Here is a 144,179-nt window from a genome sequence, read left to right as displayed (position 1 = left end):
CACAGAGATTCACTTGCTCAAAACCACACAGAGCCAAAGGCTCTAGGTACTCTGGGTACCGCATCCTTGGGAGTAACACCACACTAGATGATAGCTCTGAGAAACCATGAAAATTGGGGAACTTATATACTTCTGGGGAACTGGGAACCAGGAAGTATAGTTGATTGGCTTTACAATGGCTACAAAGAAATGAGAGTCCAAGACAGGATTATCAGGGAGAAGCTGATGCTTACAATGGACACAAAAGGGAAAGATCCAGCCAAGGGCTGGGCTACCTGAGAAAGGACTTTGACACAATGGAAGAAACTATCAGGACAAAGGGGTGTTTAACATCTAATTGAGTCTGCTAACTGTATTAGGTGGTATTTCTTTAAATATTTTGTGACACTGTAAGATTTCTGGGCAACCCTACAGACCAATGGGATATCGAGGACACAGACTCTGCCTCCTTACAGCCTCTTCCTCCCACTTTTAGTTAGGTTTCAGATGGAGTCCAACTGAGATTCAGTAATGAGTAAGTTTCCTGATTTTGTTTAATATATAACTCACTCACTCTTTACTTATTGGAATAAGGGTTTATTTAAGGAAGGGAAGGAACGGTATTTGTATGGGAGAGAGGGTTTAGGGTTTCCCTGATCTTAAGTTGTCTTAATGAGAATGGAATTATAAAGTCCTAGATGAAGACAGGACTAACAGGATGGAGGATCTTTGAATTCTTCTAGAAAGGAGAATCATTAACATTCAAGGGTCAAAGGAAAAGTCAGTAACTTCCAGGTGTCAGGAGAGGAAAGATTCAGCAATCTCTAGGTGCCAAGAGCCAAGAGATAAAGAACAAAAACTTCCAGGCAGTTTGGATCTCAATTCACTGCTTCTTCCTGGTGACATTCTCTTCCGGGATGCTCCTTGATTGACAGCTCTGCAAACTTGCACCTCTTTGCCTCTGTTTGCAGGCTTTTCTCCATTTTACTTTTCCACAATCCGCTGTTTTATCTTTTGGTCAAAATGCAACCTGCATTTTGTATTAACTTTACTTACCTCATAAGTTTACCTTGATGAATTCCTATCTAATCCTTAATCTATGCTATATTAAATTATTCAACTACCCCCCCCAACAAAATAAATCTTATTTTGTCTCAACTATTCTAACTAGCTAACTCTATTCTAAATTTTGGGTTTAGGAAAATGGTTTAGACAACAATGCTTCATTACATAAATGCGGTTTTTAACATAATTGTAAACAATGTAACAATGTAAACAATATTTTGACAATGTAACTGTCTTTTCTCCTAATGTCTATAACTTATACTAAGTAAAAGTTTCTATGAATAACAATTATTACTAAAGTCATTATGTAACTTAACTTATATAATTAATGTTATATATCTGTCCCTACATTACCTAATAATTTGAACAAGTGTTCTAAGCTTTCCCTATCATTAGTAAATAGAATATTAATAAATTATTATTTGTTAGTTAAACATTGTTAGTTTGTTAGTACATTAGTATTTACATAGGCTATAACTATACAGATTTTATATATGTACAAATATAATGCAAAGTTGTGATTTCTGTGCAAAATCATGCAGATAAGAAAATTTCTTTGTCTGTTTGAATTTTCCACAGAAATTTATAAGTATATCAGTATGAATTTTGTATGTTGCAATCACGTAATGTGTTATATACTTACCCAGTCCATGAGATTATCTTCCACATTGTGCTTATGTGTATTTGCATATGTATATATGTACCTATTGTAAAATGGAGATTTTGAACCCTGGACTTCAATCCCCAGAAGTCCTTGGTACTTCCCAGAATTCCTTATAATCTTACCTGAGTCCTCACCTGAGTGTGAGAACACAATTTAGTATTTAAAGGGCTCTCTGCCTCCCAAGACGCTTTCTTCTTCCACTTCTAAGCACACGCTTCTCTCTACCTGGCATGCAAGATGTAGTAAGTGTCTGTGAATGGGCTAATCAGCCCTAGGCACGTGCTTTTCTTATTTTGTATTTTCTTTATTCCTTGATTTCTAATAATCTTTAATAAACCTCATAAAATATAATACTTTTATTACAAGAGACTAATTTAACTGTTACACTATATGTGAAATTAATTTTCGCATTCTTACCTGACCTCATGACCATCAGTTTAAAGTTTCAAAGTCCTTCCATGTCTTTCATGTTGACATATGTGTCTTGTTTTTTTCATCTGTGCTGGATACACATGTTGACTGTCACCCACTCTTGATTGAAGTCCCTCATTCTTTAACATCCAGGAACATACAGGAACATGCATGCATGTAAGATTTACATGTGCATGTATGTAAGATTGAATTCTGTTTCATTGTGCATGGAAGTAAGGTTTGAATTCTTCATGTGTGCTTGCCAGTGTTTGTAAGTTGATTCTTCATGTGTGGAAGCATGGTATTTCATATGATCATCTTCATGTGTGGGTATATGTAGAATGTTGTATTGTATAAGTTTTCAAATGTATGCTATGATTATAAATTTGATATTATCTTATCTTTGTTGATATTAGACTTTCACAAGGGGTTTTTTATTTGTATAGTTTGCTTCTCTGAGATGTTCAGTTAAGAGATTTTCTTGACTTTTTCCAAGTTTTTTTGGAGATAGAATTCTGCTATTAGCTTATGAGTGATGATATAATGTATTTCATAGAGTAATGTCTTCCTAGTCAAATAATTTTGCTACTTTTTCTTGTGGTTACAATTGTTGGCAGAGATTTTTTTTTTCATTGGAGCTAATTCTAGTGTGTATGTACTTCTGTCTGTCTGGAGCTATTCCATTTTTTCTTTTGCAGTGATTGTTGCTGTTTTAATTATTACTCTCTTGTGTTTCCTGTATATTTACATATGCAATGATTTTATGTCTGTTCTTTATGTTTTCTCATTCATAGTTTTCCATTTATAGGGACTATTGTTAGCTAGTGTAACAGAGTTGAGTTTGTCCCCATTAGAAAGCAAAAATATTCTGGGAGTCAGGGTGCAATGGTATAGTAAAATATGCATTGCTCAAGTCCAACTGTGTGCCATTGGGCATCAGGAGGTATCTGTGTGATTATGTCATTTGGTGAAGGTGTTACAGTGTAGGTCTTCCTTATAAAATTGTTCATGGCCCTAAGATCCAGTACAAATCTCCAAGATTGTTTTCCATCTTCATTAAATTTCTTCTTTTTAATAGCCAAAATTGGACACTGTAGGTCTTAAAATGCCTTGTTCCAACAAGCTGTTTATGATTGGTGTTATGCTTTATTTGGCTTTTTTTGCTTAATTTGTATTGAGGTATCTTAGGAGGAACTCCTTTCCTGATTTCAGTTTGGACTGGAGTAACTGATCTTATTCTACCCACATCATTCTGATGTTAAGCAAACACCCCTTATGCAATATCTTTAGGTATTTCATACATAGATGTTAAAATTTGGATTTTCTCAGGTTCTTCTTCTAATTGCCCTAGGTATAATAATGGGTAGTGTTTTAAAGAATGTTTGGGCAAATGTAGATATATCTTCCCAGATCTTTCACATTGCAAAGTTGCTCCAATCTTGCACAAAAAAAATCTCATCCTAAAAGGTTATCTGGACATGAAGGGATCAATAGGAATGTATGATCAATGGTGAGAGGACCCAATTTAACTATTGTGCTTTTGAGTTCAGGGACCTGTTGTATTTGTCCCATAATTCCAGCTACAGAAACCATACCTCATATGTTGTTATCCCCTGGACATGTCTTTGGGACTGATTTTGAAGCACCAGTATCCATGAGAGCTTTGCATTTTTTTCCTCACTTTAATCCATACATATGATTTTGGCTTTTGTGTAGTTATTGAATTAAGTGTTATTGATTCACTTTGCACTGCTCTGTTCTCTTCTGCCATTTGTATGGTTGAACTAGTTAAATCTTCTTGGCTTAAATAATTTCCTAATTGATCTTCATCTAAGTTTGATTGTATTATGTCTTCTACTTCATTGGAATATGAATTTAAACCATTGCTATCAGTAATTTCATATAGTTTTTCTTGGCTAGACCTCCCCTATCCACTTAGAATGTTGGCTTCATGAATGTCAGTTGAACCTTCAGTTATCCCAACAGTTGTTAAATCCTTCATTCTGTTCATATTTTCAAATTTAACTGCTATTCACTCATTACATTGAATATGATTATTATTTTCAATTGCAATTTCAGCTCTATTTTAATTTAAATTTGTAATTTCCAAATTATTTACTGAAGGATGAAAATTTTCAGCTTCTGGGTTCAAGCTAGATGTTTTTTCTAAGGAAGTCTGTACCATATAGATATTTGAAGTTTTAACTGCTTCAAGTGGGATTTTCTGTTCTGTGAGTTGCTATAAGTCTTTTATAGCTTCAGTAAAATTGTTTTTAACAGTAATCTTTTCCTGAGATCTGAGTTTTTTGCAGGGAATTGAAATTTTGTTTCACTGTGTCTTTCAACAGCTTCTTATTAAATTTATGTGAGTTATTATGACTCCTTCTTGTTCAAAATTCAATCCCTGTGCCCAATCTGCACTGAAAAAAAGTTTTCTAAATAAGTTTTTACTTGTTTTCTGCTTTTTTCATGAGAGGTTACTATGTTCCCTCTGTCTGAGTCTCTTATTTCAGTTTGTATCTGCACAATGATATTTTTAATCTCTTCATCTAGCTCCTGTACTTGTCTCTGCTTTTCACTTAATATTTTGTTTGATTTATCATTTCTCACAGACTCAATATATTTAGTTTTCTGCATTACCCTTGAATTTTCTCTTTTCTGCTTTTGCTCTTGTTTTGCTGCTGTCTGTCTCTTACTGCTTGCTTCATCACACAGTATATTTTCTCTATTTCCATGAATCAAACTAAATAAATTATACTTCTGGCTTCATAAATCCCTTCTCCCATGAGTCAGCACATCTGATTATCTGGGTTAAGACCCTGCATTAATATCTGAACACATTTCCTCAATATTTGAAGCTTCTTGAGTTGTTCTTAGGCTATAATGCTTGAAACACACATTTTTCTTATCTTTGTAATATGACTTTGCCTGTGTATTTTTGTTTGTCTCATATTTCTTTTTGAAATAGCAATCTTTTATGAGGTGTCCCACTTTATGGCATAAGAATCACTTTCTAGTTTCTCTTTATACCTTCCTCGGCTGGTATGAGGGCTTTGAGTATGTCTTGATTGTGTTTAAATTTTTAATTTCCTGAATCTCTTTTTGCTTTAAATTTTCCTCTGTATCTTATAAGTTCTGTTTTAACTCTGACATCTGTTTATTTTGTTCATTATGGCTGTCAAAAAGATAGGGTGCAGAGTCTCTAAGTTCAGACAGAGTAACCATGTCATATTTTGGGAAATAGTTCTTGAAAAAGTTTCTTAGGTATGATGTGCAACCCCTAAGAAATTATCTCCATACATGAGCTGCAGATTCCTCAGAGTCTTTCTCTATTCCCATAATAGAATCCACAGTTTCCAATAGGGAAAAATATAGCCAAGGGCTGGGCTACCTGAGAAAGAACTTTGACACAATGGGAGAAACTATCAGGACAAAAGGGTACTTAACATCTGATTGAGTCTGCTAACTCCATCTAAAGTACTTTAAGGTTAATTAGTCTGAAACTCTGAGTCTGGGATCTTCCTCCAGGAGAAATTCTCATGTGACAAAGTCAAACTTGAGGGTCTCTTAGATTCCATGTTAACATACCTCCTTTTCCTTAAGTCAGGAAAAAAGGCTAATGACTCTGCAGATAGTTTATGATACCTTCATATCTCAGCTGTCTGTAGTACTCATGAATGAAGAAAATATTCTTCACTTCAATTGCTAATCAACAACACAAAAGAATCCTGATTTAAAGGACTGCACCATTTAAACACTATATCTTAGCAAACTCTTATTCAACTCGTGTCAGACATTAATTTTAGTCCATAGTACCAACCTGTAAACTGAGATAGCCACTTAGGATTGAACAACATGCACCAAGCATGTATTCATATTCAAATGATGAAATCATTCTTATAAGCCATTTTTCAAAATGCATTTAGTAGTACATGTTCTTTTTGAAATTTACAGATTGGAAACTTTTTCTTTCAATTTTCAATTTTAATATATTGATGACAACCATTTATGATAAGTTTAAACACTTAAACCCACAAATAATTTAAATAGTTTTCATCCACTTTAGATGTCTAAGTTGAAGACATACTTTACACTAATAGATAAGAACAGAATGAAATGCAACTCCTTGAGGTTGTGCTGCTAAAAAACCCCTCTGTAATACTGAATCATGACCTTTTCATACTGACTAAAATTTCACTGAGTCCAATGATCATAATTTAAAAATTAGGATGTTGTCTTTCAAACCCACATGTACACATATTCTAACTTTGAAATAAACACCAATAAAGAAATCTAATAGAGAGATTTAAGCATTACTTCCTTCTTCTGGCCAGCAGAGAGAGAAGGGAGCCTTATCTGCCTCTGTTTTCCCCAAAAGAAAGGGTAAATGATTAATTCCCTTTCTCTATATTAAGTTATCTTATAGTTTGGGAATAGGTCATTGGTAGATTGTAAAAAGTCTTAGTGCTTGGTGTTTAAAAGTGTAAGTCATTTAAAACTCCAATGGATCTAAGGGGATTCTCACCAACTCCAAATGTCTGCTGCCTGGATGGGAGATAAGGCTGGGACAGGCCTTTCTAGAATTTCTATTATTCTGAATTGGGTTTTGGAGCATGGGGTCTGGGGCCTGCCTTTTCTTTGAATGACATTCCCAAGACCAGTGCTTGTTCTACTTGCAGGTGTAACAGGTTCTCCTGCTATGTGAGCCATTTGGCTTCCACCTTTGGGGTTGAGAAGTGAGCATGGCTGAAAGTAGCTTGTCAACTGCAGGAACCTTCCTTCCTTGTTCACTTTCCACCACATTCTTAGCATAAGAGACTGTAGACACAGGTTTGGTTAATTAAAAAGTAGGAGTTTGGAGATTAAGATCTAGCTTCTGCAATTTTCATCTTATGTATGGGGCAGACTAAAATGGAAATTTGGAGCCATGATTCCTTGTTCACTGCCTGGGTCTAAATTGGTAAATTTCCTCAGGGTCTTAACTATATTGTTCATAAAGAGGACTGGATGCTCCTCTTTGTCTTGAATAATCTTTTTCAGTCTCTTGATAATCAATCTGTTTCCTAACTCCTTCCCATCTTGCTTGATTCCCAAGTTCTCTATGTGTATCCCTAGCTTAGGTTTTGGGCAGACCCTACTGTGACCCTGGCAAAGGACTCAGAGAGCTGGGCATGGAAACAGGTGAGAGTGGTGTCTTCATGAGGCACCTACAGCTAGGGTACTGTATCACCAAGTTGTGGCTTCACATTAAAATGTAAGGACCTTCCAATCATATGCCCCCTTCCCTGCAAAATGCATCTGATTGCCACAAGGTGTTAGAATTAAAAAGCCAAATTTCTTGTTTTCACAGAATTTTACTCAGCTATACAACATGGGGGGGGGGGGGGGAATTGAAATTTTGTTCAGGCTGTCTAGGCTTGATCCCATCCCAAAGGGAAAGTCTGCAAAACACTTTTCCCTCTGACTTTCCACCAAGAACTCTTGGTGGGCAAACTTGTGATCAAGGTGGCTGGTCCCTATCGAGACCAATGTTTCTCTAAGTCAGACCAACTTCTGACTGTTCAGGGAAATGACACTGCTCAACATAGAGTCTTACCCCAGGCTTGGTAGTCACTCCAACCCCTGAGGCTTCCCCAGACAGGAGAGAGATAGACCAACACAGACACTCACCAAGGGGGCCTGGGGGGGGGAGTTTCAGGACCCTAAAAAGAAGGGTCCAGTCCTATCTGAGATGCTGTCTTCTTGTGAATCTCAGGTGGAGAAGCAGGTTTCTCAGGACTGCTGGGATTTGGCATTAAAATGATGTGAGAGAGCTTTGAGATGAAACCCCAGGTTTGGGACAGTGTGGGATGAGAACTCCTCCTCCCATTATTTTGCTTTGTTTTGATGTAATCAATCAAGGACCTGGAGACCCTTTATCAATGAGATGTGCAAGTACAAACAAACCCTCAGAGAAAGGAAGTTGAAACTAATGAGATGGTAAACTGATCCCACAGGCACTGCTCCCCCCAGGAGGTACCAGGCAAATCAAGGAACTATGATTGGTTCCTGAGATGTGGTGTGAGAGAACTAGTGAATGAAGAAAATTGCTTATAAGCTTGGACCAAGGCTGTTCTCTCTGTCTGTCTGTCTGTATGTCTGTCTGTCTGTCTGTCTGTCTGTCTGTCTGTCTGTCTGTCTGTCTCTCTCTCTCTCTCCCTCTCTCTCTCTTTTCTGGCTGGAGATTGGAACCTGAAGGAACCTCTATCAGTGGGGAGCTTCATTCCATCAGAATGGCACATAGTGTGGTAGGCTAGGAAAGTCTTTACCTCTTTCCTAAATTTCTCTCTCTTTATTATTATTACTTTGATGTAATAAAGCTACTAAATCTACTAGCAGCCTCAGAATTTAATTTTAAATATTATAACAGGTACTCTTTGCAAGAATGCAAGACTCCAAAAATTAGCTTAAAAATAAAAGAGAAATTCATTAATTTGGAAGCATTTTTGAATGGCCAGGAGATAGTGTGCAGATGGAACACTGCATCCCTGAGGAAATGGGGCCTGGATTTTTTAAACCCCTTTGACAAGGGTTATAGGATATAAAGAATGAGGTAATTCATTGGGTTGGTGGGTATAAGGGGTTATCTGTGGAATTCAAGGGATGATTGGATTAGGTATCACCCAATGCTTATCAGAGTGGAAATAAGAGGTGCATGTCTATGTTATTTGAACATCGAGGGGAAAGTCCACGGTGTAATGGTAGAATTTTAGGGGAGATGGGAGAGGTTATAATATTGTAATGGTTAAGAATGTGGCTACAGGATTTATGTAATATTAAACAATGGCCGCCAAGGAATTTACTTATGAAATTCCTAAAAATGAAACACTCAAGTCAGAATGAAGTTTATGGAGGTTTAATCACACTGGGAGTAGGGAAAAGGATAGGGAGAGAAGGAGAGAAGAGAAAAAGGGAAAGGGGCTACTCAACCTCTGACCAAGGCAGAGGGAGTTTTAGGCCCAAAGGCCCAGGTGGAAAGAGTCAGTCCTTAACTCACGTGACCAATCTGAAGGAAAGCTGTCTGCGGGCGTCCTCCCTCTCCAAGCTCCTAACACCAACTCTTCCTAACACCAACTGGCGTCTCCCTCTCCCCACAGGAAGTGCGCGAATTCCAGAGGCTGTTCCCTACCTCACTTCCTGTGTCTCACAAAATCCAATGGTTGGCTCTAGCTTGGCTTAGGACAGCCCAGGTGGGCAGTTAGTTATTTCTGATTTGTCATTGACTAGCACATGCCCGTGTAGTGTGGGTGTGCACAATTTTTGGGTGCTAGACCAAGATGGAGACTTTTAAAATTCACAATCCCCCCTGATGATGATTGGGAGACTAGTCTCCCCAATTGATCACTAAACATAAGCATACTGCACCCCAAAAATTTCTAACTGTAAGTATATACAAAATTTTTTTTTTTACCCACTAAGAGGAAAATTATAATAGTTGTAAATATGGGAAATAGAGGAGAGAGAAAGACAGCAAACCAATGTTTTGCTGGGCGCATTGACAAAAGCCAATTAGGGGGCAGTCCCCTTTGGCATAAGAGTGTACATTCAAAAAATGTTCAATCAACCACACCCCAAGGTTCATTCTGGATCTTCCTGTAGTGAAAAGGTTTAGATATCTTTCTGCAAACAGTTCATTCTCTGGATTCAGTTAGTTAGCAAGCTTCTTCTCTGAAGATTTATCTCGAACAAAATTTAAATCTTGGATTTGATGAAATACAATCCCCCCTGAAGAAAGTGTTGAAAAAAACACTGAGTCCAGCTGAGGATTCAAGTTTTAGTTGTGGGGGTGTGTGAGTTAATTCAAAAGAAAAACAAAACAATATGAAAATAAAATCAAAAATCAAAATCAAAAGAAGAAAAAGGGAAAAAATTAAGGGAAAAAAATATAAACCCTTTATATATGCATATTTATATTAAAGAATTCAAAATCAGTATCAAAAAGCAAAAAAATCTATGTATACAAAATTTTAGAAAGCAAGAATAAAATAAAAAAAAAATTTTCTTATTTTTACAGGCCCCTGTATTAGGGTCCAGTTAAGTAATTTCTAATCCCACAAGTCTGTAGGACAGAATGTAGCATAATTTTACTTCCCCATTTGCAGCCAAGGCTACAGGAAGTTGCCATACTATAGGAGAGAAAAAAGAGGACCAGATTTCTATTTTATATCTAGGGAAGTGTTATTCCCTCGTCTGATTTTACCTTTGTTCTCAGGAATGGATGGATGGAGCCAGGATGGTAGCCAACCTTAGGTACTTGTCTGTAGGTATTTTCATGAAGAGTGTGGATACAGGGAAGGCCTACATCTTAACGTCTGTCAAGTGTCGCAACCCCGAGTCTCACACTAGGTTCAAGTCCTTAGTATTGGCTTAGAAATGCATTAATCCTTCCTGGATTGGTCTTTGATTTTTAGACCTGTGAGCTCTTTTGGCATTATCCAGGTTATCTCTGTGCTCCTTATTTGATCTCGTTCCTAGAATCAGACACAAACACTAATCATAGTCCCACAACAATTATCAATAAATGGCAGGTTCCCATAGTCTAAAGCTGTTTGGGTGCGTATTAGTAATAACAGCAAGTATATATATTTAAACTAATATTGTAGAATAAAATTAATATTGATCATATGTACCTAAAGTACATAGAAATGAGAAAAAGGGAAAAAAATAAAATAATGTAAAAATAATAATAATAATAAAATAAGGAAAAGAGAAAAAAAGGAAAAAAGGGAAAAAAATTAAATTTAGAAATTCAATGTGTTAAAAACAGAATAAAACAGTTCCACTTGTCAATGTACAGTTATCTCCAATGCATGTATAGGATACAGTCAATCAGTCTCAACAGAAGATGCTCTCTTTACATGAGAACAGTGAATCCAAGAGTCCTTTTCTCCAACCTTTATAGATGTTGGAGTAGTTAACAATATTTGGAATGGTCCTTCCCAGGAAGTCTGGGTTGCTCCTGTACGCTGGAAGTTCTTTATATACACGTTGTCTCCTGGGTTCAGGTCGTGAAGCGAGAAATCTAGTGGTCCAGCTTGTACTGCAGCTCCGGATTCATGTAGCTCACGCAGTTTGTGCTGTAATTCCTGTATATAGGAAGCAATAGTAGTATCTCCCCCTAATAGCGATGTATAAGCCGGGGAGAAAGGCTTAGCCTGTATAGGCAGATGTCCAAAAAGCATCTCAAATGGTGAGATATGTAAGTCTCCTCTAGGCCTGCTTCTAAGATAAAATAGGGCCAGAGGGAGAATTTCAGGCCATTTTAAATGGGTCTCAGTGCATAATTTTCCAATCATAGTTTTAAGTTCTTTGTTCATCCTCTCAACTTGGCCTGAACTCTGGGGATGATATGGAACATGGAATTTGGGAGTTATCCCCAAGCAAGAATATATCTGGTTTAGAACAGAATCAGTAAAATGACTCCCCCTATCGGAGTCAATACGTGCTGGTAGGCCAAAGCGAGGAATAATTTCTTTTAAAAGCACCTTAGCAACAAAAGCTGCTGTGGCTCGGGCTGTAGGAAATGCTTCCGGCCATCTGGTCAGTTGGTCTACTATGACCAAACAAAATTTATATTGTCCAGCCTTTGGCATCATTATAAAATCTATCTGCAGGTGCTCAAAAGGTGTGTAAGCCAGAGGACGTCCACCAAAGGCTTTACCACGAAAGGCATGTTGGTTATATGCCTGGCAGGTAGAGCAGGATGAACACACTTTAGAGGCTATGGTAGTTTATACCAGGGGCTATCCATACTCTCTTAACAGAGTCCACGATGCCCTGGGTACCAAAGTGGCCATTATTATGAACAGATTGGCAAATTTGGTGATAGAAACTTCTAGGGAGCAGGGGTTTTCCTTCAGATGACACCCAGACTCCATTGACCTGTTTTGCTTTGAATTTCTGTTTCCATTTTTCCACTTCCTTCTCATCATAGGAAAGTGATAAATTTGAGTCATCAGTAGTTGTTAATGTTAAAAGTAATTCAGGCCCTTCTATGGCTGCTAGCTTTGCAGCAGCATCTGCTCGGTCATTTCCCCTAGAGACAGGGTCGGTGCCACCTGTATGGGCTGAGCAATGAACTACAGCTAGGGCTTCAGGCAGCTGAAGAGCAGAAAGGACTTCATTAATAATTTCAGCATTAGCTATGGATTTTCCAGCTGAGGTTAAAAATCCTCTCTGGAGCCATAGCATCCCGACTGAGTGACAAATGCCAAAAGCATATCTAGAATCCGTATAAATTGTTGCCTTTTTATCCTTTGCAATTATACAGGCATGTTTCAGAGCTATGAGTTCAGCTCCTTGAGCGCTAATGTTAGAAGGTAATGAGGCTGACCACTCAGTGGCAAATTCTGAGACTACGGCAGCTCCACTATAGCGTATGCCATCCCTCATGAAAGAAGAACCATCAGTAAATAAGATCAGGTCTGAGTTCTTTAAGGGAGTGTCCAAGAGATCATCTCGAGGCTTTTCGGCCATGGACACTAGTGTTTCACAACTGTGTAATGGTTCTCCTGAAGTTGGTAAGTCTGGAAGCAAGGTGGCAGGATTAAGGGTTGAACAGCGTTTCAAAGTAATATTTTCATTATTTAGCAAGGTTATTTCATACCTTGTAATTCGCTGATCAGAAAATGCCTGTGTTCTCTGTCTTAGCAATAATGCTTCTACCTCATGTGGACACATAATTGTCAATGGGCATCCTAATACTAGATCAACGGTTTTTGTCACTAGTAAAGCAGTAGCAGCCACTCCTCTAAGGCATGGTGGTGCTCCTGAAGCTATTGGGTCCAACTGGGCTGAATAATAAGCAACTGGACGCTGAGAAGGCCCCAGAGTCTGAGTTAAAACGCCTGAGGCTACTCCTCTTCGCTCATGTACATACAAAGTAAATGGCTTGTTGTAATTTGGGATGCCTAGAGCAGGGGCAGATAAGATAGCCTTTTTTAGCTCTGATAGAGCTGACATGTGTTCAGGCTCTAATTTGAGGGGTTCAGGGACCGCATCCCTTGTTAGTGCTATAAGAGGTTTAGTAATTTCCCCATAGCAAGGAATCCATTGTCTGCAAAACCCTGTTGCTCCCAGAATTGCTCTTAACTGTTTTTTAGTGGTAGGAGCACTCAATTTTTGAATATTCTCAATTCGCTTGGGAGAAATAGAGCGGGAACCAGCTGTCAGAATGAACCCCAAATATTCTACTTTGGGGAGACACCACTGAACTTTTTCCTTCGAGATCTTATGACCTCTTTTGTGCAATTCCAAAAGAAGGTGTTTACTATCTTCCTGACATGTTTTTGCATCCACGGAAGCCAAGAGTAGGTCATCTACATATTTTATTAATTTGCTGTTTTTAAATTTTATATTATCTGTATCTTGTCCCAAAATTTGTGCAAATAAGGTTGGACTTTCTACATAACCCTGGGGCAGCCGACTCCAGGAATATTGTATGCCATTCCAGGTGAAAGCAAAAATATGCCTCGAGTTCTCATGTATGGGTATAGAGAAGAAGGCTGAGCACAAGTCTACTACTGTAAAGTATGTAGCTGTGCTAGGAATAGAAGAAATAATAGTATTGATATTGGGAACTATGGAGTGTCTCTTTATAACGTGATTGTTCACAGCCCTCAAATCCTGTACGAATCTATAGAGGTGTTTTCCATCGGGTCCCCTTTTTGGTTTTTTAACGGGGAGGATGGGCGTGTTGTATTCAGATTTACAAGGGAAAATTATTCCTTGGTCAATTAAAGAATTTATTATTGGGGTAATGCCCTCCATTGCCTCCTTGGAAAGAGGATACTGAGGAATGCAAGGAGGTGGGCTGGATTTAGTTTTTATTTGCACGGGAGTAGCTGATTTAAGTAAGCCTACATCAGTAGAAGATGTGGCCCAAAGAGACTCTGGTATATCTGTAGGTATTTCAAAGGTGGGAGGCTCCTTTGCCTCCTGGCTCTCTGAGAGAAATACAGGGAGTAAATTTAAGGTTTCCTCGGGCACTTCTAAAGAAAGGGAGCCATCTGGGGCACACATTATTGTGGCTTGTAATTTGCATAGTAAATCTCTCCCCAGCAAATTTGTGGGAGATCCAGGCATTAAAAGAAAAGAGTGCTCAACAGTTAGGGGTCCCACGCGTACCATGCGAGGAGAAAGTTTTGGGACCTTTAACGGTTTTCCTGAAACACCTACTACATTTAAAGAGCCAATAGAATCACATTTCTCATCTGGTTTGCTTACTAGAACTGACCTAGATGCTCCAGTGTCTAAAAGACAGTCATAGTATGAATTCCCTACCCTTAAAGTGACATGAGGTTCCTTACTGTTCGGGGGGGGGAATATATAGGGATTATTGGCATTAAAATATCAGGGTCTGGAAAATCAAAGGTCTCATTCTTTGATTCCAGGGCCCTCACCCCCCCTTCACACCTTCATAAAGATGCTTGGGCAGTTTTTTGGGACCCTCCACGCTGTTGGGGCTGTTCACCCTGAGTGTAGCGTGGTCGAGCTCCATTTCTTATATATTGTTGTTGGGCATTTCTTTTGGTAGTATCATTTTCTGTATTTTGAGCATCGTCATTTTGATTGGCATTGTGGTTCCTATATTTATTATTCCTAAAGGTGTTATTATTTCTTGTTTCCCGTAGTCTGCTCCTACAGACTATCATTGCATGGCCTCTCTTCCCACAGAAGAGGCATATTAAGGGGTTTGTTAATGATCTATCTGTGGATTCCTGCAAAGGGGCCATGGTCTCTCCCTTACTTTTCAATTGTTCCTTTAAAATTTCAATTTCTTTTTCTAAGTCTGACACTGATTTATTGTGTGTCTCAGGTTTTTTTGTACGATTCTTATAGGCATATGTTGCTACTTTCCTCAGTTCTTCGAGGTCCATAGACTCCCAGTTGGGACAGTTGGTTTCAAAGTAGTCTTTTACTGCTGAACAACAATTCCTAACGAATTGTCTGCGTATATGTTTAATGTCTTTTTCTCTGGACAAATCAAGGTCCATATATGTACTTCCTACGTCAATAAGTCTGTCCATAAAGTGGGAGGGGGTCTCATTAATTTCCTGCCGGGATTGTTCAAATTTTTCCCATGCATCAGGGCTATCAGAGCAGTCTCTCATGGCTTTTAATAATGCTTCTCTGGCCAGGGCTAGTTTTGTGTGATCCTGTACAATATTAGGGTTCCAGTGTGGATCTACAGTTGGCCAGTGATGAGCTCCTCTACCACTTTTCTTATTAGCTAGAGAGATGACATTATTTTTCTCTCTCTTTGTCAGAAATGTATCTAACAAATTCTCCACATCCAACCAAGAAGGGTCAAAGTTTCTGAATATATTTTCTAATTTTTCTATAACCAACATTGGTTCTGCCTCAAATGATTGAACATTGTGCTTGAATTTTTCTAAATCATCAGGTTTAAAAGGTGTATAGTGTCTCACAGGCACCAATTTCCCTTCTTTATTAAAGGTGGGTACTTCCCTCAATGGAAATAAACTTCTGTCTAAACTATCTGGTGTTACTGTTTCTAGGCTACTTGCTCCATTTTCAATGTTAGGATTATTAGCTGTTGGAGCATGGGGGTTGGAGATTAGAGCAAGAGTGGAGGGGAGGGTAGGGGGAAGGGCTGGGGCAGGAACAGGGGGTGGGGCTGGAGCATGAGCATGGGTGGGGGGAAGGGCAGGGGGAGGATCCGGGGCAGGAACAGGGGGTGGGGCTAGAGCATGAGCATGGGTGGGGGGAAGGGCAGGGGGAGGATCCGGGGCTGAGGAGGCAGGGTAAGAGGCATGAATGGAAGGAGGAACCAGGGTGGGAGGGGCAAGAATGGCAGGGGGAGGGGCTGGGTGGTCAGGATGGGGAGGAGCTGGTTGGTGTGAAGGGGCTTCTATTTGAGCCAAATCATTTTGGGCAGGGTTGGTCAGGGAGTCTGATAATGATGGGGGATGGAGAGTTAAATCACTCCTATTGTGGGATGTTTTTAACTCCCTATCAATGTTTTGCAGGAAGGTTCTTATCTCTCCCCATTTGTCCTGTTTAATTTCATCCAGGGAAGTTTTTATCTCTCCCCATCTTCCCTGATTAAGTTCAGCCAGGGAAGTTTTTATCTCTCGCCATGTTTCCTCCCTAACTTCATCCCGTTCCATCAATTGTTGATAAATAAGAGTAATTTCTTTTTTAATTTGTTCAATACAAGCATTTTGGTTCCGAATTCTTTGATCAGTGATAGTAATCAATTCTTTATGTTGCTGATCAATAAATGTGTGCAATTCTGTAATTCTCTGATCAGTTATAATATTCTGTTCCCTAACTTTTTGAGTAAAAATATTATTCTGTTCCTGAAGTTGCTCCCCAATAAAAGTGTGGAGTTCCCTAATACGTTGATCAGTGATATTATATTGCTCCGTGATTTGGTTTTCCATAAAAGTGTGTAATTCCTTAATTTGCTTAGTAATAGAAGGAACAAGGGAGTGTTCTCTCTTAGAGGTTAGGTATATCATTGTAAGTACAACAATTACAATCCCAAGGAAGATGAATATAATGGTCACGATGAGGTTTATAGTTTCTGAAAAATACCATCCTAGAGGAACACCTACTAAAAATCCAATGCACTTGGTCATTGAACTTATAAGCCAATTTCGAAGTAAAGCAGACATTGGTTGTAGCCACATTTTTTCTTTCTTTGAGTCAATTGCTAGGTTGCCTGTACCTTTTTTTTTTCTTGTCTACAACCCAATACAGGTTAAGGGCCTATTGTGTTGTAAATTCTCCTTATCAAGCTTCTGGGAGGGGTTACAAAAACCCTCATACAGGAAGGTAGAGGCTATGAAAGGGCTGATTAGGAGTGAATAGACCGTAAACAAAAGGCCAAACTAAACCTCCTTTTACAAAGTGGGTATGGGTGGGTCCCAGCAATCTTCTTTAGTCCTCAGGCTAAAACCGCTAGGACCATGTGCTATCTTCCTTGAGCAAAGCCCACTTAAATTTTTAAGACTAGAAAGGCCAGGAAACAGAAAAAAATGGGTTTTAAATTAGCTCCCTAGCTGTATTCAGCTGGTTTTTTGTTTGTTTTTTTTTTGCGGACTAGGAGCTCCTAAGAGCTCCTTTTGAGATTCCTTGTTGCTACCTGCCTCTCAATCTACTAAGCCACCTCCTTAAAGTAAAAGGAAGCGGAAATGAGAGACAAAAAAGGGAGAAGAAAAAAAAATCCTGTTGACCCCAATTTAACTTAAGGGGTAAAGGGAAAAGAGAAAAGGTGTTTTATACTCACCTGTTCTGGCAGCTGTGTCTTTAAGCCAAGGTATTTGGTAAAAGGACTGACGGAGTGAGTAGGAAGTATGGTGAAAGGGCAAGAAAATTCAGGAAATTTATTGAGGTTCTAGAAACCTTTCAAGCACTAAGGCAGGGCCAAGAGCCAGAGGGGGTAGCCGGGGTGGGATTTCTCCCAGGTGATAGTAAGGAGATCAGAAGACTGATAAGGTTCTTTTTCCCGTAGTGGTTACGCCAATACTGTAATGGTGGAAATTTAGGGGAGATGGGAGAGGTTATAATATTGTAATGGTTAAGAATGTGGCTACAGGATTTATGTAATATTAAACAATGGCCGCCAAGGAATTTACTTATGAAATTCCTAAAAATGAAACACTCAAGTCAGAATGAAGTTTATGGAGGTTTAATCACACTGGGAGTAGGGAAAAGGATAGGGAGAGAAGGAGAGAAGAGAAAAAGGGAAAGGGGCTACTCAACCTCTGACCAAGGCAGAGGGAGTTTTAGGCCCAAAGGCCCAGGTGGAAAGAGTCAGTCCTTAACTCACGTGACCAATCTGAAGGAAAGCTGTCTGCGGGCGTCCTCCCTCTCCAAGCTCCTAACACCAACTCTTCCTAACACCAACTGGCGTCTCCCTCTCCCCACAGGAAGTGCGCGAATTCCAGAGGCTGTTCCCTACCTCACTTCCTGTGTCTCACAAAATCCAATGGTTGGCTCTAGCTTGGCTTAGGACAGCCCAGGTGGGCAGTTAGTTATTTCTGATTTGTCATTGACTAGCACATGCCCGTGTAGTGTGGGTGTGCACAATTTTTGGGTGCTAGACCAAGATGGAGACTTTTAAAATTCACAACGGGGGGATGTTTTTCTCAGGGATCAGAAAGGAATTTCTTATGGCTTTTTTGACCTGGGACACTTATAGAGCTTGGGGTGTCCAGAGAGAATCCCTATGCCCCATGCCAACAGCAACATCTGTTGAAATCTCCATCTTCAAACTCATGCCTTTCTAGGAGATCATAAGAAGTGACCATTAAACAGACAAGTTGTTCATTTGTCTAGTTGTGTCCAACTCTTTTGTGACTCCATGGACTACAAGCTCATCAGGCTCTTCTATCCTCCAGTATTTCTTGAAAGCCTGTCTAATCTCATCATTGCTTCCATGACACTAATCTCTCTTTTGCAGGTCTAGGTCTAGGTCTAGGTGACTATAGCTTTTTTCCTTTCCTTTCCTTTCTTTCTTTTTTTTTTGTTAAAGGGATTTTCTTAATCTCCCCCTCTGTCTCCTTAAGAGGCAAGAGAGCAGGATTTCTTTTTTTTTGTTGTTAAACTCTTACCTTCTACCTTGGAATCAATAGTGGGTATTGGTTCCAAGGCCAAAGTGTAGTAAGGGCTAGGCAATGGGTGTTAAGTGACTTGCCCAGGGTCACACAGCTGGGAAGTGTCTGAGGCCAGATTTGAACCTAAGACCTCCTGTCTCTGGGCCTGGCTCTCAATTCACTGAGCCACCTAGCTGCCCCCAGGGTTTTAAAGTGGATCAGAGCTGATAGGAGTCAGTGAGCCAGCAATGAAAATTCCATTACCAGGGAGACCAGGACTGAGTAAAGGAAGCAGGCAACAATAGTTGAAGGCTTTTGCCTCTGGATCTTGAGCAAGCAGGAGGTCTGTCTCTGAGGCAAGGGCTACTGGCAGTTGGCTACTGACAGTTGGGTGATAGAAACTGACTGAAGGAGTGAATGGGTGGTGGCTGTCAATTATGTAGGAAGTTAGGTAATTAGAGAATTGTTTAAAGATAGAATAGGTTAGAGTAGGCCTAATGTTTTCCAGAAAAGAAGAAACGGTCCTCAGAAGACAGTTAGATGTAGGTTATTGGAAATTTTAGATAGTATTAGTGTGAAAAATAGACTCGAATACAGGACTACAATCCCCATGAGCCTTTGCTCCACTTCCCCAGAATGCCTTGTAATCTCACCTGGGCCGAGATCGAGAAGGGATTTAAGCTCATTCAAGGCTTTTGAGAAGGCGCTTGGTTTTTTTTGGACTGCCGTTTTGGAGCAGACACGGCTCTTTCCATAATGTAGGTGAGGTCTAGGCGGCCTAGACACGTGTTTTTTCTTATCCTGTATTTTCTTTTAATCCTTAACTTTAATAAACCTCTAAAAAATATAATACTCCTTGCAGAGAGAAACTAATTTCTACCTGCCTCAGTCTCCCCATCTCCCCTAAATTTTAATCTTTACATTAGGAAATTTAGGTATAGTCATAGGGTATTAGAAAAATACTCTCACAACTCTATTTTCTATCCATACTTCTTTCTCAAATTAAACTAAGTGTTTTTATTCAACTGCTCTCCTCACTTTTAACCCTTACAGTCATGAGAAAGTTTATTTCATCTACACCAACATGCAAAACACAGACATTCCATACATATTTAGGGAATTTGTTCCATGTGACTTTTCTGAATCATGAATTTTATAAATCCCTGGCATTTAAAAGACAAACATGAATCCAGTGGAGGTGGGTTAAATAAGGGTTAAAAAAATACATATATATATATATATAATATAAAATAGCAGATTTATTTAACTAAAGGGAGAAAGGAAAGAGGATCAGGGAATAACTAACTTTATACCCAAATCAGAGATTAAAACCCTAACAACCTTTTATAACTATTCTAAACTAACTCCTTAATTACTAATTAAGATTGGGGAGGGTATGGTAGGAGCAAGAATAAGGGTCAAAGTTAATATCACAGAACTGGAGTCTACTTTGGGTCAAGCAGAAGTCCCAGTAGGAAGTCACCAGCAGCAGCTCTGTTGAAAATTCACTCTGCTACAGCAGTAGCAGTAGCAGCAGGGATAGGAAGAATCTCAGGAAAGGCACAGGAGAGAGAATCACTGACTCTCTGGGTCCACCCCAGAATAACCAGACAGAAAACCCTCTTGGCTCTCCTGACTATTAGGGAAAGCAACAGCTTCTCACTCCTCCAGAGAAGACAACCAACTGCTCCCAGAAACTGTCTGGGTGTTCAGTTTCTCAGCTCCTGAGAGCTCTGGAATGTTGGCCTGCAATATCTCCTGCTTTCAGCTTGTTACTGTTAAAAATCCTTACAACAGTTCCCCCCTTTGCGCAAAGCTGAAATCATGTTGAAAACACTATTTTGGCATTTGTGCACTAACAAAGTTATATTTTCTTTAAACTAAAATTTCTACCCAAAATAATAAACTCTACACCCATCTATCTTATCCTATCTAATCCTATACTATACTATTTAATCAAGGAAAGGAAAAAGGGAAAATATACAATGAACACTTACAAAGTTCAAAATGCAGATCAAACATATGTAAAAGCAAACTAAGCAAATAACATCAAAATTAAAAAAAAACACAAATTAATGCAAAACATTAAAATCATAAAATACTAGTCTTATCAACCAATACAGAAAATTCTACTACTATTGAAATACATAAACAGCAAACTTAGACAAAACTTCTTGAAAAATACAATAAACACATTTTAAATTAATTTATTATTATTATTTATTTAATAATAATTTATTATTATAATAATTAAACCAAACTATTAAACTTACTTATGCAAAATACATTTAACAATAGATGAAAATTAAACACAACCATGTTTTATGTTACGAACTTAAAAAATATGATCTATGTACATAAATTTACACATGTACATATAATACACACATAAACTATATACATGTATACTACACACACATGTATATACTTCATGTTTATACATATGTTACATTTATACATACACATACACTATAATACAATTAATTTTACAATCCTAACTATAACACACTACATATATTTATACATGTATTTACATTTTTGCATGATATGCAATGTTATATGTAATATGCTCCTACCATACCCTCCCCAATATTGGCAAAGAGAACAACTATTACAGAACTTATAGCATGTAATGCATGTTATGTGTGTTGCAATGTATTTTGTAGTTTAGTTCAGTATCTTACCTTATCTTATCAACCTTAAACTCTAATCTATCTAACTACAGCCCTATCTTAATAAAATCTCCTAAAATTAATCTTATCTATCTAAACTATTACGATTCTAAACTAAACAGCTAACTTTTGTTAGTAATTAACTACTTCATAACTAATTATAACATTGTTAGTATCTAGCTATATATTATTTCACTAATTCACCTAGTGATTCAATGTATCCTAACCATGTTTATGTTTTTATGTATATGTGTTTATGTTGTTATTCATGCTATGTTATGTTGTTTTGTTAGTGTTATGCCAGTGTTACTGTTGTGTTACTGTTATTTCTGTTGCATGCAATATACTTACCAAAACTTCAGATTATTCCTTCTCTTCTCAACTTGTTTGAAGAATTCTTCCTCTCCAAAATCCATGGAAGTAAAATGTATTGATGAATGCTTATGAATATATGTTATGTTATGTTATGTTATGTTATGTTATGTTATGTTATGTTATGTTATGTTATGTTATGTTATGTTATGCTACATTGCCCAATTCCTTAAAACCATTAGTTCTTCATTAATCATTTGATCCTCTTCACTGAAAATTCCCTGCAAGGTGTTTATCTGCTTAACATTTATAAGTCTTTCAGGTTTTTACAATGTCCATCAATTTTTTGAATCTTCCTCTATCATCTGCAATGTCCTCTTCCAACCAAATGTCCTCTTCCACTGGAATGCTCTTTTCCTTACTGATCTTATTGACTGCAGACTCTATTTGACTGATGAATCTCAGTTTTCCACAATTTATTTTTCTTCATTTCCTCCTTCTACAATGTGTACACTTTCATTATTAATTCCACAAGCTAATTTAATATGTGAGCAATGATACCATGAATCTCTTCCTAATACTTTCACTGAAGATGGCGAAACTAACACAATTGTATAAGGACCTACCCAACTGTCTTGAGTTTTTGATGTTTTTGCAAAATTTTTCACATATACCATATCACCTGGTTGAAAATTATGAAGAGAATAATCCAATAGACCAGATTGGATCAATACTCCCATATCATGCAGTTCTCTAAGCTACTGTTGTAATGCACTTAAATATGAAGGAAGTTGACAATCTCCTCCTAGAAGAGATGTATAAACAGTCTTAAAAATTTTTGCCTGCAGTGGAGCATGTCCAAAGAGCATTTCATAAGATGATATATGTAAGTCTGCTCTTGGTCTTGTATGTAGATAAAACAAAGCTATGGGAAGAATATCTGGCCATTTTAGATGAGTTTCAGCACAATTTTTCCCCACCATAGTCTTGAGTTCCTTATTCACATGCTCCACTTGACCTGAACTTTGTGGATGATAAGGAACATGATATTTAGGCGTTATTCCTCGATTCTCATAGACTCTTTTATCTTGTGTAAAATTAGATCCTTTATCAGAATCTATGGTAATTGGTACACCAAACCTAGGAACAATTTCTTTAAGCAACACTTTCACCACAAAGCTAGCTGTATTAGTATTAAATGGAAAAGCTTCAGACCATTTTATTAATCTATCAACAATTACATGACAAAACCTGTATCTTCCAGCTTTTGGCATGCTTATGTAATCATTTGCAAACTCTCAAATGGACAATTTGCCAAAGGTCTACCACCCAAATCTTTCTTGTTGAGTGCACCTTGATTGAATTTTTGGCAAAAAGAACAACTATTACAGAACTTATTTGCAACAGTACTTATTCCTGGTGTTACCCATTGCCTTTTTAACAGAGTCTACTACAGCTTGAGTAACAAAATGACCTTTTGTGTGAATGATTTGACACAAATTGGTATATAAATATTTTGGTAACAATGGTTTTCCAGTATCTACAACCCATGTTCTTTCCTTGCTCCAAATTTCTCCTTCCACTTCTGAATTTCTGTGTCTACATAAATCATCAGACTCAATAGTTGACAAACTCATTACCTATACTGGAACATTCCAGGCTGCAAACTTAGCAGGTATATAAGCTCTATGATTTCCTTTAGAGACTGAATCCCTGCCACAAGTATGACTTCTACAATGGGTCACCACTAGCTGTTTAGGTTTTTGGATAGCATCCAACAACTTAGTTATTATTTCTGCATGTGCAATTGGTTTTCCTGATGCAGTAATAAAACCTTGTTGTTTCCAGATCTTCCCTGTTGCATGACATACTGAAAATGCATAACAAGAATCTATAAAAATATTAGTACTTTTACCATTAACTAGAAGACATGCATGCTTCAATGCCACCAACTCTGCTTCTTGAGCACTATGGTTACTACATAATGAGCCATACCACAGTGTCTCAAATTCTGTGACCACTGCAGCACCAGTACACCAAATTCCATCACACAAATATGAAGAACCATCTGTGAATAATACCAAGTCTGGATTTTCAATAGGAATGTCTTTGAAATCTATCCTAGGTATATCCACTATATCTACTACTGCTACACACTCATGTAATGGTTCACTATTCTTTGGCAAATCAGAAAGAAGTGTAGCTGGAATTAATACACTATGCCTCCTCAACTGGATGTTCTCACTACTCAGGAGAATAATTTCATACTTAGAAAGTCATTGATCTGAATAAGCTTGAGTATGAAATTTCCTCATTAGTGCTTCTATTTTATGTGAACAATATACAGTCAATGCACATCCCCAAACTAAATCTGCTGATTTCTGGACTAACATAGCTACAGCTGCTATCAAGCTAAGAACTATAATATCCAATTGGACAATAACTTTGTCCTAAAGCCTGTGTCAGTACCCCAGAAGCAATACCTTTAGTCTCATTAACAAATAGTTGAAATGGTTTTGTATAGTTAGGGATACCCAAAGCTGGAGCAGATAAAATAGCTTCTTTAAGCTTATTTAAGGCTTGCAGATGTTCAGGCTTTAGTTTCAGAGGTTCTGGTTCTATATTCCTGGTTAAATCTGTTAACCATTTTGTAAGTTCACTATATCCAGGTATCCATTGTCTACAGAATCCAGTTGTTCCAAGAACAGCTCTGAGTTACTTTTTGGTCTTAGGAGCACTCAGTTTCTGGATATCTGCTATTCTTTTCTGTGTGATACTTCTTGAACCCTCTGATAACACAAAACCAAGATATTGCCCTTGAGGCAAAACCCATTATAATTTTGCCTTAGCGATTTTATGCCCACACTTATATAATTCTAACAAAAGAATCTTGCTATCTCTCAGACACACCTTTGCATTTGAAGGAAGAATACCATCCACAAAATGCACCAATTACTTTCTTTGAATGTTATAGTTTTCAGATCTCTATTCAGAATTTGTGAAAATTGGCTTGGCAAATTGGTAAATTCCTGGGGCAAATGAGTCCAGGTCCACTGAGTTTTTTCTCAGGTAAAAGCAAAGATATTTTGAGAATCCTCATAAATTGAAATTGAGAAGAAAGCTGAGCATAAATCTTCCATAGTGAAATATCTCGCCTGACTTGGAATGGAAGAAATTATAGCAGCTGGACTTGGTACAACAGAATGAGTCTTGATTACATAATCACTGACTGCTCTTAAATCCTATATGAAACAATATACAACTTTACCATCATGATCTAACTTTGGCTTTTTGATTGGAAGAATAGGAGTATTAAATTCTGAGAAGCAAGGTATTATGATTCCTTGTTGGATTAGGGATTCAATGATTGGTCTGATACCGTCAATTACTTCTTTAGTCAAGGGATATTGAGGTACACAAGGAACTGTTCCTTCTTTAGTCCTCACCCTGACAGGAGTAGCTGATTTCAATAGACCTACATCTGTAGAAGACTTTGACCAAAGATCTTTAGGGATATCCTCAGGTATTGGATAGATTGAATCTAAGTCACCCTCTGTACTGATTGAACCTAAGAACAGCAATGGAAAAGATTCTGGTAGATGAATGATATATCACCAGTATCAGTACATTGGATCGTTGCCCTCAATTTACATAATAAATCTCTACCTAAAAGATTCAAAAGATTGGACAGTCTGGCATACATAGAAATGCATGCTCCATAGATAATGGACCTAAGGTAATCATTTTTGGTTGTAATTTTGCTACTCTCTGTGTTCTACCAGTAGCACCTATTACTTCCATTGTACCAACAGCTCTACAATTCTTAGGAAGACTTTTCAAAACTTATTTACTGACTCCAGTATCAACCAGAAGGTCATAAATCTGGTTTCCAATAGTTATAGACACATATGGTTCTGTACTATTTGGTGATTGAAATGTTTCCAACACTGGTGCTAGCATAGTAACATCAGTACAAAGCTCAATCATTTCCTGTTCATCCAAATTTACATATGCTTGAATTGCCTGATATTCCCAGGATTTCACATCTTTAACAACTTCATCAGCATTTCCACTACTCTCATTGGTCTTAATAATCTCATTGCTCTCATTTACAATCAAATTATCTTTATCCAATTTATATTCTTCACTATTTTCCATTATTTCACAATCATTATAATTTCCAACGAATTTTACATTAAAATTTTCTTTTTCCTCACAATTATTCACACTAATTACATTATCCTTTGTTTCAATCACATTATTTATAAATTCATTAACCTTATCTCCATTACATTCAATTCCATTTAATTCCAATCCATTTTCCCTTGATTTTTCAAATATTTGAGAATTCTGGGTACACTTTCATAATGAACATGCCCCTTTGTTCTGATCACCCTTATGTCCACTAACTACTTGGCTGTACTTGGGTCTCACTCCTGATTTTACCTACATTTGCATTGTGTTTAAATCACGTGCTTGAGTTCCCTGACAGCAAGCATTTTGGCAATTATTACTATTTCTTCTCTGATAATTATTGTTATTCCATCCATTATTATACCTCTGATTATATCCGTTATTCTGATTAAGTTGCCTAGAAAATTGTCCTCTGAATCTACATTCCTTCACAAAAATGTCCTACTCGATTACATAAGAAACATCTTGGAGGTCCAGATCTCCTTTCCCTTGGCCTGTACTGATTGTTTGGTTGCACAGATCTAAGTGCTGCCACTGCTTTTATTTCCTTTATTTCACTATCATTTGCTTTACTTTCAGCATCCCTTAATTTTTTTCTCAAATCCTCAATGACTGTTTCCCTGTCTTCATATCTATCATCATTATCCAAGCATAAATAAGTTGCTTTTCTCTTTAACTCTTCCAAACCCATATCTTCCCAGTCTGGGCAATTGTTCTTAAAAAAGAACTTTATATTGGGACAGGTGTTTTAACAAATAGTCTCTTGATATGGGCAACTGAATCATCAGCCAACACATTGAGTCCTAATATTAATTCAGCAGCATCTGTTAATCTTTCTATAAAATTTGTTGGTGATTCATTCTGCTTTATATTTTCATATTTAGACCAAGCATTTGGGCATTTGGAATGCCTTTTCATTACTTCTATGATTGACCTCCTGACCTGTTTCATTCTTCTCTAATCAGGGCCTGAATTCATATCTATTCCTTCAAAATCCTGTGACTATGGGATTAAAGATGAGGCATTTCTGGTCTCTTCTATGAATTGGTTCCTCTCTCTCTCAGTAAGTAATTCCCAATAAGAAAAAATCAGTGTAGTCAGGTCAAAGATTTCAATCACCCTCTGAAATTCCTTTACCACTTTATTAGGTTCATCAGAAAAGGAAGCAGTTCTATGTCTGATAATTTTGAAATCCTCAGGAGTAAATAACTTATGTCTTAACTTTATATACTTTATTATGGGCCACAACCAGTATATCTCTTAGAGGGAACAAGGAAACCTGATTATTATTACATTCAGCATTCTCCCTTTCCAATCTGGTCATTTTCTTAACATTTCCTTCATTAATTTCCTTATCTATATAATATTATCCTTCAAATCATGTAAAACACCATTATTTAAAATCATTCTCTCCTTCATACATTGTTCCTAAAGCTTCCTCAGAGGAGAGAGAAGCTTTAAGGTAGGAAGATAGAGACAGGATAGAAGTTTTAAATACCACGAGGGGGATGACAGAGTCAAATTAGAGATATGAGGTGGCAGGACTGAGTCTTTATTAGTTTTCCATAAGCCACAGCCAAGCTTTGATGAAAGGACCACTTCGAAGGCTTTTACCAGTCCAGAGATCCACATTTAATACCACACAGGTCAGAGAGATGAAAGAGAGATAGAGAAGATTTAAAGATGGAGCCTGGCCAGAGGCCAAGCTCCTGCCAGGACAGCCATCAGCTCCTGGTGTTCATCAGTTCCATTGCTTCTATTTTATCCTTTGTTAAGGATAATTTTAGCATTGTGACCTAAACTATATTAATTAGTGGTTGCAATGGATATCCCAAATAAAAAATACCCGAGTCAGCTGGAAATTTATGGTGATTTAATTAATATAGTCAAAAGGAATTAATAAGAAGGGAGAAGAAAAGGTTGTAGGATTTCTCCCGCCTGGCTTATGCCAGGGAGAAGATTAGAGGCTCTAGAAGGTAAGGTTTTGGAGAGTAAAGGAAGAAGGAATCAGCCTGAACTCCAAGAGGGCTCAGTCAAGATGCCTGAACTTGAATTAGCTCAAGGGCAAACTCAACATGAAAACCCAGACAAATAGCTGCCACCATGCCAAGATGTTGGAGCGCTTGGAGTGCTGCCAGCTAGAGCCACCTCTCTGGGGAAAGAGACAGATGAGAGGAAGTCCCGTGGAAAAAACCTAGATGATTCTACCTCCCTTTCCTGAGTCTCCTCCACATGAATCATAGCCTAAGCTTGACTTAGGACAGCCCAGGGATCTGTCAGCTGTTTCTGATTTGTCAATTTCTCTATCAAAAGCCATCCACCTAAACACTCAATCTTCAAGCATGTTTACAGACATTCCCAATTTGTTAGACAAAGTAAGGTGGAATAATGCAAAGTTCTTAAGACATTCCTGAATTTGTTAGGCTAAGCATCTTCATTGTTACAAATCAGGAGATAGTTAAATCCAATCTTCACGCCTTCATTACCATTATCATTTGCTTCCTTTCTGAATCTCTCATCATCCATTGAACAATTGCCTTTAATTTATAACCAATGCCAAAAAACAAGAATCTGCATTTATACAACACAACCAGATATAAGCATATTAAGGGTAAATAAGCCAAAAAACAGTTCTCACAGTCAATGACATTACCTGTTCCATCCATTCATAACCCAAGGTAATGTAACAGCAATGACAGAATAGGGTGAAAATCCTATAAGGGATATGCAGGAAACAATCCCAGAAAAAAAATAACATTTGTCATGTCCCCTGACATGATGCTCAATGTATACTGGAAGTTGTTATAAAGAACAGCATATGTGTTGTTAGAATCCACTTTGATTAGCAATAACAATCATCAAATAACAGAACCAGAAAAAAAATTCCTCCTAACACATGCTTTTGATCCTTTAAGTTAGCCGTTTAAATTGTTTACTTAATAATTAAATGCCCCTTATGCCCATCAAGAGTCAGAGTTCCGTGCTCCAGGACCTTGGAGAGCAACCAGGTGCTGGGAAGGACAATGGAATGTTGCAAGAGGCCCTAACTGTCAGCTGTTATAAATTACTTTTAATCTGCTCTGGCCTAGGGCAATTTGTGTGTACTTGCCCTACTGACTCAAATGTAATAGGTGGGTTAAATAAGGGTTCAAAAAAAAAAATATATATATATATATAATATAAATCTAAAATAGCAGATTGATTTAACTAAAGGGAAGAAGGAAAGGGGATCAGGGAATAACTAACTTTACACCCAAATCAGAGATTAAAGCCCTAACAACCTTTTATAACTATTCTAAACTAACTCCTTAATTACTAAGATTGGGGAGGATTTGTAGAAGCAAAAATAAGGGTCAAAGTTAATATCACACAACTGGAGTCCACTTTGGGTCAAGCAGAAATCCTAGTAGGAAGTCACCAGCAACAGCTCTGTTGAAAATTCACTTTGCTGCAGCAGCAGCAGCAGCAACAGCAGCAGCAATAGGCAGAATCTCAGGAAAGGCACAGGAGAGAGAATCACTGGCTCTCTAGGTCCACTCCAGAATAACCAGACAGAAAACCCTCTTGGCTCTCCTGACTATTAGGGAAAGCACCAGCCTCTCATTTCTCCAGGGAAGACAACCAATTGCTTCCAGAAACTGTCTGTATGTTCAGTTTCTCAGCTCCTGAGAGCTCTGGAATGTTGGCCTTCAGGATCTCCTGCTTTCAGCTTGCTTCTGTTGAAATCCCTTATGACACCCTCCACCCTCAGTCTTAAAGCTCAAGACACATTATGAACCAAGATGACTTGAAAACCTGAGGAGATAGTAGAGGACTACTGATGAGATAGTAAAGAACTGAGTATATAAGGAGAATGCTTTCTTTTTCCTCCTGATTTTGTTGTGGGGATATTATGGAATCAAGAAATTATTCCAGTAAATATGAAAGAGTGATATCTCATCTCCTTCTATCCTCAGGAAATGTTACTATAAGGAAATAAGGAAAAAAATAGTTTTTTTCTAAGTGACTGAAACCTATCTTCTTTAGATATCATTTTTTTTGCCTGTGTTCATTTATTCTGTTTTGAATAGAATTTGGAAATATTGGAGAATAAGCTTATATTCTGGAGTTACAGGATCTAGACACAAATCTTGACTCTGCCAATTATCAGCTGTTTTACCTTGGTCAAGTCATTTCATCTCCTTAACCTCAGATTCCTCATTTGTAAAATGGAAGGTGTTAGATTATTGATGAGTACTATTAAGATAAGATTTTAGGGTTTTGGTTCAAAAAGTTAAGTCCTGCAAAGCTGTTTCTTATTTTGGAATTTGCAGGCAGTGGGGATTGTTAGGCAGAATTCTGTGGAATGCTGAGAAGGGGTTTTTGAGCCAACTGTCTTTCCCTGAGTGCTCTGACCCACTGAAGCTTGGTGAAAGAGTAGTTATTTTCCCCTCTCTCTGGAGCTTTTGGCATTTTCCTGTGCCAGTTCAGGAATACCAACATTTAGTGAATATGTGACTGTGATCTGAAAGATATTACCAACTGAGAAAGAAGCAAAGATCTTTCTTTCCTGGTCTTTGTGATCCTGACCATGTGAAGACAGATTCTTGGCCCAAGTTGGCCAGAAGCCATTTTTGTCCCCTCCCCCCCAAAGATTGGATTTGGCTATCTCCTGATTGTAACAATGAAGGTATTTAGCTCTTCCTTTATTGGGAAGATTAAATTGTAATCCCCTGTCTATTTTTAGATTTTAATCCCCAAAGTATTAACTCAGTATTTAAAGTAGATCTACCCATTTTAACTACAAAAAGGTGTTAACTAACCAAAAAAGGTATTAAATAACTACAAAAGGTGTAAACACCCTTTTCATACATTGAGTGGGCAATCCTGGAGAGTAGTGTCTGCTGTGATTTGTAGACGTAAAATTTAGGGGAGGTGACACAAGAGAAAAATGTCTTTAAATAGAGGAAACAGAGGCACACAGAGATAGATCAAAGGATCAGTCACTTGGAGCTCGACTGGAGATCAGGGACTTGGGCTTGGAATCAAGATTCAGTCACTTGGAGTTGGACTGGAAACAGACACTTGAGGAGAGACTGGAAGACAGACACTCAGACTTGGAGTGAATATACTTAGCTGTGGAACTGGACCCCTGGAGGAGCTTGTGCAGGAGACCTCAGACTGTTTTCCTTTTAGATGGTCACCATGGTGAGTGAAAGGCTGACTTAGTTTCCTTGCCTTTCTGGAGGTGTGAACATCTGAAAAAGGTCCATCGGTTTGATATTCCTTTCCCCTGGCTGGGGCTTAGAATTTCTACCTGGCTCTGAGGAAGTCAGAGCTTTCTCTCCCCTTTTCTCTCTTCCTTAATATCTTCCCTCTATTGTAAAAATAAACTACCATAAATTCCATTCTATTTTAGTAATTTATTTTGGGATTTAGAAATTAAATACCTGGCAACCACCAATTAAATATATTCAGTCCAACCATAAAACTAATACCCCCCAGGGCTTACCTTGGAGGTAATAGACAATTAAATTGATAAAGATATTAGAAATAGGTTAGATCAGATAGTTGGGATTTTAAGATAGAAAAAGAGAAATAGGAAGGTTTTGAGTTTATTCAATGCAAGAAGAAAGACTGTGACATCTAGAGGGAAGTGGAAAAGTTTAGTAACCCTGGTAGAAGTAGGGAACCCCTGTTTGAAACCCTTATCACTATCCTTTCTTTCTCTTAAAACCTTAACACAATAAATAAGGTGTGTTTTTTTGGTTGTTTTGTTTTGTTTTTTATTTTTTTATTTTTTTTGTAATCTGCCTCTAAGGAGTTTTTGTTTGTTTGTTTTTTTCTTTACCATGGTTAACCTGTTACCTAACCCTCTTTACTTCAAAGGCAGTCAGATTGCTTGGGCATCAGTTACAAAGTATGGGAAGCTGGATACAGTTTATCATCCAACCTTTTCAGTTTCCCTTATAGTTTATCATATTACTATTACAGGACAAATAGCTTGGGACAAACAATAATTTTGATATGGTCTCATTTTGTGACTAGGTTCATGCATGTCTGCTTCTTTCTATTTTTTATTTTTAGAAACCCTTACCTTCCGTCTTGGAGTCAATACTGTTTATTGGCTCCAAGGCAGAAGAGTGGTAAGGGCTAGGCAATGGGGGTTAAGTGACTTGCCCAGGATCACACAGCTGGGAAGTGTCTGAGGCCAGATTTGAACCTAGGACCTCCTGTCTCTAGGACTGGTTCTCAATCCACTGAGCTACCCAGTTGCCCCATGCATGTCTGCTTCTACTGACATAGAAATAAGAAGATTCCACAATCTGACCTTGACCAGATGAAATCAGATTGAACTGTTTTTCCTATCTTTAGCTAATTCTGTCAGTTGAGTGCTTGAGTCATGACAAAAGCATTTCATTGTTTTCTTTTAAAATGTTTCTAATTGTGACTTTTGAGAATAGATTACTATAATGAAAAGGGAAAAAGTTGTAACTTAATGAGCACACATCATTGACTGTTAGAGATATTGCAATAATTTTTGGCATAGTGAAATCAAGCACAGTAAAAAGCATTTAAGCCCCTAATGAAAATAAAATGACTTTTTTGTTGTTTGTTCAGTCATTTCAATCCTGTCTGATTCTTAATGACCCCATTTGGGATTTTCTTGGCAACGATCCTAGAGTGGTTTGACATTTCTTTCTCCAGCTCATTTTATAGATGAGGAAACTGAAGTGTAAACCTTAAAATTTCTTAGACTTATAAATGTTGGAAATTTCACCATTGGGAAATTTCATACTTGAAAAATTTCCTACTGATAGTCTATTAGAATGTGAACCCCCCTTGGCATGGGAGGGTCCTTCTCCTCCCTACTTAAGATTACTTTAGGACAGAAACCTTTTGCTGAACAATGGAAAGGGCTTTGACCTATACTTAAGCATAGAACAGGAAGTTCTTTGAGTCATAATTGATTTTAGAATTGATACAATAGAGATACTTGGAATGACAGAACCAGGTCTTGGAACTTACAATCTCCACCCTACTCAGTCCTAACAGGATTTAGGAAGGGCTGCAGCATAGATCAAAATTTAATTATTTGAGAATATGACCTTCAACAGACATGTGCAAAGGGGCAGACCTCTGGGCGGTCCTGGGTTAAACTAGAACCACCATTGGCACAGGGGAGACATTGACAGTGATTGGTAGATGTGAGAACTGAGGGGAGGGAACTTAGATGGTTTCCTTAAAGATATCGGGGTCTGAGGAGAGAAGGGAGGAGGTTTTGCTCTGAGGGAGGTGGCTCTGAAGGAGTTCGAGAGGTTTTGCTCTGAGAGGTTGTGCTCTGAGAAGCTTGATCTGAAGGAGGCTGGAGGTGGAGGCCCCTGAGACTGTTTCTCCATTTTGGTCACGTGAGTGATAGGGTCTGATCTCTTTTCTTTGCCTCAGCTATCTAAGGGATTGGGCCTTTTGGCCCAGCCTAAACAGAGGGGGTATTTAAGCCCTATTCCCTTCTCTCTCTCTCTCTCTCTCTCTCTCTCTCTCTCTCTCTCTCTCTCTCTCTCTCTCTCTCTCTCTCTCTCTCTCCTTTCTTCCTCCTGTTTGTAATTAAAAACTCCATAAAAGGTTGACTGCTGACTTGAGTTTTCATTTAGGAATTACATAGCTGAATTCCTTGGCGACCTTAAAATTAATATATATCAGTCTTTTAAAGTGATTTCCTTGTCACAGAAGCAAATAGTGATTTGGCTGAGCCCAGATTTGAATTCTAAAGTCTTTCTAACTCTATCTGTTCTACCTAGCTGCCTCCTCAATTTACAAAATACAAAGTAGTAATTATTCAAATTATGTGTTACTGATTTTTTTTAAATAGAAAATTGGGAAAGTAGGTAGCATTATAAATGAGTACTGGGCCTGAAGACAGGATCCCCTAAATTCAAATCCAACCTTAGACATTTACTAGTTGTGTGACCCTGGGCAAATCACTTACTCTGCCTTTAAAAAAATTCCTCACTGTGTGGCCCTAGGCAAGCCATTTAATTTCATTTATCTAAAAATAAATTCCTAGCAATGTCACCCATAGCAAGTCATTTAGCCCCAATTGCCTAGCCCTTACTGTTCCTCTGACAGTTCCAAGATAGAAGGTAAGGATTAAAAAAAAAAAAGAAATGAGAAAATTTGAATAATGTCTAGGAATACAAGATACAGAAGTAAGTGAACATTAGTATCAGTAAACATAAAGACACCAGCTATTGGGGTAAGGACTCAGTATTCAGTAAAAATGTTTAGAAAGACTATAAAGCAGCATGGCAGAAATTAAGTTTAGGCTATTCTCTCTTACTATATATCACAACTCATTCCACATGAATACATGACCTGGGTATAAAAGGTCACATATCTCATACACACTAATTATAAGAGTACAAAAGATGATGTCTTTCACAACTATGCTCTCATGTGTATTTCCTTAGGGTCCCACCTCACCCTAGGCTTGGAAGTAGGCAGCTCCTGCCAATGACAGAAGCAAGGTAAGGGTTATGGCATCCATACAACCTTATTTAGTGGTTTATGTGCTGGTCCTTGTGATATGGGACCCTAGATTTACCTTGCACTCCCAAATTATAGAAGCATTTCAGGCCAAACTGTAAACGGGAAAATTCCCTTGCTACCTTGCATTCTTGTTAAGGCTAAAGAAAGGGTTGGCCTGGACTTCAAAGGCTAATGTTAAAAAAGACCCTTGAGAGCATTATCCTCCTTGGATTGTCCCTCAGGTTTTCTCTAGGTTTCTAGATGGACACAGAGATATACCTCTAGGCTATGCTTTGATACCATTGGGATGTATCTAAGACATCTATTTGTCCCCTAAACTGTGTCTTCCTGAAGTCACATATCACCTATTATAAAGAGTATAAAGACCTCAGAAGTAATGTCCTTCAAGAGGCATCTTTCCATCTATGCTGTCCTCCTAGCCAAATTTAACATGAATTCTAAATAAATTTCTCTTTTTATTTCTAAGCTAAGTTTTGGAGTCTTGCATTCTTACAAAGGGTACCCTACCCAAACACAGGGAGTTCACCTTAAGTCCCTCACAACACTTGGAATCAGAAAGACCAGAACTCAGCAACTAACTCTTTACAAGTTGTATGACTATCTTGCTTATTGCCCCCTCCCATTAGATTGTGAGTTCCTGAAGGCAAGGACTGACTTTTGCTTCTTTTTGTATCTCTTGAACTTTGTAGGCTGCTTGACACATGGCAGGTGCTTAATAAATGTTTATTAATTTATTGCCAGTCAGAAAGCTGGGCAAATCTCATGACCTCTTTTTATCATTTCCTGAAATAAGATCATTATATTTACAAATTAAATTATTTACTTAAAAATAAAGTACTATTCAATCATTCCAGAAAGCAATTTATTAAGGATCTATTGTAAAGATAATTTTAGCATTTTGACTTGAAATCTAAATAATTGGTCATCAGGGATGATTCCCAAATAATAAAATATCCAAGTCAGCTGAGAATTATGGAGATTTTAAATTAATATAGAAAGAAGAAATTAAGGAAAGAGACAGAGACAGAGACAGAGACAGAGACAGAGACAGAGACAGAGAATTAATTTAAACTGCTTTGGCTCAGGCTGAGCCAGGCAGTAGTTAAAGATCTTGGCCAAAGCGGCCTTCCCGAGTCTAAAGGAAAGGGTGTCAGTCTTATCACTCACCACAAGACCGTCTCCAAGGAAGCTCCAGTCCTCCACTGAACTCAGTCTCCTGAACGGAGTTCAGAATATCCTGAACTGACTTTTAGCCTCCTTTTAAAGAAAATTTTCTCTTATGTCACCTCCCCTAAATTTTTACATCTACCAATCATAGTAGATACTTTTTTTTTTCCAGGACTGACCATTCTTAGTTCTCACTACTCTTTAGTTCTCACCTTCTCTGGTTAGATTATATCTTCTGAGGTACTTCACACTTCTTTGTTAAGCTTACCTTTTGTTAGTTACTTGACTTCTTTGTGATTAATTTAAACCTTATAGGTACTTAACACCCTTTTGTATTAGATCTAAAAATAGACTTAGCTTAAAGTTCTAGTTTCACTATAAGGTATGAGTTAAGTACCTTCTTTGTTCAACCAGGGAGTTTACAACTTTATCTTCCCCTAAAGTATGTCTAATTAGGGTCCGCTCTCCTCCTTTTCTCCACATGTGCCTCTCATCACCTGCCCCTTTGCCCAGCAGCCCAATGAGAGTTCTTGCTCCCTCCCCTGAGGTAAGGTGTGTGTGCCTGTGTGCCTGTGTGCCTGTGTGTGTGTGTGTGTGTGTGTGTGTGTGTGTGTGTGTGTGTCTGGGAGGTCAGGCACTTCATCTCCAAAAGATTCACCCATCACTGGTCTAATAGATTTAAATTGCATTAAGACTTTTGGGAAACCCTGTATTTAAAGCACATTTCAAACTTTAATGGTCTTATTGTATTCTTATTTGCTAGGATCCAATGAAACAATTTACAAAGTACTTTGTAAACTTTAAAGACAACTGCTCAAATGAGATACTATATTTAAAATGGGACAACTAGGAAGCACAGTGAGTAGAGGAATTTTCATCTTTGAGTTCAAATCTGGCCTCAGATACTTGCTCTGAACCAGACTCTCACACTCTGAAATCTTGCATTTCATACTAGTTAGCTCTGGTTAAACATCTACTGCAATAGTTTCAGCAGTAGTCAAGCACAAATTGTAGTGTAAACCTCAAAATTTCTTAGACTTATAAATGTTGGAAATTTCACCATTGGGAAATTTCATACTTGAAAATTTTCCTATTGATAGTGGGTCTTGACTATTGGAATGTGAATCCCATTGGCATGGGAGGTTCCTTCTCCTTCCCTTCTTAAGATTACTTTAGGACAGAAACCTTTTGCTGAACAATGGAAAGGACTTTGACCTATGCTTAAGCATAGAACAGGAATTTCTTTGAGTCATGATTGATTTTAGAATTGATACAATGGAGATACTTGGAATCAATCTCCACCCTATTCAGTCCTAACAGGATTGAGTAAGGGCTGCAGCCTAGATCAAAATTTAATTATTCCAATCTCTACCCTACTCAGGTTAACAGGATTTAGAAAGGGCTGTAGCAAAGGAGCAAAGATTTAATTATTTGAAAATATGACCTTCAACAGACATGTGCAAAGCCAGAGACCTCTGGGCGGTCCTGGGTTAAGCTAGAGCCTCCATTGGCACAGGAAAATTGATGGACAGTGATTGGTAGATGTGAGAACTGAGGGGAGGCAACTTGGATGTTTTCCTTAAAGAGAGGGGGGCTGAAGACTGGAGGGGGTTGAGGAGTTGGCCGGAGTGGTTGCGGTGTGCTCTGAGAAGCTTGCTCTGAAGGAAGCTGAAGGTGGGGGCCTCTGAGACTGTTTCTCCATTTTGGTCACGTGAGTAATAGGGACTGATCTCTTTTCTTTGCCCCAGCTATCTAAGGGCTTGGGCCTTTTGGCCCAGCTAAACAGAGGGATATTTAAGCCCTATTCCCTTCTCTCCCTTTTTCTCTCTCTCTATCTCTAATTCCTTTCTTACTCCTATTGTAATTAAACTCCATAAAAGATTTACTGCTGACTTGAGTTTTCATTTAGGAATTACATAGCTGAATTCCTTGGCGACCTTAAATTAATATATATCAGTCTTTTAAAGTGATTCCCTTGTAACATTGTGGCGACCACAAAGGGATCTAAAGAATCCTCTCAATAAAACTTCTGAAATTCCTTGCTTTTTTACTATACCGTCTCACCACTTAGTCCCTCTTTTTTTTAACAAAAAACTTGGCTTAAAGACACAGCTGCTAGAACACGTGAGCATAAAAAACTTTTTCTCTTTTCTCTTTTCTCCTTAAATTAAATTGGAATCAGCAGTTTTTTTCTTTTTCTTCCCTTTAATCTTAAGGGACAGCTGGGTAGCTCAGCGGATTGAGAGCCAGCCCTAGAGACAGAAGGTCCTGGGTTCAAATCGGACCTCGGATACTTCCCAGCGGTGTGACTCTGATAGACAGAAAACAGCTGTTTTAAATCTCAGCAACAGGACTCTAAAGTCCTGGCTGGAAGAGCTGTTTCTAAATATCCTTTCCCTTAAGGAACAACTTCCTGGATTAGAAAAAAAAAACCCTGTGGAAAGTTTGTTGCTTTGCCCTGCTCCCCACGTGTTTTGTGAAATTACAAAATATACATATAAAAATGAGTACTACATTCTTTGACAATTATATGGCAGCTGAAGAAGTAGGGGCATTGAGGAATGCAGGATACCTCCAAATTTTTATATTAATAGATACTGTCATTTTTGTAATCCTCAATACTATATTTAGAGATGATAAAATAAGAAAAATTGAGGATAAAATGCAAGCCCAATTAGAAGATCTAAAAAGTTTTTTACAGGATCAATTGGCAAACAACCACTCTACCAGAAACAGACCTGTTTCTGAACCTTTGAATGAGGAAATTTCCTTCCCTGAAATAGAGATGGAAAACACCTTCCCTATAGCCCAGTTAACAGACTGCTTCTCTCGTGTAGTGCAAATCTTGTCTGAATTTAATCCCCAAAACCCTTCCCCTGCAATCCCAGCTTCTCATGTTCCTTCTCTTACAGAAAACCAAATTCCAATGCAAGGGAGATCTTGTCCTCCTAGAGAAACCTGTCCTTGTCAAACTGACCCACAGGTGCAAAATTCAACTAGAGGCCTGTTTCCTCTAAGAGAAGTACCTGAAATAGGAGGGAATGGGGATGTGGTGACTTTAAGACATAGGATACCGTTTACTCCCCAAGAAATAAATGAATTTACACGAAATATCCCCACATATGAACAAGATCCTTTTCTAGTAACAAAAAAGATGGGAGACATATTTTTTCAGTATAATCCGTCTTACAAGGACGTTGAGAGCTTACTACAGGCTTTTTTAAGTGAACGTGAAAAAAATAAAATAATTGCTCATGTCAACAAAACCCGGGGGCATAATGCAGCACATTGGCCATCTCAGGATCCCGAATGGGACTATAACAATCCTGAGGATTATCTACAACTATACCGTTGTAGAGAGGCCATCCTCACGGCCATGAAGGAATGTGCAGACAGTACAGATAAGTGGATGGAACTGGAAAAAATTAAGCAAAAGGAAGACGAAACACCCTCCAGATTTATGGACAGAATTATCAAGTTTGGGGACAGATACTTAGATTGGGACTTAACTAAAGAGAGTAGTTTAAGACAAGTTAGAAGAATCTTTGTAAACAATTCTTGCAAAGCAATTAAGAATTATTTTAGAACACAATGCCCAAGATGGTCAGATATGGACCTTGAAGAATTGTGAAAAACAGCTATATATGTTTTAAAGGGAAACAAAGAAAAGGAGGAAGAAAATAATGATGACATGGAGGAAATGAAGAAAAAAATAAGATATTTAATAGATAGGATAACTAAATTAGAAAGTGGGCATGATAATGAACCAACGACAATTGCCCCTCTCCAGAAATCCAATTATCAATCCATTACTTGCCACTTCTGTGGGAAGAAGGGCCACAATATGATGGATTGTAGAACCTTTCTTAAGATGTTTGGAAGGAATACACAGTTTAATAATAGTTTTAGAAATAATAACTATAGAAATGATGATAATGGTTATAGAAACCAGAATTCTAGAAATTATAATAATGACTATGGAAATAACTATAATGAATATAGAAATAAGAACTTTAGAAACCAGAATTATAGAAATAGGAATTGGGAAATTAATGACAATGTTCCAATTAAAGAAAATTATAATGATAATGAACAACAACAATATATGAGAAATGGAGCTCGTCCAAAAAATACTCGAGGTACTAATGACCTTGTTCGATTATCCACTCTGTGTACTAGATCTTTAACATTCTATAATAGGCATCCGCTTTGTACCTTCTCTGGTTTATTAATTGCTTATAGTGTTCTTAGAAATAATTAATTAACTTTTACTGGTTCTCTAGTGTACCCCATCCCTTCCCCATGTTCTCATTCTGGAAGGGCCATCAATAAGACCTATCCCTGACAAATGATAAGGTGGACAATGGAGGAACATGGAACCTTTGCACTGGGGACTCTGGCATTCCAGAAGAATCCTCCAATCTGTGCCTGCTCCTTATTCCCTATGGCAACAAACCTCAAAACATATCTCCATTTGAGTTTGGAAAGGGAGATGCTAAACAACCAGACCCCAATAAATATTCCAATTTTGATCCAAAGGGTATGAAGGTTAACTCCTAAGAGTAAGATGCCACTCTACAGCAGAACTGTTACTCTATACTATCAACTCCAAAGAGACTACTAGCCCCTGGGCTTATCTATCCACCCTAAGGCTACCTGATTAGCCCCCAAACAATTCCACCATATACCACCTCTACTTCAAATAGAAGTCTTTTCTTATTTCTGGACTGAGCAGTTTGAGTCTCCCATTCTTGGAGCGAGAACTTGCTACAGTCTTGGGTGTGTTTCTCCCAAATCAACTTTACCCTATTGACCTCAGTTTTCTCACCTGTAAAATGAACTGGAGAAGGAAATGAGAAACCACTGCAGTGTCTTTGCTAAGAAAATTCCAAATGGGGTCACAAAGAGTTGGACTTGGCTGAAAAAGACTGAAAATTTGAAGCTCTCCGCAACCTTCAAAGTGTTTATAAATCACACTTCTTCGGGAGAAGGGGGATCAAATGAAACAATGTATTTAAAGCGCTGCACCCTTTAAAGTGCTCACAAACTATACTGTCAATGGGAAGGAACTCAGGACCACAGAATCCTTTGCACACTGGATCCTCCGCTCTTCGAGTGGCGCCCACCGCCAAGGAATGTTAGAAGTGGGTGGTACTTGCAGTTGAGCGATACGCCTCGGGAGGCGCCGCATCCCTCCGCGCACCAGAGGGCGCTGGCGGCCTGAAGGGGGGGTCGGGCGGAGTTGGGGGCGGGTGTCCCGGAAGGCCCCGCCCCCGGTCTCGCTTTCGCCACGGCGCGGAGGCGGGGCCGGCGGCCTCCCGGAAGCGGCGCGGCGGCGGCTGCAGCTGGGGGCCAGGCGGTAGTGTCCCAGGCTGCCATGAGCCGCGGCGACGGTGGCGGCGGCTGCCGGCAGCGGGGATGCTGCTTAAGCTCCTGCAGAGGCAGACCTACACCTGCCTGTCGCACAGGTATGGCCTTTACCTATGCTTTGGAGGCGTCGTCCTCATGATCGTCTCCGCCTTCCAGTTCGGAGAGGTAAGTCCCAGCCGCGACCTCGTAACCTCGTGGGTTGGGGGGAATCTCTGCGGGGGAGGGAATCCTCCTGTCAGACTCTCCCTTCCCCTTGTGCTATATCTGTGGAGGATCCTTGCTTCCACTTGCTACCTCTGCATTGGGTCTTTGCTCCCCTTCCCCCATTCGCTGTCTCTGAGGGGGTCTCCGTTATCTCCCCCTCCATTTGTTGCCTCTGCTGGGGGGTGTTTTTATTCCCCCCCAATATAATGCCTCTGTGTAAGGAATCCCTCTCCTTTTCCTCTCACGTGCTGCTTCTGGAGAGGGAGTCCTAGCTTCCACCCACCCCGAGGTGCTGACGTCCTCCGGGGTCCCTGCTCCCCTCTGTCGTAAGGTCCCACTACCTGCCCTCAGGTAGATCTCTGCTAACCCTCCCCCACTTCCCCACTGTGCCCTGCCTCTAGGGGGAAATTTTACTAACCGCCTCCTAATGCTTCTTTTGTTGTTGTTGTTGTTGTGTGTCTGTGTGTGTAGGGGTTTAAGGGCTTTGCTAATGCCCCCTTCCCCCCCCCCCCACGTGTTGATTGGTTTGACTGCACATATCTTCTCAGCCTTTCTGTTTGGAAAAGTCCTTTTCAACCCATGCCAGGTTCTCATCCTCCTTCTTTGTTCCCTAAATTTTTATCTCACCCCACCCTGAAAGACTATAACTTCATCTCCCCAATCCATATACTACCTTTCTTTGGGGGAAGGCTCTGATCAAACCTTTCGTTTTGGAGAGAGAGCTACACCCCTCAGTTCCCCCACTTACCTCTCTTTTTCCCCCTCTAAATTTCCACGTCCTCCCTTTCTGATATCTTCTAAAATATTCCGCCATTTCCATTATACTTCTATCTCTCAAATATTTCCTATCTTTTTTGGGAGGCCAATTTGAAAAGGTTCATCTCTCCTTCCTTGTTAACTAAATCTCTTCCCTCCCACACTCTGAAAGACTTGGTGTCTCAACCATCTTTGTTATTTTCCCCCCTTAAACTTCTTTTTAGCTATAGAGAGAGGTAGATGTTTTGGTTCCTTTCAGTTTGGAGGGGTGACTTTTTCTTAGTAACCCCCTTTCCCCATTTTCTAAATCTTCCCCTTCCCAAGGTATTCTGAGCTGCTCAAACCCACCTCCCCTTTATATTCCCCCCCCCAATTTCTTTTTCTTTTTATGAGGTGAAGGAAATAATATCTCAACCTTTTCCTTAGGAGAGGTGACCCTCCCCACTTCTTATCACCACCACTGTCAGTCCTTTGGCCCATGTTTCCTAAATTTTTGTCCCCACTCTGAAAGGGATGTACTGGTAAATGTCTAGCTCTGGGGAGAATAAGGACATAATTTTGCATTAATATGCATTATTAACATTTTCTCCATCACTTAAGTGTGGTGGCTATCAACAAAACAATAGATTCTGATTCAGAGCATTTGCTGAGTTCCAAAGAATTACTATTTACACAAAAATTTTAACAATCATCTTCAGACTGGCACCAGTATACCCCTTTCCTGAAACTCTACTCTCACCATTCCAATTATTCATCCCTCTTCCAATGGCCTATTGGGGAGAACCCTTATCTAAGACGTCCAGTTCGGAGAAATGAGCCCTTTGTTTCAGATAGTACTTTCTCTTGGTCTCTTCACCTCTCTATCATTCTTTTTGTACTTTGTCCCTTTGTTCACCATTTTTTTTTATGGAGGGAGATGAATGTCTTATATTTTGGAGAAGTGACCTCTTACTATGCATTTCCTAAATTTCCATCTTCCAAAGGTACTCTAACCTAATTTAAACTTTGCCATTTGACCGTCACCATATATTTGGGGTATCTTAGCTCAGCTTCCCAGTTTGAAGAGGTGAAGCTCTTTCTGGGGCAGTGAAAGCCCCTACTCTGCCCCCCACCCTTGTCTCACCCACCTCACCCCAATTCTTTCCCTACATACATACTCCTTTTCTTTGGTGGAAAGAAGGTATCTCAGTTCAGTTTGAAGAAGTAAGTTCTTGGCCCTAGTTCCCATAGGATCATGGACCTCCAGTTAGAAGGGACCTCTGAGGTCAATAGTGTCCAATCTCCTCACTTTGCAAATAAGGCCCAGAAGCCTTGATGTGACTTGGTAAGTTCACATAGTAGTAAGTTGAAAAGCTGAGATTTGAACCCATGCCCTCTGACACCAAATCACTCCTCTCCTTTATTTCATAAATCTTTATCTCTCCAAGGCATCCTGATACCCTGTAAATTCCCATCCTATCCTTCTGTTTTCTGCCTTGGTACCCCTTTATTTGGACAGGCTGTGGGCTGCTCAGCTTTTCATTTGGGGGAGGATAAGATCTATATACCACCTGACTCTTGTCTCCATATCTCCTTCTTAGATCCCTCCAACAACCTTTCCCTACTGTTCACTCCTGTACAATATATACATCTTTCTTCTTTTTAAAATTTTTAAAATTATTATTTTTTTCCATTTGAATTAGTTTATTTAGTCAATTTAGAACATTATTCCTTGGTTACAATAATCACATTATTTCCCTCCTTCCCCTCCACCTACTCTTCCCGCAGCCAACACGCAATTTCATTGGGTATTACTTGTGTCCTTGATCAGAACCCATTTCCATGTTGATGTTTGCACTGGAATGCTCATTTAGAGTGTACATCCCCAACCATATCCCTTCGATCCATGTAATCAAGCAGTTGTTTTCCTTCGGTGTTTTTACTCCCACAGTGTTTCCTCTGGATGTGGATAGTGGTTTTTCTCATAGATTCCTCCAGGTTGTTCAGGGTCACTTCATTGCCACTAATGGAGAAGTCCATTACATTTGATTGTACCACAATGTATCAGTCTCTGTGTACAATGTTCTCCTGGTTCTGCTCCTCTCACTCTGCATCACTTCTTGGAGGTCGTTCCAGTCCCCATGGAATTCCTCCACTTTATTATTCCTTTGAGCGCAATAGAATTCCATCACCCACATATACCACAATTTGTTCAGCCATTCCCCAATTGAAGGGCATCCCCTCATTTTCCAATTTTTTGCCACCACAGAGAGCGCAGCTATAAATATTTTTGTACAAGCCTTTTTCCTTATTATCTCTTTGGGGGTACAAACCCAGCAGTGCTATGGCTGGATCAAAGGGCAGTCTTTTATCGTCCTTTGGGCATAGTTCCAAATTGCCCTCCAGAATGGTCATCTTTCTTCTTTACTAAGTTCTGGAACTAAAATCTTAGCCTTTCTTCACTTGTCCTTTTTTCATTTCCTCTTTGATCCAAAACACCTTGAATTCTGTTTCCTCTCCTCTTCTCTCAGCATCTGGGGTATTCATCTCTTAACTGCATCTCCCCCCCCCCCCCCTTTAAAAAACCCATATCTTCTGTCTTAGAACCAATATGGATCTAAGGCAGAAGAGCAGTCAGGACCAGACAGTGGGATTAAGTGACTTGTCCAGCCTTACACAACTAGGAAGTGTCTGAGGTCATATTTGAACTCAGGTCCTTCTGACTACCTAGCTGCCATGGCATTCATTTCTTAACTATCTTTTAACACCAAGTTTTTCAAGTCCTTCAGCAAAAGCACCTGCTTACTTCTAAAAGGCCTTGTCCCTAGCTCATCTCTACTTTATCACTAGAATTTATGCCAATTTTTCTGCTTCTCTTGGACTATTTTGTTCCCTTGCCCGGCCTGATGGTACCCGTTTCTCCTTATTTACACCATAGTTCTGCTCTCTTCTTCCTTATCTTCCTCATTCCTTACTCCCATATCAGGAAACCTTTGACCTTTATGCATTTCAAAGTATGTTTATGCTTGAATTTTGAAGGTTTCAATCCCATTGGTGGCTTGAAGAATCCAAGGGATTAATACTTTATCAGCTATTAGACTTTTGTACACTTTTTCCAAACAAGTCTAGGTCATCAACTAGTCTATCTATAGCTTTCCATTTAGAGTTGTATATTATCAATGGTCACAAGACCAGCGCAGGCACCAAGGCACATGACTGCATGAGGGTAGCTTCCTTGGACTTTAGCGCAAGGTCTCTTGGGATGTAGCAGAGGCCATCAGAGAATACAGAAAAATTAGAGAATAACATGGAGATCATTCAAGTCTGGAATTCCTTAGGGTGATGTTAATACCACCTTCACCTGAATTAGAATCTGTCAGGGTATGTTTGAGCAGCAGTTGGGGATATCCTTAGTAGTAGATTATAGCTTATCTAAAGTGTCTTTGAATGAATGAACATTAGTTGAGGCTTTCTTGCAATTGTTTTATTTACTTAAAATTGAATCAGTGTTTCCTCTTGGCATGCCTTTTATTAAGGCAATAAAGTTGAGTTATTAGTGGAGTGTGTGTGCATGTGTGTGTATACAGGTGTGATTTTTGAAGGGTTCTTATCTATTTAGTTGCAACCCTTTTTTAGTATTCTTCAAGTTGTTCAAAATCTGCTTTTTTGTTGAATTGAATTTTGGCTACAGGGCCAAAAAAGATTATAGAACATGATCAGAGCTGTGCAAACCTTCAAATACCACACAAATGGGAATTATTAAAGAACACATAGTGAGATGATATTTTGGGCCCTCTTATTTCTATTCCCACCCCCCTTTTTAAAGACCTTTCTGCCCTAACAACTCTTAAGACAGAAGGGCAAGGACTAAGCAAATAGGGTTAAGTGACTTGCCCAGGGTCACATAACTAGGAAGATCTGAGGCCATATTTGAATCTAGATCCTTCAGACTACAGGCCTGTCTATCCATAGTGCCACCTAATTGCTCCTGTATGCCCTTTTTTACTTGTTGCCCTTAGAATCTATGTTTTGACCCTTCTTCAGTGTTTAAGTTATTAAAAAAAAAACATTAAAAGTTTTAGATTGATTACGTCTAGGTTTATTAATGTACCTGGCACATAGACATGTAAGATACTTGTCAATCAGTTTATTATTTACTTCAAAGAACAATCGTTTCATTGCCATCTGGGCTTTCTCTACTGATATCAGTTTTATTGTATTAGTCCCTTTATGACTTAAATGGTTTCACAAGTTAGATAAAAAATTTCATCCCTGGAGGCTGCCTTCAGACATGAGCTTCTCTGCATTTAGTCAGACTGGTCCTGGAAACAACAACCTCTTTCTTGTTAGAGTTTGCACTTGAAATTTTTCCAGTTTGATAGGATTGGAAAGAGGTTATATGGGAATACATGACTGTTCATTCTGATGTCCTCTGTCAAAGTCCCCCTGATGTTCTTCCTCCTCCCTAAAGAAGATGCTGTCATCAAGACTATTGGCTTACACTTCAATAATGCTTTAAGTGTTTTTACAAAGCACCCATTTGATCCTCATAGCAATCCCATGAGGTACTTGCTATTATTAACCCCATTTTGCACCTGAGGAAACTAAGATTAGATGACATGCACAAAGTCAAACAGCTGGTATCTGAGGCAGGATTCCAGCCTGAGTTTTCCTGATTCAGTCCAGCTCTATGTACCTCTTCAGAATAAACAATGGCCCTATTACTTTTCCTCATTGAAAAGGGGAGCTTTACTAGAAGAGATCTCTAGAAGTCATACCTTGAACTGCTTGAGTTGACCATTCTTATATCACTTAGGGTTGTCTGCTTGAGAGCAACACTAATGATGATTCAGGTCAATGTAATATTAATGCATACATTGTGGTTAAGAATCCTTTTTAACAAAAATGGAAAAAATGAACCTCTGGAAGAATTGAGAAATAATAGAACCAAAACCAGTACTTTCAGATCCTTCTCATCATTGTTTGGTTGTCTTCTCTTGGACACCCTTCTCCTCATCTGTGGTTACATTAGCCTCACTTGGATAAGTATTTAGTAACTAAAGCAGTTCAAGTGAACATCAATTTACCAAATTGACTACCATTAAAATTTTCTCCCTCTTTGCTCTTCAAATGTTAGTTTTTCTTCATTCCTCTACTCTCTTCACTTTCTAGTGCTCTAGTGCTGGTCAAAATTCTATATCCATTTCAATTTACTGAGTGAAATGTTCTTTAAAAAAATTTTTTTTTTATCCTGAATTTGACAAACATCAACAAGCATGAACAGTTCTGAATACAAGGAAGAGGAAAAAAGGATTGTATATATGAAACCACAAATCTTTTATATATAGCTTTTATTTTCAAAAGCATATAATCCACATTAGTTTCAAAACTATCCTTTGTGACTATGACTCCCTCTGAACTTTGTTCTTTTCTCTTTGAATTTTAAAAAAATGCTTCAAAGACATTTCCTTTTTTGTCTTTGTTTGGAGTGGTCACTATCATGACTTTTTCTATGTCTCCTGCTACATTCCCCTCTAAGTTTAAAAAAACAAACAGTCCCTTATAATAAGCATAGTGAAGTGTAATCTATGTCTTGGCTGTGTTCAAGAATGTACACATCATTCAGCACTAAGTCCATCATTTCTCTGGCAAAAGGTGAGGAACTTAATATTTATCTGAATGTACATCATTTTTTTATTACCCAAATCTGATCTTCTCTTATCTTAAGTTTGGTTAGAAAGTGGCTGAACTAATGTACCAAGAATAAAGACTTCATGTTTTTTATGTTGATAAAATTATGTTATTAGAGGCAGCTAGGTGGTTTCAGCAGCTAGAGGACAAACCTGGAGGTGGAAGATTCTGAGTTCAAATGTGTCTGTAGACACTTCATAGCTGTGTGACTCTGGGCAAGTCACTTAAACCTATTTGTCTAACCCTTGCTCTTCTGTCTTAGAGTTGTTAATGAGACAAAAAGTCAGGGTTTAAAAAAGAAAAGAAAAAGCAATCAACACAACTATTACATATAGAGAAAAATATGCTGTATTGCTACCTGTTTTAGTTCTATCTCATATATGTACATACATATACATGAACACACTTATGACATCATTGCCTGCCAGATGTCCCATACATATATACAACTGCAGTGATAGCTGTAACCTTGGTAGGGTAGCTATATTTGTTGCCTTAAGTGATCTTCAATTTAAAACTCTCTAAAATCTGAATTCTCTACCAGTTGAGGCATTCAGTAGCTAAACTCGTAATCACCAGGGAGTTGGTTTGAATTTTTCTTTTCAATTTGTTTTATCCTTGATACATGTTCCACTTTCAGATGAGCACATACATGTGTTTGCTAGCACTTGTACTCTAGCTTCCTCATTTCCAATGCCTCTCCCTTATTTTAACTTACCCCACCCCCAGTGCAAGGTCTCTAGTTTTTTAAAAAGCATCCCACTGCCCTGCCCTGCTTTCCAGCCAGGCTACTTTGATTCACCTTACATTATCCTGATCTTCTCATGCCTTAGGTATTGTATTTTAATTCACACTTGTAATTTACTTTTTAAGCAGTCCAAAATAATTATGTTTCTTTGCTTCTTTGCTTCTTACAGGAGTGGGCAGGGTCTTGAACCTCTTTGGGCCTCAGTTTCCTTTTTTGTTAAAAAATGGGATAAGGAATCTCCAAGGCCACTCCAAATTCTATGATCTTCCATTCTATGCCATCCTACAGCAACTAAAATAAATCAAAATAAATTGTCTATTTTGTTTTTAATGGGATCCCTCTGTTTCCTGTGGGAAGTATATAAGCCTATATAAGACACTTCTGGAAAATTCAAAATCTAGTTGTAGATGTCATAATCAAAAAAATAATTTCCCCTCTGTAGTGGGAAATGGATAAAAGACTAGCCACTGACAGAGACCATCACCATTTTGAAATTTAACTAATGTAAACCGATCCCTGCAAGTAGACCAAAAAGACCTCGACCCTAGTTTAGCCAGCATTTATCTTCTTGCCAAGTAGAGATAGCAGCCACAAGCAGTATCAATTGAAGTTACTTCTTAACATTTAATAGAGAATTGTAGAAGGCTGATATAGCGTCACAAAACATTTTTTTTTAATGTAGAAAAGATTCAATTTTCAGAAAGCTTATGAGTCAACCTGGTTAAGTCTGAACATTCTTTTTTTTTTTTTAAACCCTTACCTTCTGTTTTGGTATCAATACTGTGTATTGGTTTCAAGGCAGAAGAGTGGTAAGGGCTAGTCAATGGAGATCAAGTGACTTGTCCAGGTCACACAGCTGGGAAGTGTCTGAGGTCAGATTTGAACCTAGGACCTCCTATCTCGCCTGACTTTCAATCCACTGAGCTCCCCAGCTGCCCCCAAGTCTGAACATTCAGAGAACATATAGAATGACATTGTAAAGGAAGTTAAAAGATCAGACCAAAAAAAGTGGCAAAGTTGTGCCAAATGTTGCTACTAACATACCTCAATGCTCCACCTTTATGTTCTAACCTGCCATTTCACAGCATGCTACATATAGGAGATACGGGACCAAAGAAACCAAAGATAGAAGGGAAGGGAATTTTTCTTTGTTGAATGTGGTGAAATGGTTTTGTGGATACTGAGAGGCTAATCCTCTAAATATCTGAAAGTCGAAAAGATACTAAAAGCTTAGGGAAAAAATCAGACCTTTTTTTTGTTTACCAAAAAAATGGTCTAAAGAATATGAATATCAATTACCCTATATGCATATTTCCCCATCTCTCTGATGAAAGTATGAGAAAGGAAGAGACAGACCTTCCTAGCAATGATACTCTATAGAGTACATATTTATAATCACATAGTACTAAAAATCAGAGAGAATCAGTATCCTTTTGTGATTGTTGCTTTAGTAGAGCTAAATTGATCCCTTAATAGCTTTGTTCTTACAAAGTATCTCCCAAATATGTTAAGAGCAGATAAGAATTCTTTAAAGCAGTAACCATATCCAGAATTTTGTTTGACCCTCTGATTGATTACCAGTATTCAATAATGAAGAATAAAACAAGGGGACACACTTTTGTCCTGGAGGATGCTCAGTGTAGAGCCTAAGAAGGCTTCCCTCCAGACAGTGAGATCCTTTTGATGATCCTGTCTCTGACTGACATTATGCAGGTTGTACCCAGCCTCAAAACACTTCAATGCCTCCTAAATGAGATCTATAATTATTCAAGAGTTTGGTTTAACTCTCCATATAGGAAAAACCTAGTGGCCTATTGTCCAGACTATAGGATGCCAACAGATGGACAGCCTATAGAACTGGTTCACAAATACCTATATCTTGGATAAGACACTGTTAGAGGAATAATGAGCAGGGCCTAGAATTGAATAGGAGAAAAGTGGGGCCATTTGCTTTAGAGCAGTGGTTCTCAACCTTTCTTAATGCCGTGACCCTGCAATACAGTTCCTCATGTTGCAGTGACCCCAAACCAAAAAATTATTTTGGTGGCTACTTCAAAACTGTAATTTTGCTACAGTTATGATTCAGAATGTAAATTTCTGATATGCATTATGTATTCTCATTGCTACAAATTGAGAGGTTGAGAACCACTGCTTTAGAGGAATTGCCCAGTATTTTTTTTTTAAAGACTTTTACCTTCTGTCCTAGAATCAGTTTGTATCCATTCCAAGGCAGAAGAGTGCTAAGGGTTAGGCAATTGGAGTTAAGTGACTTGCCTAGGTCAGGATGACACAGCTAGGAAGTGTTTGAGGTCAGATTTGAACGCAGGACTTCCTATCTCCAGGCTTGGTTCTCTATCCACTGAACCACCTAGCTGATCCTTACCAGTTACTTTTATGACTCCGAGCTTTTCCCAACTTTTAGACATCTCTCTTCTCCCAGTGATACTGTATGGCTGGGAGTCATATCACAACACAATGTCCGAAGAATTCAGATTGTAGCTTGCCTAAAGGACAAAGGAAGGACTCTGTGTCCAGAGATGATGAGAAAGACACAGTCTCATCCATGTAAAATAATTTGAATTGCAGCCTGGCAGGAAGGAGAAAGGGAAGTTTGAGATAAAAGCTGCCAAGTGATATGATAGTGTTTCAGGGAAATTGTTTCTTCTTTGTCTTAGCATTTCTGATCACTACTCCTTCCCCCCCCCCCCCCAATTTTCTTTTGCTAGGAATTTTATCTAAGATTATATTCATCCAGGTTTATTTATCACACTTTTTGATTAGGCTTTCACTTGATCCCATGGTGCATTTGAAGACCATTGAACAAGATGTGCTTTCTACCTTCACAATTAAGAACAAATTAATTATCTAAAATTCTATTTTTCCTTCTTTTTTGATTTGAAAAACTTTAATTAATTGATTTAGAATATTTTTCCATGGCTACATGGTTCATGTTCTTTCCCTCCTCTCCTCCCACTCCCCCTCCCATAGCCAATGAGCAGTTCCACTGGGTTTTACATGTGTTATTGATGAAGACCTATTTCCATATTATTAATATTTGCACTAAAGTGATTATTTAGAGTCTACATCCCCAATCATATCCCCACCGAACCATGTGATTAAGTGGTTGTTTTTCTTCCGTGTTTCTACTCCCACAGTTCTTCCTCTGGATGTGGATAGCGTCTTTCTCATAAATCCCTCTGAATTGTCCTGGATCATTGCATTGCTGCTAGTATAGAAATATATTACATTTGATTGCGCCACAGTGTATCTGTCTCTGTGTATAAGGATCTCCTGATTCTGCTCCTTTCACTATGCATTGAATTCTTGGAGGTCATTCCAGTTCACATGGAATTCCTCCAGTTCATTATTTACTTTATTTTTTAAATCCTTACCTTCTATCTTGGAATAAATATTGTGTATTGGCTCCAAGGCAGAAGAGCAGTAAGGGCTAGGTAATGGGGGTTAATTGACTTGCCCAGAGTCACACAGCTAGGAAGTGTCTAAGGCCAGATTTGAACCTAGGACCTCCTGTCTCTAGGCCTGGCTCTCAATCCACTGAGCTACCCCACTGCCCTTCCCTTCTGTTTCTTAACCATTACCATATTGTTTTGATGACTCCTGCTTTGCTAGACACCCCCCCCCCCCCCCCCCCCCCGCCTTCACATTTTTTTTCATTATTTCCCTTGATATTCTTTATCTTTTGTTCTTCCAAATAACTTTGTTATAGTTTTTTTCTAATTCAGTAAAAAAGTTTCTTGGTAGTTTGTTAGGCGTGGCACTAAATAAGCTCATTAATTTGTGTAGGCTTGTAATTTTTATTATGTTAGCTCGTCCTACCCATGAACAATTAATATTTTTCTAGTTGTTTAGATCTAGTTTTAATTGTGTGGAAAGTGTTTTGTTGTTGTGTTCATATAATTCCTGTGTTTATCTTGGCAGATAGATTCCTAAGTATTTTATATTGTCAAGGGTGATTTTAGATGGGATTTCTCTTTCTAACTCTTGCTGTTGGGATGCGTTAGAAACATAAAAATGCTGATGATTTATATGGGTTTGTTTTGTATCCTGAAACTTTGCTAAAGTTGTTGATTATTTCCACCAGTTTTTTAGTTGATTCTCTAGGATTCTTTAAATAGACCATCATACCATCTGCAAAGAGTGATAGCTTGGTCTCCTCATTGCCTATTTTAATACCTTCAATTTATTTTTCTTCTCTAATTGCTACTGCTAGTGTTTATAGTACCATGTTAAATAATAGTTGTGATAATGGGCACCCTTATTTCACTCCTAATCTTATTGGGAAGGCTTCTAATTTATCCCCTTTGCAGATGATGCTTGCTGATGGTTTTATATATATATAAACATATATATATATATAAATTATTTTTATTTTTTTAGGAAAGGCCCTTCTATTCCTATGCTTTCTAGTGTTTTCAATAGGGATGAGTGTTGTATTTTGTCAAATGCTTTTTCTGCAACTATTGAGATAAGCATGTGATTTCTGTTGGTTTGCTTGTTGATATGGTCAATTATGTGGATGGTTTTCCTAATATTGAACCATCCTTGTATTCCTGATATAATGATATTAGTTCTCAGCTTCTTCCCCCTTCAGCCAGGCTTGACTCCTTTGGTCAGAAAAACAGAGAAGATGTTTCTCTCTTGGTCAGTCACCCACCAGAGAGAGCAAAACAGTTTCTCCCCCTCCAGCTTCAACTGCCCCCTCCTCCTGGGAACATTCCATTTGGAATCTTCACCTTGATTTTGCATATCAGGTCCTTCACCTTGTTTCTTGCATGACCTGGCTTGCAAGGCCTCTCTCTCTCTTCATGCTTCTTTCACAGCTGATATGGTCAATTATGTGGATGGTTTTCCTAATATTGAACCATCCTTGCATTCCTGGTATAAATCCCACCTGATAATAATGAATAACCCTCCTGATCATTTATTGAAGTCTTTTTGCTAGTATCCTATTTAAGATTTTTGCATCTATGGTCATTAAGGAGATTGGCCTGTAGTTTTCTTTCTCCATTTTTGACCTGCCTGGCTTTGGAATCAGTATCATATTTGTGTCATAAAAGGATTTTGGTAGAACTACTTCTTTCTTTTTGTTTTTGATAAATAATTCAGGTTTTCCTTGAAGAACATAGTCATATCCTTCAGATGAAAAAAAAATAGCATCAGGTTCCACTAGTGACATACTATATTTCCTGTGTGACCTGGGCAAGTGACAAACTAAGTGCTTCTGTTACTATAACTAGTTACTGCAGAGTAGATAGAGGAGAGTAAGTGTCTTACTGAAGGTTCCATATACCAAAGAAACTAGGTGGTTGTTCAGTCATTTCATTTGCCTCTAACTCTATGACCCCATTTAAGATTTTCTTGGCAAAGATACTAAAACGATTTGCCATTTCCTTCTCTACCTTATTTTACAGATGAGGAAACTGAGGCCAGCAGGGTTAAGTGACTTGCCCAATGTCACATAGCTAGGAAGTGTTGGAGGCTGGACTTGAACTCACAAAGATGAGTCTTCTTTACTCTAGGCCTGGCACTCTTTATCTACTGTGCCACCTAGCTATCCTATGAAATTATCAATCTAGTAAAAAAAAAAAAGAAATGGCATCTTTGTTTCTCTTAATAATTTTGAATAGTTGCATTATTTTCCCTTCAATCAGCAGCATGTGTATAAGTATGAAGGTAGTGAATGGGTAGGATCCATCCAAGGTTGAGATGGGGCTGAGCATAATCAATAATATTAGGGGGATAGGGATTCAGGAGATGAGGGCAGCATGCATTTGAATTGGTTCACCAAGGGATCAAGGTAGGGAGAAGAAGAGAAAGTGCTTAGTCCAGGGGAGATAGTTTGAGGGAGAATTAAGAGATCAAGGAATTGGAGGTCCCAGTGCAGATGAAGAGCAGGGTTATAGAAAAAAAGGGAGAGGGAGAGGTGAAAAAATGATAGATTATGGTCAGATAAGGGGATTTCATGACTCTTGAACTGAGATGTTATGTTTGTGAGTCATGGCAAGATCAAGGGCATAATCATCCTTATGTGTGTTTGAATTTGGGTGGAGGAGTAGCTCATAGTTGGTGAATTAGTGAATTAGTGAATCAAGTAGTTAGGGTATTTGAAGTAGAATAATTATGTAGAATCCTCTTTGTATGAGGTCAGAATTGGAGAGGAGAGAAAATTCTAATCCTTCTATATAGGATCTTTTCAAATTCTTAAAAGACTTCTCATAGCTTCTTTTTTCCAGATTAAACATTCTCAAGTTCTTTAACTGATCCTCATGTGGCACCATCTTTACTCATATCCCCTAGTTGTAGACACTTCTCTGGAACAACGTGGGGCTTAGAACTGAGCACATGCCTCTACTTGTGGTCTAACCACAGGGTTGTTCCTCAGTCAGCTTAAGATCCCATTAGCTCTTTTAGTGGCACTGTTGATTCAGAGATTGTAGTTCACTAAAACCACGAGATCTTTGTCTCATGAACTGTCTGGCCAAACCCCCTCCATCATGTACATTATAGTAATATACATGATCTTTAAAAAAAAAAAACCCTTTCCCTTGCATCTTAGAATCAATACTGAGTACTGGTTCCAAGGCAGAAGAATGGTAAGGGCTAGGCAATTGGGGTTAAGTGACTTGTCACCATTTACACAGCTGGGAAAGGTCTAAGTCCAAATTTGAACCCAGGACCTTCTGTCTCTAGATCTGGCTCTCAATCTACTGAGCTACCTAACTCCCCCTACATGCACATTAAAAAATAATAATAAAACCTCTTACCTTCTGTCTTAGAATCAATAGTGTATATTATTTCCAGGGCAGAACAGCAGTAAAGGCTAGGACCAGTGATGCTGAACCTTTTAGAATTGGAGTGCCAGGCTCCACCCCTACCGTACCTTACAGACCAAGTCCTATGCCTGCCTCCAACAGAGGCTACATGCCGTGCCCCTCTCCCCTGTCAAGGGCCAGGCACACCCTGTCTCCCTCCCCCCTCCCCACACACACACAGGGGAGGGGAGAAAGTGCTCCCATTGGGCTTCTGGACTAAAGGGTGGATGAAGTGAGGAATGTACTCAGCAGGTGAAGAGAAGGGGAGGGGAGTGGCCTGAGCACTCTGCTCCCTTCTAGCTATGCCACCTTTGAGCCCCCGTTGGGCTGCTATGCAGAGGTGCAAGGGATGTGAAAAAATGTTGTCATGCAATATGGAGAAGGAGTAGAGAGCAGCTCTTGTCCAAGTTCCTTTGCCTTTCTAGTAATAAACTTGGAGGATGGGGTGGGGGTGGGAGGGTGGTGTGCCCATAGAGAGCATCTTTGGCACCTGTGCCATAAGTTTGCCATCTCTGGGCTAGGCAATGGGAGTTAGATGGCTTGTTCAGGGTTACATAGCTAGGAAGTGTCTGGGCAGATTTGAATCCAGGACTTCTCATCGCCTTTGGCTATCTATCCACTGAGCCATCTAGCTGCTCCCACCCCCTTTAACATGTACTTTAAAAAAATTACTTAACCTAATTATTAGACTTTATATTTCTTTCTTTTACATTTCATCATAATAGATTAAACCCTTCATCTTGACCTCTTGAAATCTACGAACAAGCATTTATTGAACACCTACTATATGTTCTGTAAGGGGAAGTGGGAGGAGAGGGGAAGAGGAAGAGGGGAATGATATAAATGCAAAGTATGAAAGAAACCTAATTCATAAGTACTTATTCTAATTTGGGAGGGGAATCTGACTTATCTAAAATTCTACTTATCCCTCCCAGGTTTATGTCATTTGCAAATTTGATAAAGCATACTATCATTTTCTTCATCTTAGTTCTTTTTTTTTTCAGATTATGGAAGGTTTTATTCATTCATTCATTTATTTATTTTAAACATTATTTTATTTGGTCATTTTCAAATGTTATTCATTAGAAACAAAGGTCACTTTTTTCCCCCACCCCTTTCCCCACCCCTCCCATTGGTGATGCGTGATTCCTCTGGGTGTCACATGCATTCTCAACCTGAGCCCATTTCCTTGCTATTGGTTTCTATAGTAGGGTGTTCATTCAGTCTCTCCTCTATCATATCCCCTCCACCCCTGTAGTCAAGCTGTTGTCCTTCCCCGGTGTTTTTACTCCCACTGTTTGTCCTCTGCTTGTGGGTAGTGTTTTTTTCTCCTTGGTCCCTGCAGGTTGTTCTGGGACATTGCATTGAGACTAATGGAGAAGTTCATTACTTTTGATTGTACCACAGTGTATCAGTCTCTGTGTACAATGTTTTCTTGGTTCTGCTCCTCTCACTCTGCATCACTTCCTGGAGGTTTTTCCAGTCTCCGTGGAATTCCTCCACTTTATTATTCCTTTGGGTACAATAGTATTCCATCACTAACATATACCATAATTTGTTCAGCCATTCCCCAATTGAAGGGTATCCCCTCATTTTCCAATTTTTGGCCACCACAAAGAGCGCAGCTATGTACAAGTTCTTGTACAAGTCTTTTTCCTTATTATCTCTTTGGGACACAAACCCAGCAGTGCTATGGTTGGATCAAAGGGTAAACAGTCTTTTATCGCCCTTTGGGCATAGTTCCAAATTGCCCTCCAGAATGGTTGGATCAATTCACAACTCCACCAGCAATGCATTAATGTCCCGACTTTTGCCACATCCCCTCCAGCATTCATTACTTTCCTTCACTGTCATGTGCTGCTAGGTGTGAGGTGATACCTCAGAGTTGTTTTGATTTGCATCTCTCTGATTATCAGGGATTTAGAACACTTTTTCATGTGCTTATTAATAATATTGATTTCTTTGGCTGAAAACCGTATTCATGTCCCTCGCCCATTTATCAATTGGAGAATGGCTTGATTTTTTGTACAGTTGCTTTAGCTCCTTATAAATTTGAGTATTAGACCTTTGTCTGAGGTTTTTGTTATGAAGATTGTTTCCCAGTTTGTTGCTTCCCTTCTAATTTTGGTTACATTGGTTTTGTTTGTACAAAAACTTTTTAATTTGATGTAATAAAAATTATTTATTTTACATTTTGTGACTCTATGTCTTGCTTAGTTTTAAAGTCTTTCCCTTCCCAAAAGTCTGACATGTATACTATTCTGTGTTCACCTAATTTACTTATAGTTTTCTTCTTTATTTTCAAGTCATTCACCCATTCTGAGTTAATCTTGGTGTAGGGTGTGAGGTGTTGATCCAGACCTAATCTCTCCCACACTGTCTTCCAATTTTCCCAGCAGTTTTTGTCAAATAGTGGATTTTTGTCCCAAAAGCTGGGGTCTTTGGGTTTGTCATAGACTGTCTTGCTGAGGTCGCTTGCCCCAAGTCTATTCCACTAATCCAGTGTGGATCTTCAGTTGGCCAATAATGTCCTCTTCTACCTCATTTTTGATTAGCCAGAGAGACAATTTTATTTTTTCTCTCTTTGTTAATAATTCTTCTAATATATTCTCAACATCCAACCAAGTGGGGTCAAAAGTTCTGAATATGTTCTCTAATTTTTTTTATAATTAATATTGGTTTGTTCTCAAATGATGACATATTTCCTTCAATTTTTTTAAATCCTCAGGGGTAAAAGGTGTATGATGTCTTACAGATACCAAGTTTCCATTCTTATTAAAAGTGGGTACTTCCCTTAAAGGAAATAAGCTATCTAAGTTATTTGGTATTTCTGTTTCTAGGCTTCTTGCTCCATTTTCAATTAGGTAAGTCTGAGAAATAGAAGAGTTGGGCACATTAAAAGAAAGGGTTTGTTGTCCCATAGTGCCAAAAAAATCAGGGGTATGGTGTGAATTTAGGTTGGAATGTGAACTTAAAGTAGATTGTGTAGGATGAGAAGGAGGAGCCAAGGAAGAAGTGTGAAAGGATACAGAGGTGTTTGGATTGGAGGAATCAGTAAGGTGATTAAGATCAGAGCTATGGGTAGGGTGTGAACTTAGAGTTGATTGTGTTGGGTCGGAAGTGTGGGTGGGGTGTGTACTCAGAGTGGGTTGATTAGAATTAGAGTTTTCTGAGGCCAAGGGGGTAGGGGGAGAGGTAGGTTGGTTAGAAGCAGGGGGTTCTAAGGTCGAGTTGGCAGGAGGAGCTGTGTCCAGAGTTTCTGATAATGTTCTTAATTCTCTTAATGCTTCTCATAAAAGCTACAATCTCTCCCTGACCTTCCTCTATAAGCTCAAGCCGAGTATTTAGTTCTGCATATTGTTGAGTAGTAGAAGGAAGGCTTGGTTGGTTTGGCTGAGAAGTGGGCTTTGTAAAGAAATACCATATTACAGCTATAACAATCAAAATCCCAAGGGGGAGTACTGTGTTGATTATATTTTGCCATAAATCCCATGGTATGAGAAATTTTAGAGAGAAAAAGAATGCAAATTTTACAAGGTTGGTCATAGAGCTGAATAGCCAGTTGTTAAATATGTTGTGAACTGGCTGAAACCACATATTTCTAAAGTAAATACGTGAGGAGAAGGACAAGGCCAGAACTTTCCCCAGGTTTGTCTTAATCTTAATTTAGGCAGTTGTTCCCTAAAGGAAAGGATTTAGAAAAAGTTCTCCTAGTCAGGACTTTAGGGCCCTGTTGCTAAGATCTAAAACAGCTTAAATTTAAGGAGAATCAAAAAGGTTTTTTACTCACCCGTTCTTGCAGCTGTAATTTTGAAGCCAAGTTAAAACAGAAAACAAAACTGACTGATAGGCAAGTAATAAAGCAAAGAGATAAAGGAAAGAGATTTCACAGAAGTCTTTTGAGGGTTTTATCACCAACTTCGTGGTCTCCATAAACTGTTAGATTTAAAATGGTTGAGGTCTTAAACTGTAGTGATTAAAATAGTGGAAGATATAAATTGTGATAGATATAAGAGAAGGTGAGTAAATTTGACCGCAGAAAATATGTTTTCACTACAGTGTCTTGGTTTTAAATCAAATATAAGGTGGTCGCCAGGGAAATATTCCCAATTATTCAAATACCCAAGTCAACTGGGTTTTATAGATATTTTAATTAATACAAATGTGGAATTAAAGAAAAGAGAGAAAGAGAGAAAAGGAAATAAGTATGAAGGGCCTTAAGCCAACATGGCCTAGACTTGAGTCTTAAGAGAAGAGATCAGTCAGTCAGTCCTTTAACACTCACCACAAGGTCTGTCTAAGCAAGGATTCTAGTGACCCCAGGCCAGCTCCATCTCAGCTGACTTCACCAGAGAGAACTCCAGCGAGACCTCCTTAGAGATTGTCCTCCAAGAGCTTCCCTTCTCCAGAGCCTCTCTCTAGAGATTCTTCCCAAGCGATCCTCATCAGAGATCCTCCAAAAGGATTTCTCCAAAAGGATATATCCTCAAGAGATTCTGGTTTTTCTTATATAGGGGTTTTTCTCCCATGTCACCTCCCCTAAGTCCCTACATCTACCAATCACTGTAGATGTTTTCCAAAAGACAGCCCATTTTGAATTCACAGCTGAGTAGATTAATCTCTTTAGTAAGTCAGGAAAAAAAATGCTACTGTGTTGACTAATTTCATTAAGAGAAAACCTCTGAGTAAGTTTTCACCTTTTAGGTCTAAGTAGTTTACAAGTTGCCTCACCTTTATAGGCACTTAGCATCCCATTGTATCAATTCATGGCTCAAAATACTCCTTTCCTTTATAAGTATGGTTTTCAAGTAATTTCATTGTTTAGCAAGGAGTTTTCTTCCCTAAAGCATTCTTAAGTAGGGGTGGAATAGAGGTCCTCCCATAGCAAGGAGTTTTCTCCCCTAAAGCAGTCCCAAGTAAGGATGGGGTAGAGATCCTCCCATAGCAAGGAGTTTTCACATTCAAATAGAATTCTCACTATCTGGTAGGGAATTATTTCAAGTAGGGAATTGGAGGATTCCTCAATGTGGAGTAAAATTTTTAACATTCAGAAGTCTGTGAAATTTTAAGGTTTACATCCTTTCTGTCTCTTAGCCAGTACCAAATTGTTTTGATGACCACTGCTTTATAATAGTATAGTTTGAGATCTGGGACTGCAAGGCCACCTTCCTTTGTATTTTTTTTTCATTATTTTCCTGGATATCCTTGATCCTTTGTCCTTCCATATATACTTTGTTATAGTTTTTTTCTAATTCAGAAAAAAATTTTTTTTGGAAGTTCAATGGGTATGGCACTAAATAGGTAGATCAGTTTGGGTAGGATGTTCATTTTTATTATATTGGCTCGTCCTACCCATGAGCAGTTAATGTTTTTCAATTGCTCAAGTCTAGTTTTAATTGTGCGGAGAGTGTTTTGTAGTTGTGTTCATATAGTTCCTGTGTTTGTCTCGGGGGATATATTCCTAAGTATTTTATTTTGTCTAAGGTGATTTTGAATGGGATTTCTCTTTCTAATTCTTGCTGCTGAGATGTGTTGGAAATATATAGGAATGCTGATGACTTAGGTGGCTTTATTTTGCATCCTGCAACTTTGCTAAAGTTGTTGATTATTTTGATTAGGTTTTTTTGTTGATTCTCTAGGATTCTTTAAGTAGACCATCATATCATCCTCAAAGAGTGATAACTTGGTCTCCTCATTGCCTATTTTAATGTCTTCAATTTATTTTTCTTCTCTAATTGCTACTTCTAGTGTTTCTAGTACAATGTTAAATAATAAAGGTGATAATGGGCATCCTTGTTTCACTCCTGATCTTATTGGGAATGCATCTAGTTTATCCCCATTGCAGATGATGTTTGCTGATGGTTTTAGATATATACTGTTTATTATTTTTAGGAAAGACCCTTCTATTCCTATACTTTCTAGTGTTTTTAATAAGAATGGGTGTTGTATTTTATCAAAGGCTTTTTCTGCGTCTATTGAAATAATCATGTGATTTTTGTTGGTTTGGTTGTTGATAATGGTCAATTATATGAATGATTTTCCTAATATTGAACCAGCCCTGCATTCCTGGTATGAATCCTACTTGATCATAGTGAATGACCCTCCTGATCACTTGCTGAAGTCTTTTTGCTAGTATCCTATTTAAGATTTTTGCATCTATGTTCATTAGGGAGATTGGTCTGTAGTTTTCTTTCTCCGTTTTTGATCTACCAGACTTTGGAATCAGTACCATATTTGTGTCATAAAAGGAGTTTGGTAGCACTCCGTCTTTGCTTATTATGTCAAATACTTTGTATAATATTGGGGTTAGCTGTTCTTTGAATGTTTGATAGAATTCACTAGTGAATCCATCAGGCCCTGGGGATTTTTTCTTAGGGAGTTCTTTGATGGCCTGTTGGATTTCTTTTTCTCATATGGGATTATTTAAGAATTCTATTTTTTTCTTCTGTTAGTGTAGACCAGAGGTTCTCAACCTCTCAATTTGTAGCAATGAGAATACATAATGCATATCAGGTATTTACATTCCGAATCATAACTGTAGACCCCACTTGGGGTCGGTCTGTTCAAGAGTGGAAGGAAAAAGGCCTTTCTCATTCCTGTCCTTGAATTTTAAGCCCCACTAGCTCCTCCTTCCATAATGACATTCATCCTGACCCCACGGGATGCCAGGGCTAGACTTCTGTACTTGGGATCACTGAAATAATTTATTTCACGCAGAACAAAAATGTGAAAAGGGCACTAAAATAATAAGAGTTAAAGGATACTACAGTACAGGAGATGCCACAAGTCATTAATTAAAACAGACCAGGCATGCCATGAATTGAATTCATGGACTTGTGAGCCAGTCATTGGAGAGCCTTCCTAGACAGGAGCTTCATCTTTGAGCTTTTGGCTCTTTGGAATTTGTTTTTATGCCCTTTTAACTTTATCTCATTTGTTGCTTTTAGAGCTAGAAAATACATATAGATACATATTAATGAGGCAATAGTGAAATTTTTGTGGATTGCTTAATTCTAACATCCCTTAGAATTAGTACTATCTCTGTATAAGTAGCAAGACAATTTTGTTACAAAATTTCTCTCTTCCTGTTCTCAAGTTTCTTTAATGAGGTTTTACTTTTAAGAAGTTACTAAGTATGGTTTTGTTTTTTTTGCTACTTTTTGCTACTAACTAGCCTAGTGGCTTTAAAAGTTCTTGGGGCTTCAATTTGTAATGAAAAAGAAAGATAAAAGTGAAGAGTTGAAGGTTAGAAGGGAACAAAGCTGACCAGCAAAGCTTAGGGGGAGGTTGTACTAGGAAAAGGGAGGTTTCAAGAAGGGCTTAACGACTGACCGCGAAAATAGCTTGTTTCTTTTGCCAAGGAGAATGGATTTGGGATCAAAAGGACAAAGCAAAACTGTCAAAGAGTTTATACCCTAGATAGCTAAGGAAGTTCACCCCCTATCTTCTGTTCATCAATTCAAGCTATCTGGTCTAGATGAGCTCCATGTTGAGAGTACTGGAAGGAATGACAGTGTGATTTCTTAGCTACATTTGGCTTTGACTAGAACAGGGAAAATACTACATGTAATACTAGATGTAGAGAATAGCAAATGTCCTGCTGTTTTTCCAAAAAGTGACTTACCAACTAGACTTCACTTCCTGTCAGGTAGGTGGTCATGGTGAGCATCTAGAAAAGGATTTGAGGGCTGGTGTGACTTTGTCAATCACCTTGATAGACATGCAAAGAATTTTTACAAGAGACAGGAAAATGGGGTTGGGGGGGGACAATGCTTGAACCTTACTTTCATGGGAATTGGTTAAAAGAGGGAAGGGGATAAGAGAAAAGGGTGGGGAGAATGATAAAAAGGAGAGCAGATTTAGGGAGTCAGTGTTTAGAAGCAAAATGGACTTTTGAGGAAGATTAAAAGAGAAATAATAGGATAAAGAGAGAAAAGAAATAGAAAACAAGATGAATGGAAATATACAATTAGGGGTAGTCTGTGAATGTGAATGGAATGAGCCCATTCATAAGATGGAAATAGCCAAATGGATTAGAAACCAGAATCCAACAATACATTGTTTACAAAGAGACACTCTTGAAACTGAGACATACCCATACCCACAATCAGAGTAAAAAATATAAGGGGCTGGAACAAAAACTATTATAATGTTTCAGCTAAGGGAGGGGTAGCAATCATGATCTCTGACAAAGCATAGCAAAAATAGACCCTAATTAAAAGAGATTATTAGGGAAACAACATTTTGCTAAAAGATACCATAGACAATTAATATCAGAAAATTATATAGCACCTTTTTCTGATAAAGGCCTCATTTCTCACATATATAGAGGATTGAGTAAAACTTATAAAAATAAGAGCCATTCCCCAATTGATAAATAGTCAAATGATAGAAACAGGCAGATTTCAGAAGAAGAAATCAAAGCTATTTATAGTCATAAGAAAAAATGCTCTAAATCAGTATTGATTAGAGAAATTAAAGTTAAAACTCTGAAGTACCACTTCATACCTATCAGAAATGAAAAATGCTGCAAGTGATGAAAGAAAATAGTTTGCCTGAGTAGTGAACTGGTGCAACTCTTCTGGAGAACAATTTGGAACTATGTCCAAAGGGCTATACAACTCTGCATATCATTTGACTCAGCATTGCCTCTAATAGGTCTCTGTCCCAAAGAGATTGAAGAGAAAGGAAAAGGACCTATACATAAAAAAAAATGTATTTATATTTTTGTGATGGCAAAGAATTGGAAATTGAGAGGATGCTCCTCAGTTGGGGAAAGACTGAACAAGTTGTGGAATATGATTGTGAATGGAGTACTATTGGGCTATAAGAAATGATGACAGGGGTGGTTTCAGAGGGGGAAGATGACAAGACTTCAATGAATTGATGTAAAGTGAAGTGAGCAAAACCAAGTGATCATTGTGTGTAGTAACAACAATGTTGTAATGATGATCAACTGTAAAAGATTTGACTACCCTGATCAATACAATGATCAAAGACAATTCCAAGGGATATTATTATTTTTAAAAAATGCTATCCACCTCTAGGAGAAAACTAGTTGTATAATTGAATGAAAGTTGTATAATTTTCTTACCTTTTTTTGCTTCTTTTAGCAGTAAGGCTGATTTGGAAATATATTTTGCATGGTTTCACATGTATAATTGATATATTTCTTGCTGTCTCAGTGGGTCTTGGAAAGGGAGGGAGAGCTTTCTCAGACCCTCAGTGAGTTAAATTTGGGTTGCAATATAATAGTGGGGACTAAACCCTTATGATCACAGTCAGTGGTTTCCCCAAACTCCTTTATTTTAACAGAAAACTTTTATCTGCTACATTTTTTAATCCCCCCCCCCCCATATCCAAACTAAATTTGCTAAACTCTACTTTAAAAGTTAGCAGTGGTCTTTCAAAAATTAGGGCTAAACAGAGAAGGAAAGAAGTGATAAGAGACCAAAAGTAAGGTATACATTGAGCCAAAGAAAAAGAGAAGACAAGCTGTGGCATGTAAGAAGAAGAAAGCAAACATAGTACTGAGATAGTAAACTGTAGGAATCCCCTTAGACTTAGTTTGACAATCTCCAGGATATTTAAAAATGTGTTGAAAAAAAAGGCCAACTTCTCATTTGCTGATTTTGTAATGTATGTAACCTTAGATGAATTTATCTGATGAAAGAAATAAGCAAGTTTGTATGTGTGCCCTTGAGGACAGGGATGGTCTTATAATTGGCAGTGCCTCCTATATTGTAAGTAATTAAAAACAGGCAGAGTGCTTGATGTAGAAAAATAGAATATGGTGTGTGTGTGTGTGTGTGTGTGTGTGTGTGTACACCCACATAGAGAAATAGGGTCTGGACTTGTGAATCAGTTGATATAGGGAACTCCCCAATGAGGAAACTCCTGCCCAAGCAGATCTCTACCTTCAATACAATTTCTAGGTCTAGAGAGTTGCCTGTGTGCTGTTGTTAAGCTCAGGGTCCTATATCAAGCTTATATGTCAGCGGTGGGGTCAGGAGCAGAATTGAGCCCAGATTTCTGTCCACTACTACCAAGATAAGTGTAAGTTGGACAGAGATTGTAAAAGATAGATACGGTCTTTTTCCTTCTGAAACATCCACTTGCAGGGGCAGATCAGTCTTACATGAAAGAATTGGAAAACAAGACAGAGGCACCAACAAACACATTTATTGAGGCCTATTATGCGCACACAGTAAGGATGATAGAAGGGTTTAGTTTTAGAGTTAGTATTAGGATTAATAACAAAAAGTTTTTTTTAAACTAGCATGTATATAAGCCTGAAGGTGTTTCATAAAGATCAAACTACTGACTTTGATCTGTTGCAAAGGCTCTAGCTCTTTGAGGATCTGGGCTCTATAATTGGAACATTGCCATACTTACTGAGTAGTCTTTTGAACAATGGCTTTATTTTTTATAGAAGGCTCAGTTGTAAGTACATTGAATTATTATTTTTTTAACTTCATATTTTTGAAATGGTTCCTGTGCTACTAGGAAGCGACTATTGAACTCTTGTCACCTCACTCCAGCTCCCCTCAATCAGTTAATCAATACGTATTTTCAAATCTTAAATTATTTATTTATTTAAAATCCTTCAGTATTGATTCTGAAGCAGAAAGGTGATAAGGGCTAGGTAATTGGGATTAAGTGACTTACCCTGGGTCGCACAGCTAGGAAGTGTCTGACATCAGATTTGAACCGGACTCCAGGGCCTAGCTCTCTATCCACTGTGCCACCTTGCTGTCTCCTCAATAAACACTTATAAGTGCCTCAGATATGCCAAGCACTTTTGATAAGCACTGGAGATACAAAGAAATGTAAAAAATAGTCCCTGACTTCAAGGAATTCTGAATAGATGTTATTTTTAGGGATAATCACATTTGATAGGTCCATGAAAGTATTTTTGGAAGCCCTACCTCTTACCTCCCATCCTCTCCCTCATCCCTTAGCAACCCCATTTGGCTTCTGGCATCCTTGGGATTGAGGAAAGGGAAAGAGATAACAATGATTCTGTGATCCTCTGATGCCAAGAATGTGTACATAATATAATAACTGAGTTTCTCTCTTTTAGGTTGTTCTGGAATGGAGTCGGGACCAATATCATGTTCTATTTGATTCATATAGAGACAACATTGCTGGAAAATCTTTTCAGAATAGGTAAGATTTATTTTGAAGATGATCATCGGACTTCCTTTTTTTTTTTAACCCTTATCTACCATCTTGGAATCAATACTGTGTGTTAGTTCCAAGGCAGAAGAGTGGTAAGGGCTAGGCAATGGGGGTTAAATGACTTGCCCAAGGTCACACAGCTGGGAAGTGTCTGAGGCCAGATTTGAACCTAGGACCTCCCATCTCTAGGCCTGGCTCTCAGTCCACTGAGCTATCCAGCTGCCCCCTGATTATCGGACTTCTTGAATGCATCACCCTGTAACATACATGTAGAGTATTTATTGTATGTAAGATAGTGTGTTATTCTTTGAGATACAAAGCTGAAAAACTACAGTTACTGACCTCAAAGAACTTAGGAGATCTACAAGTGTTTCTAGAGTGTGTAACTGGATTCAAACAACACGTAGACTAGTTGTTCTAATTTTGACATCACCCATAAACAAATCTCGGTGTTGATTGGGAAACCAGAATGTATGGTGATTCCCTTTGGAACCTGATGATGTAGGTAAAGTAGCAGCTGCTTTCCCTAATGTTCAGTGAGCAGCCTCCTTACACTGTGTTAGCTGCCTCCAGTTGCTCTATAACATCCAGTGAGACTGGAAAGATGGACTGGGGGCTCCATTGTTAATGAGTCTAAAATCTAAAGTGAGGCATTTAATTCTAGAAGCAACAGGGAACTATTGGAGTAGGGAGATCATATAATTGGATCTGCATAAAGGAAACCTGCTTTCTTTTGCAGCATTCGGTAGGGTACTGTGGAATGGGAAGACCTTGAAGTAAGAAGACCAGTTAGGAGGTCCTTGAGGTCACCTAGTTGCCAAGTGCCTAAGCTAACCAGCATGGCTGCAGTGAAGAAATCAGATGCTAAAGATGAGCTGCAAAGTGAAGCATCAGGGATTATATGGAAGTTATGAATGGGGAGAATAGAAGAGTGGTGCCTTTGCAAGAAATAGGGACGTGTGGAAGAGAGGAGGGTCTGGAGGAAAATAATAATTCTGTTTTGGACATGTTGAATTTGAAATGTTTCTGGGACAAAATGTCCAACAGTTAATTGATGACCTGGAACTCAAGCTCAGGAGAAAGGTCTGCTTATCTGGGAGTCAATTGCTTCCAGGGGATAGTTAAGTCTATAAGATTCTCTTAGATGGTTATTAAGAGTATAGAGGGAGAAAAGAACAGGATCTAGCCTTGGGCAATACCCATGGGTAGGAGATATAGGAAGGCTGATGAGCCAGCAAAGGAGTCTGAAGACATATCATATAAGTAAGAAGAGAACCTAGTGAGTAGTGTTGCAATAACCCAGAGAGAAGAATGTACTCTAGAGGAGAAGGTTATCAATATTGTCAGTTGGACTGGGTAAGATAAGGACTGAGAAAAGCCATTAGATTTAGCAATTTAAAAGATTATTGGGTGAGCAGCTATGTGGCTCAGTTGATTGAGAACCAGGCCTAGAGACAGGAGGCCCTGGGTTCAAATCTGGCCTCAGGCACTTTATAGCTGTGTGACCATGGGCACTTCACTCCATTGTTTAGCCCTTACAGTTTTTCTGCCTTGAAACCAGTACACAGTATTGATTCTAAGATAGAAAGTAAGGTTGTTGTTATTGTTTTAAAGATCTTTGCTAACTATGGAGAGGGCAGTTTTTTTGAGTGATGAGGTTGGAAGCCAGATTTCAGTGTTGCTGTAGTGAAGAAGAGGAGTAGATTCTGAATATTTGTTGAATTTGAATGTATTGCTTATTAGCCCAGTAACCTTGGCAGTCACCAAACCTTCCTCATTTGTATAATGAGAGGTCTTTTGAGCTCTATGGTTTTAAGTTTTGTAATATTCTATGTTGTAGGTTTTCTAAGATCTTCTAGAAAAGTGTTTTAGTTTTATCCAAAAATAATATTAATACCCTCTAACACTGGATAATGATCAAATCTGAGTCATAGATGATTTAGATGTCAGCTCTGAGACATGCTTATTTCTAATAGTTTACCTATTTGGAAACTAAGATAGTGGTTTAGCGGTTGGAACAGAATCTCAGATAGAAATGCCAGAGTCTAATCTTAGAGAAACTACCAACTGACTCACAGACCTTGAGGAAGTCACATGATTCCAGTGTGTTCAAGAAAACCATATGAATGTTCTTTGTCTTCATTAGGAGAACTAATGTTTGGTTTGAACCTCCTTAGGCACGTAAATTTGTGATTTTAGTTTATAAGCAAAGCAATTTCACATCACCTGGTTTTGATATCTAGCTTACATTATCATTACTATTTTTTAACGATCAGATTTATCATCTTTTTTTTTAACCTTTTTTCACTTTATTATACAAAAAAAAAAAGAGGAGGGGGGGAAACAAAACTTCCAAAGTTGGCCTCAGCCAGACATGTCTAGCCATCCCCCCCTCACCCCCCCTCCTTTCCCAGTGATAGAAACCCAAGTTGTGGCCATAGTTGTTGAAACCTACAAAACACTCTTTTAAATATTAGAAAAAAAATTGGGGCAGGGGGCCTCTGTAACCCTCCCTTAGGCTCTCCCCTCAAAAAGAAAAAAAAAACAAAAAATACAACCCAAACCCACCCTACCAACTCGTCCCAGTGCCAAAATGCACTTAGTGTGACCTCTTACAGTACCAACACCCCCCACCCACCCGTCTGCCATCTTGTCCCCACTGTAAGAATTTTTCGATACAGGGGGAAAAAGTCCCAGGTTTGGTTTTTTTTTTCATTTTATACTAAAACATAGTTCACTTGAAACACAATACTGGTAGGGCCAGTCAACTAAGGGCAGGAAGGGGGATTGATTTCCTGCTGGGTGTTAGGGGATGGAGAGTGACAGGCAAACACCAGATTTATCATCTTAACATTCTATTTAAGTGAAGATTAAGATTAATCTGATTCTGCTGACAACTACTTATGTGACCTCAAGTCATTTTGCTTTGGAGCTTTGGTTTAAAAAACAGTTTACACAATTATTTGTAAAATCAGAGGATTGGAGCCAGTGATTCCATTGCTAGGGGAGGATGCGAGAACCAAGGATTAAATCTATATACATTGAGACATCTAGGTAGTTCATTGGATAGAGAGCGAAGTCTGGGAATAGGAGGTCCTGGGTTCAAATGTGACCTCAGACACTTCTTAGCTGTATGACCCTAGGCAAGTGACCAAACCCCCACTATCTAGCTCTTACTGCTCTTCTGCCTTAGAACCAATACTTAGTTCTAATTCTCAGACAAAAGATAAAAGTTTTAAAAAATACTGTTTCTATTACAGATCCCTAAGCCACATGAAAACAAATGATAAGGTTTGATGAATGCCCTTCCTGAAATCATTATATAAATATATTTGTTTGTAGAATAAATATATGAAGATACTGACTTTAGTTTTCTCAAGCACCAGTTGAGAGCTTTGAGCAGGAGTCTTTTACTATAGCCCTGAGGATTTCTATCAGTTGAAGATAAGAGGCTCTTATTTCAAAACCTGAAGAAATAAGAAAAAGTTGTATGAGATTAGATAACCTCAAACTTAAACCAAAGTATGTGGGTGAAACTTCCAGGAAGATTAAAATTTGCATTAGGAAATATTACATGATAGCAGTCACCAAGTCTCCATGGAATTAGACAAGGTTGGGCAGTTTATGGTACTAGATTTGGGGACCCTCCAAAACACTAAGTTTTTAAGCCCAACCGTTTGAGGATGATTATGATCTTTTCCCTCCCTGGGCTGGGATTGCCTAAGGGTGCAGATGACTTTCTTATGGTAAGTATTAGAAAATCATTCATTGTAACTTCTTCGGCAGGAGAGTGAACTATAATCTTAGAAAAAGGGATGCTCTTAGTTTATCTACCACCTCTTCCTGGAGCATGAATCCTTTCTGTAATATCCCCAAGTTATTATATAGCCTCTAAAAGACCTTCATTGATGATGAACTTACTACCTAACCCATCAGCCCATTCTGGTTTTTAATGTCTTCATTACATTGAGAAGCAATATTATAGTGTGAAAGAAAGCTAACTTCAGACAGAAAGGCCCGAGTTCAGTCTCTGCCACTTACTGTCTATGTGACATGGGTCTAGTGACTTATTCTTCTCAGTGCCCCAGGCCCTGCTTTGGTTGGGGGAATTTCCTCCTTGGGAGTTTCTATAACTTTGAAGTCACAGAGCCAGTCCCTTGTTAGAGAATTCTTTTTGCCCCTACAGTTCCTATCACCTGTTCCTGGTTCTGACTTTTAGACCTACTCAGGACAAATCTGAGTCCTTTTCACAAGGAAAAGGCCTTCAGGTACTTGAAGACCTCTACAGAGAATGTCCCGTTCCTCACCCCTTCACATCTTTTCTTCTGGAAACTAAGCATCAGTAGGATCTTTCCCTGTATAATCTCCAGGCCCTTTACCCTCTTGATTGCCTGCCCTATGACCAGTTTGTCCATGTTCTTTTTTTTAAACCCTTACCGTCTCTCTCAGAATCAGTACTAAGAAGAGTGATAAGGGCTAGGCAATCAAGGTTTAGTGACTTGCTCAGGGTCACACAACTAGGAAGGGTCTACATCCAGATTTGAATCCAGGTCCTCCTAACTCTAGATCTGGCTTTCACTACCAAATTACCTAGCTATTCCCCATGGTTTTTTAAACATGGGGGGCACAGTATTGAACTTAGAACTCCTGAGCGCCATGAGAGACCGTGGGAGAGTACAGCAGGACTACAACATTTCTTCTTTTTGCTTCATTGACATTGAGCTTAACATCCATTTGTCCCTTCGTATTTTTTTCACATGAAATGTTTTCCTGACCATTCGCTCCCCATCCTGTACTGAGAACTACAGTGCTAGCAAATAATCTCATTTTGTATTAAGAAATGTTAATACTAATGTTTATCCTCACTTGAAGAGCTGGTATTTGTGTTTTCAGAAATAATCATTAAGAGCAAATGCCTTGAAATATCTTTTAGCATCTGGCTTTCTCATCAGACTTTGTTGATTTTTTTAAAAAGACTGATATTAAAATTAATCTGACTGCTACAATGAAAAACATTTAATTTCATTGAGCTTTAGTTTTCTTAAGTCAACAAGCATGTATTAAATGCCAAACACTGGAATTCAAAGAAACATAATGAGCTCAGGGCCATGGACAGATGGATACCTGGGTCACAGCAGACCATCCTCCCGTTGGTATTAGTTTAGTAATGACCACTTTTTAGTTCCAGTCACTCAGTTAGTTCCAAGTCTCCATTCTCCAGCCTGTGTTTTTTAATATTGTATACAAGTGGGGAAGCTAGGTTGCATAGTGGATAGCTCTCTAGTCCAGGAGTGAGGAGGACCTTGGCTCAAATCTGACCTCAGATGCTTCCTAGTTGTACGACCTTGAGCAAGTCACTTAATCCCAATTGCCTATCCCTTATCACTCTTTTGCCTTGGAACTGATATTTCGTATCAATTCTAAGAAAGTAAGGGATTAAAAAAAATTCTTGTACAAAAAGTGATTTTAGGGGCAGCTAGATGGCATGTGGATAGAGTGCACTAGGTTTGGAGTCAGGGGACCTGGATTTAAATCTGGGGTTTGATATTTCCTAGCTGTATGACCCTGGGCAATTCACTTAACCCCATTTACCTAACTCTTCCTTCTGTCTTAGTTGTTACTAAGAAAGTAAGGCTTAAAAAAAAATCTTGCATACAAGAACTGCATGAGATAATGTTAAGTGGTGTACTGGAATCCAGATAGATGGTTTCCAGCCTTTCTCTACTTGAGTTAAGTGTTTGGCACTTAATACATGCTTGTTGACTTAAGAAAACTAAAGCTCAAAGAAATTAAATGTTTTTCATTGTAGCAGTCAGATTAATTTTAATATCAGTCTTTTTTAAAAAATCAAGAAAGTCTGATGTGAAAGCCAGATGCTAAAAGATATTTCAAGGCATTTGCTCTTAACCTCACAACCTCACAACCTCACAACCCTGTTTAAAAAATGGTTGTACTTTAAGAAATTGTGCATTTAGCGTTCACAGCCTCCCTTAATAAATTCTTTTCAATCATTACTTTAATATTATGGTGCAGAAATTGAAGTTAAGCTCACTGCCTTCTATTTTTTGAAGACTATATCCTTTTTCCATTTTAAAAAAAGGGCAATATTTTCCCTTCTCCAGACTTGGTTCAATCAAGTCTACTGAATTGAGAACTCTTTTGGGGAAGCAACATGGATGCAGAAAATTAAATACAAATTACTCAAGCTTTGCTGAGAAATGGATATACTACCCTAAGGACCTTCCCCTAATGTTCCAGTCAACCCAGACCAAATAGTGATGTTTGTCTAGCATGACCTCTTTCTTAACTAACCCTGTGGTGATCCAAAGTGCTTTATTACCTTTTTCTATATATCTGATGTGGAAAGAGCTTGGGCTGGGTTCTAGTCTTGACACTTTCTATTAAATTTCCCTATGTGGAATATTTAACATCCATACTCTTCTGATGATATCATGTGATTATAAACCATGGAATATCCTAATTTTTGAAGACTTGAGACTATTAACAATTCAGAAGGCAATGGAGAGATATGGATATATGCAGATCATAGTATATTTCAAAGATGATTTATTTGCAAGAAGAGATAAAAATGCTATCCAAGAAGTAGTCTCAGAAAATGGATTAGTCTTATAGCTAAAGCAAGGTTTAGCAATGGGTAGTCTGAGGGCAGCCCTGGAACCAAGGAATATCAAAAAGGAAAGATCCTTTAAGAAGGAGTCCATCCATAGGGAGGATCCTCTTTGGAGAATTTATGGGAGGGCTTGGGCAAAAAAAATCTTATGGCATGAGAAATCATATAGGGGAGATAGCATCAGTAGCATCATGAGAAAGAATACCTGCATTTCATTGGAGAGCCCAGGCCCGTTTAAGTATTGAATTACCACTACCCTTTTATGACTTTTGCACATGTCTTTTTAATAAACAAATTAGTCAGTGAGAGCTCCCTTTGTAGCTACAACACTAGTTGTTATTTTCCATATCAGGATCATTCATATTTATGATGTAATTATAAATGGTCAAAATTTAATTCTTGAGGACCTCCTTTCACCAGAATTCCCTGTAGAATCTTGGGTCCTGGAATATTTATAATTTTGCTGAATTGCAATGAACTACCCTGAGATTTTAGATGAGTAATTTTACTTTCTTAGGCCTGAGTTTCCTTATATAATCCTGGGAAAGGAAAAAAGACCACAAACACAATTAACAAACACCTATTGTTTTCAGTGTATTTGATACTCTCTTCCTGCCCAGGGATAGCAAATAGGCTTTAAAATACCCTTTAAGCTTCCCATTTTACCATTCTGGGATAGGGGGAGAATTACATTAAATTTCTTTTCTAATTTTATTCAGCTTAATATTGATCATAACAGAAGGTTAGAGAGTCTGTTAGCAAGATTAGTTGGAACAGTAACAGTTAAATTAGTCTCAAGATGCCTGCCTTTGCTCTCCTTGCCAGGAAATTGGTCAACTCTTGGGGCTCTACAGTAGTAATTAGCTTTTCATTGCATACCTCTTGCATGGTCTTTATTCCATTTTTACCTATACTTCAGTTGCTTAAGTAGATAATAAGACATTCACAATATCTTCTCCTATGTAAGAAAAAAACATGTAATAAGTTCTTGTTAATTGATTGATTCTGGAATTCTTGTCGAGATCATTCCATAAATGCTCTATGGGAGCATACCCACTGTGCTGGAGACCTGGCTGGAGATCAGATATTCTTAACCTAGTGTACACAGAACCCCAAGTGGTAATTCTGGTAGTTCTTAAACTTGGATAGGGAAAAAAAAAAGAATTGCATCTTTATTTTAACTGTTTTGTAATCCTGGTTTTTCTATTTTATGCATTTAAAAGCATGATTCTAAGAAAGAGTCTCTCTGTAGGCTTCACCCAACTGATTATCTGTAAGATTTTTGATCCAAAAGTGGTGAAGAATCCCTTACTCTAAATCCTAATTTAGTATCTTAACTTAATAGGGCAGTAAGAAATAAGATCCAGAAATTTATGAGTAGTATTTTTATAATCATTCAAAAGCAGGCCAGCGAACCTGCTAATTTGATATTTGTGAGAATTTAGAAAAAAGGATTCAGCTGAGAAATGAAGAAGCATTCAGAGATTTTAAAAGGGAGCATTTTCAACTCTTAAAAAATGTTAAGGACTTTGAAAGAGCATATATACATTCAAAGAATTCCTTTTGCTTATTTTAATTTTTCTGTCTTTAATGTTGACCTCAAGGGCCTATATTAGGCTTTCTTTTTTTCCTTTCTTTTTTCTTGGTCTGTGTCTTGTTTGAGATGCTTTAAATCAGATGCTTATAAATGTAACAATTCTGTATACATTGGATAGCTTTCTAGTTAAAGAAAATATATTATGAATTCTTTTTATAGAGGGAAAGTTATACTCTCTCTTCCATTTATCTTCCTTGTTTTAATATTTGATGTTTACACATTGATTGGCTTTGAAGATTGGTGAATTTGCTATGTGTAAAAGCAAAAAAAAAATCCAAAAATTAAGTTTCCTTCCAGCTCTAAATTTGTGGCCTCAGGATACTAACCCTGTTTAGCATAGTGGTTAAAAACTTTAGCTTTTTCAGATAGATATTTCCCCAGTTTGACCTAATAAATTAAGGAGGTTTCACTGTTTTTGAAAATATTTTTTCAGTCCTTAGAGAACATAGTCATGAGCCTTTTGTAACTTGTTGATTCAAATTCCTTTAAAGTTTTTGTTGTAATACATATAGAAAATTAAGTCTTCAATGTTATATGGACCTTTTTTTTTTTTCAGGCTGTGCTTGCCTATGCCCATCGATGTGGTCTACACCTGGGTGAATGGCACTGATGTTGAATTGCTTAAAGAGCTTCGGCAGGTCAGAGAACAGATGGAGGAAGAACAGAAGGCAATGAGGTAAGATTGGAGTCCTGCTCCCCCCTCCTGAAAAGCCTTTTGTTGAGGCATCTAGGAGAGATTGGACTTTAAAGTAACCAGCACAAAATTTATCTAATGATGTAAAAACCTCCTTTCCCCCTTCAGAGTCATGGCATTTAAAGAAGTAAGCACTCTATTAATAGGATATAGATTTTATTTCTCTTTGATTAAATAATGGCTAATTTTTAAGTTTAAAGCAGTTAGTTTTTAGTTACTTTAATTCTGCCAGATACAGTCTCTGTCCTTTTGAGAAGTTTATTGGTAGGAAGTTGTCTCTCTTTGGAGTATTTGTGTGTTTTAGGTATCATATACTTTAAAAAAAAACCCTTATCTTCTGTTTTAGAATCAATGCTAAATATCAGTTCTGAGGCAGAAGAGCAGTAAAGCATAGACAATTGGGGTTAAGTTGATTTTCCCAGGGTCACACAGTTAGGAGGTTATCTGAGGTTATATTTGAACCTCCTTTCTCCAGACCTGTTTTTTTTTTTCTTACTGAATCACTTAGCTGCCCCATATCATGTGCTTTTTTAAAAAAGCATAGTATAGTGTAGCTTGATGACTAAAGATTATTGGATCAACCATCTAGAAAGAGCTCACAAGGACCTCAGTGGCCAACCAAGCCTCATTTTTATTTCCTTCAATAAATCACTGCCATCTGGTTGAAGGAGATTTAAGCTTCTCCCTTTGAGTTGAAATTACTTTGATATCTTGATAAAAACAATTTGACAATACAATTACAAATCCAGGTCCTAAAGGAAGTATCTTGGTTCCCTTTAATTAAAAAAAAAAAAGCCAACCCAAGTATATTGGAGTAATGGCTTTGTTGTCAGACCCTAGCTGTTGATGCTTTTCATCTCAAATGTAGACTTGTAAAATTAATTTTGTAAAGTAGTATTAACTCTCTACCAGTAACTTGGTCATAAGTTAATCTTGGTCGTGGAAAACAGCTTTTATTAGGTATCACAACTCAGGTTTTTCAGGTCTTATCTGAAAACTCTCACCTTTGAAAAATATTAAATTAGAGAAGAGTATGTTTGTCATCCTTAGCTCTTCATTCTTACTTATTCCACCTATACAGCCCATATATATATCTTACTATTTCTGCCTCCCAAACATCTCTTATTCCTCTCCTTTTAACTTCCATAGCCAACACTCTAGTTCAGACCTTTGCCATCTCTTGTCTATGACTGCATTGGTCTTCCAACTGATTTCATTGTTTTATATCTCTTCCCCACTCCAATCAATTTTCTTCTCAGTACCAAAGTGAAATTTCTAAAGCACAGTATAAATTCCCATAGTTCTGTTTCATCTCCAAGGTCAAATATAGACTCCTTTTTGGCTCTAAATAACTTGGCCCTTCATCTCTTCATGTCCTGTCCCTGACATTCTAGGACTGGAACTCTGCCCCCTCGCCTGGCTCTTAATTTCCCTGACTTCTTTTGACAACTCAAGTCTCATCTTCTCCAGGAGTTATTCTTGATCCTTTCCATCTTCTTCCTGATTATCTTCATATATTCTATATGCTTCTGGAGATTTACTTGTTATTTCCTCCAGGAGAATTTACTTTTCCTGAGAGCAAGGACTAGACTTTTTTGCTATTATCTAGGGTTTGGCACAAAGTGACTACTTAATAAATGTTTGTTGACTAATTGGCATAAGGGATGGTAGAATACCTTATGTCATCATTAATTGCTCATCAGTCATTCTCTTTCAGCCTACATGGCTCTTATCAGACAGACACCGACAAACGTCCCTATTCATGTATGCACATTTTGGATGACCTTAATTTTATTGTTTTATTCAGAGAAATCCTTGGAAAAAACTCCACAGAACCAACAAAGAAAAGGTAAATATATTAGATTTTATTGAATGAAACTTGAAAAATAAATGTAATTTTATTAATTTCCATTAATGGTGACATATACATTGGCCAATCTGTATTTAATTTGCACAAAGGTTTCAGTCACTGAAATCTCATGCCATTTATGAAACTAACACTACTATGTTTGGTCCTATCATGGTCCAGTGGCATATTCTGGCCTCATGTTAAAAGTGTAACCAGTATTTGGGCTGAGGGAGAAGGGCAGGTGGGAGTTGGAATGATTAAGTGAGGACTCTGGAGAGGGCAAGAAGCCTGTTTGGAAGTAGGAAGATAGGAATTGCAGCAATTGACAATTTCCAGATTTGTCTATTCTAACACAGTGACCATGAGCAGGGCATTGGCCTCTCCCAGCCTCAGGTTCTATGTCTACTGTAATGGTTAGAATGGGTGGTTGCCAAAATTGTAATCAACCCTCAAGTCACAAGACTGATAATAGCTAATAAGAAAAAGAAAATAAGAGAGAAATATAGAAAGGAGGTAAAGAATTTCCTAGCCAAACAATCCAGAGCCTAACAACTCAGTGTCTGTCTCTGAATCTAAGCCTCAGAAAACAACAACAACCCTGTTCTCTCCTCTCTCCCCCCCCCCCCACCCCCCGGCTTCCTGCTGGGTCTCATCTTATAAATCCTTACTATACCCACTAGCCTCTCTTACATCACTCCCCAGGAACCAATCCCAGTTCTGCAATTAGCCTGGCACCACCCTGGGGGGGGGGGGGTTAGGGAGGCCGGCAGTGCCTGTGGTATCAATTTTGTGGTTGTCCATTGACCCAAATTCAAAACAAATGGAAGTCCAAATTTCTGATTAATCAAGTCAAAACAGATTCCCTTCTCACACTACAATGTACATTGTTGCAGATAATGATGATTGCATACATGTTCTTTTTTTTTAAAGCATTTTACAAGCCCTAGATACTATAAGGATGTAAATTATTAATTTCTTAGACAATTTACAATGAAAAAATGTGTAAGAATTATTTTTTAAATAATTTTTAAATAATGTTCTTTCAGTTGGGTAATTAGCTTTATTATCCTGGGAGGAAATAAGGGAAAACTCTAACCTTAAAGTTGTCTTTATTTCCTTGAATTTCTATGTTCTTAACCAAAATGCTTGTCTATTAAAAACAGTCTGATTTTTCTAAGGATAAAAATAAAAAGCAGTACAATTTAATGACATTGCTATATTACTGTCAGTTTTGTTTTTCAAGGTTATTAATGATAGTGTTGGCATTTCCTTCCAGTGAAAAGCAATTAGAATGTTTGCTAACACACTGCATTAAAGTGCCCATGCTCATACTAGACCCTGCCTTTCCTGTCAACATCAGTCTCAAGGAGTTGCCGTCCATTTATCCTTCTTTGCATTCTGCTAGTGACACATTCTTTGTCGCAAAACCCAAAAACCCTTCAACTAATGTTTCCGTTGTCGTTTTTGACAGTCAGAAGGAAGGTAAGCTCCTTTTTTATTGATGTGAAAAAATGCAACAATTCGCTTCTTTGATATTTGAATTAAAATATTTTGCCTCTAACTGAATCAATGTAAGGACATCAAGGGATATTTAGGTGGTTCAGTGGTTAGAGCACTAAACTTTGAATAGAGAGGACTTATATTCAACTCTGGCCTCTGACACTTCTAGCTATGTGAACCTGGGCAAGTTACTTAATCCTATTTGCTCAGGCCCTTGCCTTTGTGTCTTAGAGTGCTCCTAAGACAGAAAGTAAGAAGCTATACAATTCTGAAATGTTTCTTTTCTGTTACATTTTACAAAAAATAATCATATCACTAATTGTTAATCTAAAGCCTACAATTAATACTTTGCTGTTTTTTTCCCTACTTTTCTAAGAATAGTAAGTATTTAAGGTAATTTCAAGAGCTATGTCAACTGCAATAAAACTACTAAGGGTGAAAGGAAATTCCCAAAGGTTATTCAGGCATTGACAATCAGCCTGAACATATGTGGGCCCATACAGTTTAATATATTGTATGACCAATCTCTTGTCTTTGTGGTGCTCATGAAGTGTGGGCCACATAGAAGGTATTATAGTAGTCAGTAACTTTGGTGTCTTTTTGTAGCCATTTTATTCTTTTAGTGTATTGGTTCTTTTTTTCCTAACCTTTTCCTTTCATCTTAGAATTAATACTAAATATCTCTTCCAAAGCAAAAGAGCAGTAAAGACTAGGGAATAGGGATTAAGTGACTTGCCCAAGGTCACACATCTAGGAAGTGTCTAAGGCCAGATTTGTCTAGGCTTAGTTCTCTATACACTGAACACCTAGCTGTCTGCTAGTATATTGGTTCTTAAGATGCTCTTGCTCTATGTCAGTGATGGCAAACCTTTTAGAGATTGAGTGCGGGCCCTGCTCCCATCCCATCCCCCCAGACCAAATGTCTTGTTCCCCCAGAGACTAAATTCCATCCCCCTACCCCCAACCAAATGCCAGGCACACCCTGCTCTCCCTCTTACCCCACACAGGGAGGGAGAAATTGTTCCCATTGGGCTACCGGGCAGAGGAGTGGAGATGTGGAAAAAATGTTGTCAGACATGGTAGACTGGGAGAGGGAGCAACTACTCCCAAGTCCCTTTGCCTTTCTAGGAACAAACTGTGGGGTTTGGGGAGCATGAAGCTACATGCCTATAGAGAGAGCTCTCTGCATGCCATCATTGGCACCCATGCCATAGATTTGCCATCATTGCTCTATTTGTAAATTACTTTTTTTGTTTGTATTTTATGCACGTAAATTATAACTTTATTTCTTTTTAAAAACATATTCATATTCTAATAAACAATTACAGGGGGATTATTTCCTATATTGTCAGTTGTTGGTGTTTTAATTGCTAGAGGTGGGCAGGGTATCACAGTGGATAGAACTCCAGGTAGTTGGGAGGATAGAGTGTTTTTTTTTGAAACCACTGATTTCCATCCTATGGTAGGAAGAGATAACTTATTTCACTTTGTATATGGCTAGAGACTGGATCTGGACCTGAGATTTCTTTGCTATAGAGAACTCCCACAGGTGCTTAGTGATTGTTTTTCCTTACCCAAACAATGATTTTTTTTTTACCAGTGAAGGTCAGTAGCTTCTCTGTAATTTATAAGATTTTAGAGAGTGGTCTAGAGCAGAAGTGTTTCATGACTTTGCCAGTGTCTCAGGGCCAGTGTGTGTTAACGGTGGCACTGGAACCCAGTTCTTCTCATTTCAAGGTCACTTCTCTCTCCACCTTGCTATGTAGTACTTCATATCATACAGTATTATGAGTAAGACCTCATGTTTTACAAATCTTTGCTGCTCACCATTGTGTTGTATTCACACATACACAAATAGTTTGTGTGGCTGCTACTGTCAGGGCTACAAGATAGCTCTGATTGCTTTGTTGTTGACCAAGCCATGTTGTGTTCCCCATATCTCCTCAAACTTTTCATCTCACCTACCCACCTCTGCCATCTGACATGAGTCCCTAAAACTCCTCTCTTCCTTTCTTCTCAGAAGGAAAGTATGCCATCATCCTTCCTAATAATTACTACTATTGCTAACAATTGTTTATATATCTTCTTCCATAAATTACCTCATTTGGACTTCACAACAGCTTTACAAAGATACTCTATGGGTATTATTATTCCCATTTTATATATGAGGAAACCAAGTCTCAGGTTAATTGACTTGCCCATAGTAGCAAATGTCAAAGGTGGGATTCAAACCCAGATTTCCTTTATTCTAAGCCCAGAATCCATTCCATTTGCTACAGTCTTTCATCTGATGTTTGCCCAGATTCTAGATTCTAGTTCCTGCTAATGTAATATTCCTAATGTAATATAATCTTTGACCATATTCTCTTTATCATCCCAAACACATGGTGAACTGTCAAAGGAGAGTCTCTTAATGGGCCTTCTTGCTTTCACTACATACCAAACCTTCTTCACACCTCTGCCATATTGTCCTTAGATAATACTTCTGTCTCAGATATTTGTGGCAATTTACTGTCTACTAAGTAAAATCTAAACTCCTTGGCCTGTCATTCAAAGCTTCCACAATCTGATGCCACTCTTAATTCCATTCCAGTCTTACTTCATACTTTTTCCTTCCATGAACTCCTTTTGCTCTAGCCAAATTAGATTGTGTGTTTTCCTGTTTTAGTTCTAGATTTCTTTGCTTACCATGCACTCTATGTGTGGATTATCTTCCCCTCTGCTCTGTACCTGCCTTCTTCCCTGGCCACTCCCCTCCTGCTGCTGGAAATGACCTCTCTCCCTTTTGGATCTCACATAACTCTGCTTATCTTTGATAAACATTGTGTTATATATATTTAAACATATGTACACATCTGTTATATAGATGTATATATATGATTAGATCTAAATTTACATTTATTATAGTTTTTTTAGTTATTCATGTAAGTGTGGTATCACTCTACTAGACTGTTAAAAGTGGGATGAGGACTAAGAAAAAGCCTTTGGGTATAGCAACAAAGAGCTCATTGGTAACCTTGCAGAGAGCAATTTCTGACAAAGCTGTGGTTGTGCAAGTCAGATTGAAAATGGTCTGAGAAATGAGGAAATGGAGGCAACAAGTCTTGATGACATTTAGAAAGTTGGGTGGCTTCAAGGAGAAGAAACAAACGATGAAAGCTTGTTCTATTATGAGGCCTGTTTTCTGAAGGGTCCAGATCCCTGGGAAGGCTTGTAAGCATGGGAAGAACTAATACAGATGAGACCAAAATGATCAATGGCCCAGTTTCCCAAGCTAACAGGGAATGGCACAAGTTGTGGATTGGGCTTTGGCAAGAAGGGTAGCCAGTACTTCTACAGATTGGATAGAAAGATCTCTCTAGAGGAAATTAGGAATGACCAGAGGAGTGTGATCTCTCTTTCTAGAAGAGATTAGGAGTGATCAGAGGTGTGGAAGAGGAGAGGACACCAAATTCTTTTATTTGGTAGGAGTGGAGAAGGGGTGGTGTAGGGGCCTTGAGAAGATGAAGCTTGAAAGCCTCTCTTCTATTCTTCCTCCCCCCTCAGGAGAAAATGTTCCATAATGTCCCACTACTGTGACTTTGCTATCATCCCTGCCTCTGTTTTGAAAGTCCTGCCCCAATCCTTCCCATCCTTTATAGACTTGCTTAAATATCTACCTTTCTGAACTGTTCTAGGCTACAGAAGATGTCCCAAGGATTTCAACTCCTTAGTTAGTCTATACTGTTTTGTGTTATTCTGAAATTATTTATACCCTATCAGCTTTCTGAAGCCATAGATAATTATGTCTTATACTTGTTTTGTATGCTTAGCTCATAGTGGGTTCTCAATGCATATCATAATTATATTTTGTAGTCGAAGATGCCCAGGCTGGAATGTTAAAAGCAGTCAGCAAACAGACCGTGTGGAGGGGCTATTTGGTAGGTTGCTACATTACTTATATATATATATATTTTTTTTTTTTTAACCCTTACCTTCAGTTTTAAAATCAATACTGTTTATTGGTTCCAAATAAGAAAAGTGCTAAAGGCTAGACAGTGAGGGTTAAGTGACTTACCCAGGGTGACACAGATTGGAAGCATCTGAGGCCAATATTTGAATCCAGGATCTCCCATCGCTAGGCCTGCCTCTCAGTCTATTGAACCACCTAGCTGCCCTCTCCTTAAGGGTTTTTATGTCCTCACTTGTAATAGTATCAGTGATAAATGCCCTGTGACTTTGAGAAACTCTTTTGTCATTAATGTTTTTGTCTGCCCTAATATTTGTATTAACCTCAATGGCAAAGGCATTTCTGGCATTGTGGCTTTGCATCTTGTATGAGGTAACATCTTTATTCATTTTCTCATCTCTGAGGCCCTGTCCATGCATGCATGAGTCACAAATAAAGCTCTCAAGTATAAAATAAGCCAGTCAGGAGGGATATATTTTGTCTTTTTTTCAGACAACAGACAAAGAAGTACCTGGCCTAGTGCTGATGCGGGACTTGGCTTTCCTGAGTGGATTTCCACCAACATTCAAGGAAACAAGTCAGTTGAGAGTGAAGCTCCCAGAAAACCTGTCCTCCAAAATAACACTGGTAAGGATTTAGAGGTGATAGAAGTTGAATATAAAAGGAACCTGGCCTTCTTTTGGAAACTGGCTCTGGTCCCACTTGATGTATGGATATGAGTCCAGTGAAGAAGGCAAGGATTCTCCAGGCTTGGTTCCTTTCCCTTTGTGATCACAGCAGATCTCCAAAACACGATTCAGAGCCAAGAAAGACACCAAATAAGGGTCTGGGAGCAACCAAAGTGTTCCATGTTCATGTATGTGCATGTGAGTGATTTTTACCAGGCCCTGCCTTGGGAACTTCTTTACTCTTTTCTTATGCACAACTTTTACTCTGTGTATATTAAAAAAAGCTGATTAGAAGGGGGAAGAGGGTATGTTTTTAGAATCAGGTGCCCTAAAAATGGCAGCTGACTGTGTTGGGGCAGACTTTCTGTCCATATCTGTGTATGAGTGTGTACAAATACACAGAAATAGACAGGACCCCATGCTTGTTTTTCTCTCAGGAGCTGGCGTGTGTGTATCTTTGTGCTAAATCAACAACAAAAAAAGCTCTCTTTGTATTGAACACCTGCTGTGTGCAGGGCCTTGGGCTTAGCACTGTAGGAGATAGAATTTAAACAAGATAAAGTCCGTTCCCTTAACAAGCTTAAGAGTTTCCTGTTATGGTAAAGACCTTGAAAATTATTAGATGGGAAATGCTAACTACCTGTCCCAGGTCAGGGAAGAGGTGAAATTCTTGGTAGAGCAAGGATTCTCCAGGTGAAGGAGAGGAGTCCTAGGGGTGCAATTCATGTCCAGGGAACTTCATAGGTGGGAGCATGCCAGGCAGAGGTGGGGAGCCAAGAGCCCAGCACATTATGCCAGAGGCAGTCTGACAAACATAGAATTCAATATGGTCTAAAAATCTAGCTTTAAAAAAAATTTCCCATGAACTCTAAGCCAAGTCTCCCTTATTTTAATTTGTATGATTTATGTTTCAAACCTGAAACTTCTGCCAAGGCTCAGAAGCCAGAGAAAGTCAGCCTGAGAACTGCTGGAACTGGTGCCCAGGCACCATACAAGGTGAGGTGAGAGTGCCTCTCCTCTGTGGGTCATGGGTAATCTACACTTATGGGTGGAACAGCTGCTGAGTTTGGTGTTAGTCAAACAGCAGCTGGCCAGGCAAGGTCTCAGAGTGTCCTGATGTTTAGATTAAAGCATTGCTATATGAGATTTGTAGAGAGCAAGACAGAGGTCAAGGGAAGCACAATAGAGACCAGTGGACCCCAGCCACAAAGGCCTAGAGAGAGACCTGCTGAGAAGAGTTGGTGCTCACTTACAAAATTGTCTGTGAAGTTGGGGAAGATGGTGCCTTCTTTTTCTTCCCTTTGATTGAACTGAGGGTGTGGAGCAGTTTAAAGCTTGCTTGTTTGGATGCAGGGCATGGAATTAAGCTGGTGGTTAGAAAACTAAAATATTTGGCTAGTACCATTTGCTTTCATCTAGTTACTCTCAATCCTTCATTCTGACCTGTTATGACCTTTTTGCATAGCCTTGGCACTGGAGTCTCATCTGTAAGCTAGCTTATATTAGTATACTGACCACAAGGTTATAAAGATTACCAGATGAGATGATAACCATATAGGTCAGGACCTGTGTAAGTACAAGAGTAATTACTGTCAGCGGAGTCCAGATGGCAGCTTAGAAGCAGCAAAAGTTGATTCCTCTGTGAAAACCCTTCTACACCAATCAAAAACAAAGTGATTTAAGGGGAACAGAAAACCAAATCCAACAAGAACACAGACCTGAGGGACCTTCCTGCTGGATTCCACCTTAAAGGGCATACAGAGAAGGTTGAATCCTCAGTTTTAAGGGGGGAAAAAAAAAGGAAGGTTCCAGGGCCCTTCCCTCACCTACTGTCCTGAGACTTGGTGGTTAGTGGGATCTCAGGGCTAGAACTCCAACTGGGATAGAGTGCCTTGCTACCACAACTATGTGAAGCTCAGGACTCTGATCATAGCTGGCAAGGAGGCAGCTGGAGGAGAGAAATGGAGAAGAGGGCAGGCTAGTCTAGCCTTCAGCCATATGCCTCCATCTTGGGCCTCTGCCTTTGGAAGTTTTGGCCTCAGGGCACATTCAACTCTGCAGATCAGCTCAACTGTCTTAATCATCCATTTTATCAATAGTGAAGAGAAGAAGTCTCCAGAGGGCAGAGGGGCTCAGTCTCATAGAGCTGGCAGAAAACCAGAGGAGCAATCAGCTTAATCCAGTTAGTCAGCTGAGTAGATATGAAGCCCCTGCAGGGTAGAAAAGCCCAAACTTACAGATCAGCAAATAAACAGAGGAGCAAGGATCCAGCCAATAAAGAGGGAGGGAGGAAGAAAAAATATGAGCAAACAACAGAAAAAGAAAAAAGAAATTACAATTGACAGCTTCTATTCTGGTAATGAACAAAGAACAAATGGAACAGAGGTGGACCAAGGAATACCAAGCAAAAACTCAGGAACCCCAGCGAATTGGACCCAGGCTCTGGAAGAGTTCAAAACACAATTCAGAAAACAATTAAGAGGGGTTAAAGAAAATTGGGGGGAAAAAACTTAAAAAGCAAAATAGATCATTTGGAAATTGAGGCATATGAACTAAAACAAGAAAATAATGTTTTAAAAGATAAAACTGACCAGCTTGAAAATGAGACAAAGATGGCAAAAGATAAATAATGACCTACAAATAAAAATAGATCAAAAGGAAAAGGAGGTTCAAAATGTCAGGGATGAAATTCAGTCATTAAAAATTAGAATTGAACAATTAAAAGTGAATGACTTCACAAGGCAGCAAGAATCTATAAAACAAAATAAAAAGAATGAAAAAATGAGGAAATTTGAAACACCTCATTGATAAAACAACAGACCTGGAAAATAGAACCAAGAGAGATAATTTAAAAATTATTGGTTTACCCAAAAATCATGACAAAAGAAAAATCCTGGACATCATTCTACAGGAAATTATCCAAGAAAACTGCCCTGATATTCTTGAATAAGAGGATAAAGTAGAGATTGAAAGAATCCACAGATCACCTCCAGTATTAAATCCCCAATTGACAATGCCCAGGAATGTTATAGTCAAGTTCAAGAACTTCTAAACCAAGGAAAAGATATTATAAGCTGCTAAAAAAACCCCCAAACAATTCAGATATTATGGAGCCACAGTCAGGATTACACAAGACCTGGCTGCATCCACACTAAAGGACCAGAAGGCATAGGATATAATATTCTGGAAAACAAGGGAACTGGGTCTACCTCCAAGAATCAACTACCCAGAAAAATTGACTATATTCTTGCAGGGGAAAATATGGTCATTTAATAAAATAGAAGATTTCTAAGCATTCCTGAAGAAAAGATTGATCTTAAACAGAAAATTTGATGCCCAAATAAAGAACTCAAAGAGAATCACCAAAAGATAATTAAGAAAGAAAAAAAAATCTAAAGGACCCAATAAGTTCAAATGATTTTTATTCCTATATGAAAAAATGATATTGATAATTATTATGAATTTTTATTATCATTGGAGTAGCTAGAAGTATATCTAGAGGTTACAGTGATAAACTGTATAGGATGATATGTCGAAAAAAAAATATATATATATAAAACTCGGCATAAAAAAGAGAATAATACTATTGAAATGGGAAAAGAGATAGAATGGGGTAAATATATATTTCATAAAGAAGCACATGGGGGAGGTGGGGAAGACACAATGGAAGGAAGGAAGAGGTTGGCGACTTGGCTCAGAGAGGGAAGAACAGTCAGATCCAATGGGGCAGAGAATTGTATCATGCCCTATAGTATGTATAGAAGTAGAAGGGTTATAAACAGGCTGATGGAGAGGTTAGGGGGTAGTTTAAAAGGCACTATAGTAAGAGGGGAATAGTAAGAAGAGAGGGGGTGGGAAGGGGAGTAACATTAAGGATGGGAAAGGGGGAAGATTGACTAAAAGCAAAAAGTTGGAGGGGACGGTAAGAGGGATAAGAGAAAAAGGCAGAATCAAAGGAGGAAGTCAAAATGGAGGGGAATATACAGACAGTATTCATAACTGTGAATGTGAATGGGATGAACTCACCCATAAAAAGGAAGGGGACAGCAGAATGGATTAAAAACTAGAATCCTACCATATGTTGTCTACAAGAAAAGTAATTAGCCAGTTTATTAGGCATATTTCCCAAACGATTTCATCTGCAAGTTCTATTATGGGCACATTATTTGTGGATAACTCCAAAAGAGTCCAAATAAGGACAGTGCCATTCCCAGAGTTATGTGCTAAGTTACTGGAGGCCTTCCTGCTGGTCCTGGCTATATCAACTGGACTTTCTTCAGCTTGCTACCCTTCCTCATCTTGTTCATAATAATTATGAGAATCACATAACCTGCTAACACTGACAGTTCCCTCAGTTCTCAGTCTCAAATGACCTCCTAGAAAAGGAACTGAAGTTAGTTTGACAAGATTTCTTCTTGAACCTCATCTTCTACTTTTCCTTCTTTTATTTTGAGTGTTCACAGTCCACCAGCTTACTAACTAGACCTTTTCTGTAGAATGAATCACATACCAGGCTAAACAAGTTGTTGTTTCTGGGGTCCACTTTTATCCTCCTTTTTAATTTGTACACACAAACTTCCAGTCTCCAGATTCTTGGAGTGACCCCTGCTTTTCCTGATGTTTTGAGATGAGAGGATGGCAGCTCCCCAATCACATCCTCCATTTCTCTATAACTCATTTGGGCCTGGAAATTTCATCTTATGTCATGGAAAGTTTCCACCTGCCCTCTTATCTCTCTCCATTTCTTGGACTCTATTTGTTCTAGTTTTTCCCAGCTCAGACTCAGAATTCATGAGGCTTACTTTCTTACATCCATTAGCACAGCACAGTCTCTCAGGCATTCCATCAATCTCTTCCCTGTCTATCTTGAATAGCTGAGCCAACTGTCATGACCTTAGATTTTTGGTAAACCCTAACTTGTTTCCAATACCTTTTGTAAAAGCTTGTTTCCTCTTTTCATCACTCCTGAGTTACTTGTTCTTCCTTCCCTCTGTGACAAGGGAATCACTTTAAAAGACTGATATGGTCGCCAAGGAATTCAGCTATGTAATTCCTAAATGAAAAACTCAAGTCAGCAGTCAGCCTTTTTTGGAGTTTAATTACAATAGGAGCAAGAAAGGAATTAGAGATAGAGAGAGAGAAAAAGGGAGAGAAGGGAATAGGGCTTAAATACCCCTTCTGTTTAGGCTGGGCCAAAAGGCCCAAGCCCTTAGATAGCTGGGGCAAAGAAAAGAGATCAGTCCCTATCACTCACGTGACCAAAATGGAGAAACAGTCTCAGAGGCCCCCCACCTTCAGCTTCCTTCAGCGCAAGCTTCTCCGAGTCCACCGCAATCACCCCGACCAAACTCCTCCCACCCTCAAGTCTCCAGACCCTCCTATCTTTAAGGAAACCATCCAAGTTCCTCCTCTCAGTTCTCCCATCTACCAATCACTGTTCATCAATTTCCCTGTGCCAATGGAGGCTCTAGCTTAACCCAGGACCGCCCAGAGTTTCTGGCTTTTGCACATGTCTGTTGAAGGTCATATTTTCAAATGATTAAATCTTTGATCTAGGCTGCAGCCCTTACTCAATCCTGTTAGGACTGAATAGGGTGGAGATTTATTCCAAGTATCTCCATTGTATCAATTCTAAAATCAATCATGATTCAAAGAAATTCCTGTTCTATGCTTAAGCATAGGTCAAAGTCCTTTCCATTGTTCAGCAAAAGGTTTCTGTCCTAAAGTAATCTGAAGAAGGGAAGAGAAGGAACCTCCCATGCCAATGGGGTTCCCATTCCAATAGACTATCAGTAAGAAATTTTCCAAGTATGAAATATCCCAATGGTGAAATTTCCAACATTTATAAGTCTAAGGAATTTAAGGTTTACACCTCCTTTAAAAAAATTCTGCCTCCTAAAGATAGAGCCCTTAGTTAGTCTGCCTTTGAGGCAAAGATCCTAGACTAGTGGTGGAAAATCTTTTAGAGACCGAATGCGCAAACTGTGCCACATGTGAGCCCCTAGCCTTACCCCAAACAGGGGAAGGAGGAAGTGCTCCCATTGTGCTGCTGGGCAGAAGGGTGGGTGATGTGAGAAATGTCCTTAGGTATGTATGTAGAGGGGAAAGAGAGAGATTAGCCCCCTCTGGCATGCCATTGGTTTGCCAATACAGATCTAGACTGTGAGTATTCATCCTAGCCCTGCCTCTCACTTTTCATAATAATTTGTTCAAATAGTAGGCAGCCTTTGTGAGGTTAAGTTTCCCCATCTGAAAAATGAAATAACATTAATGAATTGGATGACGGTTCTTTTCAGATTTGAAATGTGATACCTTTGGATTATATTTCTCATTGGTTTACTTCAATGAACCTTTATTTTCTTTCTTATTGGGATCATTGCAGATTATATAAAATTCCCAACATCCCAAGATTAGACTGTGCTGCTCAAGGTGTGATCCATAGGACAGAGAGGTGATATCACAGATGGACTCACAATTCTGATTTATAAGGATTTATTATTATGTAACCAGGAAATGTGTGTATTTGTGCAAGGGCATGATCATACCAGAAAACACATGATTGTGGATTTTAACATTGGAAGGGACCTTAGAGATCACCCAGTCATACTCTCTCATTTTATAGATGAAGAACTTTTTCTAAATTTCTATTTCTAGATGTTCTTAGTTACTTGAGGTGAGTTCTCAGAGTGAGGCTGGGTGCTGTACTTTATCTGTTGTGTTTCTCAGCAAAGAGGGTCCATTTGTGGCTTGTTGAGTCCTTAGTTATTTTTTTTCCTAAGAACTCAGTAACTTGGTGCTTTTTACAGGTAGCTTTTGCAAAGATTTAAGTCTATTCTAGAAAAATGGATTGTTGATTGTGTCCAGAGAACCATGCTTCAATTTGGGGGTGAAACAAAATTTAAATAAGAGATGATGACCTGTTCTCAGGGAACTTGGAGAGCCATGGGGGATATGAAGGCCCACCAGCTCTAATAGAGATGGAGACATGAGAAAATATGTCTAAGGGCTACAGAGTGCTATGTGAGGATCAAGGAGGGAGATCAGTGTACAGTGACTTTTTAGTTAGAATTATTTGAAGGGAGATGAGAATTCAGCCTGGTGGATGAGAGGATGAGAGGTGGAAAAGTATATGGAATTCAGGTATAGTGGACAGTGTGGACAAAAGCAATGAGATGAGAAAATATAAACCATGCTGAGGGAAAAAAGGAGTATCTAGTTTGGTTGGCAGATTGTGACAGAAGAGAGTAATGAAGGAAACTTTAAAGACTTGGGCAGTGAAGCAGAAAAGAGAGGAAACATAATTGAATGAGCCTGAAGTTCAGGGAAAGGCTTTCATAAGACATGATGAGGTCCTGAGTATGTTTGTATATCCAAGAGAAGGAGCCAGTAGAGAGAGGAAGAGGAAATGTCAGAGGAAGGGATGGCTGCTGGAGCCAAGTCTCACAGTAGGAGGGAGGAGATGGGAACAAGGGATCAGGACAGGGCTAAGAATGAACCCTTTTAAAAACTAGATTAGGGGTCTTTCTCTGAGAGTAGAAGACAGCGTGGCGATAATGCTGAGTAGGGAAATACTGTTGGCTCCTGTTGAAATCCCCAGGCTTGCTCATTCACAGAAGCAGGTTGTGGCATCTGTAAGACTGGCTGGAGAAGAAACCTAGAGAATGAAAGAGGGAAGAGATAGTAAAATGGGAAATGGAGGATGCCTTGGGGTATCAAGGGCTCAGGGACACAGCTTAAACCACAAACTCACTGAATTTTAGGTTACTTAAGTAAGAATTCATCAAATCTTAAATTCCTTTTTTAGTTAATGTTCCACTTAAACACATTTTTCCTCTCAGCCTGAGATTTTATTGATACAGGAGACTGGCAATAAGGATACTCCTTAGAACAGTGGTGGAGCAGCCCCTGTCCAAGCCTTGAGTCTCACACAATTTCCTAGTTACCTTTGTCACATTCTGCCCCCTGTTTGAAATCTGCTGTCCCTGAAGTCCCAAAGGTTGGGGCTCAGTCCTGGTGAGTGAGACCTCAAATCCTTTCTTGAGGGTCTTAGATTACAGCATAACTTTCTGTTGAACTTTTCATCACTCCACATTAGCACCTAACCCTAGTAAAAAAGGCCTGCCTTATTTTTTCTTCATCTTTACAAGACAAGTCAAGAACTTATTCTCTCTGAATGAGACTTCTAGTAGTAGACTTCTTATCATTTATCTCTGTCCGTTGAGTAATCCTATCAAGGTTCCCATATCTATCCCTTCTATTTGTATGGACAGTCATGTTACTATTATAGAACCATAAGATGACATTCCCTTCTGGGTTTGGGGGAAACCAAGATGCATACTTCTCTATCACCATACTCTAGTCATGAATGTGACTCTGTTTCTCCTGTTGATTGGAGGAGGGACATGAACTGAACCTGTGCTGCATACAATCCACAACCCTCCCAACCGTGATCTAAACCAGATTGAAATGTAATTTGGAAATATTTAACAAAATAAGTAAACATAGATAATATTTTAAAGTCAGTATGTGACCTACAGAGATACTTATGTATGGTTTAAGTGGCCTTTGTTTCTTTTTGATTTTAATTGTGACATTTAAAAGAGTGGGAGCCATAAACTGTAATAGTTAAAATGTTGAGGTAATAAACTGTAGTGATTAAAATAGTGGAAGGCCTAAATTGTAGTAGATACAAGAGTGGGTGAGTAAATTTTGACTGCAGAAAATGTTTTCACTACAGTGTCTTATTTTAAATCAAAGATAAGGTGGTCGCCAGGGAAATATTCCCAATTATGAATATATCCAAGTCAACTGGGTTTTATAGAGAATTTAATTAATAATAAAATGAGGAATTAAAGAAAAAGAGAAAGAGTAAGAAAGGAATAAGTATGAAGGGCCTTAAGCCAACATGGCCTAGACCTGAGTCTTAAGAGAGAGAGATCAGTCAGTCTTTTATCACTCACCACAAGATCTGTCTAAGCAAGAATATAGACACCAGTTCAGCCAGCCATCCTTCTCCAGAGAGAGATTCTTCTGACTGTCCTCAAGAGCCTCCCCCAAGAGACTCCTTAGAGACTGTTTCTTCAGAGCCTCCTCCTTAGAGCACTCTCCTTCTAACAGCCTCCTTAGAGATTCTTCAGAGACTGTCTTTTTTTTTTTTCAGACTGTCCTTTTCTTATATGGGGGGTTTTCTCCTATGTCACCTCCCCTAAGTTCTTCCATCTACCAATCACAGTAGACGTTTTCCAAAGGACAGCCCATTCTGAATTCACACCTGAGTAGACTAATCCTTTTAGTAATCCACACCTGAGTAGGCTAGAATCTCTGAGTAAGTTTCTCACCTCTTTGTCCCATGTAAGTTTACAAGTTGCCTGATCTTTATAGGTACTTAGCACCCTTTTGTATTAATTCTAAAAATAGGCATGGCTTAAGTATGGGTTTAAGTATTTTTCATTGTTCAGCAAGGAGTTTTCTCCCCTAAAGCAGGCTTAAGTCCGGGTGGAGTAGAGGTCTTCACATTTTTGATCTAAGTAGAGTTCTCACTGTCCAAATGGGGAATGGTCCCAATAGGGGATTGTCCCAATGGAGAATTCCCCAATGGAGAATTTTTTAACATTCACAAGTCTGAGAAATTTCAAGATTCACAATTCTACTGGTATAAGGAACTCTTGTTCATTCGGGTTCAATCCTCTGTGACTTCATTTGGGGTTTTCTTGGCAAAGATACTGGAATGGTTCCTATTTCTTTCTCCAGCTCATTTTACAGATGAAGAAACTGAGGCAAACAGGATTATGTGACTTGCCCAGACTTGTCCCACATGTGTGGATTTGAACCTAGGAAGAAGTGTCTTCCTGACTTTAGATCTTGTCCTCTATCCACTGTGTCACCCAGCTGCCCAATAAAGGGAACTCTTAATGAGAAAACTCCCTTTAGCAATCCAGATGTTCCATGTCTACAACTTACAAGTTTTGATTTGCCTGGCACATCAAAAAGTTAAACCTCCTACCCAGGGACCTGCAGCCAACTTTGGTGCCCCAGGGCTTCCTGGCTCTAAGCCAGTGTTCTCTCAACTAGAGATGAGATCATATTGATTTCTTTTCATATGACTTTAACTTCCCTTTTTTACTCATGTGATGTGACTTGACCTTGTGTGGTTTTATACACAGGGGTTCCAAAAGTCTTGGTGCAGATCTATAAGACTACATTGCAACCTTGGGGGCACCTGTATTGTCTTCAACCTTGTTCCCTCTCATTTTTTAATTTTAATTTTTTTAAATTTAATTATAATATTTTCCCATGGTTACATGATGCATGTTCTTTCCCTCTCCTCTGTCCTCCCCCCTCCCTGAGCTGACAAGCAGTTCCACTGGGCTATACACATGTCATTGTTCAACAGCTAGTTCCACATTCATATTATAATAGTGTTCTTCTAAGCCCCAAATCCCAGTCATATATCCATTGAATCACATAATCAATGATATGTTTTTCTTCTGCATTTCTGTTCCCACAGTTCTTTCTCTAGATGTGGATAGTGTTCTTACAAGTTCCTTGGGATGGTCCTTCATTGCTGCTAGTAAAGAAGTCCATTACATTTGATTGTGCCATGTTTCAGTTTCTGTGTATAATGTTCTCCTGGTTCTGCTCATTTTTCTCTGCATCAATTCCTGGAGGTCTTTCCAGTTCGCATAGAAATCCCCTAGTTCATCATTCCTTATAGCACAATAGTATTCCATCACCATCAGATACTACAGTTTGTTTAGCCATTTCCCAATTGAGAGACACTCTCATTTTACATTTTTTTGCCACTATAAAAAGCATGGCAATAAATATTTTTGTACACGTATTTTTCCTTATTCTCTCTTTGAAGTACAAACCCAGTAGTGGTGTTGTTGGACCAAAGGGTATGCATTCTTTTAAGGCCGTTTGGGCATAATTCCAAATTGCCTTCCAGAATGGTTGGATCAATTCACAACTCCACCAGCAGTGCATTAGCATCCTAATTTTGTCACCTCCCCTCCAACATTTATTATTTTCCCTTGCTGTCATATTAGTCAGTCTGCTAGGTGTGATGTAGTACCTTACAATTTTGATTTGCATTTCTCTAATCAGGAACGATTTAGAACACTTATTGATAGTTTGATTTCTTCATCTGAGAACTCCTTATTCATGTCCCTTTACCATCTGTCAATTGGGGAATGACTTGATTTTTTTTTTTTGTAAATTTGACTTAGTTCCTTATATATTTGGGAAATTAAACCTTTTGTCAGAGTTTTGTTATAAAAATGTTTTCTCAGCTTGTTGCTTTCCTTCTAATTTTGGTTGCATTGGTTTTGTTTGTGCAAAATGCTTTTTAATTTTAATATAATCAAAATCACTCATTTTATGTTTTGTAATTTTCTCTCTCTTGCTTGGTCTTAAATTCCTTCCCTTCCCATAGATCTGACAGGTATACTATTCTATGTACACCTAATTTATTTATGGTTTCCCTCTTTGTATTTAAGTCATTTACCCAATTTGAATTTATCTTGATATAGGGTGTGAGATGTTGATCTAAACCTAATTTTTTTCCATACTGTTTTCCAATTTTCCCAGCAGTTTTTGTCAAATAGTGAATTCTTGAGGGCAGCTGGGTGGCTTAGTGGATTGAGAGCCAGGCCCAGAGATGGGAGGTCCTGGGTTCATATTTGGCCCCAGATACTTCCTAGCTGTGAGATCCTAGGCAAGTCACCTGACCACCATTCTCTAGCCCTTACAACTCTTCTGCCTTAGAACCAGTATCCAGTATTGATTCTAAGACGAAAGAGTTTTTAATAAATAAATAAATATTTTAGAAATAATTTTTAAATAATTAAAATAAATAATAAATAAAATAAAAGTAATAGTGAGTTCTTATATCAAAAGCTGGGATCTTTGGACCTCTTGTCTTTTTTTTGTGTTTTTTTTTAAAGAGTATTCTGTGTATTTATTGTTTTACAGCAGAGTACCCAACATGGATCATCATAACTGCCAAATAGTCAGCTGTGCAAACTAGTATATATAGTGCCCAAGTACAAACAGGAGATAGGATTTTTTCCTTTAAATAAATTACTTAAACACAAATTTATGGTCCTACAAAAACTAGATGGTCTAAATTGATCTGCCTCCTTGGACCCACAGTAACTGTTATTTTCCCCAAAACTAATAGAATCAATATACTTAATCATCATCAGTTCCATTGTGTAAATAATGGATCACAATAAATTAGTCCCTTTTTCTAAGAGTTTTTTCTGGCTCCTCTACAAACATAACCTGGCCCGGATAAAAAGACAACAGGAATTTCTTGAAGATCAGTGGTCCAAAATGTTAAGTATGGTTAAATATTCTACATGATCTATACTCACTGTTTCCATTTTTAGGTTGGGTGTATTTAAATTATTTTCTTCAGTTCATCACACAGGACATGTATAAAAGTACTACCCATGCCTCTAAGAACATTGGACCAGGCACCCTTGAAGAAAGCTTTGCCACCCTCATCTTTAGCGATCTTCCTCCAGCAGTCAGTTGTCCCAGTATACATGATATCAGCTCCTTTGCACCCAGACTGCATCATCATTCACCATCTTACTGTATCAAAGGGATAGGAAACCACATCTGCTATAGCAGTCACTGTTTGTGCAATCATCCAACTTATCACCGTATGAGTGTTCTTAGGATCTGGAAACATACTTTTTGCTGTATCATAGATTCCAAAGTAGACTAAGGAGAGCATCCCTTGTTCCTTTGGAATTTGGACTATATAGTTCATAATGCCTTTAATCTGCTTATCTACAGCAATTTGTTTACTCCCATGCTGCACCTGCAATAGTAGCAGTCTTAGAAATAGCTGTGGTGATGCCACCAGCCAAGAAGTCTTTGGCAAAGGAGATGGCCTGTTCTGTCATCATTACAGAGGAGACAAGTGGTGGAATTGAAAACAGAAAGCCAGTGTAAGAGGGCTAAAAGCTGGGAATGCTTTGCTGTCTGGACAGACCCTTGCTACAGTTCAGACCAAAAGACCAAAAGCCCCCTCATCTTAAAAAAAAAAAATCCTTACTTTCTGTCTGAAGAGATCGGAAGGAAGCAGAGTGATTTTGAAAGTGTATAGAATTTGTCATAAACTTTTTTAAAAAAACTATTACCTCATCTGCTTAAGTTCAATTCTTTTTTTTTTTAAACCCTTACCTTCCATGTTAGAATGGATACTTAAAAGAGTGATAAAGGCTAGGCAAACAAGATTAAGTGACTGGCCCAAGGTCACACAGGGAGTGTCCCAAAGCTAGATCTGGCACTCTTCTACCTTGCTGCCCCTCCCTCTTATTTTCTTATGAAAGTTAAGGATTAGTGGTACATTCCCAACCCTCTCCTGCCCCCTTCCCCAATATCCTTTGTCATACATTTCACTTTCCACAATAGATGTTTTAAAATTTTAATTGACATTTGATTCCCTCCTTAAATTCCCAGATAGAGCCCCTCAAATCCAATTGGCAATGCTCTTGCCAAACAAACATATCTACCTAGTCTTCTATATTATAGTTCATTCATTATCAGAAATCAGTCTTCTTTGAAGATCTAATGGACCAGAATTTCATCTTGGGGAGAGGAGAGGAAGTGAACAGTATGTCCAGCTATTTCTCACATTATCTCCTAAGGCCCTGGAGACTTCTGCAATGAGAGTTAAAAAGTCTAGATTTCTTCTGGCTGGATTAGGTCTTTCCTAGATAATGATAGAAGTGTCCAGGCTCATCCCTAACATCTCTCATTGTTTTTTTGGTTTGGTATCTATCCATAGTTTCTGACCTACAGTAGGGTCTTTTTTTTTTTTAATTTTAAACATTTTATTTGGTTATTTCCAAACATTATTCATTGGAAACAAAGATCATTTTCTTTTCCTCCCCGCCCCCCCCCCCCCTTCCCTCTCCCATAGCCGACTCACGATTCCACTGGTTATCACATGTGTTCTTGACTCGAACCCATTTCCCTGTTGTTGGTATTTGCATTAGAGTTTTCATTTAGTCTCTCCTCAGTCATATCCCCTCAAACCCTGTAGTCAAGCAGTTGCTTTTCATCAGTGTTTTTACTCCCACAGTTTATCCTCTGCTTGTGGATAGTGTTTTTTAGATCCCTACAGATTGTTCAGGGACATTGCATTGCCACTAATGGAGAAGTCCATCACCTTTGATTGTACCACAATGTATCAGTCTCTGTGTACAATGTTTTCCTGGTTCTGCTCCTTTTGCTCTGCATCACTTCCTGGAGGCTGTTCCAGTTCCCATGGAATTCCTCCACTTTATTATTCCTTTGAGCACAATAGTATTCCAGCACCAACATATACCACAATTTGTTCAGCCATTCCCCAATTGAAGGGCATCCCCTCGTTTTCCAATTTTTGGCCACCACAAAGAGCGCAGCTATGAATATTTTTGTACAAGTCTTTTTGTCCATTATCTCTTTGGGGTACAGACCCAGCAGTGCTATGGCTGGATCAAAGGGCAGACAGTCTTTTATCACCCTTTGGGCATAGTTCCAAATTCCCCTCCAGAATGGCTGGATCAATTCACAACTCCACCAGCAATGAATTAATGTCCCCACTTTGCCATACCCCCTCCAGCATTCATTACTTTCCTTTGTTATCATGTTAGCCAATCTGCTAGGTGTGAGGTGATACCTCAGAGTTGTTTTGATTTGCATCTCTCTGATTATAAGAGATGTAGAACACTTTTTCATGTGCTTATTAATAGTTTTGATTTCTTTGGCTGAGAACTGCCTGTTCATGTCCCATGCCCATTTTACAGTATGGTCTTAGTGAATGCTTGTGGATTAATTGACTAACTGAAAATTTAATTATGTATTGTTTGATCATGAAGGTATGATCCTTGAGGGCAGAGACCTTGAATGCTTTGTCTCAGGCAAGTAATAAAATGCCTATTGAATGCCTGATTCATTGTTCCTATAGAAGGAGCTCTTTGATTATTTTGTCTTTATATCCCCAGTTGGTAGCACAGTGCCTGCCTGATAGATGAGCTGCTGCTCCTCCTTTCCATATTTTTCACTGTCCATAACTCCGGCAGTGTTTTTGTCTTTGTCAGTGCCATGCAGGGTAACTTTCCCTTCGTTTTTCCCTTTCTTCTAGCCTGTACTTATTAATTCAGGAACTCTCCTATTTTTATTTCATTTGTGAGGCTTTAAAATGTCCTAATAATGGGCTAATAAGAAAAGTGGGATCTCTACTAATATCCCTGTATAAAGGGAAAGGAAAATTATAAATTTTGAAAATAGCTCTACTAAGCCACCACCATTATCAACTTATTTTCTTGTCCAGCCTTTTCTTTGGGATATACTTTGGAATTCCTTTCCCTCTGGAGATCCTTACACATTTGGGGCATCTAGGTGGCAACAATGGATAGAACTCCAGGCCTGGAATTGGGAGGGCATGGGTTCAAATTTGGCCTTACATACTTCTTAGCTTTGTGATCCTGAATAAGTCACTTAATCAGATTGCCTAACCCTTACCACTCTTTTGTCTTAGAATTGATAGTAAGGCAGAAAGTGAAAGTTTACGACAAACTGAAACAAAACAACACACATGTTCACCCTTCATGGAATTCATTTTGGTCGCATCCCTAAAGACTGCTAATGTTGGTGTCAGTTGAACCTTACCTTGCAGTCCATGTGGACCTCTATGTGCACCATGAAGCTATTCAGCAGGCCCCTGACTCTGCCTGCAAGCAGCCATTACACTTTGGTTTGCTATTCAGAACCCAGTTTGACCATCCTTTTGTTATCTCTACTCTGAACAATTCCACAGGAGAGGACAGGGTCTCTATAGCCAGTGGACTGATCCACTGTTGCTGATTCCAGCATTTATTTCTTCGGGGATTCTTTCTTCACCATTAACTGTATTGAGGAAATACACTGAAAACTAGAATTTTAAAAGTCTGAGGTGACTCTTTGTCTCCCTCGAAACTTTTTTTTATTGTAAGTTATTTATTTAGTCAATTTAGAACATTATTCTGGAAAATTTTTTCTGATGCCATTTTGTTCTTGTGTAGTTGCAGTTGTATTCAGAAGCCAGTGTTGCTCTTCTGAAATTGAATAACCCAAGGGGTTTCCAGGAATTGAATAAGCAAGCTAAGAAGAACATGACCATTGATGGAAAAGAGCTGACTCTCAGTCCTGCCTATTTGTTATGGGATCTCAGTGCCATCAGTCAGGTAAGGAATGAATGGGGATTTTGAAGTATTACTAGTAATTAGAATCAAGGGCCTAAAAAGAAAAAATTAAGAATTACCTAGATGTGGCACATAATACCTTCTACAGTAGACCAATAAATATTTAGATACTTTTACTTGTTTAGGTTCCCATTCTCTTCCTGCCTCCAATTTCAACTTCAGTAGGAAGCAATTGGGTCACCATGTCAGGAGGAAGAGTCCTGAGGCCAGGGTGAACCCATAAGAAGAGAACTATTTCTTCATGTCCTGATAGGACACCCCTCTGTGCAGGTCCACTATCTGTATTGATGTAGGTTATAACCCAAACTTCCATTTCTGTAAAATTTTCCCTTCTCAACCCCATGATGGAAGTGTCTCTGAGGTAACTTAAAACAAGCTGAATTCTTCTTGAAGTCTAAACAGGATGAAGATATTTCTGCCAGCCGTTTTGAAGATAATGAAGAGCTGAGATATTCTTTGAGGTCCATAGAGAAGCATGCCCCATGGGTGAGAAATATATTCATCGTAACCAATGGACAGATCCCTTCCTGGCTGAATCTTGACAACCCTCGTATAACCATAGTAACTCATCAGGTAAATGTCCTTCAATCAGTCAATCACCAAGCATTTGTTAAGCACCTCTTGTATGCCAGGCATTGTTTTCAGCTGCTCAGAATACAAAGACAGTAAAAGTAACCCTGCTCCCAAGGCATTCATGTCTATGCCAATTTTTTTTGTCTTAATATGGTATTGCAAAGATTGCCTCATATAGGTAGTCTTTACATTTGGATTTTAGCTCAATTTATCTCTTGCTCTGTGATTGGTACTTGGGCATCAGATCAACAGTTAGGCAAGGCAGTGGAAGGCCTAAGTGGTGAAGTGGGGAGAGAGTCCTCATAGGGACATGCCCCAAAGGGAAGGAGTTTAAGGGAATCCCTCCCTTGGTGGTAGAAAGGTTTCCTTTAAGTAAAGGAAGATTTATCCTTGAATAATTGCTAGGGGAACTATGAAAAATATGTTGGCTTGTATTGAGTCTTTTACTAAAACATCAGCATTAACCAACCCTTTGTCTTGTCTTCATAGGAGGTATTTCAGAATTTGAGTCATTTGCCTACTTTTAGCTCCCCTGCTATTGAAAGCCACATTCATCGGATTGAAGGGCTGTCCCAGAAGTTTATTTACTTAAATGACGATGTAATGTTTGGGAAGGACGTTTGGCCAGATGATTTTTACAGTCACTCCAAAGGTCAAAAGGTGAGCAACTAGGAATGAAATCTCTACCTAGATGAGAAGTCAAACCATAGGTCAGTTGAGTAAGCATTTATTGAATCACTTTAATGCATCATCTAAATGCTGGTCACAAGCTAATAACTTTTTGCCATAATAGTAAATGAAATCATCTGTTAGGAACAGAGAGGTCAAAACTTTCCTTAGCCGAGGGTCTTAGAAGGAACTTTACCATCACAGCTTACGATATCAGAATAAAAATTACCATGGGACACTGAAAATTAATATCTCCCAAATGTTTTGTATTTATTACATCCACTCTGATCTTGTTCCTCTAAGTTCCTTCTATTGTGAACTTTAGATTACTCCACCCTACTTAGTCTAACAAAAACAGGAATGTCTACACAAAGAGAGAAATCCTATGCCATTAAAATTGATGACTTCCAATCCATAGGTTTCTTCATTTTTTAAAAAAGATATTTTATTTTCTCAATTACATGTAATAATTTTCAACATACATTTTCCAAAATTATAAGATTCATATTGTTTCTCCCTCTCTCTTCCTTCCTGCCTCCATGGGATGGTAAGCAATTTGATCTGGGTTATACATGTATTAATATGAAAAACATTTTCATTTTGGTAATTTTTATAAAAGAATACTCATATAAAACCAGAGCCCCCAAATAAAAACATAAATTAGTATGAAATTACTAATTTAATTTGTAATGCTCTCTATCCCTTGTTTATACATTCTTTCCTTCTCTGTAGATCTGCTGGGTAAACTATTCTGTGTTCCTCTAATTTACTTATGGTATCAACCTTTATGTCTAAATCATATATCCATTTTGACCTTATCTTGGTATAAGGTATGAGATATTGATCTATATCTAGTTTCTACCTTACTGGTTTCCAGTGTTCCTAGCAGTTTTTGCCAAATAATGAGTTCTTATCCCAAAAGATAGGACTTTAGGGTTTATCAACCACTAGATTGCTAAATTCATTTATCCTAGATTTGTTTGCCATTTCTTATAGTGCAATAGTATTCCATTATAACCATATGCCACAGTTGTACAGTCATTCCTCAATTGATGGGCATCTCCTCAATTTCCAGTTCTTTGCCACCACAAAAAGAGCTGATAAAATACTTTTGTTACAAGTAGGACCTTTTCTCCCCTCTCTGATCTCTTTGAGATACAGACTCAATAGTGATATTGGTGGGTCAAAGGGCATGCACAGTTTTATGGCTCTTTGGGCTTGGTTCCAGATTGCTCTCAAAGAATGGTTATATCAGTTCATAGTTCCACTAACTGTGTATTAGTGAACAAAGGACTTTTAACATGGGAGAAATACTCACAATTCCCTAGCAACTGTAAGAGTTTCTGATCAGATTTATGATAGAATTTTAAGGATGAAAGGGCAAATAATAGGCTTTCATCTAAATATTCACTAACCATAAGGCAGGATTGCATCTACCTACAACAACCAGAGGTCACAGATTTTCCAGAATAGTCTCAATTTCCAGGGAAAAATAGTTTTTTTGTTTTGTTTTTTTTAATGAGGTTTGGGTATATAGGGAGTTTAGGAAGACTTGAATATAATTAGATTATTTGTATTCATTTCTGATTGAAGTGAAATCCAGCTTGCCCACGCCCATTATAGTGTGAGTACCTTGACAAGTTCTCACATGCTTGATCTTGTGTAATGTGATCATGATCCTACCTTTAAAGGTCCCCAAAATTGCATTGGCTATTGAGGGAATAGGAGAAAAAGCACCCAGATCAGAATATACCTATAGAGTAATAGAGCTAGTGGAACCAAGGCCAGCCCCATTGTTTTTATAAATGAGGACATCAGAGCCCAGAGCAAATAGCTTTGTTTAAGCCTGCTAAGATCTAATCTGTCTTTTGTAAGGAAATTCTTGAAGGCTCTAAAACAAAAATGAGAGAGAAGGAAGAACTACAAATTTTCTCTGAGTTTTGGGGCTCACAAAAGCAAATTGTGATTTGGAATTTAAGTTATAAACCCTGACCAGAGTTAATGAGAACCAGCAAATCTCCCTGTCCATTTAAGGGAAATTAATCCACCCTTATTTCTGTATGAGATTGAGAAAAGTAATTGTTTTAAAGAACCAAATAAATCACCCTCTTGAACCTTACATTTTTAATCATAAAAGGAGATAGCATGATGCAGTGGAAGGAATGCTGGATTTAGTCACTGAAGGATCATAGATTTAAAGCTAGAAGGGATTATAGAGGATTCCCCATTATTTACAATGAGTAAACTGAGGACTTGGCCAGGTTCACACAGCTCGTCAACTCATGTTTGAGGCAGGATTAGCACTCTCTAAATACATTGGTCTGTCCACCATGCTGCCTTCCTGTTCCCAAGAACCTGAGTTCACATCTCAACTCTACCTGGGGCCAATCATTGAATCTCTCCAATTCCCTTTCTTCACCATTAAAACAAGTGGAATGACCTCTAAAATACCTTTAGTTTTTATCCAGTGATTCCAACAGACTAAAACTATAGACTATTTGTTACATGATGCAGTTTACAAGGAAATATGAAACCCTGCCTGTGGGTACCTAAAGGACTCCAGAACAAAATGTTGGTCTTGGCACCAGTTCAATTGAAAAAGACTTGGGAAGGAACAACTAAGTGGTAGAGTAGATAAAGAGCCAGGCCTGGAGTTAGGAGGTCCTGGATTGAAATCTGGTCTCAAATACTGCCTAACCCTGTCACCCTGGGCAAGTCACTTAATCCCAGTTGTCTAGCCCTTTCCCTTCTGTCATGGAATGGTTACTAGTACAGAAAGTAGAGTTAAAAAAATTTGAGGGTAAGGGGTGGGTTAGTCAACTTCAAACACAGCTTGAAAGCCTGAAGAGTCAGAAAGGAAAGAGGACTCTCTAGGAGCCCCTGAGATAAGTCCCCTGCTTTCAGGGCAATAGAACATCCAGAAAAAGGAGACAGTCCTACCATAGCTCCACACTAGCCTGGGGATGAGGAGCCAGAATAGAAATTAGCAACTTTGATTAGACCGAATGGCTTATTTCTTGGAACTGCCCTTTGTGTGAGATGCTGAAGAGGGGGACTAAGGTGGCGTGGGGACCCAAAGCCATGTCTGTGGGAGACTGAAGGAAATGGAAAGATTTGGAACCAGGGAATTCATGGTTAACTATTTCAGCTCTCTAAAGGCTTGTTGTTTGGAAGGGGGAGGGTGAGCCAGTCTTACTCCATAGGTCTCTATAGAATGTGTCAGTGTGGTGCAGTCACTAGGAAGACAGAAGCGAGGTCTTTTTCATGGGAAAGTGGGAGTGTTCGGGCACCACCATCTGTCAGGGATGCTTTGGGGACAGCGGTAGGCTCTGTAGGTACTATCTTCCAACAAGTTGGATTCTGCACTTTCAAGAAGAGCTGGCAATCTGTCTAGTTCCCTTATAATGACACTTGATGCAAGTAAATGGCTCCGTTCTGAGTGAAACAAAACACCAGCAGAAACAGCTCATCAGCGCTCCCAGGAAGCTTGACAGAGACAGAGACAGAGAGAGGCAGAGTGAAACAGAGAGAGACAGAGACAAAGAGAGAGAGGGAGAGAGAAGAGGAGAGGGAGAGAGAGGGAGAGGGAAAAGGGGAGGAAGGGAGGGTAACCAACAGAACAAGGAGCTAAACCAAATACTTTACTTGCTGTTAATGAACTTAGAAGCCAAACTTGTCAATATTTAGCTTTGGGATAATTAAGACTCAATGACATCTAGTGCTTGACTTTTTCCAGGTGTGTTCAATAGGTAGTTTTTAGGAGTCTTGACCTGTTGATAAAGGTATTAGAAGTTAAAGACATTTCTTATTTTCACTCAGGTTTACTTGACCTGGCCAGTTCCCAACTGTGCTGAGGGCTGCCCTGGATCCTGGATTAAAGATGGTTACTGTGATAAAGCTTGTAATAATTCAGCATGTGATTGGGATGGAGGAGATTGCATTGGTAAGAATGGGTTCAAAAGCAATTCATTGGTATTCATCATCAATTTCTTATTTATAATTATAAAACAACATTATAGCTTGTGGAGCTATCCAAAATATTCCAGCCTTTAGTCTCACATTTTATTCAGAAGGGGTTTTCCCCATATTGGCTTGGAATCTGAGAAACCTTCATGTTTATTTAATAAGTTAGTAAATATGGAATGTCTCCAATACTGAGCAGAGATTGCTGCAATTGATTTTTAAAATTTTATTTAGTCAATTTAGAACATTATTCTTTGGTTACAAGAATCATATTCTTCCCTCCCCTCCCCACACCCCTTCCCATTGCCAATGCACAATTCCACTGGGTTTTACATGTGTCCTTGATCAGTATCTATTTCCATAGTTTTGATGTTTGCACTAGGGTGATCATTTAGGGTCTATATCCTCGATCATATCCCCATCGACCCATGTGATCAAGCAGTTGTTTTTCTTCGGTGTTTCTACTCCCACAGTTTTTCCTCGGAATGTGGATAGTGTTCTTTCTTGTAAATTGCAATTAATTTTAAAAGATTGTGCAGTGGCTTTAGGCTCTACAAAGCATAGCTAGATAATCTGGAATTAGGAAGACTTGAGTTCAAATCTAGCCTTGAGGTATGTATTAGCTGTGTGATCCTAGACAAGTCACTTAAGCCTGTTTGCCTTAGTTTCCTCATCTGTAAAATGAGCTGGAGAAGGAAATGGCACATCTCTCCAGAATCTCTCCAAAACAGAACAACAGCCACAACAAAGCACATTCCTCGCAACAACCTGGTGATATAAGAGAGTGAAGGAGTTACATTCTGTCCACTTTACAGATGAATTAACTGAGAATCAAGAGACAAAGGAATCTGCTATAGTCACATACTTTGAAAGCACCTGAATCAGGACTAGAACGTAGGGTTCTTTCTGCTATATTGTATTGCTGTCATCAGCTAACATACTGTAGGCATTTTGTGGGTGAAGACCTGGGGACACAAGGTCAGAGAATGAACTGCTTTGCCAAGGGTCTTTCATTCTTTTGTGACAGACAGGTGCAAATAATAAGTCCATTGGGAATAAATGAATTTATTTATTTTTAAAAATGGTTTATTTAAAGTATTTTTCCATGGTTACATGATTCATGTTCTTTCCCTCCCTTTTTCCCCTCCCAGAGCTGACGAGCAATACCATTGAGTTATACATGTATTATCATTCAATACCTATTTCCATATTATTCATTTTTGTAATAGAGTAATCTTTTAAAAACCAAAATCCCAAATCCTATGCCCATATACAGAATAAATTTAAAAAGAATAAATAGGGGATAATTGGGCAGGGTGGGCTCTAGCAATTGAGGCAAATCAGAAAAGGCTTCACAGAAGGTGGTACATAAGTTATATCTTGAAGGAAAAGAGGGATGCTATTAAGTAGAGGTAAGCAAGGAAGGAAGTACCTTTTAGACTTGAATGCTATCATGTGAAAGACATGGAGATGGGAAATGAGTCTCATCACATATGAGGAACAGAGAGGAAGTCAAGTTCCAAGAACAGAAATAAGTTCATTTACATTTTCAAAAGAGCATGGTGACAATTAGCCTTTTCTCTTTCAGGCAACAGTGGCAACAGTCGATATGCTGGTGGAGGAGGTGGCCATGGCGTGGGGGTGGTTGGACAGCCCTGGCACTTTGGTGGTGGAATAAGTGGTATCTCTTACTGTAACCAGGGATGTGCCAATTCTTGGCTTGCTGATAAGTTCTGTGATCAGGCATGCAATGTGCTGTCTTGTGGGTTTGATGCTGGTGACTGTGGGCAAGGTACGTAGCCTGTTGAGAGAAGTGTTGAATATGTTGTTTTAAGTGTTAAGTGGTTTTTGTAAAGGATTATTTCTCTGTAAAATTTCATTTTGGCTACAATATACATTTCTGAGTTGGAACCGAGAAGAGAACACAGTTCCTTTAGAATAATGTAGAAACTAAGCAAGTGTCTTTTCTGTTATAACTGGTTTTTAATTATTTTATACAGGTAGTCTACCTCAGCTTTTCAAAGTATTTGAGGGGATGTGGGTAGAAATATAGATAAATAGAAATGAGAAACACTAAGAAACAATTAACAGTGATAAAAAATTTCAGGATGGGATCATATTGATAATCCTATAATTTTACTTGAATGTATTATATTAGAAATGTGCAGAAAGCTGAAAATGATCTTTGGAATATATTGGCATAGTGTCTTATCTTCCTGGCTTCTATGTATGCTAGTTGTTTCTTAAGCACCTGCTTTGTTCAAGGCACTATACTGAGTGCCTTTGCCTGCCCTCAAGGAGCTTACATTTTCATGGCAAATATATCATATAGGCATATATGTGGCAAGTTAGACTGTGCTGAGTGCGTCTGAGGGGGCCAACACAAAGAAAGGCAAAGGAATTCTTTGGCAGGAATCACTTCCAGTTGGAAGTGGATGAAGATGAGAATCTTAGGTGATAAGATACAAAGGAATGGTTGTTAGGGGCGCTGGTGGAAATGGCAGAGTCATTCTTGAGCCTATATGCACATGGGCCAGAGTTTTAAGCTTACCTGTAGGATCACAGTGAGAAGTAAAGAGAAAGGAAGAAAAAAACCCTCCCTTATTTTCTGTGATTTCATTGGTAGAGGGAACTAAAAAGGACTGAAAGTTCCTCTACCAGTGCAAAACATTCAAGTGTTATGATATTTTTTCTAGATCATTTTGGTGAATTATACAAGGTGACTCTCATCCCAAACCAGACTCACTACATTATCCCCAAGGGAGAATGCCTCCCCTATTTCAGTTTTGCTGAGATAGCCAAAAGAGGAATTGAGGGTGCCTACAGTGACAATCCAATCATCCGCCATGCCTCAGTTGCCAACAAGTGGAAGACGATCCACCTCATCCTGCACAGTGGAATGAATGCTACCATTGTACATTTCAACCTCACATTTCAAAACAAAGACAACAAAGAGTTTAAAATGCAGATCACAGTAGAAGTGGATACTAGGGAAGAACTGAAGCCCAATATCACTACGCAGAAGCCTCATATAAGTCTGGCTAGCTCCACCACAGCTCTGCCAGAGGCTGAAATCCTATTTGAAGATGTTCCAGAAGAAAAACGCTTCCCAAAGTACAAGAAACATGCAGACAGATTTCAGGAAACTATAAAAATACCCCTTGTAAATATCTCAGAACTTCCAAAAGAAATCCAAATGAGTTTGAAGACCCTAGATTTAAAGTTAGAGAGTGGGGACATCACTCTGAAAGGATATAATCTGTCCAAGTCTGCTTTGCTGAGGCCATTTCTGAAAGATGCACAAGTCATTGAAATAAAACCTAACCAAATTATAAAAAGAGAAAAAGATCCAGTGAAAAGAGAGTATCACACTGACCTCCCCAAAGAAAATTTAGAAAATGCTGCTGGCCCAAAGAGAATGGCTTCTCCTTCAGAGTCCACACATGCCCACGGGGCTGGCAGGACTTTTGAGGTGGGCAACATATATCAGGAGCATATGTTACCTCAGGATTGGACAAAAGCTGCATTTGTTTCTTCAACTCAGAAAGTCAGAGACAATGTTGGCTTTAGAGGAATAACCATTATTCCACCAAAAGACCGAATGGCCCAGGAAAAAGAGCCAAAAGGGAATGCACAGGAGAGTAGAAGACAGGGGCTGAACGAAGGGCAAACCGCCGATGATGATCTGGGCAATGGTGGAGTAGGGCCTGGAAGAAAACTTCAACAATATGCTGGGAGCTATCCAGGTTTCTTGCCTTGGGAAAAAAGGAAGTATTTCCAAGATCTTCTCGAGGTAAGTCACATTCAGCATAGGATAAGAGATCATCTTACATATACTACCTAGGGACATTTATCACAGGGCACTAAATCTTGAGGGGATCAGATCAGGCTTTATGCAGAAGATGGAGATTAAGGAAGAGAGACAGTAGGAGAAAGAATGAAGACAATAAATAATTAGACTCAGCCAGATCATTTTTATTTTGGGGGACTTAGAATCTCATTGTAGGCAACTCTTAGGGAGGAAACTTCTACCAGCAAACATCTGTGACTAACTCGTAAGGCTCATAATGCATTAGTGGCAGGATGTGAGTCCAGCTCATCTTGACTACAAAGCCACTTCTTTATCATTGCTCTCCACTGCCCACCTGCCTCCCTCTCATGAAGATTTAAGAAAGTCAGAGGAAAGGGGAATTGGGCTAATTGTTTTCTCTAGCCACAAAATGAGAGGCAGGTATTCTGGGGCAGAGTAGATCACTTGACAGAGGATCAGAACATCAAAGTTCTAGTGCTGGTCCTGGTCTGCAAACCTAAGCAAGTCTTTCTAGGCCTAGTTTCTGCTTCTGCCTAATTAGGGTTGTGAACTAAATGATCTCTGAGAACCTTTCTAACACTAATATGTTAGGAGTCTTTGGTTTCTCAGAGATCAGTCTATGACAAGAGGTCCAAGGTTCTTACAGCACACCTTGTCATACATCTCAGGTTTATGCTCTAAGTTGTTTAACATTGCTGACTTATTAAAATGAAGTGGGGTTATTGTTTCCACTCTATTTGTGGATAGTAGCTCCCAGTGTACTGTTGAAGTCTTCTTTCTCTGCCTTTAAGCTACTAGGATCTTTTTTTTTTTTTTATCTTTAACAGCTGCACAATTTTTAACTTGTCCTTATTGATTTCTGATACTGTTCAGGACATGAACAGATACAGGTTTCAGTATCAACAGAAAAGCAGATTTAGTCAATAATAACATTGGCAAATATGATTAATCTAGGAACAACCCCCCTTTAAGACGCTTGGTAAAACTACTCTGTACCTTCTGCTGCCCTGGCAGCTTTAAGGTATCACTCAAGACCATTTGATCCTCATCTTAGAATGTTAGGTATTTCTTTCACTGATCATCTTCCTATCTCTCATTTATTTTGCAACTAAATCTTACCACTCCTTTTTACAAAAATATCATCCAGTTTTCTCCTATTCAGTTATTTTCATTTTACATTCTTTTATATTTTTATGACTTTCTTAGGAAGAAGAATCATTAAAGAAACAGTTGTTATACTTCACAGAGAGCAAGTCTGTTGGAAGACAACTAAAAGATACATTTGCCGATTCTCTCCGATATGTCAATAAAATTCTGAATAGCAAATTTGGATTCACTTCTCGGAAGGTCCCTGCCCATATGCCTCATATGATTGATCGCATTGTTATGCAAGAACTACAGGACATGTGAGTATAAGCTTCTGTTTCTAGACTTAAACATTCGCTAGGTTGGATTGGTAGCAAGAACATTTGGTGGCATGTTGACCACATCATTTAAACCAAGGCAAATGTTAATGCCACATAGATTTTATTTTTCACTTTTTAAAAAATAGATCTTGATTGTTACATCAATTCCAAATATACCCTTCTCTTCCAGCCACTTCCCCACATCTACCTAGTAAGTCATCTCTTATGATAAATATTAATTATAAGTATAAACAAACATAATAAATATTATAATATAAAAGAAAGAGATGGAGGAAAAGCAGTCAAACAAAACAGACACATCACCTGTATCTGGCTGTATATGCATTATCCCACAACTATAGTCCCCACCTCTGCAATGAAAGGAGTGAGTTGCCTCTCTCATCTGTTCTCAAGGCCAAGTTTGCTCTTCAGAATCATACAGGATGTAATTGTTTGATCTTTAATGTTATTGTAACTGTTGCATACCATTTCTTGGCCTGGCCCTCTCCACGTTTTATGGTATGCTAATATTCTGTGTGTAGCCAGCTCTCACTTCCTGTATTATATCTGACTAGGTTTCCTGAAGAATTTGACAAGACTTCTGTTCACAAAGTACGCCACTCTGAAGACATGCAGTTTGCCTTCTCTTATTTCTATTATCTCATGAGTGCACTGCAGCCACTGAACATTGCTCAGGTTTTTGATGAAGTTGATACTGACCATTCTGGCATCTTGTCGGACAGGGAGATTCGGACATTAGCCACGAGGATTCATGACCTGCCTTTAAGCTTGCAGGTATGAAGTAAAGATGTTTCTCCTGGGGGCAGCGACTGTATTTTGGAAAGGGGTGCTGGGAAGGAAAGAACTTGGATGTTTTTGTTTTACTTGAAAAATTATGGGCAATGTTAAAAAAATAATTTAACATTTTATACTATGATATTATAGATTTAGAGCTAGGAGGGACTATCTGCAAATATCTGCAAAATGATAATTTAGATTTTAAGATTTTGCTTTTTTTCCTCCACTAGATAAAATTTTCATGATGACCCAAGCAAAAAGTAACGAGTATTTGTTGGAGAAAGATCCTTGCCACTGTCCTTTTTTAAAATTTTAAATTAAATCCAAATTAAATTATAGCCCAAGTTAAAGATTCTCTATAATTTTAAAAGTTTGTGTCTTTCTGTTTGGTTCTTTAGCAGGGCAGATTTTGAGTCATATCTCCTGGAAAAAACTTGGCAGTTGACTGCTAAAAATGCATTTTAAAAGGTGTTCCTGCCCTGTTTATGGGGTTGAAGACCTGGGGACTCTGTGGCCTGCCTTATTCAAGCTTTTGGCTGTTCTAGACAGGGATAGATCCATAGACTTCAGTTGGGATGCACCCTGAAAGACCCATTTTATAGATGAATAAACTGAGGTCCTGGACAATTGAAGGACTTGTCCAAAGTCACACAGTGCCATATTTGAGCCCAGATCCTCTGCAGAGCTAGTGTCCATGCCTAAAATGGAGAGAGATTGGAGGTGAATTGAGCTGAAGACGTAAAATCTGAAAGAGAAGGGCCATAGCCTCCAAAGTTAGGGAACACATGCTTCTTCTTTCTCTTTTTCAACCATGTTCAAGATTTCATCCATTTGGAGGCTGCTATGAAATATTTGCTTTGGATTCCTCTGTTCCTAGCTTGGGAGGAAGGGGCAAGGGAGAGATCAGATCTTTGATTTCCCAGGGATAAGAAACTTCTTCTAGGTGAGATGCCTTCAACTAGTGCAGATCAGCTACTGCTTTGCAATTTATAATCTTAGAAAGTTGGCTTGTTAGAAGCCAACTCTCTGTACTTTTTCCTATTAAAATTTTTTTTTACTTTATAACTTTTCAATTTTTATTTTGCCTTTTTAAATGTTTAATGGTTTTTTGAGGTTTACCTTTGTGACAAGTTCAACTTTTAAGATATTAGCTATTTTTGGATGCTTCACTATACCATTAAATAGCATTTTTCAAAAATGCCACTAGTCCCTGAAATGCTTTTAACTTGTTTGTCCCTCTTGTTTTCTCATATTAGGATTTGACAGGTCTGGAGCACATGTTAATAAATTGTTCTAAAATGCTTCCTACTAACGTCACTCAGATAAACAACATTCCTCCCACCCAGGAAGCCTACTACGACCCCAATCTGGTAAGAAAATTTCCCAAGACAACATTTCTCATAACTATGATTTAAGCTTAGCAAATAGTGGTTTCTCTGGCAAATGTTTCTGTGCCATTTCCATAGTATACTGCCCTGACAATCCAAGGCAGGATGTCATGCCTTGCCATGACTTAGATAATCTAAAATCAGTTCTGTCTGAATGGTGTGTCTTGTGTTTCCCTTTTTCCCCAAGAGGCTACATCACCTCTCAGCCTTTATTTAGATTGATATTTCAGTTGCTTTGCATTTCATACAAATAATTGGGGTGGGGTGGGGGGTTGGTCAAAAAGTATCCAAAAGGAATGAGAAAACATGGCCAAGATTTAAAATGTATCATGGGAAATCCACCAGGTTTATCAGTAAAATAAATCCTTGGAGAGATGAGAATTAACTATGAATAAGAACATCTTAGAGAAGTGAAATAAAACCACCACTACTTGCATAAGAGTGTAAATGATTTATTATAAGTAAAAAAGGATTTCTACATGAATAGACTATCCAAGTGTGCTTACTTACCAAGGGCCCTATATCCAAATATTTTAAGTGTCAAAATGGATCATTTGGCTAGGGGGAGGGGAACTGGGAGAGAAGGCAGTTATTTGTGTAAGAGGCAGATTCACAGCTGAATTTCTCTAAATAATAAAGTACCTCTAGTGCATCTAGTACTTATTTTATAGCATAGTTAATGTTAATAAATCTTAGTTTATTTAGTCATTGAGTATTTCTGGTTTTTGCTATTATAACCCAACAATGGCTATTTATAGACCAGTAAGACTTTTTATTTTATTATTATCTCTAGGATGTATTTCCAGCATTACTATAGCACAAGTTGGGATCATGTTTGTGATTTGTTGTAGCTTCCTCAACACCCAGCTTACTGTGTGACCCAGAACACATTGCTTTGTTTACTGTATCTCAGGACTCCATCTAAAAATTGAGAATGAATGAAAGCATTCATGCTTATAAAAGCGGAAGGTTACACAAGGTGGCTGGGTATGAGGACAGCACTTTCTAAACTAAACAAACACCAAAAGCATGAGTTGTTGGGGAATAGTAGTTTCTACACCTGGGATTTCAACCATGTAGGGCTCTCTGGTTTTGGAAACTCCCTTTATCATGTTACAAATTAAAGACAACATTACAAATCAGTAGCATATCTATAACTTGGAGCCTGATGCACCAAGAGAATAAGGGATTTGACCAGAGTCACATAAATGTTTTTTCTTAAGAGGCCAGACTTGAACTCCAGTCTACTTTCCTCCAAATCCAGCCCTAAGTACACTCATGCTACACCTTGTGTCTTAATGACTATTTTGCCATATTTATTTCTAATTTGCTATAGTCATACCAGTAGTGTTATTGAGCATCTGTTTCCCTCCAGCCACATTAACATTAATTTTTAGTTATTTTTGCCATTTTGAGAACAGTTATTTCAGATTCTATTTTTCTTAATTTGAGATTGTGATCAATGTTTCAGATGGTCCTTAAAAATCTATATTTCCTCCTTCAAAGGTTGTTGGTTATAACCCTTAACTATCTTATTATTGGGTAATGACTGTGACTCTCAGAAATATGTACCTCATTCTGAATGTTAGATTTTGATCAGATGTACTTAACACAAATGTTTTCCCCTAATCTCTTTTTTTGGAAAGTAGAACTTTTTGTCATAAATATTCCTTTTATCTTGATAGAAATTCAACTTGTTGATTTTGTCATCATTAATCAATTCCATTTGTATTATAAACACACATATATGATGAATATACTTCCATTTTAGAAAGGTTTAAAATCACTTTTAAATTGAAATTACTTTAAAAATAATTTTAAAATCACTTAGATCATTGATCCATGTAGAGTTCAGAGTAGCATATGCTGTTGTTTTTCAGTTGTTGCAGTTTTGTCTTAACTTCATGATCCCCATTTAGGTTTTCTTTTTGGCAAAGATACTAGAGTGATTTGCTGTTTCCCTTTCCAGCTCATTTTACAGATAAGGATATTGAGGCAAGCAGTGTTAAGTGACTTGCCCAGAGTTATCTAGTAAGTGTCTGAAGCTGTATTTGACCTCAGGAAGTTGAGTTTATCTGTCTCCAGACCTGATGTTCTACTCACTGTGCCAGCTAGCATATGATAGGAGCTGTAAATCTGTACCCATTTCCCCCCATACATTTCAAATACATAGAAGAATTTAGCTTTTTCCCCTAGGTTCTTTTTGCTTGTTTTAGTTTTTGACAAAACCCAACATTAATTTATTACATACATTTAATTCTATTTTTGGATTTTCTGTTCAATTCCATTAATTTACTTTTATGTGTTTTTAAGTCTGCTATCAGACAGTTTCAATAATCACAGCTCTGTCAAGCTTAGGTTTTTCACCCTTAGTTAATTCTATCTGTTGTATCATACACATTCCTTTATATCTGTCATCAATTCTTTTTCCAAGTGTTCCTCCCCTTTAACAGGTTTCCTTGTTCTTCCCTGTAAATTTTGTTAGGATTTTATCTGATTTCTGGAAATGGTAGTACTTGAGTATCACAAGTCTACCCATTAATTTGGGAAATAACTGATATTTTTACTCTTTGCTTAACTTGACCATATGCATGGAAGAAAGAACAATAATACTGGAGTTTCAGTTCCTCATTGGTATAAATGAAGCAGGAGCATATTCCTTTTTCAGTCTAGATTCTAGAGAGTCTATGGTTGTTCAGTGCTCTTTTGCATCATATCACAAATTCCATAGTTGTTTAACTCCTTGCCTTCCTCTATCCTTAAAGAAATACACAATCCTTTTAACAAATAAGCAGTGTCAAGCAGAAGAAATCCACATACTTACCATGCCCCCAAACATATGCCTAACATTCACCACAGTGGGTCTGTAAAGAGATGGGGAGTTGGCTTCGTCCTCTGGCCTCTAGAGTCCTAAATGGCCTACATATTGATCAGGGTCCAAAGTCTTTCAAAGTTGTTTTTTTCTTTACAATAATGGTGTTATTTAAATTACTCTTCTGGCTCAGTTCCCTTCACTCTATCCTTTGTATTGGTGTTCCCCCATGATTCCCTTTTGTCATTTCATCAGTCATGTTCCATTTCTTTACTAGACCATGTTTTGTTCAGCTAGCTATTTCTTAGTCAATAGGCACCTACTTCTTTGCCGCAACCAAAAAAGAAATAAAAAGGTGCTATAAGAATTTTTATACATGAAATTCTTTTCTGTCTCCTTTTAAAAAATGTCTTTAGAAGTATAGGCCAAGTACTTTTACTCTTTACAGTTTATTGATATGAGGGACTCTGTCCTTTTCTTTTTGTCATCTTTTCCTGAGCTGATAAGTATGGAAGTAGAACCTTAGGGTTTTAATTTACATATATAATTATCTAGTGATTTGAAGCTTTTTTTTTTTCCATATGTCCATTGATTGCTCGGATTTCTTCATTTGAAAACTCCCTGATCAGTACCTTTGATCTTGGGAGAATGGCTGTCATTCTTATATATTTGAATCAGTGCCTCATTTATTTTGTATATTAATAACCATTGTCATAGGATAATGGATGTAAAGTCAGAAAGACCTGAGTTCAATTTTTGGCATCAGAAATTAACTAGTGACCCTGGGCAAATCATTTATCCTCTGCTTGCCACAGTTTTCTCAACTGTAAAATGGGGCTCAATAGAGTTGTTGTAAGGATCAGATGAGATGATATATTTGTAAGGCACTTAGCACAGTTTCTGGAATTTAAGAGGTACTTAATAAAATTGTTTGCTAAAATAAATGATATGCTAAGCACTTTATTGTTAATCTTTTAATTTTAACTGCATTTCTTTTATTGTTTTCACTTTTATATAATTAGAATACTCCATTGACTGGTCACAAACTTTACTTACCCCTTTTCAAAGTTGGCACAAAGGCATTTTCTTCCTCAAACCTCTTAATTTATTTGTAATGTGGCCTTTCGTGTATTGACCATGTATTCTTTTGGAGCTCATGGTATAAAATGTGAGATGCTATTCAAAACCTAATTTTCTTCCCAGATTACTTTGCAGTTTTCCCAGCATTTTTTGTTGTATATAATCTTTACCCAGTAGTTAGTCTCTGGTTTTATTAAGCATTGTTACTATATTTATTTGGTTCTCTATTCTATAACTAATCTGTTGCACTCATTAACTTTTCTATTTTTTGACCAATACCAAATAGTCTTGATCATTATTGCTTTGTGGTATAGTTTGAAATCTGATATTTAAGACATTCTTCCTGACACCTCCCCCCTCCCCCATTATTTCTCTTGAGAATCTTAACCATATTTTTTAAGACAAGCTTTATTCTCATTGTTTTTTTTGTGCCTTTTAAAGTACTTTATAAATTTGATTGGTATAGCACTAAATAAGTAAATTAATGTAGGTACTATTATCATAGGATGATGCTATCTGTCTTAATTTCTGTAAAGAATGCTTTATAGTTTTATTTATGCAGTTCCTGTGTGATTTGGCAGGTACATGCATAAATTTATTTTATACATATTTTAGTTGTATGGAATTTAAAAAATGGAATTAAAAAAAATCTCTTCCTGCTTGGTTTTGTTAGTAGTCTATAGAAAGGCTGGCGGACTTGGATGAAGTTTATTTTGTATTATAATACTACTTTGCTGAAGTTACCAATTGTTTCAATTAATCTTTTAGTTGATTATATAATTTTCTATGTAGACCTTTTCATTTGCAAAAAATGCTAATTTTGTTTACTTTTTTGCCTACCCATATTCTGTCAATTCCTTTTTCTTGTCTTATTGCTATAACCAGGATCTCTAGTAATAATATTTAAAGAATAAGCTAATAAAAGGAATCCTCACTTTATGTCTGATCTTACTGGAAAGGCCTTTAGTTAATTTTCATTAAATATAAAGCTAGTGTGGTCTTGATTTTAGATAGATACTATTTATCATAACTTGTAAAGTCCTGTTTATTCCTATGCTATTTAGGGGTTTGTTTGTTTTTTTAAACAGAAAGAGGTGGTGTATTTTGTTGAGCGTTTCTGCATCTATTCATATGTGATTTTTGTTATTTGATATGATCTATTAAGTTCAAAATTTTCTTAATATTGAATCAACTTTGCATTCCTGGTATAAATTTTACATGGTCTTAATGTATAATCTTTTTGATTTGTTGACATAGTTGCTTTTAAAATATTTGTGCTAATATTCATTAGCCCTTGGTCTTTAGTTTTCTTTCTCTGATTTTTCTCTCTCTGGTTTAGGTATCAAGAACATATTTGTATCATAGAAGGAATTTGGTAGGATCCCTTCTTTTCCTATTTTTGCATACAGTTGCTATAATATTGGAATTCATATTTTTTTGAACATTTGGTCAAATTCAGTTTTAAATCCATCAGGTCCTGGGTTGGGTTTTTTTTTTTCTCCGTTGGAAGCTAATTTATGGCTTATTCAGTTTGTTTTTCTGAGGTGTGTCATTTAAATTCTCTATTTTTCCTTTTGCTAACATGGACATTTAGTATTTAAAATTAATCTAAAAATTAATATTTAATGCTTTTGTAGGCATTAATTCATTTCATTTAAATGGTCAGAATTGCAGGTATATTTGGGTCAAAATAATTTCTGAAATTTTCCATTATTTATTCATCTGTTATAGTTTCTTCTTTTAAAATTTTTAAGATTGGTTATATGGTTCTTCTTTCTTAGTAAGACTAGCTAATGTTTTATCAATTTTGTTGGTTTTGGTTTTTGCTTTCAATTTTGATTTCTTCTTTGATTTTCAGAATGTGTTCGGTGTTTTAATTGGGTTAAATTGCATGCTAAATTCATTGATCTATTCTTTCTCTTTTGTTGATAAAAATGTTTAGAGATATAAATTTTCTCCCTTAGGACTTCTTTGGCTGCATTTTTAAAGTTTTGGTATGTTTACCTCTTTGTCATTTTTAATGAAGTGTGTGTGTGTGTGTGTGTGTGTGTGTGTGTGTGTGAGATATTGACTATATTAAGGAAAGGACCCATTTTGCCTTTTAGCATTTTTAGAAGAAATGAGCCTATTTTGTCAAAACCTTGTTCTACATCTATTGATATAATTATAAGATCAATATGTTATAATCAAAGTTGATATCTCTAGTTTTTTTTATGCCTTCTTGAAAGACCTTTTATTTAATGTAATTTTTATTATGTTGTGTGGTTTATAAAAGGGGTATTATCTTTCTTCTCTTGCATTTGTTTGTGAGGTTTTTATGCCCTAATACATGGTCATTTTTGTAAAGAATCCATGCTCAGTTATGAAATATGTATATTCCTTTTTCTTCTCATTTAGTGATCACTAGTTGTTACTAATTTGTTGTCATTGGTACTTTTTATGCATAATGTAATTTCTTTGTTTATCTCTTTTAATCATGTCTCTTTTAACTCCTGCCTTGTCTGAGATCATGGTCGCCATTTCTGCTCTTTTGAGTTGACTTGAGGCATAATAAATTCTATTGAGACCTCTAATACAAAGTGTTTTCTGTAAATAACATATCATTGGATTCTGCATTCTGGGTCCATTCTGCTTTTTTTTCCATTTTATAGGTGAATTTATCTCATATCCCATAATAAAAACTCATTTTATCAGACCTTTTCAATTGCTCAGTTTACCTTTTTTGGGTTCTCTTGGTTTTTGTGTTTGTCTTCAGCCCTGGTCAGGAATGCTTGGGTTTCCTTTTTCATTAATAGCCTGTTTTTCCTCCTATGGGTTTATACTCAGTTTTACTAAGTACATTATTATTGATTAAATGTTTTTTATCTTTTGTCATATCGTGTTTCAGTCTTTCCTGTCCTTTAAAATGGTAGCTATCAAGTCTTATTTAATTCTGGCTGTAATCCCTTGGTATGCAAACTCTTTTTGGCTACTCACAGAATTGTTTTCTTTTATTCAGAAGCTTTGGATTTTGGCTATACCATTCTTGAAAATTTTCATTTTAGTATTTCTTGCAGTAAGTGACTTGTTCTTTCTATTTTTACTTTGCCCTGTAGTTATAATAGGTATAGACAATTTTCACTTATGATTCCTTAGAATGTGATATATGGGACCATAGGAGGGCTTGTGGACAGAATAGAGGGTAGTCTTAGTTTTCTACAGTTTACATGGTTCATTGATTTTTGCACATTCTTTACTAAACTGTTTATTCTCCTTTCAGTTCTTTGATCTGCAGCTCTCATTTTATTTTATAATTTCTTGACTTCTTTCATTTCTTCCAGGAATGCTGATAGAGCTAGTGGACAAACCATATCTTTATCTGAGACTCTGTCTATATTCACTATGGAGTTAATTATCTTTTTCTAAGTTTATGCCCTGCAGACCACTGGATACACATAATTTCTTTATCATTGATGCCTTCATATTTTGTCTATTCATATTTCAAGCCTTTTTTTTCTGAGGTCATACTCTATCTGCTCCTACTTTCTTAGGTGGGATAGTGGGCCCCATTTGGTCTCCATTTATGTTGTCTAAGGTTCTGTTACTGGCCCTCCCCTCTGCCATGTTCTGTTATGTGCATTGTGTTAGCAGCTCCAAGGTTCCCCTTTATCCTTCTGGGTGCAGAGTACTGAGTTACCCAAGTCTGTCAGGGACAGTTCAGGTCAGGAGCTACAAATTCTTAAAGTACCTCAGACCTACAAACTGATAGCTGATTTTTCTGAATCTTGCTAGGCTTCATGGCCAGTGTTCTGGTTTTTTGACCTACAACCTTCTGGGTGCTCTCTTTTACTGATTTAGGCCTGATGAAGCTACTCACTAGAAGCTTTTTTTGTTCCCTAATCATTATTCTTTGTGGTACTCTTGTTTTATCTTTCCTAGAGGACATGGGTTTTAATTGAATTGCATTGATCCCATTTACTCTGCCATCTTGACCAAAAGTTTTAACAAGTATTTTTTCAAAGAGTCTTATCTAAAGCTCATAGTAGTATACTAGACACTTAGGGTAGACATTGGCTAAGCTAACCCTGCCTTTAATATATATATTTAAAATCTTGTGGACAGTTTTAGTATTGAAAGGGAATATTAAAGTCATGTATTCCACTCTCTTATTTTTAGCTATGGGAACAACTAAGAAAAATGAAGAAGTAAATAAATCAAAGCTATGCAATGTAGCACAGTAGCTTGAAGACTCCCAGGGAAGGGAAACCCAGTACTGCCTGGAGAGCCCATTCCACTTTTGATCAACTTTTACCATAAGGAGGAAATTTTCCTTACTTCAAGCCCAAAGCTGTCTCTTGGCAACTACTACCCTTCTGCTTCTCTCCTCTGGGACTATGCAGAACAATTCTAATCCTTCCACTGGAAGGACTTCAAGACAGTATACACTCCCTTACATTTTCCCTTCCCCAAAAAAACATCCATGAGCTTCTCCTCAGATCTTCATGTAGCCTGATTTCCAGGTTCTTCCCCATCCTGTGAGTATTATCCAGTTTATTAGTGGGAATCTGAGAGCTCAGCACCACACTGCTGAGGGCCTTTATGACCTTTATGATTCTAAATACTCTACCTCCCCCAAGAGCCTGCTAGCTTCTTGTTCTTCTCTGTTACACTATTGGCCCACTAAAATCTCTTAAGTCTTTTTCAGATTAATCACCTTTCCCATTTTGTACTTGTACAATTCATTTTTTGAATGTTTATAAACCTCTATTGAATTTTACTTCATTAGATTTAAGTCAACAGCATAGCAACTTGAGATCTTTTTTGTCCCCTTACTGTCTTCTAGCATGTTAGCCATCCCTCCTGGCATTGTCACCTTGCCAATTTGATAAATATGCCATTTATACCCTTATCCAAGCTCTTAATAAAACTGTCAAGCAACATGAAACCAATGACAGCTGTGGAAAGCATTCTACATGAGGCCTAATAATGACTGCTTCTGAGATCCAGTAATTCACCCAGTTCTTAGTCTAATTAGCCTATTATGTCATCAAGCCCACATCTCTCATCTCCTTCATAAGGACAGAGATAGAATCCATTTTAGGATGCTCAGTATGAATGTTCTCTCTAGAATGCTGATTATAATTCATCCATGCCCATTCTGTATTTCTCATCTCTGTTTCCTAGGATTATAAACTTAGAACTGGCAGGGACTTTAGAGATCATTCAGTCCTACTCCTTCAATTTACAGTTGAGGAAACTGAGGCCCAAAGAAATTACTTGATCTGCCCAGGGTCAAACATAAAGTAAGTAGCAGAACTGACTCCAGATGTGGTTCTCTTTTTACTATTCCACCATATCCTGTAAGTTTATTGCCAGGGCTTTTCTTCACTGTCTGCTGGTAGTATAAGATTATCAATAGAATCCTTGCCTAGTAGTATCCCTTGCTCTTACCACATGGCCAGCCCATTGTTTTTACTCATTTGTTTCTTTGATGATGTTCTTGAGCACAATTTTTTGGGGAAGATCCTAATGTTGTATCCATATCCACCACACACCTTGGCATTAGTTTCTTAAATATGATATATACATATATGTGTGTGTGTGTATGTATGTATTTACTTATTTTTCTGATATTCTCTTTTTGTTAGTATATGTTGTTTTTATATCGCCTATACTTTCTGGCAAACTATGGGTCTTTGTTTCTAGAAGAAATTTGAAATTTTTGGAAGATCTACCCAATTAGTCTACTCTTTTCCTGTCTGATTCTGGGCTGAAGTTATTTTCTCTTTGTCCTGTCTGGTGGATGGACGTGCACATGAGTACGTGCACATGCATTCGTATGTGTGTGTGTGTGTCTGAGAGAGAGAGGAGATGGGGAAGAGGAGAAAGAGAGGGGGGAGAGAGAGAGAGAGAGAGAGGGAGGGAGGGAGGGAGGGAGGGAGGGAGGGAGGGAGGGAGGGGGAGAGAGAGAGAGGGAGGGGGAGAGAGAGAGAGAGGGAGGGGGAGAGAGAGAGAGAGAGAGAGAGAGGGAGGGGGAGAGAGAGAGGGAGTGGGGGAGAGAGAGAGAGGGGGAGGGAGAGAGAGAGAGAGAGAGAGAGAGAGGAAGGGAGGGGGAGAGAGAGAGAATCATTTATTCTTTTGTCCAAGTAACCAGTGATAAACAGCACAGAGCCAGTGACTGATGCCAAAGGGAGAGACACATACTTATATATGTGTATAGTGATAAATAAGTTGTCTGTAAATAGTTCATCTAATTTCATATCATAACCCTGACAAGTATTTTTTATCTTGGTTGAGTTTTTTAGTGGTCGAATTTAGATATCAAGGAACGGAACATGGTTCCTAACTTTTTCTCCTCTCTTTTCTGTTTGTCCATATTGCTTCCCTTTCATAGGATGAGTAGCAGGGCCAGAAGCAGTAGACCTGCATGACTTTTGGCTTTCAAAACTGGTTTAAAGCATTGGGTTGCTAGTCTATACTTCAGAATTGAACTAGAGGTACATATTTATGTCCCCTAAAACTTCACTTGAAATACTAAATGCCTCATGAATGGGATGGTAAACTAACTTAATGGGAAATCAAGGTGCAAAAGAACACATGTATTGGCCCTACCAATACTAAATTAGATAGAGATTTTGTCCAAGTAACCAATGATAAACAGTACAGAGCCAATGACTGATGCCTAAACAAAAGACACATACATATTCCAATCTAAACTCATGTGATAGAATGAGGCCGAATCTCCTTTGCTTTCTAAGATTGGAAAACAAAGCTGTCAGCAATTCATCCTTTTCTGTCTTTTTTATTGACTATAGTTAAGTCTTATAGTAACTGGAAAACCTTTCCCAGTAGTTGTCCCTTTTTTTCCTTTCAGAAAGACCACAAACACTTTATGTAAAATAATTCATAGCAGTCAATGGAATAGGCTGGAGAAAGGTTAGGCAGTATGGAAAGAATTAGTGGGATCAACTAGAGAACCTCAGTTCTGTAATGGGCTGACTTGATTCCTCCCCCTACCAATCTTGGATAACAGCTTGTTGGGAATATTGTAGAAGAGTCATTCTCTTGGTAAGGGTTAAACTAGTTCAGCTTCTTAGAACCTTTTCTCTGCCAGGACAAGTTGGACTCTCATCCACTTCACGGAGAAAACAAGTCTGTCTCTGGCAGGTCATCTAGACCCTTTCTGGCAGGTCATCTAGACCCTGGATCCAGGCCAGGCAGACTTCCCAAGAGCCTGCCCTGATATGCTCTATCCTCCTTAGATTCTCTGGCTTTAACTAGTCTCTTTCTCCTAGTCATCAAGACCAACTTAACATCAGCTATGCTTTTTTATTTTTGCTTTTGAATAATCTATTTTCTTATTTCTTCTTCCTTCATGGAATTTTAGAGGTCATCTAAGTGTGGCCCACCAAAGAAAGTAATGCCTTTTTTTAAAGTTATGTCTCACTCATTTCTGAATATAGCCCTTTTCTGTCCCTACCTCGTACACAATCTCTTGTAACAAAGACTAAAAGAGAAAAAAGCAATTTGGCAAAACTAATCAAAAACACAATTTATTATCTGACAGTATACATAGTATTCCATGCATGTAGTGTCTTAAGCCCTGCAAAGAAAGGAGAAATCTTTATTCTTCTTGAGGATTAGAATCCTCTCGTTTTAAGTAAAGAACATTCAAATTTGTTTTCTTATTTGTTCCATTTACATTGATACACTGATTGATTACTAGATTTAAAATATATTATTTTCCTGGTTCTGCTTACTGAATTCATTTGTTATCTATATGAATCACTCTCCTTATGCTTCTCTGAATTCTTCATAATCATCGTTTCTTTTACAGGATAGTAACATTTCATTGTGTTGTTCAGCCATTATCCAGTCCATGGACACCTACATTGTTTCTAATTCTTTGCTATCACAAAAAGTACTGTTCTACATATTTTAAAACTGATCAGGCCTTTTTTTATCATTAGCCTTTTGGGGACATATGCACACCAATGGGTTAAAGAGTAACTTTTTAGCATGTCACTTTCTTAGCATGAATCCATATTCTTGAATGGTTGGATCAGGCACAGCTCAACCAACAGTGCATTAGTATATCTGTCTTCCCTCAACTTCATCAACAATGACTTCCATCATTTGTCACCTATGTCAGTTTGCTTATCCTACCTCGGCTGATTTTATTTGTGTCAAAGACTTTCAACCTCATGTAGTGATAGCCATGTGTTTTAATGTTTTATGATCTCCTGCATCCCTTTTTAAAACCAAGAATAAATGCTCCCATGGCAGCTTGATGGCTCAGTGGATAGAGAGCTAGGCCTAGAAATGGAAGTTCTAGGTTCAAATTTGACCCCAGATACTTCTTAGCTGTGTGACCTCTGGGCAAGTCACTTTATCCCTAGTTGTTGCCACTTATCTGCCTTGGAATCAATATACAGTATTGATGCTGATATACAAAGTAAGGGTTTTTTAAAAAGATGAATGTCTATTTCATTCATTTCCTTTTCTTTTTTTTAGCCAGTACTAAAAAGTCTTAATGATTACTGCTTTCTAATTTGAGGTCTGGAAGTATGTTCTGCATTGATTTCCTTTTTTTTGTCATTATTTCTAGCTATACTAGATTTTTTGTCTCCCAAATAAAATTTTAAATTGTTTTGTCTAGTTATGTGACCTTAGTGGGTAAGCATGCAAATGCATATGTATTAATTTAAAAATTTACAAATCATTTTAGATGGCATCATCATTTTAATAATATTGACAAAACCCAACCAAGTGAGAAGTGAATGTTCCTTTAGTTACTTATTTCTGTAAACAGTGCCTTGTAATTTTATTTAGATTGGTTTTGAGTCTGTCTTGACTACCCAGATTTTTTTTTATTACTTAGACTTTTTGAATGAGATTTTGGTTTCTTTATGATTTCTTCCTGCATTTTATTATTGTTATATAAAAATGCTCATGACTTTTGTCAATTTCTTTTGTTTGTTTGAAACTATTCATTGTCTTGATTTCTTTTCTGATACTCTGCAGTTTTCTAAATATAGGATCATTTCATCTGCCCTTCATCTTATTTTTTATTTAAAATTTTCTAACTTAAAATTTGTGGGTTTTTTCCTCCTTAAGTTTTCCCACCATTATGGGGGGGGGGGGAGGAAAAAGAAACTCTTGCATCAAATACCAAATATGTATTGTAAAGAAAAATAAGTTTCTTTATTGGCTGAGTCCAAAAAACATGTTTCATTACTCCTTTTAAGTCCTTTGACTCATAATAAGGGGTGGGAGGAAGGAGGAATTATTCCCATGAGGTAGAGAGGGGAGAAAAGTAATGATGTCCAATAAAAGAGGACCATTAAGATCTTTTTTATGCAGCACAAAAGAGATCAGAAAGAAGCAAGTGGAGGAATTTTGAAAATGTATGAAATTTATTATATACTTTTTTTAAAAGCACCATCCATTTGTCTGAGTATCAGTTTTTGTTTTTACTCCTTTGTTTTAGAATCATTACTAAGTATCAGTTCCAAAGCAGAAGAGCAATTGGGCTAGGCAGTTGGGGTTACATGACTTTCCCAGAGTCACAGAGTTAGGAAGTATCTGGGGTCAAATTGGAAGTAAGGACCTCCCAACTCTAGGCCTGGGTCTCTACTGTGCTATCTAGTTGCCCTTTATGTACTTTTTAAAAAAGAAACTCGTATGAAATGGAAATTTATGCTTTCATATAAAATACTTTTTGTGTCCTGCTGGATATATGGAAATTCTACTTTGTGTTATAAGTTGAGAGTAAAACTTTTTTTAAAGAGTATAAGCCCCTTGATGATTGTTTTATTGGTTGTCCTTGTATGCACAGTGTCTGGCACATAGTAGGCACTTAGAAATGGATGCTGATTATCCTGGAATAAGGAATTTCCTGGTAAGGAAATCCCTTTTACCAATACAGATCAGTACCTGTTCTGTGATTTGTCATCTTTTTGCCTATGGCACTGACAAGTCAAAATACTTGCCTAGGGTCATAGAGCCAGAGATGAAATTTCAATAAAATTCTACCATAATTCCATTTTGAATAATAAGATTTATTTTTTAAATCATTTGGCTTGTGCATGGGGAGCAGGTTTATTAGTTATTAATATGAATGGATTTTCCACTAGAAATGTCCATAAGATTTTTAAAATTGGTTATAGTTAGAGCTAAAATGCAGAATATATTTATAAATAAGGATTAGAAGTTAGTTAATGTAGTAATGTAATGTTCTGATGGAACAAGATAATCTTTCCATTGATTGCACCCACTAAGAGGGGAAGGTTTTACAATGTAATTGTGACAAGGGTTTGTGTTTATGTTCTTGCACATGCACGTGTGTGTATTTAACATCTGATATGTCTTATATTTTCTCACAGCCACCTGTGACTAAAAGTCTAGTAACCAACTGTAAGCCAGTAACTGATAGAATCCATAAAGCATATAAAGACAAAAACAAATATAGGTATGTAATTTGTATGGTGGTGGTGTGGAGCATGATGGGGCCAATCGTTTTTCATTCTTTTTAAAGTGTCCTCTTATTGACTGAACATTTTATGTAACAAAAACTGTTTCTAAGACTACATGGTTATTGATTATTATTTTTGATATGTAAGAATGTCTAAAGTGTTTTTCTCCTTTTCATTATGTCTTCATAATAATTAGGTTTGAAATCATGGGAGAAGAAGAAATTGCTTTTAAAATGATTCGCACCAATGTTTCTCATGTGGTTGGCCAATTAGATGACATAAGAAAAAATCCCAGGTACTCATTTCTTTAATTTGCATCTTAAAATTTAAATATTTTTTTAAACCCTTACCTTTTCTCTTATAATCAGTACTATATATTGGTCCCAAGGAAGAAGAATGGTAAGACCTAGGCAGTTAAGTGACTTATCCAGAGTTACACAGCTATCAGTAGTAGTTTAAAAGATATGGTCATAATATTCTAGACATGGCCATAAAGATGCTGGGGTAGCGATGAGGTCTTGGTTGGGATTTAAGCATATCTAATGATGACTGATGGACCAGTATTTGCTTTAATGTTCCTTACTCCCACATATTAAAATTTTTTTCAGCAATCAAACATTATAATTCAGACTAGGGAGAAAGGAAGAAAAACCATTAGGAAAAAGTAAACAATAGAGACGGCCAATATATCGTTGAAAATAATATCCAGTAAGAAAAATGCTAATAATCTTCCAAGGCCTAGATAAATATATTCAAATGCAGAGAATATGGGTAGTAAACAGTCTTCGTATCGAGTAGTATATTCTACCTCATAGATATCACTAACTTGGTGAGAGAGAATTATTGATTAGAATATGGACCAGGAAGAATATATTTTAAAAACAAAGAAACAAATCACTGATTTGATAGAAGAGCCAGCATCATTATTCTGTGAGAGATGTTACCTATGAGTAAATCGAAGACTCGGGGTAGAAGTATGGGTGGGGGTTGGTAACCATGGACCAAGCTCAAGAACACTGGGGCTAGGAGCAAAAGAAGGGAGACCAGTGGGAGTACATTAAAGACAATCTGGTCAAAAGGGGAAAAATGGATGATGAGTTGGCGGCATGATATCAGTCATTTATTAAACACCTACCTGTGTTAAGTGCTTAGAATGCAAGGAAAGACATAAAACAGTCCCTTCCCTCAGGGAACTCACAGTCTAATGGAAGGTGACATTATGCAAACAATTATGTACAAACAAGCTATAGACAGGATAAATTGGAGCTCAATCAACAGGGTAGATACTAGAATTATGAGGAATTAGGAAAGGCTTCTGTAGAAGATGGGATTGTAGCTGGGACTTGAAAGAAGTTAGGAAGTGGAGATGAATAGAGAACATTTCCTGCCCAGGGACAGCTAACGAAAACACAAAGTTTGGTGATGGAGTATTTTGTTTAAGGATCAGCAAGAAATCCAGTGCCACTGGATCATAGAATAAGGCAAGGTGAAATGCAAAATGTAAGAAGACTAGAAAGATAATGGTTGGGGTAGGTTAGAGATTCAAGTAGATTTTATATTTGATTCTGGAAGTGCTAGGGACCTAGTTAAGTTTATTGAGAGCATGAGCGATGACAAAGGTTGCACTTCCCTACCTAGATATCTACTTCAGTTTTTTTGTCTGCTCAAAAGAGAATGACTGATAAATTCTTGACTTCCCGTAGTGATCATTTTATTCATCAAAAGAAAGAGGAAAACATGATTAGAACTCCTATTCCACACTTTGGGAGAAAGTAGCCTCTTCCTCTTATGGTTTGTAAAAGGATAGCTAGGTTTAAATTGATATTCACCCTATATTTGGAAAGAAAGGATTTCAAAGATTTTAAACAAAGGACAGGCATAGTTCCTGGTTTAAAATTCTATGGGGAAAAATAGCCCCAAAAGCATGGGATATGTTCCATAACTAAGTTTTTTGACAACACACATTTCTATTGAGGAATAAGGAAACCTGATTAAAGATATCAGTATGGGAGCAGCTAGGTATCATAGTGGATAGAGAGACAGGCCCGGGAGTCAAGAGGACTTGCATTCAAATCTGGCCTCAGACACTTCCTAACTGTGACTCTGGACAAGTCACTTAACTCCTATTGCCTAACCCTTGTTGCTCTTCTGCCTTAGAACCAACACTTAGTATTGATTCTAAGACAGAAGGTAAGGGTCAAAAAAAAGATATCAATGTGGATGTACATTAAACTCACAAACTATTATAGATTTTTTTCCAAAAAGCATGTTCAGAAGATATGAACAAGGTCAAGTGATTGAATATAAATAGAGCCCTCTAAGAAGACTGTCAACAGTATCAAAGTTCAGAGGACCCTGAGACTGGCAAACACTGCTATGATCAACTAAAAAGTATATTTTAGGTATTTTGTGAGGAAGGAATGAATGGGATCATTAGAACACTGGGGATGAGGGGAAGGCAGAACTACTTGAATCTTTTTTTTCTTATTGTATATTAATTATGTTTTAATTTTATAATCTTCCTGATGTGGCAGGCAGGCATATTCTTGGAAAGAGCATAATGTCTGTTATGGGGCAATATCATAAGATAGCAATTTTGAGTGACTAATAAGGTATATTATTATTATTTTATTATTAATAATTCTATCCATGTGTAATTTATATGTCTCTAGTTGTTAAATTCATAATTTGTCTTAATTTTCCCTATGCTGCTAATCTGACTTTTCTAAAACTATTAGTAAGAACCAGGGAATTCTAGTTTCAGGCTAATGCTACAGGTTCACTGAGGGCCCTCCTCACTGAGAGGACAGTCTATATGTGTCTAAAGTTGCTGTATCCATAGGATGTCAGACTTCCTTTTCAACACTTGGCCCCCACTTCCACCACAAATTCATTCTGATCCATGCTAGTCATGTGTTCTGGGCCAGGCTTAGCTAAGGTCAAGTCCAGTTACTCATGGTTGGGATTAAGATCAAATGAAATGCTCAAGGCCCATAAAATTGAATTAAAATTTCTTTTACTTATGGTGAAAGAATTAAAGGAAATATAATTACTAAAAATAAATGTTGCTGATTACCACTTCTATATTAACAGGATCAAATTGGTGTCCTGCAGGAGAGTGGGAAAGAATACCACCAAGACCTCTGAAACACCGCTTATTTAGCCTAGGCTTTTTATATCCCTGTTCCCCATGACCAATTAAATCCTAAAGTTAGCATCCTTAAAGGGAAACCATTCTACAGGCTTCCAACGCCAAGAGAGTGGGACTGTCTCTGTGCATTGACTTTTCCACTTAAATCTCTTTCATGCACAAGTGTCTTTGTGCACACTTATCTACATCATAGATGAAAGCGCACAAAGACAACCGTCATCCTCGGTTACCAAGAGACTACTACTACTATATTATACTATACTATACTATACTATACTATACTATACTATACTATACTATACTATACTATACTATACTATACTATACTATACTATACTATACTATACTAATTGTAAAAGACTAAGGTATGGGTTTATTGAAAGACTGTATGTGTGTGGTCTGAGAACCTGCTTCATTAATATGGGGAAAGTTTATCATTAAGTTGGAAACAGATATTCTCAAAGACCATCTATTAAGTTCTAGACAGAAGGGAACAGCATCGGTGGAAGACGTACCTTTACTGATGAAATTGTTTATCTGTAATATCTTACAAGATTTTAAGAAACTTTAAACTTGGATCTCATGCTATGTTTTATTTTTTTTTATTTTTAATTCAAAGATATTTTCCCAATTACATGTAATAACAATTTCCAACATATGTTTTCTGAAATTATAAGATCCAGACTGTTTCCCTCTTTCCTTTCAGAAATGGTAATTTGATCAGGATTATACTTGTATTATTATTCTTTTTGTTTTAAGAAATACTCTAGCCCATTCAGTAAGACACAGGATTCATAAATGACTAGTTTTGTTGCTTTGCTTTGATTCATATTTAGTTTTCATTTCAGAATGATAGATTGGTTTTTTCTTCAAATTATGAAGGCATAACATATAAGTTAATAGAAGATGCTTGTTCTTTCAGAAAATTTGTTTGCCTGAATGACAATATTGATCACAATCATAAAGATGCACAGACAGTAAAAGCAGTGCTAAGAGATTTTTACGAGTCCATGTTTCCCCAACCATCCCAGTTTGAGCTACCACGGGAATATCGGAACCGTTTCCTTCATATGCATGAGCTCCAGGAATGGTAAGTTCTTATGACATATAGTGATCATAGAATTACCTGGTAATGATCAGATTAGGCGTTATTGCATTTCAATACTGTATATTGATTCCAAGGCAGAAGATTGGTATGGGCTAGGCAATGGGGGTTAAGTGACTTGCCCAGGGTCACACAGCTGGGAAGTGTCTGAGGCCAGATTTGAACCTAGGACCTCCCATCTCTAGGCCTGGCTCTCAATCCACTGAGCTACCCAGCTGCCCCCTCTTCTTTTTCTTAATATCATAAAAAGCAAGTGTCCTATGTAGTGAAGACACACTAGAATTTATCAGTTATCTAAGAATGTAAAGCAATGATGCCCACTTTCTCTCTGATATTATTTGATATAGTTCTAAAACACTAGCCATAGAACTTAGGCAAAAGAAATAAATGAAAGGTATAAATATAGGCAAAGAAGAGATAAAACTTTCCCTTATTGCTAAGGATATGATGGTTTACTTGGAAAATTTGGGGGAAGAATCTTTCTACCAAAGCAAAAACAATACTTATATAGATTCAGTTGCAAAGTATTCTTTTTTTTTTCCCATTTGAATAAGTTTATTTAGTCAATTTAGAACATTATTCCTTGGTTATGTGAATTTCAAAACTACTCAACCCTGTTCAAACCATTCTTTAGAGGATGGGATTTGGCTATTTCCTGATCAATAACAATGGAGATACTTGGAATGGCAGAATCAGGTCTTGGAAACTACAATCTCTACCCTACTCAGGGTAACAGGATTTAGGAAGGGCTGCAGCAAAGCTCAAGATTTAATTATTTGAGAATATGACCTTCAACAGACATGTGCAAAGGGGACAGACCTCTGGGCGGTCCTGGGTTAAGCTAGAGCCACCATTGGCACAGGGGAGACACAGGAAGTGAGGTAGAGGACAGCTGAGGAGTTTGGGGACTTCCTGTGTGGAGAAAAGGAGGTTGTTGGAGTCTGGTGCTTGAGGCGGAGGCCCTCAGACTGTTTCTCCATTTTGGTCACGTGAGTGATAGGGACTGATCTCTTTTCTTTGCCTCGGCTATCTAAGGCCTTGGGCCTTTGGCCCGGCCTAAGCAGAGTGGGTATTTAAGCCCTATTCCCTTCTCTCCCCTTTCTCTCTCTCTCTGTTTTTCCAATTGTTTAGATCTAGTTTTTTGTAGTTGTGTTTGTATAGTTCCTGTGTTTGTCTTGGCAGATAGATTCCCAAGTATTTTATATTGTCTAGGGTGATTTTGAATGGAATTTCTCTTTCTAATTCTTGCTGCTGAAATGGGTTGGAGATATATGGAAATGCTGATGACTTAGGTGGCTTTATTTTGCATCCTGCAACTTTGCTAAAGTTGTTGATTATTTTGATTAGGTTTTTTTTGTTGATTCTCTAGGATTCTTTAAGTAAACCATCATATCATCCGCAAAGAGTGATAGCTTGGTCTCCTCATTGCCAATATTAACATCTTCAATTTCTTTTTCTTCTCTAATTGCTACTGCTAGTGTTTCTAATACAATGTTAAATAATAGAGGTGATGATGGGCATCCTTGTTTCACTCCTGATCTTACTGGGAAGGCTTCTAGTTTATCCCCATTGCAGATGATGTTTGCTGATGGTTTTAGATATATACTGTTTATTATTTTTAGGAAAGGCTCTTCTATTCCTATACTTTCTAGTGTTTTCAATAAGAATGGGTGTTGTATTTTGTCAAAGGCTTTTTATGCATCTATTGAGATAATCATGTGATTTTTGTCAGTTTGCTTATTAATATGGTCAATTATGTGGATGGTTTTCCTAATATTGAACCATCCTTGCATTCCTGGTATGAATCCTACCTGGTCATAGTTGCAAAGTATTCTTAATGAAATAAAAACCAATGATTGCTTATCAAAACAAAATTCAATAATTTATTCTTGGAACAAATACTTAAAGAGTACGTGTCATATTTAAGGCATTCCATATGTCATGTAGGTTTCAAAGAATCATACCATCAAGAATGGTCGTCATTGTGGTTTTTTTTTATAGGGGTAAGGTTAAAGATTGGTCCTAAAAAGGTGGTAGCAAAGGTACCATATGACAAGAGCCTGCCAATGTAACAAAGCTCTAGGCTAGTCTCTGTAGCTAACTCCCTCAGCTTGTGGGAGAAGCTCTGGCCTCTTGGATTCAGTGTCCTCATCTATAAAATGAGGGTGTTCAATTAAAATTGATTTTTAAGTTTCCTTCTATTGTATAAGATAAAAGACAGGGAACCATATAAATAACAGGTTGAGATGGAAATACATTTTTCAGGGCACAGTAAATGTATGTGTGCATGTGTGTGCATAGGTACCATAGTATAGTAATGAAAGCTAGAATCCAAAAAATAAGTTGGGGCCTGATTTTAGAAGGCTTAGAATGCTAGCCTAAAGAATTTAGACTTTATTCTTTTACACAAATGAAACATCATATGTAAAATATATTATAAACTTCAAGTGTTTTATAAATATTAGCTATTCCTCTACTTTGGAGAACTATTCAAAGTTCCTGGGCAGTATTGTTTTAAGATTAATCTAGTTAGTCGTTCTCAGCAAGGCAGATTAAAGGGAAAAAGAATGCAACAGGAAATTATTGAAATAATCGAAACGTGAGGTTGTAAGGCTTAAACTAGGATAATGGCATTGGATATAGAAAGGCAGGGGAGGATGAGGGAGAAGAGAATTGATGAGCCTTTGTGATTGGCCAAATTTGAGACTCAAGAAAGAGGGCAGGATAAAGATTAACTGAGATTCTGGGCAACAGAAATAAGGAATATTGAGTACAGAAGGAAGGCCAGACAAGCAGAGAAAGTTTTGCAAGGAATGGGTTGGGGTTTATTATGGACTTTTTAAACATAAGTGTTTTGGAATCAGCAGCTGCAGTTTTCCATGTAGTCTCCTTTGTGGCCTCCTTTGGATATAAAAATCCTCATTCTGTGTGAATGTTGAGTTCAGAATAAGATAAGAAATTAGAAGCAGATTTGGGAAGGAAGATTGATTTTAGGTTTGTGAAGTAAACAGACTCACCTGCACAGAGATAATAGGGAAAGCAAGGAGCATCAGTTAGTGAATTTTTCAGAGAAAGGGGAAGAGTTTAAAGAGAGAAGCAGAAGACCAAGGACAGTAACATTAGAGGAAAAAGAGCCAGTGAAGCATAGACTGCATAAAGCAACATTGCACTGAGGAGGGGAAAATACAGATTAAGTGGAGTGGCACATTGGTCCCCAAATCTCCCCCATGCTTCCTTTTTCACTTGTCGATGACATTCTAAAAGAAGGCCATTGACAGTGTTGGCAACATCCAAATATTTCTCTTCTTAATAGGAGAGGAAGTTGCTTGTGGGTCATAGTACTTCCTTCCTTCCTTCCTTCCTTCCTTCCTTCCTTCCTTCCTTCCTTCCTTCCTTCCTTCCTTCCTTCCTTCCTTCCTTCCTTCCTTCCTTCCTTCCTTCCTTCCTTCCTCCCTCCCTCCCTTCCTCCCTTCCTCCCTTCCTCCCTTCCTCCCTTCCTCCCTTCCTTCCTCCCTCCCTCCCTCCCTCCCTTCCTTCCTTCCTTCATTCCTTCCTTCCTTCCTTCCTTCCAGAAATATAAAGAATTGCTTAAGAGTATTTTTACTTCCCCTCCATCAAGAGAAGGAGAACCATGAAATACTTTCCAGCCTTCCTTTCCAGCAGAGCAATTCAGACTATTGATATGTCTTCTCATTTTGATAAAAGCCTACAGTTTGGGAAAGAAATGATTAACAGATGGCAGGAGACAGAGCTAGTTGGCATATTGCTTTAAAAAAAAAAGTTACCTATAAAACCTTATTGAGGTCAGACTCGAGTGCTTCAAATACTCGCTTTCCATTTAAAGTCTTTCTCTTAAGTGATTCCTTTCACAAAGGGAAAATAATAGTATATCTCACACACACACACACACCCAAAGCTTAATGTTTATGTTGGATGATTATTTTTACATTTTGAAAAAAAATATCTCCAAAAGGAAATAGTGCAAATAATGTTGTTGTTGTCGTTTTAATCTTTACTTTCCATCTTGGAATCAATACTGTGAATTGGTTCCAAGGCAGAAGAGTGGTAAGGGCTAAGCAATGGGGATTAAGTGACTTGCCCAGGATCACACAGCTGGGAAGTGTCTGAGGCCAGATTTGAACCTAAGACTTCGCATCTCTAGGCCTGGCTTTCAACCCACTGTGCTCCCAGCTCCCCCTGCAAATAATGTATTTGAAGTGAATAACATACTAGCTGGATTTAGAGTCAAGAAAATCTAGGTTCGGATCATACCTCTAACACTCTGGTCCTGGATGAAATACTTACCTTTTGTGTGCCTCAGGTTACTCCTTGGACTTTTCAAAGGAGTTAGTGACAGATCCTTGTCTACATTGATGGAGTGCTTTCTCACAAGGAGGTTCCCTACAGCAGTGAAACAAGACATCCTTCCGATATTTATTTATTTAAAGAAAGATAAATATTTTGACTACAACCTAAAATTTCTAGGGATAAATGTATTTGTTTCTTTTTTTATAATTTATAATATATATATAAATAATTAGAAAAAATAATTCTTTATAATTCTCTTTCTCTTTGCAGGAGAGCATATAGAGATAAATTAAAATTTTGGACCCATTGTGTACTTGTAACATTGATCATGTTTACTATATTCTCATTTTTTGCTGAGCAGGTAAGTTTCATGAGCTTTAGCTACATGCCAGGCCCTATTTTTTTGGAACACCAACATCTAATAATTTTAAGAAAATTATATAAATTTACAATTTATAAAATCTTAAAACTTCAACAAGATTTGAGATATATGATATTCAGATATTATCAAACAATGTATTCTTTTTGCTTAGGCAACCTTAAAACTCATTGCCAGTAATATCTTTGACCTGAAGATTCAACAGATGACCATTGGTGACTCAAGTTATACTCCTACAAATATTCTCAAAAGGGAGGGCTATTAGAACCTTCTTGATTCTGATGCCAAATCTGCCCAATCTTTAGAGATATTTGATCTTTTTTTCTTCAGTTTCTGTATCTAGTTTTTATGTCATCTGATGCCATTACATTTTGTAAGCCATATTTATATTTAGATAGAACTGTATATATGTAGACTCTCTAGGTGCTTGTATATGTGTCTATATAAAGTCTAAATTGATTATTATTTCTTAACTATGCATATAATAAAAGTTTTCCAAAGCTTTTAAGCAAAAGACCATCTCATGTACATTTTTAGACATAGAAATACATAGTATATTGTAAATGTGACAGTTGTCTTTTTTTCCTTTTTTAAACTCTTAACCTTCTGTTTTAGAATTTATAGAGTAACTGTTATAAGGCAGAAGAGCAGTAAGGGCTAGGCCAAGGGTCCCCAAACTACAGCCCCTGAGGCTATTTATCTGGCCCCTACTACACTTCTGGAAGGGGCACCTCTTTCATTGGTGGTCAGTGAGAGGAGCACTGTATGTGACGGTGCCGTCAAGAGCAATGTTGCTCATGTACAGTACCACTTCAGGTGACATAATCCTTTGCATGGCGCCTTGTTCTGAAAGTAACTGAACAAGTACGAGGCTCTGCGCAAAGGATTATGTGGCTGTACAATGGAAGACGTCAGCATGGTGAGCAGTAATCTGGGGGAGGGGATTCCGCACTGTGTATACTGCTGCCTGGTATAGTGGGGGTGGTGATGGGCCTGTGCAAGGTGTGACAGGCCCATCCCAGCCAGTGCTGCCTCCGCTATCTCAGAAAGTGGTATACAGATTTGTTCATAGTTTTTGTTTATAGTCTAGCCCTCCAACAGTCTGAGGGACAGTGAACTGGCCCCCTGTGTAAAAAGCATAGCCACTAGGCATTTGGGGTTAAGTGACTTGCCCAAGACAACATGACTAGGAAGTGTCTAGGGTTTTATTTGAACCCAGGACCTCTCACCTCTGGGCCTGGTGTTCTATCCATTGTGCTTCCCAGCTACCCCAGTTGTCTTTTACTTTTACATAACTGTCAGCCATCTCCTTAAAAAAAGGTGTTCATCCTAACACAACCAGGCATGGGCTTCAGATCCTTGAAGAAATCATGCTTCATCTGTAAATTCATAATAATTTAAAATATCAGTACAGAGCTCATAGGCTATACTTCTTTCAGTTTCTTTATGCAATATGGATTTGGGGGTAGGCTCCTGGAAATTCTGCAGGCTAATGAATATTTTTTCAGGGTTGGCAGGATTCAAAATATATGTAGAGGATTACCCTGCTGAGTTTGATGCAGCTGATGCTGCCATACCTTCTGTTACTTGGTGCATTTTAATACCTATTTTGGAGATTTAAGAGCCATATTCTGCCTTCCTTTCTTCTACTATTTAGCTAATTGCACTCAAACGGAAGATTTTTCCCAGAAGGAGGATCCATAAGGAAGTTGGTACTGAACGGATTGGGGTATAGGAAGTTAAAAGAGCTTACCTCCATGCTTATGCAATGACTACAGTATCCTTCTGACGTGGTGCCTCAGGATCCAAGGCCTAAAGAAATAAGAGACACATCCCATAAAGATGGCAAGGGATGTGATACCCAGACCAGCTGAGTTGTTTAATCGACGTTTCAAGAAATAATAGGTGTGTTGGGCAGTCCTCAACTGGAGTTCTACTTTGGAAGCATTAGTTCGTGGACATGTTATCCTTTTTATAAAAAGGGTTACTGAAAGAGATACAGCTGCCTTTATTGCAGTGGACACTGCCAAGTAAATTTAACATCCAAATCCTAGGCCAACATGGGAAGTTACCGAGAAGCCTCAGATTTTGCATTCCAAAACATTCTGCTATGATCTTGCTGGGATGCTTTTTTCATTTTCTGTTTTTAAATAGGTAACAATTAATTTAACTCTTTATCTGTCATTTTGTCCAGACTGTGATAATGAAACTTACTGACTGAATGTATATAAACACAGCCTCATATTGGCAGGATCAAAAAATTTTGGATTTGAAGATCGTTTAGTGGGATTTGGCTACAGAAGATCTCAGTAACTGACATCTGAAATATTTTGAATTGGGTTTACTGGACTCCTTAAGAATACAGGGATTAAGTTTGTAAGCCTAAGCACAAAGGGCTAGTGTTAAGTAGCAATAGCTACTGGCCAATTATTATACTCATGTTTTGGAAATGTAAAATACAAACAAAAGTGCCTCATTGTAGAAATTAGCAATCACTGTAATGTTGATGGTTCCTTTAATATGACAGCATGTGGTATCAAGTTCTACATATTGAGAGAATCTTTTTAAGTCTGAGCAGGTTCTAACACTGTGTCATATTTTGTTATGACATTAATAAGACTATGGAAAACTTGAGGAGGAAAGGCAATCTTTTCAAGTTGATGTTATGGTTTCGACATGTACTTTAAATCATAGTCACAGCAGTATTTTTTTAAAAATCCCAAGAATCATTTTGTTATAGTTGTAAACTAGAATCTGGAATGTACCTAATGGTTTTGTGCTGTCACTGTGTGCTTAAAAAGACTCACTGATAAAAGTCACTTGTCTGATACTTTTTTCCCTCTTAGATATTTCCAAAAACATCGGGATGGGATGTTTTTCTAGACTTGTTCATTGTCTGCCACTGAATATTCAGAACTATTTAAACAAGCATATTATCAAAAACTCAACAGGTGGTGGTAGTCAGGGGTGGGAGGGAGGGTGAGTATATTCTTAAAGAGCAATACTATTTGAAATTTCAAGAGGAAGAACAGTTTTCATTTATATACTTTCATGTATTTGCTTTCAGACTTTCTGCCAATAGCCAATTATATCTTTTATTTAATTCTAATTTTTACTTTAGATTTCTTATTTTTTTTAACATTTATTTTTAAGTTTTCAATTCCTTCCTTCCACTCATCCCTCTCCCCAACTCATTTAGAAGACATGCAGACTGATACCCATTTTATATATATATATATATATATATACATGAAGTATGAAGTCCTATTGACCATTTTTTCATTTTAGCCATGTCAGCAAGTATATCTTACATGTACCTACTTTTCTCCAAGTATTGTACTAGCTCTGGAAATACAAAGACAAGAATAAAACATCTCTGTTGGTAAGATGTTTGATTATGTTCTAATTTAGTTAGCCCAAACATGAAAACCTGTATTTTACAGATGAGGTAGCTGACCCTTAGCTTGTATCTTAGCTCAAAGTTATACTTCTGGTAAATGGAAGAGCTTGTTCTAAAACTCTGTTCACTTTAAAACAATATACTTTCTACTAAAGGAGCCTGCCTCTCTTGAATATGTATAAATAGGCACTTATTTTAGTAGGTGCTTGGTCTAATGATAATAAGAAATTGTGAATCTAGAAAGATTTGGTTTAGCTATTCCCTTATTGTAACAATGGAGATACTTGGTCTAACAAGAATCAGGAATGTATTGGGAACTTTTAAAATTATTCCACCCTACTCAGACAGTGCCTTAGGGGAAGATAAAGTTGTAAACTCCTGATTGAACAATGAAAGTCCCTAACTCATTCCTTATAGTAAAGCTAGAACACTAAGCTAAGTCTATTTTTAGATCTAATACAAAAAGGTGTTAAGTACCTGTAAAGGTTAAATTAATCACAAAAAGGTCAAGTAACTTACCCAAAGGCAAGCTTAACAAAGAGGTGTGAAGTACTCAGAATATATACTCTAATCAGAGAAGGTGAGAACCAAAGAAGATGTGAACTAAGAATGGGCAGTCCTGGAAAAAAGTGTCTACTGTGATTGGTAGGCGTGAAAATTTAGGGGAGGTGACATAAGAGAAAATTTCTTTAAAAGGAAGGGGTAAAAAGTCAGTTGAGCAATTGAGTTCAGAGTTGAATTGAGTTAGATTCTGAACTCAGTTCAGGAGATTCAGTGAAGGACTGGAGCTTGCTTGGAGACGGTCTTGTGGTGAGTAATAAGATTGACCCCCTCTTCCTTAGGCTCAGGGAGGCCACTTTGGCCAAGGCCTTTAACTACTGCTTGGCTCAGCCTGAACCAGAGCAGTTTAGATTAATTCTCTTTTTCTCTCTCTTTCTCTCTCTCCTTCCCTTAATTCCTTCTCTATTAATTAAAATCTCCATAAATCCCCAGCTGACTTGGGTATTTTTCATATTTGGGAATTTACCATGGCGACCACTTATTTAGATTTTAAGTCAAAACACTAAAAATTATCCTTACAGTTTTGGTGTTTATAAAATTATAGTAGTTTATAGTAGAGAATGCTATGGGAGAAGGGGTCTGACTCAGGAACAGATATCTCACCTGGAAGTTGTCACCATTTTCTTTCTCTTTTTTGGGAGGAGCAGACAAGGGGGTGATTTGGTTTGGTTACCATTACACCACTCCCAATATCCCCCCCCCCCAATCTTCTTTGATTTTTGCATGTGTTTTTTAGAATTGGAAGTTTTCCTTGTGGACATTCTTGCTTGACTCTTTGAAATCTGTCTACTAAACATTGACATTTGTATGTCAGGATAAATGTCAGTTGGATTCAAAATTATTATAATTTTCCCAGAACTGGACTGGTTTTACTTCATACCCACTCTTTAAAGAAAAGCTTAGTGAAACCAATAATTATTTGCACCACATTGCCGTGGAAAGTGCCTTGCATCAAGGTATTTTGTAAACACTGATTCCAAAGATACCCTCTAGAAAAAAAACTCCACCAGTACTCCTCGATTACTTCAATTATAACTATAAATTATCACCATTCAAATGATACTTCTTTTAGCCTATAGTATTATTTAAACATTCTATTAACTCAGATGGCCCCCAGTAACTCTGAATCATCAAGGAAATTTTACCACACACACATACACAAAAACCACCATGTAGATTATATCCCTCATGCTAGAAAACAGTGCTTCTGATCTATGTTTGTTTTTTTTTTCAGATGTGTTCTTAAAAGTCAAATTGTTTAGTCCTTGTCATTATCTGGGTGTGCGTTACTGTTTGCCATACCCTTTCTGCTTTAAAGACCGATTGACCCTTCTTAAAATGGAGCCATCACATATATTTGAATTCCTCTCTGCCAGATAGAGACATAATCTAGGACAATTCCCCACTATTTGCAGCACTGCTGATGAATGCCATTATCTTTATCATCTCAAGTTTTGATTTATTACATTGGCCCTTCTTGCACATAGCGTCTTTCCCAGGTAGCTAACCTGTTATAGCAATCACCATTTCTGTGCTTCTCTCTTGGCTTCCTTGTGAAGATTCCCTGAGACATTCTGACCTGCTCATAAATTAATGCCAGTCCTGGGATGCAGTTGATATTTGATATACCATGCTTGTTAGCTTTTAGAAAGACAGAATGAGGAAGATCTTTACAATTTCATTTTATATTTTTGCCAATAAGCTTATGAATAAACAGCTGGGCTGGTTTGTTTTCCCATAGGTAGTTGGGTGGCACAGTGGATAGAGTGTTGGTCATGGAATCAGAAAGATTAGAGGTCAAATTCTGCCTCCAGCTTAAGCGAATTGCAAATTATTTTACCACTCAACCTGTTTCCTCATTTGTAAATGGGAATAATAGCACCTACATCCTGGGGTTCTTGAGAATAAAAATGAGATCATTTTTCTAAAGTGCTTTGCCAACTTTAAAGCACTATGCTTTAAATTTTTTTTTCCACTAGAAAAAATTTTTGATATTTCTTTTCTGACATTGCAATTCAGATTCTCCCTCTTCCTCACTGAGTTGGTAAATAATCTGATATAGGTTTTGCCAGTGCTTTCATGCAATACATATTTTCATATTCACATATCACACATACAATAAAAATTTCATAAAGGAAATAAAGTGAAAGATGATGTGCTTTTATTTCTATTTAGACTCCAACAATTCCTTCTTTGGTTGTGGATGACATTTTTTGTCACAAGCCTCTTGCTCTTATTTTGGAACCTTGTTTTGCTGATAATAATTTCATCCACAGTGGATCATCATATAATACTTCTGTTACTGTATACATGTTCTCCTGGTTCTGCTCACTTTATTTTGCATCAGTTCATATAAGGTCTTTCCAGGTTTTTTTGAACTCATCCTGTTCATCATTTCTTGTGATGCACTAGTGTTCCATTATTACCACATACTACAATTTTTTCAGCCATTTCCCAATGGATGGACAGTCCATCAGTTTCCAATTTTTTGCCACCACAAAGTGCAAATTAAGTCACTATGTAAATGCTAGTTACTACTATTATGAGTACTTGGAAGAGTTGGATTTTATCAGAATGGTTAGTGACTTAACTGTTATCTCTACTTGGGGGGAGTGGGGCTTGATCCCAGATTTGATAGACCTCTAAGTTTAGAAGAGTTAGGGTGAAGAGGGAAGACTGAGCTAAGTTCTAAATCATAGGAAGATGGAAGAATCTCCAGGAGACTAGAGGATGACTGAAAGGAAGATTCGGCTCTTGCCCTGGAGCCTGGGGCTGCTGATCGGTGGGAGCTCTTCATACTGAGCCTAACCTAAACCCATTCTGGGAAGATCCGTATGCTATATGTCTCCTTGCTCCTCTCTTGGCCTCTGAGGGAGTTTATACTTTATCCATCTCTTTCTGCTTCTAGACCTTTCCCATCCCCGTACACACACACACAAAAAGTAGTAGTAGTAGTAGTCTCTCGGTAACCGAGGATGACGATTGTCTTTGTGAGTTTTCATCTATGGTAGATGAGTGTGCATAAAGACACTTGTGCGTGAAGGAGATTTAAGTGCATAACTGTGAACTCAGTAATCCCAAAATGTAAATTAACTAGGAAAGAACTCTACTTAACAAAAACTGGGGAAAACAGAAAAACCTGGCAGAAAGTAGATTCAAACTAACCTTAAATACCATGAAAAAACTCAAAATAAGTTAACTACCTATATTTTAAAGGTCATATAATAAGAATATGCATTCATATATAAAACCTCAATCATGTACCTTTCGTAGAGTATTAGGGGGCAAATTACTAGCAAAACATGGACTATTAACCAAATAAAAAATAAACTATATTATTACAATTAAATGCAGTTGAAAATTTGCACGAGCAAAATTCATATAACTAGTAGAAAAGGGAAATGGTCAAATGGGGAAAAATTCTATGAAGTAGCTCTGATAAGAATATCATATGAGACTGTTGTTAGAAAGGACATGTTGATCTCCAGTGATTCCACTTCCTACCTCTGTGTCTTCTCTGATATTAGTTCCTTGAAAGCAGAGTGTCTTGTTTTTTGGATTTATATCCCCAGTGCCTATGTCTCATCTAAGCCCATGATCCTTGCTACTTGTTTTATTCATTCATTAGCCAGAATGGTTGAGTTAGATGGAGTGAGTGTGAAAGGAGAGACCATGGACTGATAGCTGCAGAGGGAGGAAATTTATTTAAATGTTATTGGGAAACAGAGAGTAAGCCCATCCTGTCTAGCCTAGGTCAAGGCAGGACTTAGGAGTGATGGAATAGTGGGAATGGGCACAAATGGCCATGGAGGAGGAGGATCAGAGACCAGTACCTTCTAGAGAAAGTCATGTTTGCATGTTTTCTGTGCAAAAGTTGTGAAAAGAAATTGAGAGTGAAGGGATTTTTTTTTTAAGAATTTAAGTTTATTTAATTAGAGTATTTTTTCAAGGTTTTAATCTGATTGTCTTTGTTTTCAGTGAGCTTACATGAATTCAGCATTTCTCCACTTATCACTGAACTTTAAGGTATATTCATGCAAAATTGAATCAATAAGTTAAATTTAATTATAATATAAAAATGTAGCAGTCCATGCCCCCCACCCCCAATTTGGTTTCAAATTATTAGAATTTCTAATGGAAATTTTAATCTGATTCATTTTTGTCTCCATTTTGTTTGAAACTGGGACCTTCTGGAGCCAATTCAAATCTAAATGTTCAATTTCTTACCTTACTGTCAGATCCAGGCCCTCTTCACAACCCCCCCTCAAAAGAAAAAGAGCATTGAAAAAATATTTTTAACTGCTATACTCAGAGCTGGAGATACTACCCTCAAGAAGTTTACCTTTCTAATAATGAGGACAACAACACATACTGCAGAATGGCAGCTATAGAGGAATGTTTTGGTCTAAGAAGTTACTGAAATAATGAGGGGGAGCCATTGGGCAAATGGTTGATATAATAATGATAATGAAAATAGAATTTATGTAATACCATAAGATTTGCATAAAGGCTTATGTTTTTCAGTCATTTCAGGCATGTCTGACTTCCTTATCCCATTTAGAATTTTCTTGGCAAAGATACTGGAGCAGTTTGCCATTTCTTTCTCCACCTCATTTTACAGATGAGGAAGTTTAGGCAAAAGGATAAAGTGAGTTGACCAGAGTCACACAGCTAGTGAGGGTAGATTGAAACTCAATAAGATGGGTTTTCCTGACCCTAGGCCTGGCATTCTACCCACTGTACCATCTAGCTGTCCATAATGCTTTATATGTGATCTCATTTGATTCTGACATGTCTTTCTAAGAATGGCAGTGTGACATTAAAAACAATAAT

The 144,179-nt window shown here is 37.9% G+C and overlaps 1 protein-coding gene across 2 annotated transcripts; it reads left to right on the top strand.

Moving 5' to 3' along the window:
• The first annotated feature begins 40,887 nt into the window (after positions 1-40,887).
• Positions 40,888-138,200, top strand: GNPTAB (N-acetylglucosamine-1-phosphate transferase subunits alpha and beta). Of its 2 annotated transcripts, XM_056798765.1 has the most exons (23): positions 40,888-41,129; positions 66,259-66,344; positions 75,141-75,260; positions 77,086-77,127; positions 78,404-78,609; positions 82,483-82,547; positions 83,069-83,203; positions 99,309-99,470; positions 99,882-100,061; positions 100,551-100,721; positions 104,550-104,673; positions 106,282-106,485; positions 107,390-108,486; positions 109,711-109,910; positions 110,486-110,705; positions 111,965-112,078; positions 117,328-117,363; positions 117,953-117,982; positions 126,353-126,438; positions 126,639-126,737; positions 130,516-130,683; positions 135,277-135,367; positions 137,043-138,200. In XM_056798765.1, the coding sequence occupies exons 1-23, from the start codon at positions 41,013-41,015 to the stop codon at positions 137,118-137,120; spliced, it is 3,831 nt and encodes a 1,276-aa protein (XP_056654743.1). In that variant the 5' UTR covers positions 40,888-41,012; the 3' UTR covers positions 137,121-138,200. The 2 variants fall into 2 exon arrangements, with proteins under 2 accessions (XP_056654743.1, XP_001373295.1); XM_001373258.5 differs by lacking the exons at positions 117,328-117,363; positions 117,953-117,982 and having other exon boundaries at positions 40,899-41,129.
• The last annotated feature ends 5,979 nt before the right edge of the window (positions 138,201-144,179 follow it).

This window comes from Monodelphis domestica, chromosome 5 (genome assembly GCF_027887165.1).
Source record: "Monodelphis domestica isolate mMonDom1 chromosome 5, mMonDom1.pri, whole genome shotgun sequence".
Lineage (NCBI taxonomy): Eukaryota > Metazoa > Chordata > Mammalia > Didelphimorphia > Didelphidae > Monodelphis > Monodelphis domestica.
The sequence above is the reverse complement of the archived record's forward strand: the minus strand, read 5'-3'. Positions and strand labels throughout refer to the sequence as shown.

Coding starts and splice junctions, on each gene's coding strand:
- GNPTAB (XM_056798765.1), top strand. CDS start 41,013: ATGCTGCTTAAGCTCCTGCAGAGGCAGACCTACACCTGCCTGTCGCAC. Junction 110,706..111,964: donor ACCTGCCTTTAAGCTTGCAG/GTATGAAGTAAA, acceptor TTCTCATATTAG/GATTTGACAGGTCTGGAGCA. Junction 117,364..117,952: donor TGTATCATAGAAGGAATTTG/GTAGGATCCCTT, acceptor TTTCTCCCTTAG/GACTTCTTTGGCTGCATTTT.